This window comes from Muntiacus reevesi, chromosome 20, assembly GCF_963930625.1.
Source record: "Muntiacus reevesi chromosome 20, mMunRee1.1, whole genome shotgun sequence".
Lineage (NCBI taxonomy): Eukaryota > Metazoa > Chordata > Mammalia > Artiodactyla > Cervidae > Muntiacus > Muntiacus reevesi.
This window is the reverse complement of record NC_089268.1, coordinates 35,984,477-36,128,655: the sequence shown is the minus strand read 5'-3', so window position 1 is coordinate 36,128,655 and position 144,179 is coordinate 35,984,477. Positions and strand designations below refer to the sequence as shown.

General features: G+C 38.4%; 2 protein-coding genes and 2 pseudogenes across 3 annotated transcripts in view; 3 read left to right on the top strand and 1 right to left on the bottom strand.

Annotated features, from left to right (window-relative positions):
• The window catches only part of LOC136151513 (prolactin), an 8,340-nt gene extending 5,606 nt beyond the window's left edge, over window positions 1–2,734 (top strand). For both annotated transcript variants that reach the window (XM_065912706.1, XM_065912705.1), the window contains exons 4-5: window positions 1,730–1,909; window positions 2,543–2,734. In XM_065912706.1, coding sequence (XP_065768778.1) covers window positions 1,730–1,909; window positions 2,543–2,734 — 372 coding nt within the window. The remainder of the gene's footprint in view (window positions 1–1,729; window positions 1,910–2,542) is intronic.
• A 23,928-nt stretch (window positions 2,735–26,662) lies between these two features.
• On the bottom strand, window positions 26,663–38,187 carry LOC136151747 (chorionic somatomammotropin hormone 1-like). The gene is made up of 5 exons (XM_065913121.1): window positions 38,016–38,187; window positions 32,060–32,241; window positions 29,868–29,975; window positions 27,469–27,648; window positions 26,663–26,848 (listed from the first exon to the last, which is right to left on the bottom strand). Exons 1-5 carry the CDS (start codon window positions 38,185–38,187, stop codon window positions 26,663–26,665), a joined length of 828 nt encoding a protein of 275 aa, XP_065769193.1.
• A 17,036-nt stretch (window positions 38,188–55,223) lies between these two features.
• LOC136151240 (chorionic somatomammotropin hormone 1-like) lies at window positions 55,224–87,938 on the top strand (annotated as a pseudogene).
• A 41,184-nt stretch (window positions 87,939–129,122) lies between these two features.
• LOC136151479 (placental prolactin-related protein 3-like) lies at window positions 129,123–138,076 on the top strand (annotated as a pseudogene).
• The last annotated feature ends 6,103 nt before the right edge of the window (window positions 138,077–144,179 follow it).

Below are 144,179 nucleotides of genomic sequence, written 5' to 3'. Positions count from 1 at the left end.
ATAAAATATAGATTTAAAAAATTCATGGATATGTAAGAAACACAACCCCAGTTTTGAGTATTTCCTGTTACTAGTGACTCTTACATGAGAGTCACTCCTACACTGTACCACTTGAGCCACCAATTCTGCCTTTCAAGGCTCACCTGATTCTTCTACTTCTCTGACACCTCCCTCATTCTTGACTGACTCCTCTATCACCTCTTAATTTTAATTATAAATCTTTCCTCAAAACGGGTCCTAAAAAATATTATGTTTTGCATCTAATGGCTGTGATGATTACTTCTGTTCTGATGACCACATCGTCTACTGATAAAGCCTCAATCATGTATCCCAGCTCCAAATTTTTATCATTATAATCACTCCTTTCTGATTTCCTGAGCTAACCACAGTGCTAACATTATTTAAAATATTTCTACATGCATCTCCCCTTAAGTACAATCTGTTCTCTTGCTACAGCTTTGTTAGTGATACCAGCATTTTTTTCATCTGCTAATCTCCTTAATATTGAGGATGATAAAATGAAGGAAGAAGGTCAAGAAGAACAAGGAGGAGGACTTTTTAAAATGAGTTTAAAATAAATTTAAAATTTATTGAGAGCTATTACCTTGCCAAACAATTTATAAAGTGCTTTGTTTTCATTACTATGTTTAATCCTCACGAAAATTCCTGTAGTACAGTGTCTGTTATTACACTTCCTGAAATATGGAAACCAAGACTCAGAAAAATTGTGGAATTTGCACCAGTCACACAGGTAGTAAGCAGTGAGTCTGGGTTTCAACCAACTCAGAGCTCTCAGTCTTCATCTTTAAGCTACAACACCCCCAGGAAATCTATGCTGCCACTCACCCTAGAGTCTGAATTTCATTTCAGCTCCTTACTTTCACATCCCATGTTTCTATTGTAATGTCTGTTTGATTCTTCTCTGCTGTTCATTTCCTGTACCATTAAAGTAGTTCATGGCCATCAAGAAATCAAGCATTTTAATTAGAGATGCTCAGCCTCTGGGAGTTTCATGTCCAGTCCTGGTAGTAGTGAACTAGGGGGCAAAATCCTCTCTTGTGAATCCCACTGATGCTGTTACTAAAGACAACACTGTGTCATTTTCTGCCCTTACACATGTCAACAAAATAGACTGCTCTGATAGCTGCATGGGAGCTGATGTTGGGATGGATTGAGGAAAGTGTGGTTAAGAATGTCATATCTTCTTTATTACCTCTTTGTTCTAGTATCATAAAAGGAACTACCAATCAAAAACTAAAAATACATTAATGAATACTTCAGTTCATTAATATGAATGAATCATTGGGTGAAAATGGGGTGGGCACAGGTGGATTCCTTCTTTCCTGGATCAGGTACTCCAGGCACATACTGAGTTCCAACAAAATACTTAGATTCTTCTCCCCAGACAAGCAAAGCATTCAAATATAAAAGAACTCACTGAGTGGATGGTAGAATTTCAGAGGGAAAAAGAAAATTCTTTATGTTATAAATTAGAACTCACCAGAAACATTGGTTACTAAAATAAGTCAGATTTTTAAGTATTTCAGCAAAGTATAAGCCAATAGTTACATTTTATAATTTTGCAACCTTTACCACCTTCAAAAAATTTTCAATACATATAGGAAAAACCAGGATTTTTTTAGGTCAGTCACTCTGGGCAAAAATCACATGTTACCAAATCCACTGAATTATGCTTATTTTAGTGAGATTATTTCCTGTGGTTGTTTAGCATGAAGTCCTCATGAACTTGATTCTTGGGTTGCTGCGCTCCTGGAATGACCCTCTGTATCACCTAGTCACGGAGGTGCGGGGTATGAAAGGAGCCCCAGATGCTATCCTGTCGAGGGCCATAGAGATTGAGGAAGAAAACAAACGACTTCTGGAAGGCATGGAGATGATATTTGGCCAGGTGAGCAGCCTCATGAAGGCTTCCTTGCTATTCTCACGAATGAGAGAGGTGATTTCTGTAACAAGGAATGAGTTTGGAATGATCTCAGTGTACAAGAACACAACTCAGGCCTTCTTTTTCTAGACTGCTATTACATAAAGCAAGAACCTGTTCACTCATAGTGATAGATTCTATTGTAAGTGAATGAGAATTCCACAGCAATTTTTGACAGGTATAGTCTTTCTTGAATTGCACAGTTCCACCAAAATCTTGCCTCTTCCTGGGTACAGATGACTGAAATATTTTCAAGGATAAGAGAACTAGAGAATAAAATTTGCAAGATAAATATTTTCTTCAAAATATCCCAAGATATCCTCTACTGAAATTCAGCTTGTATTCTTTCTCTGTTCTACTCAAACCATAGGATGAGAGTGAGAAGAAAGAAAAGAGAAAGTCAAAACCAAACTAATACTTGAGTTCTGCTTTTAGTTTTTATTAGTAAATTACTAGCAAATATCTGATACACTGGCTCCAAAATCCAAGTGTAGAGACTTTCATGTATCTTCCCGAATTTTTAATTTGATAATTAGAAAGAACAAAGATGAGCAAATACTACTAAAACTCATAATAACTCATTATCCTTTGGATGCTTAGGTTCTTCCTGGAGCCAAAGAGACTGAACCCTACCCTGTGTGGTCCGGACTCCCTTCCCTGCAAACCAAGGATGAAGATGCGCGTCATTCTGCTTTTTATAACCTGCTCCACTGCCTGCGCAGGGATTCAAGCAAGATTGACACTTACCTTAAGCTCCTGAATTGCAGAATCATCTACAACAACAACTGCTAAGCCCACATTCATCCTATCCATTTCTGAGATGGTTCTTAATGATCCATTCCCTGGCAAACTTCTCTGAGCTTTATAGCTTTCTAATGCATGCTTGGTTCCAATGGGTTTCATCTTAAATAAAAACAGACTGTAGAGATGTCAAAGTCTAAGATGGCAATTTTGTCAATGTTTCTTATCTTCATTTAATAGACAATCAAATGAAAATCCTTCCTTATGGTTGAGAGAAAGAAGTTCTGATTAAAATTTGTCACAAATAGCAGAAACTGACATTACAAAGAAGACCATTAACAACTTACTTTAGAATCACAGCAAATTATTCTGGGTCAAGTTATTAGAATTAAAGAATTAGATAATCATTCATTCTGTTGGTCATGCTACCAAGAAGACTGAATTCTCAGGATTGTTTTACGGATATCAACCAACTTTCACAGAATTATAATGGACAATGTAAATGCTATAAAACTAGTGTACTCAAAGAGCATGAGGTTTACTGAACCGTGTAAAGATTGTTATAATGCTGTCTTAGTCCTTTTGGGCTGCTATAACAAAATATCATAGACTTAAAAACATTTAAAAACAATGGAAATGGATTTCCACTGCATGGTCAGGCGGGGCTCTCTTCTGGTCACCCTTCTTACTGTATCCTCATGTCGGGGAAGGGCTGGAGAACTCCTTGTGTCTCACGTATAAAAGCAGTCGTCTCATCCAGGAGGCTCCATCTTACACCACCTCCATAACTTCATCACCACCCAAAGGTCCCACCTATGAAACACCATCACCATGAGAGTCAGGATTTCAACATGTGAAATTTCTGGGGGACACAAAGGTTGGGACCATAGCAGATACAAACATGAACTGGCTCCATCTTCCTCCAGTGGCTGTCTTCACCCACACTCTACTGCATCCTCATTTTCTGCATCATCTTGCAACCATCCCACACATTCTATCACTCCGAGTTTAACAAGTCCAGGTCAGTTAAGTGTCAACTCCATCTCATATTCAACCTATTTAATGTTTCTGTCTCCCCTACTGAGGCCCTGGGGGACCTACCAGGGAAAGCAGATATGTCCATTTCTGCAAGGTCCCTCTCTAGATCTTCATTCCTTGGGCCATGTTGGAAGTAGGCAAGGGGTGATAAGATGGGAAAGTTCTGACATCACTGATTTATGTGGCGCTGATGTAGCCTTCTCATGGTTAAGAGAGACTGATCTGCAATTCCCCCCTGACTGACAAACATCTGTCTTGTGGGGCACCCTTGTGATTTCCCAGGACATTCATAAGTTGCAGATACTTGGCAGCATAGTTTCTTTTTTAACCTGGGGAAATGTTCTAGCACCAACAAATCCCCACCTACAGTATTCTCCACAGCCTCTCTGTTTCCCTCACTCTGCAAACACCCAACTGGAGAAAATTAATTGGCTTAAGGTCAGCTGCCTACTAGCTGACCCACCAGAAACCCATGTATCATCAACACTCCAAACAACTGAGTGGCAGAAATACTGGGGTGCATCTGATCCCCTCTTGGGGTCTCTGGACAATTCTCTGCCTGGTCACATAGACACAGAGTAGACCAGGAAGCTGGACTCATAAACAAACTGGGGAGTGAAATACCATTCTCTCCTTTTAGACTGTCTTTGTCAATAATCAAATATCCCCTATTAGGTCCCTGAAATACAAAACCCTCCAAATAGACTAAGCCTCTATAGAGACTGGAGAGAAGTGACTGGATTAGGGTTGCTCAGCTTGTTCAACTGCTTCCAGACACCCCGCAGTGGGGGCCGAACTCTCCTGAAGAAGGCAGTGATGTTGCTGGGCTGGTTTTGTAGCATAATTTAGGCTTTAGCAAGAATTCCTAGACAACAGACAATGGGAAATATTCCATCCAATATCCTGGTAGAAATGAAATAAAAAGGTAGATGGGAAGGTGGATGAAGATGAAAGAAAGACAAGAAAGAGAGAGAGAAAGTGAGTGAAAATTTGTGAAGGATGAAATGCTATTAGAACACTCTATTTGGTGAACTCTCAAATATATATGGGCTTCCCAGGTGGCGCTAGCAGTAAAGAACCTGCCTGCCAGTGCAAGAGACATAAGAGACATGGGTTCAATCACTGGGTTGGGAAGATCCCCTGGAGAAGGGCATAGAAACCCACCCCAGTATTATTGCCTGGTGAATTCCACAGGACAGAGGAGCTTGGCAGGCTATACAGTCCATAGGTTCGCAAAGAGTTGGACAAGATGCAGACACATAAGATTTCAATCTTATAATCTAAGAGCAAATATCATCTCATTATTGTTGTTGTTTAGTCACTAAGTCATGTCCTACTCTTTGTGACCCCAGATCCTGAAGCACACCAGGACCCTCTGTCCTCCACTATTTCCCAGACTTTGCTCAAATTCATGTCCATTCAGTCATGTCCATGAGATGGTTAGATAGTATTAACCATCTCATCCTCTGCCACCCTCTTCTTTTGCCTTCAATCTTTCCAAGCCTTTCCAATGAATTGGCTCTTTATATCAGGTGGGCAAATTATTGGAGTTTCAGCATCAGTCTTTCCAATGAAAATTGAAGGTTGACTTCCTTTAGGATTGACTGGTTTGATCTCCTTGCAGACAAGAGGACTCTTGAGAGTCCTCTCCAGTCCTACAATTCAAAAGCATCAATTGTTTGGTGCTCAGCTTTCTTTGTGATCCAACTCTCACACCATACTTGACTACTGGAAAAATCATAGCTATGACTATACAGCATCTCATATTCTCCTTTTCCTTCCCTTTCCTCTTCTCTTTTTCTGAAATTTTCCTTTATTTAGGAATATTCTTTTGTTGCTACTTATTGAGTGTGATGATTCTACAAGTGAACAAAACTTGGCAACTCTTCAGCTCAGAATTCAAGGGAATTTTCTTCTGTTATGTAAAGACATCTTTCACATGTACAAGAACACTTTCCAGCAAAACCAACCTCTTCCCTCGTAGCCAGAGTTATTTTTGCCTGTCTTGCTCATGCCTCTAGCTATGATGACCCCAGCCTTACAGAACATGACAGAATACTCTGCCCCAAAACAATCCGTCAGTCTCTCCTTTGGCTCCATAATGTATGCAAAAAGTTATTATTCTAGGATTTTCACCTTTTCTTTTAAAAGGCAGAAGACCATGAAAAAACCTGTTATCACTCCCTATCTAAGTTATTGATTGCCTGAAACATCTAATTCAATTGTATTACCTGCTTAACTTTCTTTCCTTCAATGCCTATATATTTCCAAATATGATTGTTGTTGTTCAGTCACTCAGTTGTGTCCCACTCTTTGCAACTCCATGGACTGAAGCACGCCAGGCTTCCTGTCCTTCACCATCTTCTGGAACTTGCTCAAACTCATGTCCATTGAGTCAGTGATACCATCCAACTATCTTGTTCTTTGTCGTTGGATGATATTTATTAGAGGGGAATTTGGCAATAAGGGGGCAATGCAACAGTAGGAAATATATACTCACCACTAGCTCACACACATCATCTCCCATTTGTCTCTTATAAAGTTTACTCGAAGCATTATTTAGGACTTTAGATCAACAAAGATGCTGACATTGCAAGGCCCCTCCCTGTTTGACCATGATATATAAACTGAATACTGTAGATTCCAAACAATATTGAGCAGAGTCATATGTGTTCTGTAGAATCAGCAAGGGGTAGCTGAAAAGAGAACATTTGGGAAGGATGTAGCTCTCAAAAAAATTCTATTTTCCATAAATTGGTTCTCAAGTTGTGGAACAACAATCACATAAACATGCAAACTACTATATTATATGGTAGAGCAAAGTAAGAATAACAGGTGAAACAAGGTGCTAGAGTGGATTAAAGTAGAGCTAGGAGCTATCTGGATGTGAGAACAAGGATTTTTTTTTTGAGTAACAAACAGTGATGGTTTTATGATGGAGTTTTGAAAGGCTGATGGGATATTGATATGCAAAAATAGGAAGACAACATATCTGTCAACTCATTTAGGATCCTCTTATGAAGTAAATATTTCATACATCCTCGACCAAAGGAACTGAGATCTTAATGCATATATTATTGTAAGTTACCAGTGAATAATCAAGTTTAACCAAAAGACAATAAGTGTTTATTTATTTAACAGACATGTAATGTTTCTCATGATCATTCTCCCATAATGTGCTATATAGATTACTGTAGGATTAGAATGGAGAAAATCTTGTAAGGATAGTTTATGCATTGTGGAGGATCACTTATGACAATTTGGGAAATTTTTATTTATCTTAAAACACAATAGAAAAGTTAATGCAAGAGAATAGTATGTCCAGAATTAGAAAAGAGATATCTTAACCTATATTGAGAAGTTGTGGATGTTGGGGCTTATAGAGGAAAAAGAAGCAGTCCAGAAACAGCTTGGAATATTATGACAGTAAAAGAAAATCGAAGATGACTCTGCCAAGCAAAAAGAAGCAAATAATGTGAAAGATACAGGAAAAGAAATAGGTCTTGACCACACAGGTGGAATGAGGTAGACATAAGAGTCAAAAAGGTACCAGAAAACATGGGACTAGATGATTAAGTAAATGACCAAAAAGTCAGAGAAAAGGAGAGATAAATTAAGGTTTTGTCCACAAGCATCATTTTCCTGTATTTCATTGACTTTGTACCAGAAAACATTAAAAAAAAAAAATGTTATGCTACTGCAGCAAATCACAGAAATAAGTACACTCTAGAGCCTCTGCTAGACTTTATCAAATACCAGAACCAAAGCATCACTACTCAGTGATAACAAGCAGTCAGTCTCTGGTCACTTTCAACACTTAAATAAGTCACATATTGTAAAGTATAGAGGATGAATGGAAATAAAGTAAAAACAATCCATTCCTTTACAGAGACAGCCTGAGCCAAATCCTAAACAAAACGTAAGTAATGCTCTCCTTAAACATGTGTCACTTTCTCCAAAAGTTTCTAATTCCTTTTGCCCAAATCCACCCTTGTTTACTATCCCTGCATTGTTTTACTCTGAGCAGAAGTTCAGCTAATCTAAAAGATGGAGTCATACACTAAAAGATGGAGTCTAAGCTCTGGTAGCATAATAGAGGAGTGTTTCAGCCCACAGACCTTCATTAATGACAGTAAACTTTTTGTAGCCAGTGGTGTTCAAAATAGAATCCCAGCAACAATACAAATGACACAGCGATGGAAGAGCACCACAGACCAGTTCTAACAAAAGCTGCTTTTAATGGGAAAATATTGATGACTTCACCACCACCCACCCCCACTCATAGTTCTACCTTTGTCTGAGAGAAAGATTCCTGGAAAAAGAAGGCTAGGAGCTCAAACTCCTTCCAGGAAGCCAACTGGGGAGCCCAGCCGTGGAAATTCAATTTGGGTCTAGAGTCCTTTTTATGAGGATATCATGACTCCCACCCCTCAAATGGGTGGCTTTGGAAACAGTAGTTACAATTGTGATCTTAAAGAAATACTAAATATAGATATTCTTCTATTTACTGCCTTTAAATTTTATAAGTAGGTAATTGTGAGATTTCATATGTAAAACTGCCTTATTCAGAGGATTATTTTACGCTGGTTAGAAAATAAATGACCCTTAAACAGATTTGGCCAAAACGTTGTCAGCACTTCATTGTAATGGCACTCTGCAAATACTCCAAAGCTGTGTTCTTAATAAAACAAGAAAGGTACCACATTCACATCAATATAATGAGTTGAAAAGTGAAAATTTTTAATCAACCAATTTTACCATTCTTACTATAAAAACCAAAACTGTACTGGATGTGGGGGGCATTTGCTTCAGTTTTATGCTGGTTTATCCTATTGAATTGACAATCACTTGACCATCTGGTTTTACTTTGTGTTGACTATTGTTGTTGCCTATGTTACTTAACGAACTTCCCTGGGGGCTCAGGCGGTAAAAGAATCTGCCTGCAATAAAGGAGACCCTGGTTCAATCCCTGGGTCAGGTAGACCCACTGGAAAAGGGAATGGTTAACCACTCCATTATTCTTGCCTGGAGAATCCCATGGACAGAGCCTGGCAGGCTGTAGTTCATGTGGTCATAGTTGGATGCCCCTGAGCAACTAAACACACATACACACATGCTACATAGTATATCATAGTCCTTCAAATTTGTGGATTATATGAGGTAACTTTTCAAATTTTTAGTTTAGAGGATGAAGTGGGCTCTCTGTTTCCAGAGCTGGAAACTTCCAGTACCAGCAAGTACAGCTTAGATAAGGTAGGATATAAAGCAAACAAACAAAAAAAGAATTGACTCATAGCAAGTTTCTCAAAGGAATGGGTGTGTGTCCAGCTTCCTTTTTATTTGCATTTATAAGTAATACTTGAGTAAAGTGCTTTGATAGTATTCATGGAGGAGTAAGGTAGGGCAGGGTGGGAAGAAAATAGGTCTTGGATAGGTCAAGGAAAAGGCTCTGGGGCAGGGAGAGTGGGAGGGTTTCACCTTTAGTTGAAAGAATTTGCCTTTGTTTCCAATTCTGTGGACTCCTTTAGCCATAACATAGCATAAATAGAATATTTGAACTTAAATAATAAATTAATTAAAGAAGGCAGGATGGTTCTGTTTCTGCAAATGCCTTGAACAAAGCATGTGTTTCTGTTTAATGCTGGATAAGTTCCAATCGATGTCTAGATCCTTGTCAAAATGTTTACTTTTCTGTGGGACTTTTTTTTCCAGTGGATTATTCTGAAGCCATGGCTACAGCTTTGGACTTCAAAGTTGCTGTCAGCTTCACTGGAAAAGCCATTGTGTTACATCTCCCCCATTCCCTCTGGAATGAAATCTTAATTTTTAAAAAATCACATGGAGCTTGAAAATGATCACTCTTGGTACCAAAACAACAGAAGAAACTTGATGAAGAGTTGAAGGAAATTCACCAAAGCAACAGCAAAGACAATAAATACTGAAAATATTGGATATTCTGCATTGTACAAGACTTTGGGTGTCATTTAAAGAAACAATAGCAAAAATAACATTTTTTTGCAAGGTAGTTGTGAATGCCTGATATGAGTGTGCAAAACCACTGCAAAAGAAGTTTGGAAAATAACGAATGATATTTTATATTACCTTGTTTATTTTATTCAACTCCATAGAATTGTAAAAGGTAAAATGCATATGCCATGAATTATAAATAACCAAGGCAATAAATGAATAAACCTGGATGATTGTATCTTACATTTTTACTAGAAAATTTAACCCATAATAAAAGACACATACCATAATGCCACAGATTGCAGAGCAACTCTAAAAGTAGAACAAAAGAGAGCCTGTAGATGACAGCTATTTAACTGAAAAAATAAAAGAATTTTATCTTTTATCTTTACAAAATAAAGCCTCTGATATCACTGTAAAGGGATTTGATTTCTCTCTTTTCAATTTTTAAAACCTATAGACAGACCAATTTTAGTCATCATGTGAGTAAAACACCCACTCCTTCCCAGGATTTTCCAAGGAGTGCTGAAATTGAACCATGAAGATATGGTTTTTGGTCCTGTGTCTTCCCCCTTCTGATGCTAGGTTTATAAACTAGTATTTGCTGAGCTTTCCAGGTGAATCAGTGGTAAGGAATCCACCTGCTAAGCAGGAGATGCAAGTTCGATCCCTGGGTTGAGAAGACCCCCTGGAGAAAGAAATGGCAACCCACTGCAGTATACTTGCCTGAAAAATCCCATGGACAATGGAGCCTGGTGGGCTACAGGAATGAAGTTGCAAAAAGTTGGACACAACTTACTGCCTTGACAGCAGCAGTTTAACAAATCACCCCAAAACTCAGTACCATTAAACACCAATCACTGGTACACAATTCTATGGGTTATCTCGTGGTTCTATCCCCTCGAGTGGCTTGCTGGGACTGGCTGATATAGGACCACCTTGTCACATGTCTTAGGCCTTGTCTGGGCCTCTAGGAGGCCAGCCCAGGTCTCGTCACCTTCAGGTAGATGGATTTCCAGCAGGAAGGTGGCAAAGTATTGTCTCTGTTTTTTAATATGCTATAATAGCTTCAGTACATATGAGTTATAATAAAGGCTAATCCCAGGACAATTAAAAGGCTCAGTGTAATCACAATCTTTTCATTTGTTGATGGGAAAAGGTTGAAAGCAGGAGGAGAAGGGGATGACAGAGAATGAGATGGTTGAATGGCATCATCAACTCAAAGGACATGAGTTTGAGCAAACTGGTGGAGATGGTGAAAGGCAAGGAAGCCTGGTGTGCTGCAGTCCATGGGGTTGGAAAGAGTTGAACACAACTTAATGACTAAACAACAACAACTAGTTCATTGTTGTTATTTAGTCACTAAGTCCTGTCCTATGGTTTTGGGACCCCATGGACTGTAGCTCACTGGGCTCCTCTGTTCATGAAATTTCCCAAACAAGAATACTGGAGTGGGTTGCCTTTTCTTTCTCCAGGGGGTCTTCCCCACCCAGGGTGGAACCCATGTGCCCTTCATTGGCAGGCAGATTCTTTACCACTGAGCACCAGGAAAGCCCACATGTATCTAATAAACTATGCTTAAAATTTTTTTTGAATCATTGTAAATTTATAAATGAAATTTTAAACAGTGAAATTTGGAGAGAAAAAAATTAATTATATCTAATACAACTTTTGACTTGAATATAGTTCCTCTATTCCTCTTCTTTGAAAATGAGTAATACTATTAATCAAAATTTACTTACAGTCATGTCATAAACAGAGTAGTGGCAAAAAATGAGATGCACAAATTATATTGTCAGAGCAATGGTCATCAGATTAAAAAAAAAAAATCTAATCTCAGTCGATTCTAATCCAAATATCCAGTTTCATTTTCCATGCCCACCCAACTCTAAGCAATCTATCTATGAGCCATAAGGATCTTGAGCTCCATCCTCAGACCTGGCACATGACCTCTGAACTGGACATGGCAGTAGAAAGCCCGACTCAGGCCTTCTCCCCTAGACCAAGAGGATGTTTCTTCTCAGGATCTTTGTTTCCATTTTTCTAGACCTAAATCACTGAAACGCTGGAATTTTCTGCCTACAGAGCCAGACAGCCTCTCCCAAGGCCATACGAGGAGGCTTGTCTCTGGGATGATGGTAATGGAGGGTTCACTCCTAAGCTCATGTGTCAGTGTGTCTGCCCAGAAGTTCACCCATTGTAGGGACACAACTGCAGGAAGCAAGTGAAGATGTGTAAGTCACAAGCTAGGGCTCCGTTGCTGCTTTTGCCTGTCCCTCTAAAAGATAGGAAAGAGCCAATGGAAGTCATCATCTTTTCCCAAACCTGCAGTGTCCTTTTAGGTTTAAATGTTTTTCTTTGTATAAGTTCTTCTATACCTTGGAGTCCCAGCCCCTTCCACTCCTGGAGAGCTCCTCCAGATTCAATTTCACTTCCTTTTTAAAAATTCTCATGACTTTTTCAGGCAAATCAGCTCTTCTGTCCTTTTGGTTACTATACTAGGTTTTACTTATATTTATCATAGAAATTAATACAGCTGACTAATTATTTACTCACATATTTATCTCCTCATGAAAAATGGGACTAGGAAGACTTAAATTCAAACACTAGCCATTCCTAAATATTTAATAAATATGTGTTGAATAAAATGTGCAAAATATATTATTTATTTATAAACTGATTATCAAGGTCATTGCTCATGCCAAAATTCTTTAGGCTACAACTCAGGATAATGTTAAATTTTTATGAATATAAAGGAATAAAATAATAAACTCAAAATCAGTTCAAATATTTTCCAAATGTGAATAATTTTAAAAATTTCATCTATAAAGACAAATTCTTAAGATAATGCAATCCTTGAAAAAAACTGACAGGTGTACTTGACATTCAAAGGTAACTTTTGAAAAGCAATTGTGTTTATTTTTTTAACTTCTGGCTGCTATTACTATTTTCTTCTTATGACTCTGCTGTACACATATTTATTTCCCCTAATTCTATAATATATTGATGATATTTAGCAATAGTTTTAATCTAGGTTCAATGTAATATGGACACAGTGTCCACTTAAACTTGACATTTATCTCTGTGTTGCAGATATTTTATTAAAGTCGGTATTATTTAAGCTATTAGGAAAATACAAGTATTGGTTTGTGGTAAGTGGTTTGTGGAAGTACCCCAATTAAATAAAAGACAGAACAACAACACAAAGGTAACTTTTTACTATTGATCACAACTGGGACTTCCCTAGTAGTTCAGCTGGTAAAGAATATGTCTGTAATGCAGGAGACCCCGGTACAATTCCAAGGTTGGGAAGATATGTTAGACAGGGATAGGCTATCCATTCCAGTATTCTTGGGCTTCCAGTACTCTTGCCTGGAAAATCCCATGGATGGAGGAGCCTCGTAGGCTGCTGTCTATGGGGTCGCTAAGAGTCGGACACGACTGAGCAACTTCACTTTTCACTTTCATGCTTTGGAGAAGGAAATGGCAACCCACTCCAGTGATCTTGCCTGGAGAATCCCAGGGATGGGGGAGCCTGGTGGGCTGCCGTCTATGGGGTCGCACAGAGTCAGACACGACTGAAGTGACTTAGCAGCAGCAGCATGGCTCAGCTGGTAAAGAATCCTCTTGCAATGCGGGAGGCCTGGGTTGGATCCCTGGGTTGGGAAGATCCCCTGGAGAAGGGAACAGCTACCCACGCCAGTATTCTGGCCTGGAGAATACAGACCATGGGGTCAAAACGAGTCAGAGCTGACTGAGTGGCTTTCACTTTTATTTTTCACCACTGGTACAAAGGGCAGAGGGTTTATCAGTAAAATCTGGGGAGTTTTATTCTGCTTTCCAGATCAAATGCCTGTCGCATGAATATTACAACTTAGACACTGTTCCTTTTCTCTCTTTTTGTCAGTAAAATTTCTCAAGTCATCATGTTATTAAGGGCTATGTGGGCATAGATTCTTAGGTCAATTACTATAGCTGAAATAGGAACAGAAAAAATATACAAATGCATATGATCAAAGTCTCTCCTTTTTTATTCAAGGTATATTTTTAAAATTGAGATATTCATTTAATTGACATATAGAATCATACAAGTTTTAGATGTACAACACAATGATTTGGTATTTGTATATATTGCAAATAAGGGCTTCCCTGGTGGCTCAGATGGAAAATAATCACCACAGTAAATCTAGTTAACATCCATCGTCACACTTCGCTATGATTTCTTTCTTGTGGTGAGAACTTTTAAGATCTAATCTCTGCAACTTTCAAATGTGCAATACACTATTATTTACTATAGTCACCACCACACTCTGTGTTATAATCCCATGATTTATATATACCTGTAAATCTGTACATTTCAACCCACTTCACCAGTGTTGGCTGCCCACCCAAACTCCGTGTCTGGAAACCACCAATCTGTTCTCTGTATTTATGTTTTGTTCCTCGTGGTTATTGTTTGATTCCACATTTAAGTGTGATCATACAGCATTTGTCTTTCTCGGACTTATCTCATATAGCATAATGCGCTCAAGATTCATTCATGTTATTGCAAATAGCAAGATTTCTTTATGGTAAGTCCATAACCAATACATTAAAAGTACCTCATAATCATAACGTATAAAGTTGGGGTACTTCCACACTCTACACATCCTTATAGTGAATAAATTGTTGATAGTGGTATGTGTATGTTAGTTGCTCTATCATGTGCGACTCCTTGTGACTCCATGCCCTGTAGCCCATCAGGCTCCTCCATCCATGGAATTTTCCAGACAAGAATACGGAAGTGGGTTGCTATTTCCTTTTCCAGGGGATCTTCCTGATCCAGAGAATGAACGGGTCTCTTGCATTGCAGGCAGATGCTTTACCATCTGAGCTACTAGGCATAATTGATGTAATTTACTCTTTACTCTTCTTCACTGTCAGTTTGATTAACCACAATTTTGCTTCAATCCTACCTGAGACCTAAGGTCTAGCACAATAGCAAGCATCATTTGCACCTGGCCTGAGAGAAGGGGCATGAAACAGTTGCTGTACTTTGGCAAAGACTATTACTATAACCAACTTAATGGACATGAGTTTGGGTAGACTCTGGGAGTTGGCCTGGCGTGCTGCAGTTCATGGGGTCACAGAGTCGGACACAGCTGAGTGACTGAACTGAAGTGAACTGAACTGATTACTATAATGGTAAAAGTGGAGTGAAGCAAACAAAATTTTCACTAGAGACAGTATGTCAGTTTCTAAATCAAAAGAGCAATGCAATGAATAAATTTTGTGGACTTTGATGCTTCACAATTGTTTACTATTTCTTATCTTGGCAATTTCAGTTGTGAAAATATACTTTAAGAAATAAGTAGTATATGTATACAAAAATACAAAAAAAAAAAAAAAATCCAAGACAGTTTTCAAAATGGAAAGAAAAAAAAGAAAACATGAGACTTTTGTCAAATTTTAATCGACAAAGCAAAGGATATTGCACTCTCTTTCTCTCTTTAGTTACAAAGTCGTTGTCGATTCTTGCGACTCCATGGCCTATAGCCTTCCAGTCTCCTCTGTCCGTGGGATACTCCAGGGAAGAATACTGGAGTGGGTTGCCATTACTTTCTTCAGGGCATCTTCTCGACCCAGGAATTGAACCCGGGTCTCCTGCAATGAAGGCAGATTTTTTTACCAACTGAGGTATGAGGGAAGCCCATATCACACTAATAAAACTTCATTAAATCATTCAATGTTTAAAATTAACTTCTAACTAGCTTATTGAATGGTTCCTCTTTATGTATTTGAAGCCCTATTGTGAAATCTATACATAAAGAAATTCTAATGTAAAACCAAACTACTTAATGTATTCCTCTCAATCGAAAATTTCATTTACCTTTCCAAAATTTAAATCACCTCAGAACATTATATCTCAGGTTATATTTTGCTCACATCAGGAAACATAATAAAACACTTACCAATACCCATCACCTACAAAGTGGTTGAACCTTTAAATATAGCTCATTCATTTCACATGTTTCATTTCATTTCATTAATAATGTATGATAATATTGTGCAATTTACAATGAATGTCAAATTTCTGGCAGATGAGATAATGGATATTTACTAACTTTATTTTTTACTTCACTTACAACCAACTATATAGACATATATAAGTTGTGTCAGAGTGGAAATAGACACTGAAGAACCTCTCAAACAGGGGAAGTCAAAATGAACAAACAAGAGGAAACCACTCTGGAAGTGACAGGTACAACAGATAAAACCCTATAGTTAACATTGACTAAGCATTCAACTTATATGCAGAGTACATCATGAGAAATGCTGGGCTAGAAGAAGCACAAGCTGGAATCAAGATTGCCGGCAGAAATATCAATAACTTCAGATATGCAGATGACACCACCCTTATGGCAGAAAGTGAAGAGGAACTAAAGAGCCTCTTGATGAAAGTGAAAGAGGAGAGTGAAAGTTGGCTTAAAGCTCAACATTCAGAAAACCAAGATCATGGCATCTGGTCCCATCACCTTATGGAAAATAGATGGGGAGACAGTGGAAACAGTGTCAGACTTTATTTTTTGGGCTCCAAAATCACTGCAGATGGTGATTGCAACCATGAAATTAAAAGATACTTACTCCTTGGAAAGAGAGTTATGACCAACCTAGATAGCATATTAAAAAGCAGAGACATTACTTTGCCAACAAAGGTCTGTCTAGTCAAGGCTATGGTTTTTCCAGTTGTAATGTATGGCAGTGAGAGTTGGACTGTGAAGAAAGCTGAGCGCCAAAGAATTGATGCTTTTGAACTGTGGTGCTGGAGAAGACTCTTGAGAGTCCCTTGGACTGCAAGGAGATCCAACCAGTTCATCGTAAAGGAGATCAGTCCTGGTGTTCATTGGAAGGACTGATGCTGAAGCTGAAACTCCAATACTTTGGCCACCTCATGCGAAGAGTTGACTCATTGGAAAAGACCCTGATGCTTGGAGGGATTGGGGGCAGGAGGAGAAGGGGACGACAGAGGATGAGATGGCTGGATGGCATCACCGACTCAATGGACATGAGTTAGAGTAAACTCCAGGAGTTGGAGATGGACAGGGAGGCCTGACGTACTGCAATTCATGGAGTCACAAAGAGTTGGACACGACTGAGTGACTGAACTTTACTGAACTGAATTGAAGCACTGGAAAGGGCCTTAAACCTTGAGCATAAGTATAAGCTGGAACAAGGAACTATCTGAAACTGAACTGACCCCACGCTGCCCACAGCAGCTCCAGAGAAATTCCTAGATATATTTTTGCTATTATAATTTTTAAAATTTTTTATTTTTAAGCTCTTTATTACTCCTTTAATTTTCAGTTTTATAACCTACTATTACCTTGCAAAAATATTTCTATTTTTAAAATAAATTTCATATATACAAATTTTTTCATTTTTGTGATTGATTTTGTTTTGTATTTTTAATATTGTATTTTTGAGATTCTAACTTCTACTCTAGATTATTTATCTTTACTTTTTGGTAATATCATCTTGTACCTTTAAGAATCTAATCTTCAGTACCATTTTCACTTAGGTGTGTGATTATTGGCTTGATTGCTCTCTCCCCTTTTGACTCTCCCTTTTCTGCCCCAGGTCACCTCTATCTCCTCCCTCCCCCTTTTTGTCTCTGCTTAACTCTGTGAATCTCTCTGAGTGTTCCAAGCTGTGGAGAACACTTAGGGAACTTATTACTGGATAGACTGGTCTCTCCCCTTTTGACTCCCCCTCCTCTCCTCCTGGTCACCTCTATCTCCCTCCTCCCTCTTCTCTTCTCTGTGTAACTCTGTGAACCTCTCTGGGTGTCCCTTACTGTGCAGAATCTTTTCACCATTAACCTAGATGTTTTATCATCTGTGCTGTTTGGATGAAAAATTCTTGAGGCTATTGTAAGAGCACTGCAATATGTAAAGCAAATGCTAACAAGTATGAAAGGGGAAATTAACAGCAATACAATAATAGTGGGAGACTTTCAGACCCCACTCACACCTATGGATAGATCAGCCAAACACAAAATTAGCAAGGACACACAAACTTTAAATGGTATGATGGACCAGCAGACCTAATTGATACCAATAGGATGTTTCACCCCAAAACAATGAATTTCACCATTTTCTCAAGTGCACACAGAACATTCTCCAGGATAGAACACATCCTGGGCCATAAATCTAGCCTTAGTAAATTAAAAAAAAAATTGAAATCATTTCAAGCATCTTTTCTGATCACATTGCAGTAAGTTTAGATATCAAATACAGGAAAAAATACAAAATACATGGAGGCTAAACAACATGCTTCTGAATACTAACAAATCACAGAAGAAATAAAAAATAAATAAAAATATGCATAGAAACAAATGAAAATGAAAGCACAACAACCCAAAACCTATGGGATTCAGTAAAAGCAGTGCTAAGGTGACAGTTTATAGCAATACAAGGTTACCTCAAGAAACGAGAGAAAAATCAAATAAATGACCTAAATTTATACCTAAAGCAACTAGAAAAAGAAGAAATTAAGAAGCCCAGGTTTAGTAGAAAGAAAGAAATCATAAAAATTAGGGCAGAAATAACTGTGAAAGAAACAAAGGAGAATATAGCAAAAATCAACAAAAGTAAAAGCTGGTTTCTTTGAGAAGATAAATAAAGTAGAAAAACCATTAGCCAGTCTCATCAGGAAAAAAATGGAGAAGAATCAAATTGACAAAATTAGAAATGAAAATGGAGAAATCACAACAGACAACACAGAAATACAAAGTATCATAAGAGAATACTATCAACAATTATATAACAATAAAATGGACAACTTAGAAGAAATTGAGGAATTCTTAGAAAAGTATAACCTTACAAAACTGAACTAGGAAGAAACAGAAAATCTTAACAGACCCGTCACAGGTGCAGAAATGGAAAATGTAATAAAAAATCTTCCAACAAACAAAAGCCCAGGATCAGATGGCTTCACAGGTGAATTCTACCAAAAATTTAGAGAAGAGCTAAACCTATCCTACACAATCTCTTCCAGAAAATTTCAGAGGAAGGTAAACTGCCAAACTCATTCTATGAGGCAACCATCACCCTAATCCCAAAAGCAGACAAAGATGCCACACACAAAAAAGAAAACAACAGGCCAATATTACTGATGAACATAGATTAAAAAACCCTTAACAAAATACTAGTAAACAGAATCCAACCACATATCAAAAAGATTATACAACATGACCAAGTGGTCTTTATCCCAGGGACACAAGGATTCTTCAATATTCACAAATCTATCAATATGATACACCACATTAACAAATTGAAAGATAAAAATCATATAATTATCTCAATAGATGCAGAGAAAGACTTTGACAAAATTCAACATCCATTTTTGATAAAAACCCTGCAGAAAGCAGGCATAGAAGAAACATATCTCAACATAATAAAAGCTATATATGACAAACCCACAGCAAGCATTACCCTCAATGGTGAAAAATTGAAAGCATTTTCCCTAAAGTCAGCAACAAGACAAGGGTGTCCACTCTCAATACTACTATTCAAATAGTTTTGTTAGTTTTAGCTACAGCAATCAGAGAAGAAAAAGAAATAAAAGGACTCCAGATTCAAAAAAAAGAAGTAAACTCTCACTGTTTGCAGATGACATGATCCTCTACATAGAAAATCCTAAAGACACCACCTGAAAATTACTAGAGCTAATCAATGAATATAGTAAGTTTACAGGATATAAAGTCAACACGCAGAAATCCCTTGCAATCCCTACACTAACAATGAGAAAACAGAAAGAGAAATTAAGGAAACTATTCCATTCACCATTGTGACGAAAAGAATACAATACTTAGGAATAAATCTATCAAAAGAGACAAAGGATCTGTATATAGAAAAGTATAAAACACTGATGAAAGAAATCAAAGATGACATAAATAAATAGAGAAATATACCATGTTCATGGATTGGAAGAATCAATATAGTGAAAATGCATATACTACACAAAGCAATCTATAGATTCAGTGCAATCCCTATCAAGGTATAAACAGTAATTTTCAGAGAACTAGAACAAATAATTTCACAATTTGTATGGAAATACAACAAACCTCAAATAGCCAAAGCAATCTTGAGAAAGAAGAATGGAAGGAGGAATCAATCTGCCTGACTTCAGACTGCACTACAAAGCTACAGACATAAGATAGTATGGTACTAGCACAAAGATGGAAATATAGATCAATAGAACAAAATGGAAAGTTCAGAGATAAATCCATGCATCTATGGACACATTATCTTTGACAAAGGAGGCAAGAATATGCAGTGGAGAAAAGACAATCTCTTTAACAAGTAGTCCTGGGAAAACTGGTCAACCACTTGGAAAAGAATGAAAGTAGAACACTTTCTAACACCATACACAAAAATAAACTCAAAGTGGATTAAAGATCTAAAAGTAAGACCAGAAACTATAAAACTCCTAGTGGAAAACAGAGGCAAAACACTCTCTGAAGTAAATCACGGCAGGATCCTCTATGAGCCACTTCCCAGAAAATGGAAATAAAAGCAAAAATAAACAAATAGGACCCATTTCTATTTATTTTTACCTCACTGTCATTCAATTTATATTTTGTGTATATATTTTAAATGTCATAATATATTAGAATAGCATTGCATATATAATATTTTTACATTATATATTTTAGGGCACTGACAGTGTGTTAAAAAATGGAAAATAATTTGGAGATTAGTTCTTCAGGAAAGAGAAAAGTATCAAAATTTGCTGCATAAAATGTTACTTAATTTGGGGGAGTTTGCGAACAACTATTTATGAAATCAGTTCAACTGAAGAGAGGCAGAATGTTCAGAATATTCATGTTTGCATGAGTTTGCATAGAACCTCAGAGATGGAAACATCTTTGGAGTTGGGCAGAAGACAAAGAGATCTGACTTGACGGTGGAAAACTTGAACCTTGACTGCAAGAAAGCACATTTGATACCTTCAGTGGGCCCTAAGTTGTTGTTTTTTTTAATCACCTCTCTCTTCATCTTTATTCCCTAAGCCCTGTCCTCTACTTTGCTATTTCTTTTCCTATAGTACAGATCACCTGTTAACATACCATATAATATACTTGCATTCATGTTTTTTGCAGATTATTTGTCTTACCCCAGATAGAATATAAGTTCCATGAAGACAAGTGTCTGCCTGCTTTGTTTACTGATGTAAACTAAGCACCTAAAAGAGTTTCTGAGTCAAAGAGGAATTAAGTCAATGATCAGTTGATTAAATGACCAATAGCAGAGTGCTGGGCAGGCCTATAGGTTTCAGAATTTTGTGGTTTTGATTGGCTATTGAAAATAAACTGTTCTGCAGTTACTCTACAAGTTTAAGACACTTTTCTGTTTCCTTTATCAGCATAAACATAGACTACACTTGAAGATAAGATTTTAGACCCAACATGCTAGCTAAAATGTACTTTGGAAAAAAAATTATATTAGTTGATTTGTTTTCTTTATCCAAAATATAATTATATTCCTTTTCAAAAACTTTTCCTTACATAGGTGTGTGTACATATATGTTTATATATATAAATAAATTCCACCTAGTCAAAGTTATGGTTTTTCCAATAGTCATGTACGGATCTGAGAGCTGGATTATAAAGAAAGCTGAGCACTGAGGTGTTAATGCTTTTGATCTGTGTGTTGGAGAGATTTTAGAGACTCCCTTGGACTGCAAGGAGATCAAACAAGTCAATCCTAAAAAAAATAAGTCCTGAATATTCAATGGAAGAACTGATGCTGAAGGTGAAGCTCCATAACTTTGGCAACCTGATGCAAAGGGGCTCATTGGAAAAGACCCTGATGCTAGAAAAGTATGAAGGCAGGAGGAGAAGAGGATGGAAGAGGAAGACATGCTGGATGACATCACCAACCTGATGGACATGAGTTTGAGTAAGCTCCTGCAGTTGATGATGGACAGGGAAGCCTGCTGTGCTTCAGTCGATGAAATCAAAACAGAACTGAATGAACTGAACTGAAGTGAACCTATGCATAAGTGTTATGTATAAAACATAATGACTATATGATCATTATGCATATGTAACATTGACATATAATGCTATTTTAATTTCAGGTATAATTATAGGTATATAATATTGACATATATTGTGATTTTGGTTTCAGGCATACAACATAATTATTTGATATGTGTATATATTGCAATATATACATCCTTGTGGCTCAGATGGTAAGGAGTACAGTTGCAATGCAGGAAACCCTGGTTCAATCCCTGGGTCAGCAAGATCCCGTGGAGAAGGAAATGGCAACCCATTCCAGTATTCTTGCCTGGAGAATTTCAAGAACAGAGGAGATTGGCAGGCTACAGTCAAAGGAGTCTCGAAGGGTGGGACATGACTGAGAGAGTTTCACTTACACTTACATTTTGAAAAATGATCACTGCAATAAGTCTGGTGAACATCCATCACTAGAGGTAGCCAGAATTTTCTTCTTGTGATGAGAACTTTTAAGATCTCTTAGTAGTATTAAAATAGGCAATAAATATATCCCGTTTTTGACTTAGTGCAGTTAAATGAGACAAGTGACTCTGAGTCTTAGAATCAAAGAATCATTTTGAACAGTTGAGCTGAATAAAACTTCTCAGTGTCAATTCATATAAAGCTTTCTTGAAAACTCCACCCCTGATTAGGCCCACCTGGCTCCCATCACATATGGTATGGTGTGCGGCAGAGATCGACATTTAAGGTTTGTGCTATCTTTTCAACTTTTCCATGAATTTCTTTCTCAACATCTTTCATTGCCTCATCTGTCTCCTGTCTTCACTATCCAAATAGGTTGTAATTAGAACACAAGACATCTAAATAGCTATAGATTCGCAATTGCATCCCAGTGGGCATTTTGGAAAGAGGCTGGGAAGGAGTCCTTCCAATATGAGAGTTTTACTTTCAGGGGATTAGAAAGCTTTTCAGCTTGGAGAGTCCATAAATATGAATATTATCTCAGGAATGAACACTTTTTAATTATTTATTTGATTAGTGATTAGCTGACCATCTTCCAAGAGTAAGAGAATGAAGGGATAGTAAACAAGGGAGGATTCAGGCAAAAGGAATGAGAAATTCTCGGAGGAAGTAGACACATTATTAGGGAGAGCATAACCTCTATTTTGTTTACATTTAAGGTTTTGTTTAGATTGGCTCTGTAAAGGTATGGGTTGTTTCCATTTTAATTCCATTCATCCTCTATGCTTTACAATGTCTGTCTTATTTAAGTGTTGAAAGTGATTAGTGACTTACTGCTTGTTATCACTGGGTAGTTGTGCTTTGATACAGGTATTTGATAGGGTCTAGCAGAGGCTCTTAAAGTACTTATTTCTATGATTTGCTGCAGAAACTTAACTTTTTTTTTTGATGATTTCTGGTACTAAGTCAAAGAAATACAGGAAAATAGAGTTCAGAAGCTTTTGGATAAAACCTTAATTTATCTCCTCCCCTCTCTCTGACTTTTCAGTCATCTGTTTACTCAACTGGTCCCATATTCTTGGATGACTTTTTTGACTCTTATGTCTGTCTCATTCCTTGCGTATGGTCAAGGTCTATTTCATTTCCTGTATCTCTCACATCCTTTGCTTCTTTTCACTTGGCAGAGCTCTCTTTGATTTTTAGTGTCATAATATTCCCAGCTCTTTTGGGTCTGCTTCTTTTTCTCTATCAGCCCTAACAGCCACAACTCCTCAATCCAGGTTAAAGTTTCTCTTTTCTAATTCTGGATATTCTGTTCTCTTGCACTAAAATTTCTTCATTTCCTGTTGCTTTGTAGAATAAACACAAACTCTCCAAATTGGCATAAATGATTCTCCCTAATGCATAAAAAATCCATACAAGTATTTCTTCATTCTAACCCTACAATAATATATACAATATATCATGGGAGCATAATCATGAGAGATACAGTATGTCTGTTAAAAAATTAGCATTTCTTGTGTTTTTGTCAGACTGAATAATTCACTGATACCTTATAATGCTATATGTATTATTATCTCAGTTGCCTTGATTTAGAATGTCAGAGATCCTTACTTCATAAGATGATCCTAAATGAATTGACAGATATACTGTCTTCCTATTTTTGCATATCAATATCCCATCAACCTTTCAAAACTCCATCATAAAGTCATCCCAGTTGCGTCACTCCTTTGACACACTGAGGCAGCTCCTAGCTGTACTTTAATCCACTGTAGCACCTTGTTGGCATCACCTCTTATCCTTACTTTACTCAACCATTTTAATATAGTAATTTGTGTGTTTATATCACCCTCTCTTCTCCACCACTAGAGAGACTACTTCTGGAAAATAGATAATTTTTTAAACCTCAGCTTAAATCCACATTGTATCCAAGATGTGACTTACTAATCTATAAGGTCAGTGAACTTCAAAGGTTCTTCATTTGTTTGTTTCCATTCAGTAACCACCGCCATTATTCTTGATATAGCAGGGCCATTTCTTCAAATGTAATCTTACATGGAAATCTGTAAAAGAGGGAAAAATTGATGATTTCTGTATGGCAAGGGAGTGATTGCTAAATCCTGTCCAGATATCCCTTCTTTGGCTTTCCCTGACTGACTCTACAGAATATCTATGGCTCTGTTCAATATTGTCTGAAATCTACAGTATTCAGCTTATATGTCATTATCAAGCAAGGACAGCAATCTCAATGTCACCACCTCTGTCATTGATCTAAAATCCTAAATTTATGCTTGAAATAAAATTTATAAGAGACAATACATGAAGATGTGTGTGATCTATTGGTGAGTGTATGTTTCCTACAATTGCATTATCCCCCTCATTGCCAAATTTCCCCTCTAATAAATACCATCCTCTCTGCTTGAAATATCTAGACATTGAATGAAAGAAAGTTAAGCAAGTAACACAGTAGAATTAGATGTTTTTGGTAGTAAATGACTTAGAAAGTGCATTCAGTGTTTTTTCATGGACTTTTGAAAGAAGAAAGTGAAAATACAAGAAAGCTGACACTTTATATGCATGAAGGAGCCAAAAGAGGGATTGATAGATTGGTTTGGGGCAGAGTATTCTGTCATGTTCTGAAAGGTTTGGGTCATCCCAGGTAGAGGCAGGGACAGGACTCAGGCAAGAATAACCCTGCCTATGAGGGAAGAGGTTGGTTTTGCTGGACAGTGTTCCTGTATGTGGGTGAAAGTTGTCTTTGCATAACAGAAGAAAAGTTGCCTGGATTCTGCCCTGAAGAGTTGCCAAGCTTAGTTCATCTCTAGAACTGGGGCAATTAGTAGCAACAAAAGAATACTCCTAATATAAAGGGAAATTTCAGAAAAATGAGGAGAGAAGAAAAAATGGAAATAAAATGGATTATGAGATATTTGCTTTTAGGACATTAAAGAAAAGCATAAATATTTGGGCCTTTAAAAATAAAGTGTTCTAACAGCATTTCATCCTTCACTACCCAAGTCTTTTACTCACTTTCCCTTTGCTGCTTTTCCTTCCTTCTGTTTTTCTCTTTTTCTTTCTTTTTCACCTCCCTTTCCCTTCTACCTTTTTATTTCCCATTTTCTGTTTACTAGGAATTACTGCTAAAGCCCTAACATGTTGCAAAACCAGCCCAGCAACATCACTGAATCTTAGGAGAGCCAGTCAAGAGATTGGCCCTCATACCATGTTGTCTGGAGGCTGTTGAACAAGCTGAGCAACCCTAATCCAGTCACATTGCTCCAGTCTCAGTAGAGACTCAGTCTATTTGGAGGATTTTATAATTTGGGGACCTATTAGGGCATATATGTAAGGCCAAATAATTACTGACAAGGATAGTTACTCTATAAGGAAGAGAGAATGGTATCTCTCTTCTCAGATAAATGTGTTTATGAATCCAGCTTTCTTATCTACTTGGTTTCTATGTGACCAGTTGGCCAATTGTCCAGACTCCCCAATCGGGGGACAATTGACACTTAACTAAGCTAGACTTGTTAAACCCAGAGTGATAGAATGTATGGAATTTTTGCAAGATGATGCAGGAAATGAGGATACAGTAGAGTGTGGGTGAAGACAGCCACTGGAGGAGGATGGAGCCCATTCACCTCTGTGTCTGCTATGGTTTCAACCTTTGTGTTGCCCAGAATTTTCATATGTTGAAATCCTGACTCCCACGATGAAGGTGTTTCATAGGTGGGGCCTTTGGGAGGTGATGAAGTTATTGAGGTGATGAAGGATGGAGCCTCCTGGATGAGATGACTGCTTTTATATATAAGAGACACACAGAGTTTCTCTAGTCCTTTCCCTGATGTGAGGATATAGTAAGAAGTGTGTGATGGAAAGAGGTCTTATCTGATCACACTGTGAAAATCATTTTTATTGTTTATAATTCTATGATATTTTGTCACAGCAGCCCAGGAGAACTAAGACAGCATCCTAACAATTTTTAGACAGTTTAGTAAACCTCATTCTATTTAGGTGGCCACGTACAAAGCAATTATATTGTCTGTTGTAACTCTGTGACAATGTAAGAATCAGCTGACACTTTGTGGCTTGCTTTCATAAAGAATTCTCAGAATTCAGTCTTCTTGGTAGCATGACGAGCACAATGAGTAATTATCTAATTCTTTGTTTCTTATAACTTGACCCAGCATGATTTTGTGTGGTTCTTTAGTAAGCTCTTTAATGGTCTTTGTCATGTCAGTTCCTGCTATTTGTGACAAATTTTAATAGGAAATTCTTTCTCTCAGAGGTAGGGATGGATTTTCTTTTGATTTTCTTTTAAATGAAGATAAAAACATTGACAAATTTCCTTCTTAGATTTTGACATCTCTACAGAGTCTGTGTTTATTTTGTTTCAGATGAGACCCATTACACCCAAACATGCATTAAATAGCTATAAAACTCAAAGAAGCTTGCAACGGGATGGATCATCACTAACCATCTCAGGATTGGCTGGGATAGTTGTAGGCTTAGCATGTGGTATATCGGCACTTCAGCATCTGGAGGTAGGTGTCAATCTTACTTGCGTCCCTGTGCAGGCAGTGGAACATTTTATAAAAAGTAGTTTTGTTCACATCATCATCTTCCGACATCAGGGAGGAGATTTCTGACCACACTGGATAGGAGATCTCCTTCTCCTGGTTTTCAGGATGAATCTAAGTACCCAAAAAATAATGAATTTTATTAATATTTGCTCTTCTTTGTTCCTTCTTAATTAATAAAATTAAGATTGGGGAAGACTTATGAAACTCTCTAGACATGGATTTGGAGCCAGTGTATGGAAAATATATTAGCAATCTAAAATCAAGAAGCAGAACTCAAGTATGAGTTTGGTTTTGACTTTCTCTTTCCTTTCTTCCCATCCTCATCCTTTTCTTTGAAGAGGACAAAGAAAGAATATGAACAGACGTTCAGTAGCAGATCACCTGGGTTGCTTTGAAGAAAACATTGATCTTACACATTCTGTGCTTCAGTTCTCTTATCCATGAAAGTATTTCAACCACTTGTGCCCAGAAAGAGGCTAGCTTTTGGTGGAATTGTGTGCAATGCAGGGAATGCTGCACCCGTCAAAAATTGTAGTTGAATTCTAATTCACTTACAATAGAATTTAGCACTATGAATGATTAAGCTCTCGCTTTATATAACAGCAATTAGAATATAGAAGGCCTGAATCTTGTACTTATAAAGTGAGATGTTTCAAAACTCATTCCTCAATACAGAGGTCATCTTCTTTCATTCATGAGGAAAGCAAAGAAGGCTTCAGGAGATGGCTCACCCTTTTTTCTATCTCTTTCACACCTTCTAGAAGTACTTTGGTCTTTTCCTCAATCTCTGCAGCCCTTGACAAGAGATCAGGTGAGGCTTCTTTCAAGCGCAGCAGCTCTGTGACTAGGTGATGCAGAGGTTCATCCCATGAGTGGAGCAAACTGAGTACCAACCTAAAAAGGATTTTGTCCTAAGCAGCCACAGGAAACAATCTCATTAAAATAAACAAAATTCAGTGGGGTTGGTAACATGTGATTTTTGCTCAGGGAGGCTGAGTATATAAAAAGACCCTTTATTATTCCTCTGTGTATGCAAAGTTTTTAAAGATGTTAAGGATATAAAATTATAAAATGTGTACTATTAGCTTATACTATGCTGAAATTCTTTAAAAAAAACTGTCATTTAAATAATCCTTTTGATGAATTCTAATTTAGAACATGAAATATTTTTTTCCCTCTGAAATTCAACCATCTGCTCAGTGAGTTCTTTTATATTTGAATGCTTTGCTTGTTCAGGGAGAGAAATCTAAATATTTTTTTGGAGCTCAATATGTGCCTAGAGTACCTGACCCAGGAAACGTGGATCCTACCCATGCCCACATCATTTTCACCCAATGATTCATTTGTATTAATGAATCAAATCCTTCATTAATTCATTTTCTGATTGATATCATAAATATCATAGTTTTATGATATTTGAACAAAGAGATAATGAAGAAGACATGAAATTCTTAAACACATTTTCTTCAATCCATACCAAGAGCAGTCCCATTTGGTATCAGAGCAGTCTTTCTATTGACATGAGTAGGGGCAGAAAAAGGCACAGCATTGTTTTTAGTAACAGCATCAGTGGGATTCACAATGGAGGGTCCCCCCCACCCACACTCAGTTCATTACTACAAGGATTGGGTATGAAACTCTCAGGGGCTGAGTATCTCTAATTGATGGCTTGATTTCCTTATGGGCATGAAATAATTTAGTGGTACAGGAAATGAAGAGCAGAGAAGCAAATAGACACTGCATTAGAAATATAATGGGAGACTAAGGAGCTGTAATGAAATACAGAGTCTAGGGTGAGAGCAGCATAGTTTTCAAGGGGGCTTTGTAGCTTAAAGATGAAGAGTGAGCACTCTGAGTTGTATGAAACCTAGACTCACTGCTTATTACCTGTGTGATGTGTGCAAATCCCCTAATTTTTCTGAGCCTTGGTTTCTTCATCTCAGGAGGTGTAATAACAGTCACTGTGCTATGGGATTTTTTGTAAGGATTAAGCATAGTAATGAACACAGAGCACTTTGTAAATTGTATGGCAGTGTAATAGCCCTCAATAAATTTGAAGTTTATTTTAAATTCATTAAAAACATCCTCCTTCTCCTTGACCTTCTTCCTTCATTTTATCATCTCCATTATTAAGATGCTGAGCAGATAGAAAGAATGTTGATAGTATTAATAAAGTTTTAGTAAGAGAACAGATTGTATTTAAGAGAAGATGCATGTGAAAATATTTTAAATAATGTTAGGATTGTGGTTAATGTGGGAATCAGAAACGAGCAATTAAAATGAAAAAAAGTTGGAGCTGGGATTAATGATTGAGGTTCAATTTGTAGACTGTGTTTTCATCAGAACAGAGACAATTGTTGCAACTATGAGAAGCAAAATATAATGTTTTATAGGACATTTGGGGAGGAGACTCATAATTAAGAATAAAAGTGACAGAGGAATCATTGAGAATGATAAATGAAGTAGGTTTCAGAGAAGCAGAAGAATCAGGAGAGCCTTGAAAGTCAGAAGCAATGTCTCCAATGGTGCAATGTAGGAGTGACTCTCACGTAGGTGTCATTGGTCACAGGGAATACTCAAAACTGTGTTTCTTTTATATCCATGAATTCTGCCAACTTTATATTTTACACATAGAATTTTTGTTCAGCCCATGCTTTCATACAGTATAATAGCTGCAATCCTGGGCCTAATGCGTTGGTTAAACTAAGGTTATCTGCATGGGAATTTATAGATCTGTTATTTATTTGCTACTACAGATCTTTGGGGCAGGAGGAGAAGGGGATGACAGAGGATGAGATGGCTGGATGGCATCACTGACTCAATGGGCATGAGTTTGAGTAAACTCCGGGAGTTGGTGATGGACAGGGAGGCCTGGCGAGCTGCGATTCATGGGGTTGCAAAGAGTCAGACACGACTGAGTGACTGATATGAACTGAACTGACAGATCTTTAGTCATCACTTGATTGTATTCATGCGTTATCAGCTGCATAATGTAATTTCTCTTTGATTGCTTAGTATTCCTCCACATTTCTCTGCATGTGCAGTTACCATTACTCTAATAATCTAAAGCCTAGTAACACGAGTGCACTGTCTCAGTTGCTTGGGTGAAAAACCCAGATAAAATCCTCACCTCTGTATTTTCAGCTTCTTTTTTGCTTTCAGGGGTGGTGATGGATGTAGTGTGGCAGCTGTTGAGGACCTTGGGAGTTAAGTTTTTGCTCTGGCCGTACTGTTTACCCTGGGAGTGATCAAGCACATTCAATTCCTTATGGTTATTTTGGCATTCAACAAATGAACTCATTACCAGAATATTAACACAGCTGATAGATGTATAATTTTTTTAATGAGGGTTACATAACAATTGAACGTCATTCTTTTTCCTATTTCTTCCCATTATCACTATAAACAATTGTTTTTCACCTAATTTTTCTAAACTTGAAACTCTTCCCTCCTTTGCTCTTCCCAGGTTTAATTTCATCCTTTCCAGTTATTATTAGGACAGCAAATGCTAAAATTACCACAAATATCAAATATTTAATGTTTTATTAAGTATCTTTTTTTTTTTAGTATTTGAACGAAATGTACATATGTACCAATACGTAGCCATATAATATCTTGTTTACTGTGGGTTAGAAACAATATACTCCCTTAATAGGAGTTATAAAATTATAACTTTCCTCTGATTAAGCTCTGAATACACACACCTATAGTTTAGTGTTCACCATAGATGCAGAATACAATGTTGTTGATGATGACAAAATGGTAAGTTAGAAAAGCATTGCATAAAAGCATAGGAAATACTAAGCAATGGACTTAGAATAAGAAAAGCAAAAATCAGCTAACACATGGATAGAGAAAAAGTAATCTAGAGGAAGTTGTGAACATTTAAAGAGATTACTTGGAAGATTTGAAAAAAAAAATAGCAGTCAAAAATGGAAGATGACAGAAAAACTACTGAGTAAAAGAACTACATGAATTTAACAGAAACATGAGCACAATTTTTTATCAGTGTCTGCTCTACATAGGGCTACTTGAGGAATCTGAAAGACAACTTCCAAAATACTTTCATTGGAAAGAATAATTGGTTCCAATTCTAAACCAATCCTTCGATTGTACTTCTAAACCTATTCATTGCCAATCTTAGAGCAATGTTTGAACTGAAAGTCACTCAGCTGTGTCCAACACTTTGCGACACCATGGAGTTATCATGAAATACTCCAGGCCAGAATACTGGAGTGGGTAGCCTTTCCATTCCCCAGGGAATCTTCCCAACCCAGGGATCAAATCCAGGTCTCCTGCATTGCAGGCAAATTCTTTACCAGTTGAGCCACAAGGAAAGCCCAAGAACACTGGAGTGGATAGCCTATCAGTTTTCTAGGGGATATTCCCTACCCAGGAATTGAACCAGGGTCTCCCGCATTGCAGGTGGATTCTTTACCAACTGAGCTATCAGGGAAGACAAAAGAATGTTTAGTAGCATTAAGAAAACTATCATCATTTTGTTTTCCTGACATGGATTCATATGTACTGTGGTTGGAAAAGGGCTTTTATGAAGATTAATTAAGGTTAAATGAGCTCATAGGGTGGGACACTGATCAAGTAGGATTAGTGTCTTTATGAGGAGAAACACCAGAGAGATTTCTCTTTTGTCTCTGTGTCTCTGTCTCTGTCTCTCTTTCCCACCCCCTCAACCTGTGGGGACACAGGGAGAAGCCATCCTGGGAAGAGAGAGTTCTTACCAGAACCTGACCTTGCTGGCGCCCTGATCTGGGACTTCTAGTCCCCAGAGCTGTGAAGAAATAGGTTTCTATTGTTTAATCCCCTGAGTCTATGGTATTATTTAATGGGACGCCAAGCTTCCCTGGTGGCTCAGATGGTAAAGAGTCTGCCTGCAATGCAGGAGACATGGGTTCAGTCCCTGGGTTGGGAAGATGCCCTGGAGAAGAGCATGGTAAGTCACTTCAGTATTCTTGCCTGGAGTGCCACAGTCCATGGGGTCACAAAGAGTAGGACACAGCTGAGCGACTAACACACACCTTCAGGATGACAAGTACAGGTGCTTTAAACTTATTTTGGAAATTTAAAAATTAAAATTAATGAAAGGAAATTGAATCAGATATTTCACTCTTTAAGAATCTTTGACATTTCATGAAATTAATCCTTTCTTCGATTTACACATCTTATGAGCTGATGACATGTTTGACTTAGGAAGTGTGTTATTTGAAGTTTGGCTGATGCAGCCTTCTTGTTTAAAGGATAATATAGCCCACTCACTTTCACCAAGGTTCCTTATGGATAATAAGCAAGAAGTACAGTACTTACAAATTCACTGAACATTTCCCTGGCGAGCCTATAGTTGTAGTTAGCCACCGTGGTTGCTGTGTCAAACAGGTTTTGAAGAGGAATCCGGCACTCGCCAGTTTGGTTTTTACAGTAGGGTGCATAGTTCTCACCCTGGCACAAGAGTGGATTTGACACCACCAGCAGCAGGAGCAGGCGGGACCCTGCATAAATAAAAACATGAGCCACTTTGAGATGATGCATTAGCCTGAGGTTAGCAAAGGCCATCCTGTCTAGGGAAGCCTCATCTCTCCCTGTTGCCCTGAGCAGGATTTGATCCAATGAGCCAACTCATTGGAAAAGACCCTGATGCTAGGAAAGATTGAGGGCAGAAGGAGAATGGGGCAACAGAGGATGAGAAGGTTGGATGTCATTACCAACATAATGGACAAGAGTTTGAGCAAACTCTGGGAGATAGTGAAGGACATGGAAGCCTGGCATACTGCATCCATGGGGTTGCAAAGAGTTGGACATCACTTAGGGACTCAAGAAGAAGAACATCAGAATTTTTAAGGTTTTCTCTTCTCTGAGTTGTATAGTGCCATGGTATCTAAGAGTAAAATGGTTATTTAAAATTAGGTGATGAAAGTAAAAGAAGTGTTTCTCAAAAAGCAGAATTAATTTGGAGAATTGTGGGACTATATCTCTGAACATCTAAGTTTATTGGGACAAGCAAGGAGAATAAGAGTTCATATAACACAGGCATATTTGTGTACATATATTTCTGTGTGTATATGCTTGTGTTATGCATAAAGATAAATATGCACTTAATTCCTACATGGAACTTTGTGCTTTTTCAAAATTAGACTATATAGGAGGCAATAAGTATAGCTGTGGTTGTTAAAATAGTCATGTATGGATGTGAGAACTGGACAATAAAGAAAGCTGAGCGCCGAAGAATTGATGTTTTTGAACTGTGGTGTTGGAGAAGGCTTTTGAGAGTTCCTTGGATTGCAAGGAGATCAAACCAGTCAATCATAAAGGAAATCAGTCCTGAATATTCATTGGAAGGACTGTTGCTGAAGCTCCAATACTTTGGCCACCTGATGCAAAGAACTGACTCATTGGAAAAGACCCTGATGCTGGGCAAGATTGAAGGCAGGTGGAGAAGGGGACAACAGAGGATGAGATGGTTGGATAGCCTCACCGAATCAATGGACATGAGCTTGAGCAAGCTTCAAGAGTTGCTGATGGACAGGGAAGCCTGGCATGCTGCAGTTTATGCAGTCGCAGAGAGTCAGACACAACTGAGTGACTGAACTAAACTGAACTGAAGAACAGAAGAATATCATAAATCCGAATGTAATAGATCATTTATTGGAAGACTGCTAACTATATGACATTTTTTTTCTGTTAAAATATAATTTGGTGATCATATATCTAAATATCCAATATATGACTGAAGAGGAGCTCAGTGTATTATCCACACTGTAAACTGAAGGAATCAATTATCAATGGATAACTATGCATTAAACTTGTAGTTGAATGAGCAAAATAAACTGATAAACACTTTTGTCCTTTTCTCAGTATTCAGTTCAGTTCAGTTCAGTCACTCAGTTGTGTCTGACTCTTTGCGACCCCATTAACTGCAGCACGCCAGGCCACCCTGTCCATCACCAACTCCCAGGGGTTCACCCAAACACATGTCCATTGAGTCGGTGATGCCATCCAACCATCTCATGCTCTGTCGTCCCCTTCTCCTCCTGCTCTCAATCTCTCCCAGCATCAGGGTCTTTTCAAATGAGTCACCTCTTTGCATCAGGCAGCCAAGGTATTGGAGTTTCAGCTTCAACATCAGTCCTTCCAATAACACCCAGGACCGATCTCCTTTAGGATGGACTGTTTGGATCTCCTTGTAGTCCAAGGGACTCTCACGAGTCTTCTCCGACACCACAGTTCAAAAGCATCAATTCTTCAGCACTCAGCTTTCTTTATAGTCCAACTCTCACATCCACACATGACTACTGGAAAAACCATAGGCTTGACTAGATGGACCTTTGTTGACAAAGTAATATCTGCTTTTTAATATGCTGGTCGTATTGGTTGATTATAACCAATATTGGTTGGTCACATGCTGGTCATTCTAGGTTGGTCATAACTTTCCTTCCAAGGAGTAAGCATATTTTAATTTCATGGCTGCAATCACCATCTGCAGTGATTTTGGAGCCCCCCCAAATAAAAGTCAGCCGCTGTTTCCACTGTTTCCCAGCAAGCTATACTCTCTGCCTGTAACAATTTTAGGTGCTATTGTGCCCAAGCATTGAAATTGGGACTCTTCCCAGAAATGTGTAGATATGAGCCCTGCTCCAGAGTTTGTGTTCTTGATGCTGGAATCTTCTGTTCTCTGGTCCACTAAGTCCCACACTTTCTCTCCTGAGCATCATCTGGTTCTCCTGTTTACACAAGTATTTGTACTTTGATTTTCCTATTGATTCTCTTGTTCTTTTGATCAGACTACCCAGGCTCTTGATGGTTTATTTTTCAGATCCTTTTGTTCTTTGTTTTTCCTGATGCTTGTTAATGTATTTGCTTTCATACATTCCTGAATTTCAGTATCTACAGCTGTCCTACCCTATCCTCTTGCTGTCTAAATTTTGGCTTTTAGTATCACCATATTTTTCTGAATTTCATTTTCCTTTTGGCCCAGTTTCTGGTATTCAAATTAATCTGGATTCTCACATCTGACTGTTCTTGGTGCCTCAGGCAGCTCTGAGAAGTTGGCTTTCTCTCTATGCAATACTGCCCCTTATTTCGATACCATTGCGGACTTCCTATCATTTCACTTCCTGCCTCATATTTTGTCTTTGTCTTTTTTCAGCTGCTGTAACTTCAGTACTGTGTGTCTTTACATTGATATTAATATTTATAATAAATTCTGAACCTGATGTAGCAGATAATTAATACAATCAAAATAGTAATAATAAATCCCCCCAAATTATAATCCATAAATGCTCCCATTTGTAAAAGATTTTCTATCCAAATATTTTTGAGATCCCCTAACTCATGTTTCATTACTAAGTGGTTCAATTTTGAGATAGAATATACAAAACAATGGAGTGGCAGACACTGACAATTACCTTGCTCTTTATATGTCTTATTAGTAACTGTGTAAATGTTAGTTTTTGTACAGTAGGGCTATTCCTAGCACATATTAGAGCTCCCTGTGGGGTGATTGCTTTTGATGAAGGATGTGCGCTGAGAACTATAATCGCTAAAATGATGAGTGGACATGAAAGGAAGCAATGCAAGGAAGACATAGGCTTTTGTTGTTCTGGTAGGAAAAGATTGCTGTGTCTCTCATCTCCATATTTAACAAAACCGTTATTCTCCTTTTGATTTTTTAAAAATTTGGGTTATTTGCATTTTTTGCTCTTTGGTTGTATGAATCTCACATAGTTTTGGATATTAAGACCTTATCAAATATGTGATTGGCAAATATTTCCTTTCATTCCGTAGGTTGCCATTTGATTTGTTGGTGGGTTCCTTTGCTGTGCAGAAGCTTCTGAGTTTGATGTGGTCCCACTTGTTTATTTTTGCAGTTGCTGCCTTTGCTTTTTGTGTCAAACAAAAAAAGAAATATTGCAGAGACATATGTCAAGGAGATTCTCTCAATGTTTTCTTCTAGAAGTTTTATGGTTTAAGCTTATGTTAAACTTTTTAATCCATTTTTGGTACAGTTTAATTTTTTTGCATACAACTATCCTGTTCTCCCACTACCATTTATTGAGGAGACCATCCTTTCCCATTGGATATTCTTGGTTCCTTTGTCATACATTAATTGACAATACATGGGTGTGTGCTTCTTTCTGGATTCTCTGTTCTGGCCTGTTGACCTGTGTATATGTTTTTATGCAAATGCCATTCTATTTTGATTACTTTATATTTATATTTTTCTTTATTTCTCTTTCAGATAGCTTGCTATTGGTGTATGGATAGGCAACTGAGTTTTGTATATCGGAATACAGTATACAAAATATATGCTACAGTTTTATGGAATAGACATCCCCCCACCCAAATAAGACATGCAGATGGCCAAGAGGTATATGACAAGATACTCAACATCAATAATTACCAGGAAAATGCAAATCAAAAGCACAAGCGATATCACCCCATACCTGTTAGAATGGCCATTAGCAAAAAGATAAGAAATATTAATAACATGTGTTGATGAGGGTATGGAGAAACAGTAGGTCTTGTGCACTGTTGCTGGGAGTGTGAATTGGTGCAACTCCCGTGGAAAACAACTGTGCAGATTCATCAAGAAATTTAAAAGAGTAATGTAATATGATCCATTAATCCTACTTCTGGCTTACCTCAAAGCTCAAAGCTTACCTCAAAGACCCAGGTTCGATTCCTGAGTTGGTAAGATCCTCTGGAGAAGGAAATGGCAACCCATTCTAGTATTCTTGCCTGGAGAACCCCATGGACAGAGGAACCTGGCAGGCTACAGTCCCTGATATTTCAGGAGTTGGACACAACTTAATGACTAAAACGAAATCACAATCCTACTTTTGGATATATATTCAAAGGAAATGAAATCATTATCTTAAAGAGATATTTGTACTCCTATGTTCATTGAAGCATTATTCATAGTAGCCAAGATAAACGAATAATCTCAATATTGTCAACAGGTGAACAGATTAAAATAATGTGATATGATATATATGTGTGTGTGTATGTGTGTGAATATTATTTAGCCATTTTAAAAAGGGAGAAATTATGTCATTTGTGGCAAATGGATAAAACTGGAGAGCCTGATGCTAAGTGAAATAGGACAGAGAAAGAGAAATACCATATGATCTCAATTATCTGGAGTCTAAAAAAAATTGGGACTCAGAAACAGAACAGGAAAGTGATTGCCAAGAGTTGGAGGGTGCAGAAAATAAGGAGAGATTTGTAAAAGCTTACACATTCTCATCTAATAAGGTCTGAGGATCTAATGTAGAGCATGGTGACTATAAGGGATAAGATTGTGCTGTATAATTGAAATTGCCTAAGAGAATGGAAATTATGTATGCTCTTTATGAAAAAATAAACAGTAAACCTGTGAGGTGATGACTTTGTTACTGAACTCAGTAGAAAAGGAAAATCTTTTCTAAGACATACATACGTTAGGGTCGACAAGATGGTAGAGGAGTAGTTGGACACGGAGTACATCTCTCTCCATGGATGCATCTAGAATTCATATACAGGGTTTTCCTGGAAGCTCAGTGGTAAAGAATCAGCCTACCAATGTAGGAGGCATGAGTTCAATTCCTGATCTGGGAGGTTCTCCCATGTCACAGAGCGACTAGTCCCATGCACCACAACTATTGAGTCTGTGCTTTAGAGCCTAGGAACCACAAGTGCTGAGACCACATATCACAACTACTGAAGTCTGTGTACCTGGAGCCCATTCTCTGTAACAAGAAAAACCACTACAATGAGAAGCCCTGTATGCTGCACCTAGAGACTGTCCCCCACTCTCTGCACCTAGAGAAAAGTCTAGGAAAACGTGCGCTGCACTAATTTGTGTTGCAGGATGGGGGAGTAGAGAGGTACTGGGGAAATGAGAAATGATCACATTTTCAATAGGTTTCCTGTATTTTTCTACATTTGCTTCTTCTTGTCCGCCTTCTTTATAAGGATGGTGTTAAAAATAGAATTAATGCACATTTAAATACCTCTATAGATGTATCAGGAGTTCCTGACCACTGCAAAAGAAATCATAGATTCATGCAAAACTCACTAGGATTAAGGGAAGAAGGAGGAGGGAAAGCAAGCAAAACCAATTTGCACCAGGAGGTCAGGGAGCTGAAGCAGGGGAGAGATCCTGGCATTCAGGGCAATTGGTTGGGCAGAAGGGAGGCATTTGAGGCTTTTGGAGTGAAGTAGCTGATCTGTGACAGTCCAGATGGAGTGGAACCACACAAATAATTCATGCCATGGCCTTATATACCTTGAACAAGGCTGCTGATCCACTGATGCCCACGGTGGTTGGATGCTGTAGCCATGGGGATTGGAGAGAAATCCCAGGATAAGGACTGCTGCTGATAGGGAGATGGCCCAACAGGACAGAATGGAGGAAATCTGTGGTGGGGAATGCCTAAGGAGGAAAACCTGGCAACCATAGAAATAGTGTGCAGTCACCTCCTGGGGGTGGAGCTGTCACTGTTTCTTCTCTCTTATCAATGCTGGTACCTGCATAAGAGCAATAGGGAAAGATCACAGTGATGGTGGCCTTCAAGTGACCAGTGCGCTGAGCAATAAAAAATGTCAGTATCTCTATACACCTTATACGGGTATGTTAAATTGTTTCAGGCGTGTTCAACTCTTTGAGACCCTATGGACTATAGCAACCAGGCTCCTCTGTCCAGGAGAATTTGCCAGGCAAGAACACTGGAGTGGGTTGCCATGCCCTCCTCCAGGGGGTCTTCCCTACTCAGGGATCAAACTGGTGTCTCTTACTCTCCTGCATTGACAGGTGGGTTCTTTATCACCAGTACCACCTGGGAAGCTGATATATAGGCTACCCTACCTATCCTATTCTCTTACTATCTAAATTTTGACTTGTAGTTTTAAAATTTAACATCTAAATGTATGTGTGTTAATGTTTATTACAGAAAGACCACACTCTTCCTCCGTGGTAGTGGTGGTCTATGTCTATGGTTAAAGAACTAGGACAGGCTTCCTCTGCCCTGGGATGGATTTCCTGTGCCCTGACCTTCAGGGAGGTCAGTGGGTGGCCAACTCCATCTATGTATACCTTGTGTGTGGGTCTGCTGCAATTCTGCAGCATCCTCACAAAAACTTTGTCTTAGCCACTGGAGATGCAAACTGTGCAGTGTCTGAAAACATTACTCAGTTCCAGTGGGCTTTATCAGGAAGGCACAACCCTTAAGAAAAAAATCAGACTGCCTAAAAAAGAATACAAACTCATAGTCTTTATCATCTTCATAAATTTCAGTGATAAATCCCACCAAACTCATTCAGATGCATTCTTACATAAATTTTTTATTGGCTGCCAAGTTGTAAAGCTGGAGCATTCATAATCTGGAGAAGTCCATACAGGCTCTTTCCACATCAAGACAATATCTTGCCACATTCTTTTCCAGTTGCATTGATGGGCCACAGTGTTTGCACACAATGAAAGAGCTCAAAGGTAATGGATTTAACCCAGAAGAAAATTCAACTCTCCTGCTTGTGAGAAGCAAGAAACTTCTTTTCACTCTGAAAATATCTTTTTTTTTTTTTTTTGAGTTTATACTGTACTGTGGCACTAGGCAATATAAGACACCTAATGTTACATGCACTGTCACATTTATATTTTTATAAATGTATGTCACAACCATACATGGCAGGGATAAATATCATTATTTTGGAGGTAGAGAACTTTCTCTCTTGCTTTCCATACACTTACCACGTATTAGATTTTGATGTAAAATTTAACCATTATTTCCCCTAAATCTTTTAGTGAGCTGTCCTTTTCTTTCCAAACCTTCTATCACAAACTGCTTTGTCCATCTCCTGGAAGAGCCCCGGTCCCCCAATATCCCTGGGATCTCCTTTAGTTCTGTCTAATACTGACTCTGTTCTTCAGCCAGACTTTGCTTTAAAAATGCAATTGTATGACCCAGCAATACCACTTCTGGGCATACACACCGAGGAAACTAGATCTGAAAGAGACACGTGCACCCCAATGTTCATCGCAGCACTGTTTATAATTGCCAGGACATGGAAGCAACCTAGATGCCCATCAGCAGATGAAAGGATAAGGAAGCTATGGTATATATACACAATGGAATATTACTCAGCCATTAAAAAGAATTCATTTGAATCAGTTCTAATGAGATAGATGAAACTGGAGACCATTATACAGAGTGAAGTAAGCCAGAAAGATAAAGACTAATACAGTATACTAACGCATATATATGGTATTTTAAAAGATGGTAATGATAACCCTTTATCTTTACAGATTATCAAACAGAAAAAGAGACACAGATGTACAGAACAGACTTTGGGACTCTGTGGGAGAAGACGAGGGTGGGAAGTTCTGAGAGAATAGCATTGAAACAAGTATATTATCAAGGGTGAACAGATCACCAGCCCAGGTTGGATGCATGAGACAAGTGCTCAGGGCTGGTGCACTGGGAAGACCCAGAGGGATGGGATGGGGAGGGAGGGGGGATGGGGGATCAGGATGGGGAACACATGTAAATCCATGGTTGATTCATGTCAATGTATGGCAAAAACCACTACAATATTGTAAAGTAATTAGCCTCCAACTAATAAAAATAAATGGAAAAAATGCAATTATGGTTGTGTTTCTGCTCCTTGAACACTTGGATGGCTGTCTCTTGTCTTTAGAAGAAAGTTTACTTTCTTTTTCACTCTTCTTGCCCTTGATCTTGCCCTTGTCTGGGCTTCAGCTTCACTCCTGCCCTGTCTCCTCTCTTCTCTCTCCAGTCCAGCTATACCAGACCTTACCTGTTCCTTGAAAACACCGTCATTCTCCACCATCTTGCCTCTCTTGTTTCCCTTTGCCTAGAATTTTTCTTCCTATAATTTCCTCAGCTTCCTCCCATGTATCTTTTAGATTTTTAGCTTCTGCAGCAGTTCCTTGGACAGTGATTCCTAACTGTTAGACTAGGAGCCAAGTTCTTTTGACTTAGTTACCCTGCTCTGTGCTCTCACAATATTAATCCTTCCTGTTTCAGCATTTCTTCCAGATAGCCGTTTCTTGTTCAAATATCTGTATTTTCTACTAAAATATAAACTTACTGAAATCAGTGGCCTCACCTGTCCTGCTTATCTAAGTATGTTCATCCTGTAATGAAGAATCTGGTGCTGATGAATCATTCAGTAAACAGTTGTCAAATACAAAAAAAATTTTTTTAAAAAAACAGAAAATCAGAGAGGTTGAATCTCCTGCACTGAGTCATGCAAGTTATACCTCTGGCCACACCTGGATTAGAACCCATGTGTGTTTATCAAGAGAGTCCAGATTTCCCTCCGTTTTACTGCTTCCCTGTGGAAGGGCTGGTGTGACTCAAAAGGTTCATTCTTGCTTTTTCCTCTTTTCTGCCCTAGGAATAGTATTTTGGATTCAGTTTTAAATAATAGAAGGTTCCAAATTCCTTTTGATAATAGAACATATACTTTAAAATAATATTTTGAAAATTATAGGTGACTACTTAGTGATATATCTGCATGTTTTGAAAATTTATATAGTCTAGAATGTTCTTGTGAAACCTATCATAAACTAATTCAATTTTGATCTTGAATTTTACGCTAAAATTTAAAGTTATCTTTTTTATCATCTTCTAATCTTCCTTAAGTTTTCCCTGACAGGTGTGTTATAAATCATATTACTTGGGGATTACATATGCAATGCCAAGAGGATAGAGATAAGTTGCTGCCATATAACCGTATCTGTTTTTATCAATAAGGGGAGAAATTCATTTGTTGGCAAGCCTTTCGCATGTGGAAGGTGAATCTGGTTTCTGATTGTCAGTGATTATTTAATCTATGAAGTTTAATAACTCCCAGTCCAAAGAGTGGTGAGCAATAGAAGTGCAAACTTTGGCTTTAGTTTTGTTTAGGTTATTTCTGTTGATACTTGTAAACACCATTTTAGTTGTTAGCAATTTGCAAAGATTACAGATTGCCTGAAACCAAAGATAATGAGGGATGTACACACATCCCTTCATTTCTCCTTCCAGAATTTTTCAGGCATCTCTAATGAGATGAGAGTTTACTGAAGACACAGAAACAAAGATCTATGACTGGCTTATTATGGGTGAGTAGGTGTTTAAGTTTGCTTTAAATTTTCAGGAGTCATTGATTTTTGGTATGTGTTGCCTGGTGCTTACCTGCTTCTATTTGGTGCCAGTTTTACGCTGGAGGGAGGTTTAGGGACAGCAAGACCTTTTGGAATCCCATGAACCTCACTTTCTTATTGGTGAAAGTTTGAAAAACAGCAGCTGTGGAGATCTTTCCAACACAACTGGAATATTAGTGGAATTCATTTTTCTTGTTACCTGCATCCATTTTGTAACTTTGCATGGACACTTGATGATTTCCAAATTAATTTAGGCACCCATGATGTACAGTGTGTGGTGTTTATTGTGTCAGAGTAGCAGTGACAATCTTTGAAGGTTTGTTGTTTGATAGTGAATATTCAGCCCTGGGCCACTTCTCTTTGCTTATTAAACTAACCAGTTATGATTGCATTTGCAAACATGAGTGAGTTCAGAGGTTTCTTCAATCTCTCACTAACTCTTAAGAGGGAATTTTTTTAGGTACTGACCGTATAACTAGACATTTGAGAAACGCTGCAGTGTTTTAAATGACTTATGAAGGCAGAAGAAGATTTTCTTTTGAAGGTCACCTGAAAGATGAACTTGATTTTGACTATCTGCAATGGAATATTAAACCTTTGAGGTACTCAATGAGTTTCTCTGAGACAGAATAACTGTATAAGACTTTTTTTCTTTCATTAATTTGTATCTTTTGCAATTTTAGTACTAGGAGGAATATTCTTCAGTGGGACAAAAACACTGAAAGGGACAATTTCACTAAGCAATCAAGAACTAGCTTATTTTCAATTAAATAAAAATGCTGCATGCAATGCTCTTTACAGAGACTCTTGGTATGTTTCATAATTCGGTTCTTAAAAAGTATAACTATTTTTTTTAAAAAACAGAGAAATTTCTAAACTATGAATGCCAACTCTCCGGAAAAAATACCCACTGTGTTTCTACTGCATTGGTTTTCTTAACATTCTTAATTTGTTCAGTGGACAAATGATGTTACCCATAAGAATTATCAGATGTGTGCTCCCTGTAATAGACAATATTGTGTTTGAACCAAATCTGCCCTTTAAGGAAATCTGACAGTGAAGAGTCAGAAGAAAGGGTGTGTGTGAGTTGATCAAGAAAAGAATAATCGGAGCTATGAAGTTATTCATTGATTGTCTTTTATGACAACCACTGTAACCAGTTTTTCTCAGTATACTTTCCTGTAGATATAGAAATGAAATATTTTCATGCTACCACATATGGGGCAACTCTATACTGCTTCCTACCCCCATTTGAAACAGAAGATCTACAATTCTTGAGCAGGAATGGCAAGAAAACTCACCACTAGATTCTTGATTATTATTTAGGCTTTAATTAGGTAGCATATTTTCTGCCATCGCTGTGTAAGTGCCTCACATGTTGCAAATTTCTTTTGAACTCAGGCAGATGCTTATCAAGAAATCATTCATTTCTACCTAAACACTTTTGGGTGACAGATCAGTGCTTCTGATGATACCACAAGCAGTACTTTTACCAAATCCTAACGGTTAGCTTATATTTCATTATAAATGGGAAAGTGCCTTGAAGTTTCCCAAACCGTTCAATGTCATGATAATTGATAAAAAATCAACATCAATTTGGGATAACTGAGAACAGCCTTCAGATGGCTAGGCACTGAGATAATACTGTGACTGGGATAATCTTATATTAAAGACCTTTTTGTCAATATCACTCATGCTATAACACAGGAGGTAATTTATAATGTTTAAATATATGCTGCAAACACCTTTTTGGATAAAACATTGCAATATTTAGTCCATGGGATACAAATAAGTGAAATACATATATTCTACCCTAAAAGGCTCTGTAGTCTTCTTGAGAAAACACCACATATAATGAGGGGGGGGGGGGAACACCCTTCATAGAATGTATTCTTAACAATCACAGATGATTTTAGATTTGAAAGAGACTTTATAGTCTTTTTTTATAACATTTACTGATTTATTTTTGGCTGTGCTATGTCTTCATTGCTGCTTGGGCTTCATTGCTGCTTGGGACTACTCTTGGTTGCAGTGTGCAGGCTTCTCATGGCAGTGGTTTCTCTTGTTGTGGAGCACAGTTTCTAGGCTCGTGGGCTTCAGTAGTTGCAGTTCCAGGGCTCTAGAATGCAGGCTCAACTGTTGTGGCACAAGGGCTTATAGTTGCTCCTTGCCACATGGGATCTTCCCAGACCAGGAATCAAACCTGTGTCTCCTGCATCAGTGGTAGATTCTTACCACTGAGCCACAAGGGGGCCCTGTGATCTTTCAAATCAAGGTCCTCTGCAGTGTCTTTCATGGAACACTGGCACATATGAACTTTTACACAAGTTATCCCCACTTAGTTAACTCCTGAAGGGATGCCTTTTTCTCGTCTAAAACATAAATTTCGGTGCCAACAGCTGGCTGAATAGCGACCCCAGGGCTGGGGGGCCTCTGAAACCATCCCATTGCTGCTCCCTCCAAGTGAGTTAACACTCAGCGGAGACTGTTTTGTTAGTCCTCATACTTGTTAATGCCCATGGTGCTTGCTATTGTAATTATATAATGTAATGATCCTAATAACATGTGGATAATAACTATCTGCTTGCATTGCAGGAGACCTCGGTTTGATTCTTCGGTCAGGAATATCTGCTTGAGAAGGGGTAGGCTACCCACTCCAGTGTTCTTGGAGTTCCCTTATGGCTCAGGTGGTAAAGAATCTGCCTGCAATATGGGAGACCTGGGTGTGATCCCTGGGTTGGGAAGATCCCCTGGAGAAGGGAAAGGCTACCCACTGTAGTATTCCGGCCTGGAGAATTCAATGGACTGTATAGTCCATGGGGTCACAAAGAGTCCAGCACGACTGAGCTGGTGATGGTGTTGGTGATGCACAGGGAAGTTGGTGATGTACAAGGAAGACTGCCATGCTGCAGTTTGTGGGGTTGCAAAGAGTCGGATATGACTGAGTGACTGAACTGAAATGAATGACTTGTAAGTGTGATGGGAGCAATTTCAATAAAAACAAAAATGAAAAAAATATTGGTAAGACCCTTGAGTCTAAAAACATTACTATCCAATTAGGAATGATCTATGACATGTAAACAGAAAAAAATTAAAGTTTAGGCATCTGTACTCATTTTTTCCCCCAGTGTTTATATACTATTTTATTTTACAAAACTGAATGTAGTAATTATAGATGATGTGTAATAATTTTGACTTTTGAACAAAAGACAGAGGAGGAAGTTGGAAACTACTAAATGGGCATAACCAAAAGAGGCCATGGCCACATAGAAGAGATGCATCAGAAAATAAATATATCTAAAGGACTTTTTCATTTAACAACAACAACAATAAAAAAAAAACTACTGGTGCAATCCTTTGGTTAAGGAGGCTTCTACTGCTAACCGTAGCATCCTCTGGGATAATCAGGATGTTTGTTTGCATAGTTCAGGATCTGATAACTTCTGCAGCAAACTATTATGCTCTGAGACATTTCTTCTCTCAAAAGTTTCTGTTGCTTTCTCTGCAAGTGACCCGAGAGTATCAAGATTAAGAAAAGGTAGGTTTAAAACAAACTGTTGGGTTCTCTGTTTCTTCAGTCATGTTTGACTCTTTGACTCGATGGACTGTAACCCACCAGGCTTCTATGTTCATGGGATTTCCCAGGCAAGAAAGCTGGGTTGGGTTGCCATTTCCTTCTCCAGTGGATCTTGCCAACCTAGGGACTGAAGCTGCATCTCCTTCACTGGCAGGCAGATTCTTTACCACCTAGCCCACTGGGAAACCCAGTTTTAGTGTACATGCCAACAAATGAGCAAGCTCAGTCTTCCATTCTTGTTTGGCCATGGTTAAGCAACCCAAAAGTATATTTGAGAGATGTGGTTTTCCTATAGGTATATTCAAATCCATGTGGTAATATTCTGAATATTACATTTTTATCAAAGAAAGTAATTATGTATCTAATTTTGTCTTTCTTACAAAGGCAAGTTCCTATGCCTCACTATAAGAAATGTTTTTATTAGGGAAAATGAAAACTTAGATATGTCTATTTTTTAAAATTAATTTACTTGTATTAATTGGAGGTTAACTGCTTTACAATACTGTAGTGGTTTTTGCAATACATTGACATGAATTAGCCATGGGTGTACATGTATCCCCCACCCTGAAACCCTCTTCCAACTCCTTCCCCATCCCATCCCTCAGGCTTGTCCCAGTGCACTGACTTTGAGTGCCCTGTTTCATGCATCGAACTTGGACTGGTGATCTATTTCACATATGGTAATATACATGTTTCAATGCTATTCTCTCAAATCATCCCACCCTTGCCTTCTCCCACAGAGTCCAAAAGTCTGTTCTTACTATCTGTATCTTTTTTGCTGTCTCACTTATAGGGTCATCATTATCATCTTTCTAAAGTCCATACACACACACACACACACACACACACACACTGTATTAGTGTTTTTCTTTCTGACTTACTTCACTCTGTATAATACACTCCAGTTTCATCCATCTCATTAGAACTGATTCAAATATGTTCTTTTTAATAGTTGAGTAATACTCCATTGTGCATATGTACCACAGCTTTCTTATCCATTCATCTCCCAATGGGCATCTAGGTTGCTTCCATGTCCTAGCTATTGTAAACAGTGGTGTGATGAACACTGGGTACACGTGTCTCTTTCAATTCTGGTTTCCTCACTGTGTATGCCCAGCAGTGGGATTGCTGGGTTGTCAGTTCAGTTCAGTTTGTCAGTCCTGTCTGACTCTTTGTGATCCATGGACTGCAGCATGCCAGGCCTCCCTGTCTATCACCAACTCCCAGAGATTACTCAAACTCACGTCTATTGAGTCAGTGATGCCATCCAACCATCACATCCTCTGCTGGGTTATATGGCATCTCTATTTACAGTTTTTAAAGGAATCTCCATACTGTTCTTCTTAGTGGCTGTACTAGTTTGCATTCCCACCAACAGTGCAAGAGGGTTCTCTTTTCTCTGTGCCCTCTCCAACATTTATTGTTTGTACACATTTTGATAGCAGCCATTCTGACTAGCATGAGATGGTAACTCATTGTGGTTTTGGTTTACATTTCTCTGATAATGAGTGATGTTAAGTACCTTTCCATGTATTTGTTAGCCATCTGTATGTCTTCTTGAAGAAATATCTGTTTAGTTCTTTGGCCCATTTTTTTTTTTTTTTTCCCTAGCTCATTTTATTTCCATAAGCTCTATGTTGCTAGTTTGTTTATTTATTTATTTTTATTTTATTTTATTTTATTTTTTTAATTTTATTTTATTAGTTGGAGGCCAATTACTTCACAACATTTCAGTGGGTTTTGTCATACATTGACACGAATCAGCCATTGAGTTACACGTATTCCCCATCCCAATCCCCCCTCCCACCTCCCTCTCCACCCGACTCCTCTGGGTCCTCCCAGTGCACCAGGCCCAAGCACTCGTCTCATGCATCCCACCTGGGCTAGTGATCTGATTCACCATAGATAGTATACATGCTGTTCTTTTGAAACATCCCACCCTCACCTTCTCCCACGGAGTTCAAAAGTCTGTTCTGTACTTCTGTGTTTCTTTTTCTGTTTTGCATATAGGGTTATTGTTACCATCTTTCTAAATTCCGTATATATGTGTTAGTATGCTGTAATGTTCTTTATCTTTCTGGCTTACTTCACTCTGTATAATGGGCTCCAGTTTCATCCATCTCATTAGAACTGATTCAAATGAATTCTTTTTAATGGCTGAGTAATATTCCATGGTGTATATGTACCACAGCTTCCTTATCCATTCATCTGCGGATGGGCATCTACGTTGCTTCCATGTCCTGGCTATTATAAACAGTGCTGCGATGAACATTGGGGTGCACGTGTCTCTTTCAGATCTAGTTTCCTCGGTGTATATGCCCAGAAGTGGTATTGCTGGGCCATATGGCAGTTCTATTTCCAGTTTTTTAAGAAATCTCCACACTGTTTTCCATAGTGGCTGTACTAGTTTGCATTCCCACCAACAGTGTAAGAGGGTTCCCTTTTCTCCACACCCTCTCCAGCATTTATTGCTTGTAGACTTTTGGATAGCAGCCATCCTGACTGGCGTGTAATGGTGCCTCATTGTGGTTTTGATTTGCATTTCTCTAATAATGAGTGATGTTGAGCATCTTTTCGTGTGTTTGTTAGCCATCTGTATGTCTTCTTTGGAGAAATGTCTGTTTAGTTCTTTGGCCCATTTTTTGATTGGGTCATTTATTTTTCTGGAATTGAGCTTCAGGAGTTGCTTGTATATTTTTGAGATTAATCCTTTGTCTGTTTCTTCATTTGCTATTATTTTCTCCCAATCTGAGGGCTGTCTTTTCACCTTACTTATAGTTTCCTTTGTAGTGCAAAAGCTTTTAAGTTTCATTAGGTCCCATTTGTTTATTTTTGCTTTTATTTCCAATATTCTGGGAGGTGGGTCATAGAGGATCCTGCTGAGATTTATGTCAGAGAGTGTTTTGCCTATGTTCTCCTCTAGGAGTTTTATAGTTTCTGGTCTTACATTTAGATCTTTAATCCATTTTGAGTTTATTTTTGTGTATGGTGTTAGAAAGTGTTCTAGTTTCATTCTTTTACAAGTGGTTGACCAGTTTTCCCAGCACCACTTGTTAAAGAGGTTGTCTTTTTTCCATTGTATATCCTTGCCTCCTTTGTCAAAGATAAGGTGTCCCTAGGTTCGTGGATTTATTTCTGGGCTTTCTATTCTGTTCCATTGATCTATATTTCTGTCTTTGTGCCAGTACCATACTGTCTTGATGACTGTGGCTTTGTAGTAGAGTCTGAAGTCAGGGAGGGTGATTCCTCCAGTTCCATTCTTCTTTCTCAAGATTACTTTGGCTATTCGTGGTTTTCTGTATTTCCATACAAATTGTGAAATTATTTGTTCTAGTTCTGTGAAAAATACCGTTGGTAGCTTGATAGGGATTGCATTGAATCTATAGATTGCTTTGGGTAGAATAGCCATTTTGACAATATTGATTCTTCCAATCCATGAACACGGTATGTTTCTCCATCTGTGTCCTCTTTGATTTCTTTCATCAGTGTTTTATAGTTTTCTATGTACAGGTCTTTTGTTTCTTTAGGTAGATATACTCCTAAGTATTTTATTCTTTTTGTTGCAATGGTGAATGGTATTGTTTCCTTAATTTCTCTTTCTGTTTTCTCATTGTTAGTGTATAGAAATGCAAGGGATTTCTGTGTATTAATTTTATATCCTGCAACTTTACTATATTCGTTGATGGCCCATTTTTTGATTGGGTTGTTTATTTTCCTGGTATTGAACTGCATGAACTGCTTGTATATTTTTGAGATTAACTCGTTGTCAGTTGCTTCATATGCTATTATTTTCTCCCATTATGAAGGTTTTCTTTACACCTTGCTTATAGATTCCTTCACTGTGCAAAAGTTTTAAAATTTAATTAGGTCCCATTTTTTAATTTTTGCTTTTATATACATTACTCTGGGAGGTGGGTCATAGAGGATCCTGCTGTGATTTACATCAGAGAGTGTTTTGCCTATGTTTTCCTCTAGGAGTTTTATAATTTCTGGTCTTACATTTAGATCTTTAATCTGTTTTGAATTTATTTTTGTGTATGGTGTTAGAAAGTGTTCTAGTTTCATTCTTTTATAGATGGTTGACAAGTTTTCCCAGCACTACTTGTTAAAGAGATTGTCTTTTCTCCATTGTATATTATTGCCTCCTTTGTCAAAGATAAGTGTCCATAGGTGCATTGATTTATCACTGGGCTTTCCATTTTGTTCCATTGATCTATAATTCTGTCTTTGTGCCAGTACCATACTGTCTTGAAGACTGTATCTTTGTAGTATAATCTGAAGTCAGGCAGGTTGATCCTCCCATTCCATTCTTCTTTCTCAAGATTGCTTTGGTTATTCGAGGTTTGTTGTATTTCCATACAAATTATGAAATTATTTGTTCTAGTTCTATGAAAATTACTGTTGATACCTTGATAGGGATTGCACTGAATCTATAGATTTCTTTGGTTAGTATACTCATTTTCACTATATTGATTCTTCTGTTCCACAAACATGGTATATTTCTCCATTTATTTGTGTCATCTTTGATTTCTTTCATCACTGTTCTATAGTTCTATATATAGGTCTTGTTTCTTTAGGTAGATTTATTCCTAAGTATTTTATTCTTTTTGTTGCAATGGTGAATGGAACTGTTTCCTTACTTTCTCTTTCTGTTTTCTCATTGTTAGTGTATAGGATTGCAAGGGATTTATGTTTGTTAATTTTATATCCTATAAATTTACTATATTCATTGATTAGCTCTAGTAGTTTTCTGGTGGTGTCTTTAAGGTTTTGTATGTTCAGTTCAGTTCAGTCACTCAGTCGTGTCCGACTCGTTACCACCCCATGAACTGCAGCACGCCAGTCTTCCCTGTCCATCACCAACTCCCAGAGTCCACCCAAACCCATGTCCATCGAGTCAGTGATGCCATCCAGCCATCTCATCCTCTGTCATCCCCTTCTCCTCCTGACCTCAATCTTTCCCAGCATCAGGGTCTTTTCAAATGAGTCAACTATTCATATCAGGTGGCCAAAGTACTGGCGTTTCAGCTTCAACATCAGTCCTTCTAATGAACACCCAGGACTGATCTCCTTTAGGATGGACTGGTTGGATCTCCTTGCAGTCCAAGGGACTCTCAAGAGTCTTCTCCATCACCATAGTTCAAAAGCATCAGTTCTTCGGTGCTCAGCTTCCTTTATAGTCCAACTCTCAAGGATCATATCATCTGCAAACTGTGAGAGTTTTACTTCTTTTCCAATCTGAATTCCTTTTATTTCTTCTTCTTGTCTGATTGCTGTGGCTAAAAGTAACAAAACTATATTGAGTAGTAGTGGTGAGAGTGGGTACCCTTATTTTGTTCCTGACTTTGGGGAAATGCTTTCAATTTTTCACCATTGAGGATAATGTTTGCTGTTGGTTTATCATATATAGCTTTGATTATGTTGAGGTATATCCCTTTTATGCCTGATTTCTGGAAGGTTTTTATCATAAAAGGATGTTGAATTTTGTCAAAGGCTTCCTCTGCATCTATTAAGATAATCATTTGGTTTTTATCTTTCAATTTGTTAACATGGTGTATCATATTGATTGATTTGAGAATATTGAATCTTTGCATCCCTGGGATAAAGCCCACTTGGTCATGGTGTATGATCATTTTGATATATTGTTGAATTCTGCTAGAATTTTGTTGAGGATTTTTGCATCTATGTTCATCAGTGATATTGGCCTGTAGTTTTCTTTTATTATGACATCTTTGTCTGCTTCTGGTATTAGGGTGATGGTGACCTCATAGTTTGGCAGTTTACCTTCCTCTGAAATTTTCTGGAAGAGCTTGAGTAGGATTGGTGTTAGCTCTTCTCTAAATTTTTGGTAGAATTCAACTGTGAAGCCATTTGGTCCTGAGCTTTTGTTTGTTGGAAGATTTTTTATTACAGTTTCAATTTCTGCACTTGTGATGAGTCTGTTAAGATTTTCTGTTTCTTCCTGGTTCAGTTTTGGAAGGTTTTACTTTTCAAAGAGTTCATCCATTTCTTCCAAGTTGTCCGTTACAATTTCATATAGTTACTGATAGTAGTCTCTTATGATCCTTTGTATTTCTGTGTTGTCTGTTGTAATTTCTCCGTTTTCATTTCTAGTTTTGTTGATTTGATCCTTCTCCCTTTTTTTTCTTGGTGAATATGGCTAGTGGTTTGTCTATTTTATTTATCTTCTCAAAGAAACCAGCCTTTACTTTTGTTGATTTTTGCTATAGTCTCCTTTGTTTCTTTTTCATTTATTTCTGCCTTAATTTTTATGATTTCTTTCCTTCTACTAACCCTGGGGTTCTTCATTTCTTCTTTATCTAGTTACTTTAGGTATAAAGTTAGGTCATTTGTTTGATTTTTCTCTTGTTTCCTGAGGTAAGCTTGTATTGCTAAGAACCTTCCCCTTAGCACTGCTTTTTACTGAATTCCATATAGGTTTTGGGTTGTCTTGTTTTCATTTTCATTTGTTTCTATGCATATTTTGATTTCTTCTGCAATTTGTTGGTCAGCAAAAGTGTGTTTTTAGCCTCCATGTGTTTGTATTTTTAATAGTTTTTTTTCCCCCCATGGCAACCCACTCCAGTATTCTTGCCTGGAAAATCCCATGGATGGAGAAGTCAGGTAGGCTACAGTCCATGGGGTCGCAAAAAGTTGGACACGACTGAGCGACTTCACTTTCACTTTTCTTTTATATCTAATCTTACTGCAATGTGATCAGAAAAGATGCTTGAAATGATTTCAATTTTTTTGAACTTACCAAGGCTATATTTATGGCTCATGATGTGGTCTATCCTGGAGAATGTTCTGTGTGCACTTGAGAAAATGGTGAAATTCACTGTTTTGGGGTGAAATGTCCTATTGGTATCAATTAGGTCTGATTGGTAGACAGCATATATAGGAGTCTTGTTTTTGTATCCATTCAGCCAGTCTTTGTCTTTTGGTTAGGGCATTCAACCCATTTACATTTAAGGTAATTATTGATAAGTGTGATCCTGTTGACATTTATTTTGTTGTTTTGGGTTCGAGTTTATAAAACTTTTTTGTGTTTCCTGTCTGGAGAAGACCCTTTAGCATTTGTTGAAGAGCTGGTTTGGTGTTGCTGAACTCTATCAGCTTTTGCTTGTCTAGAAAGCTTTTGATTTCTCCTTCATGTTTGAATGAGATACTTGCTGGGTATAGTAATCTGGGTTGTAGGTTATCCTCTTTCATCACTTTAAGTATGTCGTGCCATTCCCTTCTGGCATGAAGAGTTTCTATTGAAAGATTAACTGTTATAGGGATCCCTTTGTGTGTTATATATTGCTTTTCCCTTGTTGCTTTTAATATTTGCTCTTTGTGTTTGATCTTCATTAGTTTGATTACTATGTGTCTTGGGCTGTTTCACCTTGGGTCTAATCTGTTTGGGACTCTCTGGGCTTCTTGGACGTGGGTGGCTATTTCCTTCCCCATTTGGGGGAAGTTTTCAACTATTATCTCCAAAAGAATTTTCTCATATCCTTTCTTTTCTTTTTGTCTATTTCTTCTGGGACTCCTATGATTCGAATGTTGGGACATTTAACATTGTCCCAGATGTCTCTGAGGTTGTCCTCATTTCTTTTAACTCTTTTTTCTTTTTTTCTCTCTGTTTCATTTATTTCCACCATTCTATCTTCCACCTCATTCATCCTATATTTTGCCTCAGTCATTCTACTGTTGGTTCCTTCCAGAGTGCTTTTGATCTCAGCTATTGCATTATTCATTATCAATTGACACTTTATAAAATTTCTTCTAGGTCCTTGTTAAACATTTCTTGCATCTTCTCAATCATTTTCTCTAGTCTATTCATTTGTAACTCCAGTCTGTTTTCAGGATTTTGGATCATCTTTACTATCATTATTCTGAATTCTTTTTCAGGTAGACTTCCTATCTCCTCCTCTTTTGTTTGGTTTGGTGGGCATTTATCATGTTCCTTTACCTGCTAAATATTTCTGTGCCTTTTCATATTGTTTAGATTGCTGTGTTTGGGGTGGCCTTTCTGTAGGCTGGAAGTTTGTGGTTCCTTTTTTATTGTGGAGGTTGCTCCCTGTGGTTGGGGTTGGACTAGTGGCTTGTCAAGGTTTCCTGGTTAGGGAAGCTTGCATCTGTGTTCTGGTGGGTAGAGCTGGATCTCTTCTGTCTGAAGTACAATGAAGTGTCCAGTAGCGGGTTTTGGGATGTCTATGGGTGTGGCTTCACTTTGGGCAGCCTGTATTTTAATGCTCAATGCTGTGTTCCTGCATTGCTGGAGAATTAACATGGTGTGTCTTGCTCTGGAACTTGTTGGCTTTTGGGTGGAGCTTGGTTTCAGTGTAGGTTTGGAGGCCTTTGGATGAGGTCTTTTCAAATAATGTTCCCTGGAATCAGGAGTTTTCTGGTGTTCTCAAGTTCTGGATTTAAGCCTCCTTCCTCTGGCTTTCAGTTTTATTCTTACAATAGCCTCAAGACTTTTCCATCCATACAGCATAGATGATAAAACATCTAGGTTAATGGTGAAAAGATTCTCCACAGTGAAGAACACCCAGTGAGGTTCACAGAGATACATGACAAAGAGAAGAGGGAAGAGGGAGATAGAGGTGACCAGGAGGAGAAAGGGGGGGAATCAAAAGGGGAGAGACCAGTCTACCCAGTAATCAGTTCCCTAAGTATTCTCCACAGCCCAGAACATGCAGAAAGATTCACAAAGTTAAGTAGAGAGGAAAAGGGGAAGGGAGGAGATAGAGTTGACCTGAGAGAGAAAAGTTAGAGTCAAAAGGGAGAGAGCAATCAAGCTAGTAATCACACACCTACATGAAAATGGATACTGAAAATTAGATTCTTAAAGGTACAAGATAGATAAAAAAAAACCAAAGAGCAAATATTGAAAACCTGGAGTAGAGGTTAGACTCAAAACAATAGAGTATTTTAAGTACAAAGCAAAATGAATCACAAAAATTATAAAAAATTTATATATGAAATTTGCTTTAAAAATAGAATCTTTTTTTGCAAGGTAATAGTAGGTTTAAAAGTGAAAAATAAAGGAGTAATAAAGAGCTTAAAAATAAAAAATAATAATAATAGTAAAAACATACCTAAGAATTTCTCTGGAGATGTTGTGGGCAGTATGGGGTCAGTTCAGTTTCAGATAGTTCTTTGTTACAGCTTGTACTTCTTAAGGTCTATAGGCCCCTCCAATACTTAGTCAATGTTAAGTACAGGGTTTTAATCTGTTGCACCTGTCACTTCCAAAACATTTCCCTCTTCTTTCTTATTTTGGCTTCCTCTGTTTGCCCATCTCTGCTGTGTCTAATTTCTTCCCTTACACAAGGGGGCGAAGGTGATCACTTATTTAGGCTTACTTGTTCAGTTGTGTTGTAGGGAGGGAGGAACACTGAAAACAAATATCACTGGTATGTGTGTAGAGTGCTTGCAGTGTGTGGACCACACTGGGTTTATCCCAGCTCATGGTGGCCTATGCCTTCTCGATCTACACTGCTCAGGCTCCAGGTTCCTCTTCAGGGGTACTATCTGAAGTGGGCCCTGTGTTTTTTGCCCTTTCTAGGTCCTAGCAGCTCAGGTGACCAGGTGCTTGGTGAGCATATGTCCCAGGTGGGCTGTGTGTTTTGATCACCTCCCCCCGCCCCGGCTGCTTGGTGTCCTGGGTGTGCAGCTAGAGTTGTGTCCCAGGTGTGCCGCTGGAGCACCATCTCAGGTGTGCCCGTGTGTCTCTGCTGGGGAACTGATCTCAGGCTATGGCCATCCTGGTACATGTCAACCGTCCAGGATCCCAGGCAGACGTGGTTAGCAACTGGGAGCCTGCTCACAGTTTGGTGGAGGATGTTGTCCCTGGGGCTGAGGTTGCCCCTTGCCTTCTGACTGTGGCTATCACATACCTGCCTGCCTGCCTCAGGTGGCAGCGGCGGTTGGAGGAGGGGGCAGTCCGCAGCAAGCTGGTCCTCCTTTGGTATTCGCTCAGTCCTCAATCTGTGAGTCAGCCAGGCTGTGCATTAAGTTAGAGCCTGTCACAGGAAAGTTCTCTTTTTTTCTCTCTGGCTGCCCCACAGTTTGTGTTGTTATCTCATGTTAGCTCCCCCAGATTGTCCTCAAGGCATTCAGGCCCAGTCCTTACCTTAACCATGAAACCTGCACCTCCCTGTCCTGCCTCCTCTTGCTGGTAGCAGACAAGAGCATCTGGGCAACTTCTCTGCTGGGAGTTGCCATTAGGTGTGTATTCTGTGTTTTTGTTTTTTGTTTTTTCCTCCCAGTAATGTTGCCCTCTGAGATTCCAAAACTCCCCACAGACTTGCTGGTGAGAGGGTTTCCTGCTGTTTGGAAACCTCTTCTCCTTCGCTACTCCCTCCCCAGGTTGAGTCTCCACCCCTAATTCTTCTGACTCTCTTTTTGTTTTCTATATTTTGTCCTACCTCCTTTTGAAGAGAATGGGCTGCCTTTCTGGATGCCTGGTGTTCTGCCAGTGTTCAGAAGTTGTTTTGTGGAAGTTGTTCAGCATTCAGATGATCTTTTGATGAATTTGTGGGAGAGAGAGTGGTCTCCCCATCCTATTCCTCTGCCGTCTTGGGGCTGTCCTCCTGAATTAAACATAAAACCTTTTGCACAATGAAGGAAATTATAAGCAAGGTAACAAGACAGCTTTCAGAATGGGAGAAAATAATAGCAAACGGAGCAACTGACAAAGAATTAATCTCAAAAATACACAAGCAACTCATGCAGCTCAATACCAGAAAAATAAATAACATAATCACAAAATGGGCCAAAGAACTAAATAGACATTTCTGCAAAGACATACATATGGCTAACAAACACATAAAAAGAAGTTCAACATCACTTATTATCAGAGAAATGCAAATCAAAGCCATAATGAGGTACCATCTCATGTTGGTCAGAATGGCCTTATCAAAATGTCTACAAACAATAAATGTTGGAGAGGGTGTGGAGAAAAGGAAACTTTCTTACACTGTTGGTGGGAATGCCAACTAGTCCAGACACTATGGAGAACAGTATGGAGATTCCTTTAAAAACTGGAAACAGAACTGCCATACAACCCAGCAATTCCACTGCTGGGCATACACACTGAGGAAACCAAAAGTGAAAGAGACACATTACCCCAATGTTCATTGTAGTACTGTTTACAATAGCTAGGACATGAAAGCAACCTAGATGTCCATTGGGAGATGAATAGATAAGAAAGCTGTAGTACATATACACAATGGAAAATTACTCAGCTATTAAAAAAACTCATTTGACTCAGTTCTAATGAGGCAGATGAAATTGGAGCATATTATTCAGAGTAAGGTAATTCAGGAAAAACAAACACCAATACAGTGTATTAATGCATATATATGGAATTTAGAAAGATGGTAATGACCCTATATGAGAGACAGCAAAAGAGATACAGATAGTAAGAAGAGATTTTTGGACTCTGTGGGAGAAGGCAAGGGTGGGATGATTTGAGAGAATAGCATTGAAACATGTATATTACCATATGTGAAATAGATCACCAGTCCAAGTTTGATGCATGAAACATGGCACTCAAAGCTGGTGCACTGGGACAATCCTGAGGGATGGGATGGGGAGGGAATCAGGATGGGGTTTCAGGGTGGAGGATACATGTACACCCATGGCTGATTCATGTCAATATACAGGAAAAAACACTACTATATTGTAAAGTAATTAGCCTACAATTAAAATAAATAAATAAATTTAAAAAACAAATAGAAATGGAAGGGCTAACAGTTTCTTCCCAGGGGATAAGGACACTTATTTTTATGGCTACTGGACTAATGAATTCTGAATGTACACACATAATTATACCACAGTTATTTAACTATCATAATAAATAAATTTCTTTTACATATAACTTCAATCCAAGTTCTCAGAATACCACAAGGGGCCAAGAATAAAATTAAATGTGAATAAATTTTCATATGCATATGTAAAATTTTGTAAGCTCAATTAAGTAATCATCATTAGTTCTTTTATTATTCCATCAATTCATCTACTGCTACATAATCCAAACTCTACAATAGATTTCTTTTTTACAAAGGTTTAAATCTCAAGTCATAATAAAAGCAGAACAATGGCCTAGAAGAATAAATATAGTATTGTATGGGTATCATTATACATATCCATTTGTAAGGAAAATTAATGAAAAAAATACATAAGACTTACAGTTTGCTGAAACAGAAAGTGTACTTAGTCAGAGCTGAATATACATGTCACCTAGAATAAATACTTTATCAGCTTCCCATGACTTCTAAAGAAAAGGACTGCATGACTTTCTTTTCCAGCCTACTGTGGACTCCTTTCTGTTTTCCTCCTCAACTTCCCTCACTGAAATCTCTTCCCTAGGTTATAAAACACACCTTGGGCTTCTGGTTCAGGCAAGATGGACTTGATCTCTTTGAGCCCACTCCTCTGTCTGTTTTGGAAATAAGAAGGGACCACAAAGGATACCTTTTATAGTAGGCAAGAAGAAGGTGAACTATTTTAGGGCCTGAAGACTGGAAGAGTCACTTGATGAAAATGAAAGAGGAGAGTGAAAAAGTTGACTTAAAACTCAACATTCAGAAAACTAAGATAATGGCATCTGGTGATATCACTTCATAGCAAATAGATGGGGAAACAGTGGAAGCAGGGGCTGACTTTATTTTTGGGAGCTCCAAAATCACTGCAGATGGTGAGTGAAACCCTGAAATTAAAAGACACTTGATCCTTGGAAGAAAAGTTATGACCAACCTAGACAGCATATTAAAAAGCAGAGGCATTACTATGCCAACAAAGGTCTATCTTTTTTCCAGTAGTCATGTATGGATGTGAGAGTTGGACTATAAAGAAAGTTGAGTGCCGAAGAATTGATGTTTTTGAATTGTGGTGTTGGAGAAGACTCTTGAGAGTTCCTTGGACTACAAGGAGACCCAACCTGTTCGTCCTAAAGGAAATCAGTCCTGAATATTCATTGGAAGGACTGATGCTAAAGCTGAAGCTCCAATACTTTGGCCACCAGATGTGAAGAACTGACTCATTGGAAAAGACCCTGATGCTGGGAAAGATTGAAGGCAGGAGGAGAAGGGGATGACCGAGGATGAGATGTTTGGATGGCATCATAGACTCAATGGACATGAGTGAGTAAACTCCAGGAGTTGGTGATGGACAGGGAGGCCTGGCGGGCTGCAGTTCATGGGGTCACAAAGAGCTGGACGCACCTGAACAACTGAACTGAACTGAACTGGAAGAGCCAGACAGCAGCACCTAACAGAAGACAACCCAGACCCAACATTCCTGACCTCCAACCTATCATCAGAAGGCAGCCTGAGTAGGGCCATTTCTCCCCAGGAATAAATGTTGAAGGAATACAGGTGGTCGTTTAGTCCCTAAGTTGTGTCTGACTTTTTGTGACACTGTACTGTAGCCCACCAGCTTTCTCTGTCCATGGGATTCTCCAGGCAAGAATACTGGAGTGGGTTCTCATGCCCTCCTCCAGGGAACCTTGCCCTGGGAAGGGGATCAAAGCCTCATCTCTTATACTTCCTCATTGACAGGTGGGTTGTTAACCACTAGCACCATGTGGGAAGTTTGACTTAAGCAATAACATATCATTAATCACCTAACCTACAAATGGTCTAAATATACTGATCAAAAGACAGAGTTGGCAGAGTGAATTAAAAAAAAAGCATGAAACATTATAGGTTCTTTCAAAGAAATTAATGTTGTATGTTCTGTGCTTAGCTGTTCAGTCATGTCTGACTCTTTGCGACCTCATGGACTGTAGCCTGCCAGACTCCTGTGTCCAAGTAGATTCTCCAGGTAAGTATATTGGAATGGATTGCCAAGCCTTCCTCCAGAGGCTCTTCCCAATCCAGGGATCAAACCCAGGTCTTCACACTGCAGGTGGGTTCCTTATGGTCTGAGACACCAGGGAAGCCCAAGAAACTCATTAATGGCAAGGATATGTAGAAAATAAAGGGATAAAAAATATGTTAATATCAGATAAAGTAAAGTTTAGAGCAAAGAAAATTTCTGAAGACAAAGGAATACAAGGGCATTATATAAGGATAAAAGAATCAATCCAGCAGGAATACATAATCCTAAATATGTATACATCAATAAACACAGTCTCAAAATATTTGAAGCAGAAATAGATCATCTGAATAGTCCTATTACATTTAAAGACATTGAAAATGTAACATAAAACTTTTGAAAAAGAAATCATCAATCCATGATAGTTTGACCAGAGAATTCTAACAAATATTTTAAAAATTAAGATCAATTTGACATAATCCCTTCAATAAAATAAAAGAGTAGGAAACCATTCCCAACTAATTTGATGGGGCCAGTATTTCCCTATAATAAAATCATACAAAGGCAGTACAATAAAGGGAAATTTCAAACTAACATCTCTTGTAAACTTGGAATTAAGTTTTCACTCTCACACATACAAATGAGCCAAATGAATCTAACAATGTATAAAAACATCTCTTGATAGTTTCTGGTCCCTTTGTAAGTCTGGTCATATTACCTATCTCTTCAACGTGTTTATGTGAATCAAGGGTACAGTTAGTTAGGGTCCTGGTAATAATATCATACCAGAAATACAGTGACAAATGCTCAAACTAGGTAAAATCAGAAACTAACTTCTCCCACTAGAGTTAATCATATCCAGTCTTTCTAAATGTCTAGCAAAAATAACTACAACTAGATTAAGATTAAGAAAACATTTCTACCATGAAGAAATGGTGGGTGTGTTTGATATTCTTTATAAGCCCCTCAGGAACCCTGTCGATCATTTTCTATTATGTTATGAACCTCTAGAGGCTGAGAAGACCAGACTTTATCCCTCTAGCTCTACTGGCCTCTGACTTCTACTTGAGTTCGGCCAGTAGTAGACAAAAGAGACTGATGAGTCAGTGGAGAAAGAGATTAGTGGATTGAGTCTTTCCAGACTCCTTTCCTGCTGGAGGTGACCAAGTTTCTCCACTGAAGCCCAGAGCTTTGGTCAGAGGCCCTCAAATTTATCTGCAGGTATGTACAAGTCTCTAAAGACTGCAATATCCATTCTCTTCCTTTGCCCTGAGGGCCTAAAAGCATTCATGTATCCTGTTCTTGCCTGTCTCAAAGAGTTTTACCATTCCTTTTAAGCTGTCATTAACCTTGATACAACTTCCAAATCCTTAAAGTTTATTATCTGTTAGTCACTCAGGCATGTGTGACTTGTTGTGACCCCCACGAACTGTAGACTGCCAGGCTACTCTGTCCAAAGGATTCTTCAGACAAAGATTACTGGAGCAGATAGCCATTCCCTTCTGCAGAGATCATTTCTGACTCAGGGGTGCAACCCAGGTCTCCCACTTTGTAGGCAGACTTTACTGTCTGAGCCACCAGGGAAGCCAGTTCTCTTTATTTTCCTTACCTGTGTAAATAATCTTGCTTTCTGACAATGACAGGCGTGGCTTTGGAGCTGCTAGCTAAAGATGGACCCTCAAAGATCTACCGCTTAACTGCTTACAACAGGAGGGGGGCATCATTCTTCCTGACTCCAAAATCATAAATACAAGAGCATGTTACAGGTCATGTAAAAATAAGTGCTGAGATATCAATGATTTAAGAATGAATTTGGTAAAAGTGCACAAACTTTAAGCTGTAAGATGATGATAAGGTCTGAGGATCTAATGTGTAACATGGTGAATATGGTTTGTAATGTGTTATTGACATTTGTGGGGTTTCCGAGGTGGTGGTAGTGGTAAAGGGCCATCCTGCTAGTGCAGGATGCATAAGAGATGTGGATTGAATCCGTGGGTCAGGAAGATCCCCTAGAGGAGGGCATGGCAATCCACTCTAGTATTCTTTCCTGGAGACTCCCCATGGACAGAGGACCGTGGCAGGCTATATAGTCTGTGGGGTCACAAAAAGTTGGACATGACTGAAGTGACTTAGCACCCATGTAAGAGAGTTAAACTAAAAGTCCTTACCAAAAATATCTTGAAAGGTAAATATGTGAGTGATATTAATAATATGTTAATTAAATCATTGAGGGAACCCATTAATCATGTATACCTATTTAAATTGTCATGCATACTTTAAATATCTTGCCATTTTATCTGTAAATTATATTTTTCAAAAATGGAAAAAAAGGAAAAAACATTCAATGCTTTTTAAATATAATTTTGTAGATATTTCAGTCATTTCCTTGGCATGTAAAAGAATTTTTTTATTCCAGATAATAACCAGTGGGATTTATTGGATATTCAGAAAAGGAAGAAACCTTGGAAGTTATCTAGACAATCTTCCCATATTAAACATATATTAGTGAATTCAAGATTGATTAAGTCACTTATCAAACTTATAAAACTCGATGCAAAAGTAGCAATAGAAACCACATTTCCTAAGTTTAAGTGAATCTTTACCGAATTACCTGGAAAATGGAAATTTGTCCTATGCTCTGCAAAACTTGATTCTTATCTCTTTCACAGAAGTGATCATATTCCACCTTGTATTCACTGTCCAGTTAGCATAAGTTTTACCAAGTAAATTAAATTCCTTGAAGGTTTAATCCTGGCCTGTCTGTTCTTCTCACTCTCTACTCTCCCATATGGCTAAAGCTCTTTATAAAGCCATTTCTACTCCCTGGAAGACCCTCGCTCTTTTACCTGATTACTTCCCTGACATCTTTCAGATCTCAGTAAAAAACCACTTCACAAAGCAGCCTTTCATGATTCTGACACAGCTCAGTTCTCCTTGTTATGTGGACAAATGGCATTCTGTGCTTTTCCCTCTCGACACATGTCCCAATTGTGGTGCAATATTTAACTTTGAAATTTACCTCATTTCTGTTTTTCTATTAAAATTTAAGTCCTAATTTGCAAAGTCCACATATGTGCTCTTCACTACTGTCCATTCTTTGCATCCAACAGGCCTTCGTTAGGTGTTTGTTCAATGAAACACTCATTCGTGCAGAGTTAAATTCCAATGAATTTTTGATGCTGTTCTCACAGCATGCAGTGAACTAAAACCAATGAGGTCTTTCTCCCCCACCCAAACCCTTATACTCTGATTATTTGGACATAGTTATAGAACTAGAACTGTGGGGGCTTCCCTTGTGGCTCAGCTGGTAAAAAATCCACCTGCAATGTGGAAGGCCTGGGTTTGACCCCTGGGTTGGGAGGATTCCCTGGAGAAGGGAAAGGCTACCCACACCAGTATTCTGGCCCGGAGAATTCCATGAACTGTATAGTCCATGGGGTCACAAATAGTTGGATCCGACTGAGCGACTTTCACTTTTACTGTGGATGCATTTGTTTTTAATCGTCACTTTATTAGGTAGAAACCACTTGATTTGCAGCCTGTTCTTCCACATACACTAGCCCTCGCAATTTCATGTCCTAAGATAATGTGATAATCAAGTCACTGACAAAAGGGCTGAATAGAACAGAACTAGAGACAGTGCTCTGAACTTGCCACTTGAATCTGCTTTTTACCATAGAATTATTATACTTTGCCACAGGAGTTCAGTTTCTTAGCTGTAGTCTCTGATCATGACAGATCAAAATACTTTAAGGAGAGTCTACAAATTAAATATTCTTACATTGTACGCAAACACCTGATCTCTCTTCGAAGGTAGAAAAGAAATTCACCTCCTTGATGAATTGTTACCTACTTTTCCTAGGTGAAAGTACCATCTTCCTCCTTATGGCTTCCTAATTTCATTCTCACCATTTTTATCTCACTGACCACATTCTGGCTTATGTTACAGTTAATGATCTGAACACCACCTATTCCCACTCCTTTCATTCAGTTCCCTTGGGGCAACAAAGGCTATGCCAACAGCCCTGAAGTTACTATTTACTGAGTATCAACCATGCCAGAAACTGGTATTTTTCACAGACCAGCTTATTTGTTCTTTCTGGGGTAAATATTATAATTAAAAGCAAATACCCAGCCTCTGGTATTTTGGATAAAATGACAACTGGAAAAAATCTTAACCACTATTCCAGATAAAAGTTCACTTTTTAAAAAATATTTCCTTTCAAAGAGAGCTTGCACTTGCATTCTTGATAGCTTTCAGGTGAATAGAAATGGGACTGATATGTTAACTGGAAAAAAAAAATCAGAACACGGTTGCAGGAAACAAATACAGACAAATAACACATCTTCTGTATACTTCAAGATCCATTTTATTGGGAGCTGGTGGCTCAGACAGTAAAGAGTCCTCCTGTAATGTAGGAGGCCTGGGTTTGATCCCTGGGTCAGAAAGATCCCTGGAAGAGAGCATGACAACCTACTCCAGTATTCTTGTCTAGAGAATCCCCATGGATAGATGAGCCTGGTGGACTACAGTCCAGAGGTCGTAAAGAGCTGAGCATGACTGAGCAAACTTCTTCAAGGTGATATACTGATATTTAGTAACAGTTTCTCTCACTAGCATGCTTAACTTTAACTCCTACTTTTCATAATAAGACCAAAGATAAAAACAGTATTCCATAACAGTCAAGTAATTATTTCTATCAAGGATTTTTTCTTAAAGCTAAGCCAGAGAAATACACTGTGAGATAGAGCAGATAATGAGGACTATAAGAAATCCAACCAAGGAAGCTGCACAACAAATAATTTTCTTTTTGGGAAGAGGAAAAGTACCTCAGTTTTGGATCATGTTTTATGCAGAGAATTGAATAATCTTTGGAAATGTAAAGGATGTTCTACTCTAATTTCCTTGCTTAGTTGAGAAAACCAAGGCCTAGAGAAGTGAAGATAAGTTTTCTAAGTGAAAGAGCAGTTATGTTAGGACTCTGATTAGAGCCCAGTGACAGGCCTTAGGGTCCAGTTGCTTTATCTTAAGACTGAAAGACTGGAGATCCGAGGACTAGTTAGTGGTGCAGTCCTAAGGCCGAATTGCTTTTATTTTGGGAAATCTCAAACGTTGCTCCTAAGGCCCTCAACTGATTGCATAAAATCCACCCATATATAGAAGGTAATTTATTTGATTCACAATCTATTGGTTTAAATATTAATTACCTCTAAGAAAATATCTTCTTAAGTGAGCATGTCAAAGAAATGCAATTTGAAAGAAATGCACTGTTCTATGGAGTATGTTACCATGTGTATTTGGAACTGAGCAACTATGCTACCTGTTCCACTTTCCTTGGAAGGGAAAAGAAGATTGACAATTTTTTCCACCATTTAATTATGTCCAGCGTTTTAGTGCATGCATGCTGCTATTATAAAATGCCAGAGGCAGGGTGGTTTATAAACTATGTTATTTATCACAGTTCTGGAGGCTAGAAGTTGAAGATCAGGGTGCCAGCATGGCTGAGTGAGTGAGGGCCTCTTCCAGGACATATCCTTAAATAAAAGGGATGAGCAAGTATTTCAGGCCTCTTTCACAAGAGCCTTAATCCCATTCATGTGGGCTCTGCCCTCATGTGTGTTCTGCACTCATGACTTTATCATTTTCCAGGGGTCCCACTTCCTAAAATCATCACTTTGGGGATTAGGTTTTCCACATATGAATTTTGGGAGAACACAGCATTTAGACCACGGCACCCAACGAGGAGACTGACTGGTCTGAGGTGACCCAGTGCCTCATGCCACTGAATGCTCTGTGCTGCTGATAGGGAGCCGAGGACTAAGGGAGCTGAGTAAGGACCAGCAGCCCCAGATGGAGGGTCTGAGTGGCAAACTCCTTGATGGACTTCGCAACAGTATATGAGTATCTCCAGGGTCTTCTTTGGTTATCATTTATTGAGTAGTTCACCACTCCAGTGTTCCTATTTGAAATATGAGTTAATTACTGAGTTCTTAGACAAAGTACCAATTGACCAACATGAAAATATCACAGCTATGCATATAAAGAAAAGGGCCTTTGACAGACACAAGTTTTGCAGTGGAAAGTCCCTAAGACTTCATTCACTTCAGAGAGCAATTAGAAGTTTTGGGATCTCCAAGACCATTCTTGGGTTCCATGACCAGCTAGGAATTCAAGAACTCACTGAAAGCTATTATGCCTATGGCCATGGTTTACTGAAGATCTTTGATTTATTTATGTCAGTTTTTGTTGAACAGTGAATAAGTTATCCATATACATGTACCCACTCTTTTAAAGATTCTTCTCCCATGGAGGTCATTACAGAGCATTGAGCAGAGTATCCTTTTCTATACAATAGGTCCTTATTAGTTATCTATCTTATATATAGTAGTGTGCATATGTCAATCCCAATATCACAATTTACTCTTCCCCCTTTCCCCCGGAACCGTAAGATTATTTTCTACATCATGGCTCTCTTTCTATTTGTAGATAACTTCATTTATACCATCCTTTAATATTCCATATATAAGTAATACCATATGTATTTGTCTTTCTCTGTCTGATTTACCTCACTTGGTATGAGAATATCCAGGTCCATCCATATTGCTTCTCATCTCATTATTTTTTTCCTTCTTAGAGCTGAGTAATATTCCATTGTATATGTGCACTACATCTTGTTTATCCATCTCTTGATGTACATTGAGGTTGCTTCCATGCTATGGCTGTTGTAAACAGCACTGCAATCAACACTGTTGTGCTTAGTTGCTCAATCATGTCCACTCTTTGCTACCCAATGGATTATAGCCTACCAGGCTCCTCTGTTCACGGGGATTCACCAAGCAAAATATTGGAGTGGGTTACCATCCCCTCTTCAAGGGGATCTTCCCAACCCAGGGATCAAATCTAGGTCTCCTGCATTGCAGGCAGATTCTTTACTGTCTGAGCCACCAGGGAAGCCCTGGTGAAGCAATGAACACTGAGGTGCATGGATCTTTTCAAAGGATGATCTTCTCCTGGTTTATACTCAGTGGATTGCAGCTTTTCAAAATATACAGATTAAAAACTGCCCAGAGTAAAGGCATATAGGGCAGAGTCAAACAAAGTGTAAAACATGGAGCTTTTGGCTGCCTCTTCCCAGGGCGTCACGGACAGGTTTATTTTCCCAGCACTAATGTGCCGGCAGTGAGCACTTGCAGACACTGGAGCTCACTCCAGTCTGCAAGTCTGGAGTTTTAGCTGGGGCTCCATCGCCTAGGCATAATTGACGGTCCATACAGCTGATCTCAGCCTCAAACCTCTCTAGAGGTGCAGCTGATGCTGCATGACCAAAACCCCCATCCTAAATCACATCATTCTTGTGGCTCAAAGTTTTTACTCTAGATCACATTTTTTACATACCTATCAGTTCAGTTCAGTCACTCAGTCATGTCTGACTCTTTGCGACCCCATGAACCGCAGCATGCCAGGCCTCCCTGTCCATCACCAACTCCCGGAATCTACCCAAACTCATGTCCATTGAGTCGGTGATGTTATCCAAGCATCTCATCCTCTGTCGTCCCCTTCTCCTCCCGCCCTCAATTTCCCCCAGCATCAGGGTCTTTTCAAATGAGTCAGCTCTTTGAATTAGATGACCAAAGTATCGGAGTTTCAGCTTCAACATCAGTCCTTCCAATGAATATTCAGGACTGATCTCCTTTAGAATGGACTGGTTGGATCTCCTTGCAGTCCAAGGGATTCTCAAGAGCCTTCTCAACACGAGTTCAAAAGAATCAATTCTTTGGAGCTCAGCTTTCTTTATAGTCCAATTCTCACATCCATACATGACTACTGTAAAAACCATAGCCTTGACTAGATGGACCTTTGTTGACCAAGTAATGTTTCTGCTTTTTAATATGCTATCTAGGTTGGTCATAACTTTCCTTCCAAGGAGTAAGCATCTTTTAATTTCATGACTGCAATCATCATCTGCAGTAGTGATTTTGCAGCCCCCCAAAATAAAGTCAGCCAGTGAAGGAGCGTCGGAGCAGTGGCGCCTGCGCAGCCCAGAGCAGCGAGAGGAGCTACCCCACATCCAAGGTCATCCAATGTACCGAGCAGTGGCTGCACTTTACTGGAGCAGCCATGAAGAGATACCCCATGTCCAAAGTGAGAAAAACCCAAGAAAGATCACAGGTGCTGAGAGAGGGCATCAGAGGGCAGACATACTGAAACCACAATCACAGACAACTAGCCAATCTAATCACACGGACCAGAGCTTGTCTCACTCAATGAAACTAAGCCACACCCTGTGGGCCCCCCCAAGATGGACAGGTCATGGTGGAGAGGTCTGACAGAATGTGGACACTGGAGAAGGGAATGGCAATCCACTTCAGTGTTCTTGCCTTGAGAACCCCATGAAAAATACACACCTATTAGGCTGGCCCAAGACCCTCACATAATCAAAGGAACTTTTCTCAGTGTCAACCTTTGACACCTTTAGTCACCCTTTCTCAGAGAAAACCACCTAAGGGTTTAGAGAGGAGCTCCCAGGAAACAAGGGCATAGTGCAGACTTCACTTTGGTTAAGCCTGAGCCCTTCACTACACAGCTGGGTGGCTGGTTTTGCCTGAGGAGGCTCCTTCATTGTAACCCCACAATAAGAAAATGTGAAGTGACAAACATTGGTCAAGCATTTACTTCTTCTGGTCTTTCTCTGAAATGTTTTTCTTGCATTATTTTCATTAATTCTTATGCAACTCCATGAGGTGGACACTAGTTTGAAAGGCATTATGGAGAGAAGCAAATTAAGGCTTGCCCAAAGATTCAGAGCTAGTGAGTGGTAAAGAGGGAGTATATACAAGGGCTAAAGGACTCCAAGGTTCATATTTAAAACCACTATGTTGCAAAGATACAACCATTTTTTCTAGTATTTTTATTTATTTGGTTGCATGTGTCTTAATTGTAGTACATCTGGACCTTCCACCTCTGTTGTGGTATGTGGGATCTAGATCCATGAGCAGGGATTGAACCCCAGGCCTCCTGGATTGGGAGCACAGAGTCTTAACCACTGGACAACTGGGAAAGTGCCAACAACATTTCCATTTGGAGTAAATGTTCACAAGCAAGTGCAGAGCCAAAGAAGTTTGTTGAATCAATGTTGTCTAGTCCTGCCATTCTGTTCCACAATATATATGAATTAAGAAAGTTACAACATGAAACTCTTCTTGCTATCCATTTAACAGAAATAAATATAAGACAGAAAGACATGAACTTACCATAAGCTCATGATGCCATGATCAAGGAAGGCTTAGGAAACAGGAACATTTCAAGAAGTCTTTTTGTCTGGTATCCCAGAAATCTGTACACCGTTGTGTATCACACAATAAGAAGTTTTTAGATAGTGAATGGCATGCCTTTCTTCATAAAACAGGGCCAGGGCAATTCTGAAATGGGAGGTGCGAAAGAAGACTAGTATTTAAACCTTCAAATACAAATGTTTTCTCAGAGAGAAAAATTTAGAAAAGAAAACATATGAATGTTGAGAGTTTGAAATTGTTTCCCTAAAAACTCTCCCCATGAGTATACGGCATGGAAAATTTCATGTACCATAGAACATCCTGGTTTGGTAACACAGTCTGACTGATCCAATATTTTAATGATTTACTTAATTTTGGGTGAAGCTTTCATTAACTCCCATGTGACCAATGGTGTTGATAATTGATAAATCAATTGGAATGGGGTTCCTGAAAATGGAGTGGACAGATGAGAAATGTAATCTGAAGTCTAAGTGAAGGGAGTTTGATACACAGAGGGAGAAAGGAATTTTAACTTTTCTGAGGAATGGTGGTTCGTGAGATGTGGTCCTCAAGATTCTATGTGAAGGAGCCCCACTCCCCTGCATCAACTGAGGACAGGGAAAAGGATGGAGCCTAAGCTGTAGTGGCAAGACAGAAGTGTTTCAGCCCATAGCCCTTCATTATAGACAGAGTGATCTCTCTGTAGGTAACGGTATTCAAAATAGAATACCAGCAACAGCAATGCAAATGATCAAGCGATGGAGGAGCAACACAGACCTGTTGTAAGCAACCAAAGGTGTTCTTAGTGTGAAAATATTGATGGCCTCCTGACCCCTTACTTCTTAGTTCTATTGTGTCTGAGAGAAGTTCCTCTGAGAAGAAGGATAGGAATTCACACTCCTTCCAGGAAGTCAGTTGGGAAGCCTAAGTCATGGAATTACCATTTGGATTACCAATCATGCTGTGTCTCTCATCCCTCAGGTAGGTGGCCTTGGAAACAACAGTTACAATTGTGATTTTAAAGAAATATGAAATAGAGATGTTCTTCTCTTGTACTGCCTGTAAATTTTAGAAACAGGTAATTGTGAAATTGTTTTTCAAAGAAGGTACAGCTGCCTGCTTTATAATTACCTTGATTATTCTAGAATAAGCCGTGAGGTTAAAATGTCTTTTGCTGAGAAAAGTGACTTTTTCCCTACCACACGCAATGTTCATCTTCTTCACTAAATTTCTTGCAGCAATGTAAGTTCTCATTTTTGATTTCTTAATACCCATTGTGCCCAGGAAGTAGAAGTTTTATGAAAAAATGAGTACCCTGTCTTAATATAAAGTGTCCCCATATCGCTACTGTTCTTAGAGACCCGACTGACCATTCTCTCCTAAAACCCAGAACTTTATCCAGTGCACATTTTTTACATTTATTTGTAGTTATCTTATTTTTCTCCAGTTTCAGCTTTAATCACCTAATTTTTGTTTTCATTTTATTCCATTATTGTGTCATTAGCCACAGGATTTCTTAGCAAACATAGTAGATTCAGGGTAAACTTGAGTCATGTTCTATGATAAAGAATACTACTTTGAGATATAAATCAGAATCATTAAAAAAAAAACAGTAATTGGTTAAAAAAAGTTGGAATATGGTTATCCTTAGGCTATACAATACTTTAACCACAACATTATTCTTGATGAAAAATTTGAGTTAGATATTTGATAAGCCTCACAAGTTTTATTTTCTTGGGTTCCATAATCACTGCAGATGATGACTGCAGCCATGAAATTAAAAGATGCTTGCTCCTTGGAAGAATAGCTATGAAAAATCTAGACAGCATATTAAAAAGCAGAGACATCACTTTGCCAGAAAAATGATTGTATATTCAAAGCTTTAGTTTTTCCAGTAGTCATGTACAGATATGAGTGTTGTATCATAAAGAAGTCTGAGCACAGAACTAATGTCATCAAACAGTGGTGTTGGAGAGGATTCTTGAGAGTCCCTTGGATTACAAGGAGATAAAACCAGCCAATCCTAAAGGAAATCAACCCTGAATATTCAAAGGACTAATGCTGAAGGTCCAGTACTTTGGCCACCTGATGTGAAGAGCCAACTCATTGTAAAAGACCCCAATGCTGGGAAAGACTGAGGGCAGGAGGAGAAGGGGTGACAGAGAATGAGATGGTTGGTTGGTATCACCAACTCGATGGACACGAATTTGAGCAAACGCCAGGAGATAATGAAGGACAGGGAAGCCTGATGTGCTGCAGTCCATGGGGTCTCAAATGTCAGGTATGACTTAGTGACTGGATAACAAGAAGAGCAAGGTCTCACGTGTGGATATGAAGTTTAATATTTATGAAATATAAGCAGTCACGTTACACATATAGAATAACTTTAGTAATGTGAGTTGTAATAAAGGCTAACTACAGCTCAATTAAAAGGCCCATTGTAATCACAATTATTTGATTTGTGTGATACTGCTGGTTTCTAAGGAGAAGGCAATGGCACTCCACTCCAGTACTCTTGCCTGGAAAATCCCATGGACGGAGGAGCCTGGTGGGCTGCAGTCCATGGGGTCGCTAAGAGTCGGACACGACTGAGCGACTTCACTTTCACTTTTCACTTTCATGCATTGAGAAGGAAATGGCAACCCACTCCAGTGTTCTTGCCTGGAGAATCCCAGGGACGGGGAGCCTGGTGGGCTGCCGTCTATGGGGTCGCACAGAGTCGGACACGACTGAAGCGACTTAGCAGCAGCAGCAGCCGGTCTCTAGTTGTTGTTGTTTAGTTGCTAAGCGTGTCTGAATTTTTTAGGACCTCATGAGCTGTAGCCTGTCAGGCTCCTCTGTCCATGGTATTTTCCAGAAAATAATACTGGATTAGGTTGCCATTTCCTTCTCCAGGGGATCTTAACTATAGAAAGTGAAAGTGAAAGTCCCTCACTTGTGTCTGACTCTTTGCGACCCCATGGACTATACAGTCCATGGAATTCTCTAGGCCAGAATACTGGAGTGGGTAGTCTCTCCCTTCTCCAGGGGATCCCCCCAACTCAAGGATCGAGCCCGGGTCTCCCGCATTGCTGGCAGATTCTTTACCAGCTGAGCCACAAGGGAAGACCAAGTATACTGGAGTGGATAGCCTACCCCTTCTTCAGTGGGTCTTCCTGACCCAGGAATCCAACTGTGGTCTCCTGCATTGCAGGCAGATTCTTTACCAACTGAGCTATGAGGGAAGCGCCCTATGCTCCATCCCAAGGTCATGTGAAGAGGCGTCTTCAGGACAGACAGGAGTGGAGGGTTCGCTCTTAGGCTCATGTGTCCATGTGTCTGCCCGGAAGTCCACTCACAAAACGGACACAACTGCAGGGAGCAAGTGAAGACGTGTGAGTTACAGGCTAGGGATCTTTTGCTGTATTTGCCTGGCGCTCCCAAGGATAGGAGAGAGCGGATAGAATTCATCATCTTTCCCCAAACCTGCGGTGCTCTTCGGATTTTAAATGTCTTTCTTCCTATAAGCTCTTCTCCAACCTGGAGTCCCATCCCCTTCTACTCCTGGGAGCTCCTCCAAATCTTATTTCACTTCCTTTTTGAAAATTCTTGTGACTTTTCCAGACAAATCAGCTCTTCTTTCCTTTGTGTTACTATGGTAGGTTTTACTTACATTCACCAAAGAAATGAATATAACTGGACTAATTATTTATTCACATATTTATCTCTTTCTCATGAAAAATTTGGGACCAGCAAGATTAAATTCAAACACTAACCCTTTATAATATTTAATAAATATAAATTTAATAAATTGGTTATTTGTAATTTGGCATGGTCATTTCTCATGCCGAAATGCCTTAGGCTATGTTTCAGTATAATATTAAGTTTTATTAATGTAAAGGAGTAAAGTAGTAAACTCAAAATCAGTTAAATATTTTACAAATGAATAACTTCAAAAACTCATCTATAAATACAAATTCTTAAGATAAATAAATCCTTAAAAAATATTAAGAGTTATTATACTTAACATGCAAGATAACTTTTTACTATTGATCTCCACTGTGGCAAAGGGAAGAGGGTTTATTTGGAAAGTCAGGGAAACTTATTTTCTGTTATCTAGGGTCAAATGCCTGTTGAATTAATATTACAACCTAGACTCTTTCTTTCTTCTCCCATGTCAGGAAAATTTCAGAAGTCATCGTTATTCAGGGCTACATCTTCATAGATTCTTAGGCCAGTTAATATAAGTGAAATAGGAATCTGAAGCACCATAAAAAACATAGGGTCAAAGTCTCCCTCTACTTTTTTTTCCCAAGATGTAGGTTATTTTTTTTTATGACATATGACATCATATACATTTTAGACATGCAACACAATGGTTTGATACTTGTGTATATTGCAAAATTATCACCAGAGTAATTCTAGTGTTAATTTTTTAGTGTGACCCATTATCACACACAGTTTCAATTTTTTCTTGTGGTGAGAACTTTAAGATTTGCTCTCTTAGCAGCTTTCAAGTATACAATACACTATTATTAACTATAGTCACCACACTCTCTATTATATCCCAGTGACTTATTTATAACTGGAAATCTGTATCCACTTCATCCATTCTGGCTCCCCCACCCAAAACTTGCCTCTGGAAACCACCAAACTCTGTATTTATATTTGTTCTTTGTGGTTATTGGTTTTTGATTCCTCATTTAAGTGAACTCATATAGCATTTGTCTTTATCTGACTTATTTTGCATAGCATAATGCCCTCAAGGTTCATTCATGCTATCACAGAGCGCAAGATTTCTTCATGGTAAGTTCATAACTAATACATTAAGAGTACTTGCATAATCCTGAGGATAAAGTTGGCTAGCTCCACATCCTACTCACTCCTCATAGTGAACAAATTGTTGACAGTGGTTTAATTCAGGGAATTTACTCTTTAATTGTTCCCTGTCTGTTTGCTTGACACCATTTTGCTACTTGGCCCCCTGAACTTGATTCTCAATGTCCAATGCAATAGCAAGCATCATTTGTACCTGGCCTGAGAGGTGGGACATGGAACAGTTGCTATACTTTGGCAAAAACCATTACGATTATATAAAAATGAAACTGGAGTGAAGCAAATACATTTTTTCCTAGAGAAACTGTATATCAGTTTGTAAATCAAAAGAGCAATGCAGTGAGTAAATTTTTTGGATTTTAATGATTCACAATTGCTTACTATTTTTTCCCTTGGCCATTTCAGTTCATGTGAAAAAATTATTTTAAGAAATGAGTATTTATCACTGTTTATAAGAATATAAAACAAATATATCCAAGATGCTATCCAAAGTGGAAAAAAATATGAGATGCTAATAAAACATAATTAAATCATTCATATTTAAAATGAACTTCTAACTCTAGCTTATTTAATGGTTCCCACTTATGTAGTTGAAGCCCCATTATGAACTCTATACATAAAGAAATTCTAATGTAAAACCAAACTACTTAATGTATTCCTCTCAATCGAAAATTTCATTTCATAATTGAAATGAAGGTAAGTACATAATTGCTTTCTTTGGTAAAAATACAATATATTACCATATTACTACATGGATTTGTACACATCTATAAGGTAACCACTGGAGAAGGAAATGGCAACCCGCTCCAGTATTCTTGCCTGGAGAATCCCAGGGACAGAGGAGCCTGTTGGGCTGCCATCTATGGGGTGGCACAGAGTCGGACATGACTGATGCGACTTAGCTGCAGCAGCAGCAGCATAAGGTAACCACATCTCTTATATTATACTACATTCATTAAAATTAAAAAAAAAAAAACAATAAAAATCATAAGTAACCAAACATATCACAAAATACACAAGCATATTCCTTGGTTGCTTACCCTGACCAAATACAAGTAGAAGACTGAGCATTTCCTCATTTATTGGCATTTTCCCTTGTGGCTCAACCGGTAAAGAATCTGCCTGCAATGTGGGAGACCTTCGCTCAATCCCTGGGTTTGGAAGATCCCCTGGAGAAGGGAACAGATACCCACTCCCATATTCTGGCCTGGAGAATATAGTCCATGAGTCACAAAGAGTTGGAGATGGCTGAGCGGGTTTCACTTTCACTTTTCACCACTGGGACAAAGGCAGAGGGTTTATCAGTAAAATCTGAGGAGTCTTATTTTCTGCTTTCCAAGGTCAAAGGCCTGTTGCCTGAATATTACAACCTAGATTCTCTACCTTTTAACTCTTCTTGTCAGTGAAGTTTCTCAAGCCATCACGTTATTCAGGGCTATGTGGGCATAGGTTTTTAGGTCAATTAATATAGGTGAAAGAGGAACATAAAGAACACAGAAATGCATATGATCAATGTCTCTCTTTCCTTTTTTTCCAAGGTGTATTTTTAAAATTGAGATATTAATTTAATTTACTATAGCATCATACAAGTTTTAGATGTATGTTTACAACACAATGATTTGGTATTTGTATATACTGCAAATAGGGGCTTCCCTGGTGGCTCAGATGGAAAATAATCACCACAGTAAATCTAGTTAACATCCATCATCACACATTGTTATGATATATTTCTTGTGGAAGGAACTTTTAAGATCTACTCTCTTTGCAGCTTTCAAGTGTGCGATACACTGTTAGTAACTATAGTCACCACGCCTGTGTTAAATCCCCATGACTTATGTGTAACTGTACATTTGTACCTTTTAACCCACTTCACCCATGTTGGCTGCCCACCCAAACCCCGTGTCTGGAAATCAATAATCTGTTCTCTGTGTTTATGTTTTGTTCATCATGGTTGTTTTTTGATTCCACATTTAAGTGTGATCATACTTCATTTGTCTTTCTTGGACTTATTTCCTATAGCATAATGTGCTCAAGATTCATTCATGTTATTGCAGATAGCAAGATTTCTTTATGGTTAGTCCAACACCAATACATTAAAAGTATCTGCATAATCCTGATCTATAAACTTGGGGTACCTCCACACCCTCATAGTGAATAAACTGCTTATAGTGGTATGTGTATGTTAGTCGTTCAGTTGTGTGTGACTCCTTGCGACTCCATGGACTGTAACCCATCAGGTGCCTCCATTCATGGAATTCTCCAGGCAAGAATACTGAAGTGGGTTGCTATTTTTTTCTCCAGGGGATCTTCCTAACCCAGCAATTGAACCCAGGTCTCCTGCAATGCAGGCGGATGCTTTACCATCTGAGCTACTAGGTATAATTCATGTAATTACTCTTCACTTTTCTTCACTGTCAGTTTGATTAACCACAATTTTGCTTCAGTCTCACCTGAGACCCAAGGTCTAGCACAATAGCAAGCATCATTTACACCTGGTCTGAGATGGGACATGAAATAGTTGCTATACTTTGGCAGTCTGTTACTATAATGATAAAACTGGAGCAAAAACAAACAGAATTTTCACAAAAGAGACAGTATATCAGTTTTTAAATCAAAAGAGCAGTGCAATGAATAAATTTTGTGGATTTTGATTCTTCACAATTGTTTACTATTTATTTTCTTGGCATTTTCAGTTGTTGTGAAAAAAAAATTTTAAGAAATAAATATTGTCTCTTTACAAAAAAGCGAACAAAAAATCAAATATACCCAAGATGCTTTTCAAAACGGAAAGAAAAAAAGGAAACAGATAAGACACTTGTCAATTTTTAATCTGTAAAGCAAAGAATATTATACTCTCTTTCTCTCATCCTTAAGTTGTGTCCCACTCTTGCAACCCCATGGACTGTAGCCTGCCAGACTCCTCTGTCCATGGGATTCTCCAGACAAGAATAGTGGAGTGGGTTGCCATTTCCTTCTCGAGGGGATCTTCTTGACCCAGGAATTGAACCTGGGTCTCCTGCACTGCAGGCAGATTCTTTACCAACTGAGCTATGAGGGAAGCCCATATCACACTAATAAAACTTAATTAAATTATTAAGTATTTAAAATGAATTTCTAACTCTAGTTTATTGAATGGTTCCTTTTTATGTATTTGAAGCCCTATAATGAAGCCTATACATAGAGAAATTCCAATGTGAAACCAAACTATTTAATGTATTCATCTCAACTGAAAATTTCATGTATCTTTCCAAAATTTAAATCATCTTAGAACACTGTATCTCAGTTTATCTTTCCTTCACATCAGGAAACACATAATAAAACACTGTTACAAATACATCACCTACAAAGTGGTTGAACCTTTAAATATAACTCATTCATTTCATATGTTTCATTTTATTTCACTAATGATGTATAATAGTATTGTTCAATTTACAATGAATGTCAAATTTCTGGTAGAGGAGATAATGGATATTTACTAATTCCATTTTTACATCACTCACAACCAACAATATACAGGTATGTAAGTCTTCAATATCCTTCATAAAAACATTTCTTACAGTGAGACATAGGAATTTGCCTTTGTAAGAAAGAGAATTCTATACATTATTACTTTCTTTGATGAAAACCACATCTCCTATATTATACTACATATATTACAATCCACCAAAACAATAAATACCAATAAATAATCAAACACATTACAAAAAAGTGCAGATATATTCTTGGGTTGCTTAACTGTGTTACCAAACGAGATTGGAAGACTGAGTGCTTGCTCATTTGTTGGCATGTACTATACTAAAATTGGGTTTCCCAGGGGTCTAGGTGGTAAAGAATCTACCTGCCAATGCAGGAGATGCAACTTCAGTCCCTAGGTTGGCAAGATCCTCTGGAGAAGGAAATGGCAATCCACTCCTGTATTTGGGAGTCCTGGGAAGTCCCATGGACAGAGAAGCCTGGTGGGTTATAGTCCATGAGGTCGAAGAAAAGTCAAGACACGATTTAGCTATTGAGCATGCACACACTGCACTAAAACTAGCATTATTCAGCTTTAGCAGGAAAAAAGAATTATTACACTTGCTGGACCAATAGTCTAGAAAACCATGATCTTTTCTTCCTTTGAAACTCACGAACACCCTTAGAATGGCAGAAAGGAATCCTTAGTCTTGAGCACAAACCTGAACATTCTACTTTAAAGCCACTGACCTCACTTCTGTTTCATCTTCTCTCCCCGTCCAGTTTGTTGCCTGAATCAAACACATGGAATCAGTTTACAATCATCCAAATCTGCCCATTGTCCTTGACATCTTTTCAGCATCTCCACATGGCCTCCCAGGACTAGTCCCTCATTCCAGCCTGCCTGATCCTCCATGCTGGCACTGCAAGAAGCCTCTCATCTCAATCTAGCTTTGCTCTTCTCCAAGTTGTATATATTATGTTGACCAAAAAGTTCTAATGTATTTTCTGTATGATCTTATGAAAAACCAAGATGATCTCTCCTGCCAATCCAATATTTTAAGCCACTTGAAAGTTTGTTATAGAATCTGACTGTAATGTAAGAGATACAGGAAAGGCCGGTAAGATCCCTGGACTGGGAAGATCCCTAGAGAAGGAAATGGCAACTCACTGGAGCATTATTGCTTGGAGAATCCCATGGACAGAGCAGTCTGGTGGGCTACAGTCCATATGGTCAAAAAGAGTCGAACATGACTGAACAAACAGAACATGCAACAGCTTGTTTTAAACCTGCCTTTCCTTAATCTTCTTGATACATTGTTGGGTTCTCTTGGAGAGAAAGCAACAGAAACCTTTGAGAGGAGAAGAAATGTCTCAGAGCAGAACAGTCTGCAGCAGAAGTTATCAGATCCTGGACTATGCAAACAAACATTCTGATTATCTGAGAGAAAGCTACAGTCAGTGATAGAATCCTCCTTAACCAAAGGATTGGCACCAGGAATTTCTTTGTTAAATGAAAAAGTCCATCAGACATATTTATTTTCTGATGCGTCTCTTCATATGTGGCCATGGCCTCTTTTGGCTATGCCCACTTAGTAGAGTGGGCATAGACTTTTTGTTCAAAAGTCAAAATTATTACACATCATCTATAATTACTACCTTCAATTTTTAAAATAAAATATACAGAGACAATTGAAAAAAATGAATACAGATGCCTAAGCTTTAATTTTTATCTGTTTACATGTTGGAGATCATTCCTAATTGGATAGTAACATTTTTAGACTCAAGGGTCTTACCAAATTTTTCATTTTTGTTTTTATTGAAATAGCTCCCATCACACTCACATGTTATTCAGTTCAGTTCAGTCGCTCAGTCATGTCCGACTCTTCGTGTCCCCATGGACTATACAGTCCATGGAATTCTCTAGTCCAGAACTCAGAGTAGTCCCCACTCACCACAACTGGAGAGAAGCCCATGCAGCAATGAAGACATAGCACAGCCAAAAATAAGTAAATGATGCTATATAAAAAAGAAAGATAAAAAATCTCTTTCAAATCTAAAACCATCTGTGATCATTAAGAATATATTTTATGAGGTTTTTTTTTCTTCCTCATCATATATGCTGTATTGTCAAGAAGACTACAGAGCCTTTTAGGGTAGAATATATGTATTTCACTTATTTGTATCCCATTGGACTACATATTGCAATGTTCTATCCAAAAAGGTGTTTGCAGCATATATTTAAACATTATAAATTACCTCCTGTGTTATGAGTGATATTGACATGAATGATATAGACAAAAATGTCTTTAATGTAAGATGATCCCAGTCACAATATTTTCTCAGTGTTTAGCCATCTGAAGGCTGTTCTCAGTTATCCCAAATTGATGTTGCTTTTTATCAATTATCATGACACAAAACGGTTTGGGAAACTTCAAGGCACTTTCCCATTTATAATGAAATATAAGCTAACCGTTAAGATTTGGTAAAAGTACTGCTTGTGGTATCATCGGAAGCACTGATCTGTCACCCAAAAGTGTTTAGGTAGAAATGAATGATTTCTTGATAAGCATCTGCCTGAGTTCAAAAGAAATTTGCAACATGTGAGGCACTTACAAAGCAATGGCAGAAAATATGCTACCTAATTAAAGCCTAAATAATAATCAAGAATCTAGTGGTGAGTTTTCTTGCCATTCCTGCTCAAGAATTGTAGATCTTCTGTTTCAAATGGGGGTAGGAAGCAGTATAGAGTTGCCCCATATGTGGTAGCATGAAAAGTTTTCATTTCTATATCTACAGAAAAGTATACTGAGAAAAACTGGTTAAGTGGCTGTCATAAAAGATGATCAAGTAATAACTTCATAGCTCCAATTATCATTTTCTTGATCAACTCACACACACCTTTTGTTCTGACTCTTCACTGTCAGATTTCCACAAAGGGCAGATTTGGTTTAAACACAATGTTGTCTATTACAGGGAGTGCACATCCATTAATTTTTGCAAGTAACATCAGTAGATATTACTAGTAGATGCAGTAGAAACACAGTGAGCATTTGTTCCAGGCAGTTGGCATTCACAGTTTAGAATTTTCCCTGGTTTTTGAAACAATAGTTTTACTTTTTAAGAACCGAATTAAGAAACATACCAAGAGTCTCTGTAAAGAGCATTGTGTGCAGCATTTTCATTTAATTGAAAATAAGCTAACTCTTGATTGCTTAGTGAAATTGTCACTTCCAGTGGCCTTTCCCCCTGAAGAATATTCCTCGTAGTTCTAAAATTGCAAAAGATATAAATTAATGAAAGAAAAAAAGTCTTATACAGTTATTCTGCCTTACAGGATCTCATTGAATACCTCAAAAGCTTAATATTCCATTGCTGATAGTCAAAATCAAGTTTATCTTCCAGGTGAACTTCAACAGAAAATCTTCTGCTTTCATGAGTCATTTAAAACATTGCAGCATTTCTCAAATGTCTAGTTATACAGTCAGTACCTTAAAAAACATCTTTCTTAGGAGTTAGTGAGAGATTGAAGAAACCTCTGAACTCACTCATGTTTGCAAATGCAATCATAACTAGTCAGTTTGATAAGCAAAGAGAAGTGGCCCGGGGCTGGATATTCGCTATCAAAAAACAAATCTTCAAAGATTGTCACTGCTACCCTTACATAATAAACACCACATATTGTATATTGTGGGTGCCTAAATTACTTTGGAAATCATAAAGTGTCCATTGAAAGTTACAAAATGAATGTAGGTAAAAGAAAAATAAATTCTACTAATATTATTATAATATTTGGATGGAAAATCTTTTAAAAATGGGAGCATTTATGGATTATAATTTGGGGGGATTTATTATTACTATTTTGATTTTATTCCTTTTAATTATCTGCTACATCAGGTTAAGAATTTATTAAAAAAAAAGAATTTAGTTTAAATATTAATACCAACATAAGGACATATAGTACTGAGTTTACAGCAGCTAGAAAAAGACAAAGATAAAATATGAGGCAGGAAGTGAAATTATAGAAGGTCCACAATGGTATCAAATTAAGGGGCAGTATTGCATAGAGAGAAAGCTAACTTCTCAAAGATGCTTGAGGTGCCAAGAACAGTCAGATGTGAAAATCCAGGTTAATGTGAATGCCAGAAATGGACCAGGTTAATGTGAATGGACCAAAAGGTAAATGAAGTTCAGAACAACATGGTGATGCTAAAAGCCGAAATTTAGACAGCAAGAGGATAGGGTAGGGCAGCTATAGATAGTGGAATTCAGGAATAGGGGTAGATATGAAAGCAAATACACTAACAAGCACCAGGGAAACAAAGCACAAAAGGGTGTAAGAAATAAACCATGAAGAGGCTGGGTAGCATGATCAAAAGAACAGGAGAACCGATAGAAAACCAAAGTACAAACACATGTGTAAAAGGAGAACCAGATGATGCTCAGGAGAGAAAGCGTGGGACTTAGGGGACCAGAGAACAGAAGACACCAGCATCAAGAACACAAACTCTGGAGCAGGGCTCATATCTGTGCATTTCCAGAAATGGCCCAAATTCCAATGCTTGGGCACTCTAGCACCTAAAATTGTTACAGGCAGAGATTACAGCTTGCTATTATACTGAGAAAAGGACAATAGTGTTTATCAGTTTATTTTGCTCATTAAGCTACAAGGTTAAAGCATAGTTATTCATTGATAATTGATTCCTTCAGTTTACAGTATGGATGATTCACTGAGCCCCTCTTCAGTCATATATTGGATACTTAGATATGTTATATGATCACCAAATTATATCTTAACCCAAATAATTCATATAGTTATCCATCTACCAATAAATGATCAATTACATTTGAATTTATGATATTTTGCTATCCTTCAGTTCAATTCAGTCTCTCAGTTATGTCCGACTCTTTGAGACCACATGGACTACAGCAAGCCAGGTTTCCATTTCCATCACCAACTTTCCTGTCCATCACCAACACCATCACCAGCTCAGTCATGTCCAACTCTTTGTGACCCCATGGTCTATACAGTCCATGGAATTCTCCAGGCCAGAATACTGGAGTGGGTAGACTTTCCCTTTTCCAGGGGATCTTCCCAACCCAGGGATCAAACTCAGGTCTCTACTGCATTGTATACTGAGAGCCCACAAGGTTGTGTGATATGCCATGAGGAAGTGAAAAGATGACATTATAGTGCCCAGTCACCTCCATCTGCTAATAACAAGACTTAGGAAAATCACTCACCCACTCTAAGTCTTATTGTTTCATTTGTATAATTTGGTGATAATAATGAATGTTAAGGCTGTCTCACAGGATCATTGTAACACAAACTTTACAAAATTTTTCAAACTTTTGGCAAAGTATCAAGGAAATCCATGGTGTTATTAAAGTGGGTAAGCAGATTCAAGCAACAATATCCTTTTCTGTTAGTATTCTCTTTGCATTCAAGCGTAGCAATCAAGCAGTCGTGTGGTTACTCTTCCTCAGCGTGATGGTAAACCACACAGATCAACTGTACTATTCTTTCCATTTCAGTGTCTAAAATGGAAGCATTAGTCAATGTAGAGTAAAAAAGTTACAAACTCCTAGAGGAGTTCGCTGCTGAGAGTCTGCAGAAAGTCCCAAGACATTCAACTATCTTTAGAGAATGACCTAAACACTCTGGCTCAGAATTAATTTAAGCTCCAAATGTTTGCAGAGCAAAGGACCACTTCTGGGAGCAGTACAAAAATGCAGGGTGTAACCTACTTCTCCAACTATATCTGTGCAAATATTATCATCCATCTAAATTTACACAATGGAAGATGTTGTTTCTTCCTCACCCCAGCTGCTACATCACCAAATCCTGCTCAGGGCAACAGGGAGAGATGAGGCTTCACTGGATAGGATGGCTTTTGCTAACCTTGGGCTAATGCATCATCTCAGAGTGGCTCTGGTTTTTATTTATTCAGGGTTCTGCCTGCTCCTGCTGCTGGTGGTGTCAAATCCACTCTTGTGCCAGGGTGTGGTCCCTGCAACCTCTGTCAAAACCCACCTGGCGAGTGCCAGATGCCTCTTCAAAACCTGTTTGACACAGCAACCACGGTGGCTAACTGCAACTATAGGCTCACCAGAGAAATGTTCAGTGAATTTGTAAGTACTGTACTTCTTGCTTATTTCCATAAGGAACCTTGGTGAAAGTGAGTGGGCTATTTTATCCTTTAAACAAGAAGGCTGCATCAGCCAAACTTCAAATAACACACTTCCTAAGTCAAACAAGGCATCAGCTCATAAGATGTATAAATCAAAGAAAGGATCAGTTTCATGAAATCTCAAAGATTCTTAAAGAGTGAAATATCTGATTCAATTTCCTTTCATTAATTTTAATTTTTAAATTTCCAAAATAAGTTTAAAGCACCTGTACTTGTCATCCTGAAGGTGTGTGTTAGTCGCTCAGCTGTGTCCTACTCTTTGTGACCCCATGGACTGTGGCACTCCAGGCAAGAATACTGAAGTGACTTAACATGCTCTTCTCCAGGGCATCTTCCCAACCCAGGGACTGAACCCATGTCTCCTGCATTGCAGGCAGACTCTTTACCATCTGAGCCACCAGGGAAGCTTGGAGTCCCATTAAATAATACCATAGACTCAGGGGATTAAACAATAGAAACCTATTTCCTCACAGTTCTGGGGACTAGAAGTCCCAGATCAGGGCGCCAGCAAGGTCAGGTTCTGGTAAGAACTCTCTCTTCCCAGGATGGCTTCTCCCTGTGTCCCCACAGGTTGAGGGGGTGGGAAAGAGAGACAGAGACAGAGACACAGAGACAAAAGAGAAATCTCTCTGGTGTTTCTCCTCATAAAGACACTAATCCTACTTGATCAGTGTCCCACCCTATGAGCTCATTTAACCTTAATTAATCTTCATAAAAGCCCTTTTCCAACCACAGTACATATGAATCCATGTCAGGAATACAAAATGATGATAGTTTTTAAAAAGCTACTGAACATTTTTCTAAGATTGGCCATGAATAGGTTAGAGTACAAGAGAAGGATTGGCTTAGAATTGGAACCAATCATTCTCTTTCTGATGAAAGTATGGAAGTTGTATGTTAGCCCTTTTAGGTTACTCAAGGAGCCCACTGTAGAGCAGAAACTGATAACAAATTTTTGCTCCATGTTTCTGTTAAATTCATGTAGTTCTTTTTACTCAGTAGTTTTTCTGTCATCCTCCATTTTTGACTGCTGTTTTTTTCTTCCAAACTTCCAAGTAATCTCTTTAAATATTCACAACTTCCTGTAAAGATGAGTTTTTCTCTATCCATGTGTTAGCTGTTTTTTGCTGTTCTTATTCTAAGTCCATTGCTTAGTATTTCCTAGAATGTTATGCCATGTTTTCTAAATTAACATTTTTGTCATCATCAACAACATTGTATTCTGCATCTATTGTGAACACTAAGCCATAGGTGTATGGATTCAGAGATTAATAAGAGAAAAGTTATAGCATTAAAACTCCTATTAAGGGAGTATATTGGTTCCAACCCACAGTAAACAAGAGACTAAATGGCTACATCTAGGTATATATGCACTATATTTGGTTCAAATACTAAAAAAAAAAAAAAAAAAGAGATAGTTAATAAAACATTGAATATTTGATGTTTGTGGTAATTTTAGTGATTGTTGTCCCAATATTAACTGTGGAAAGAATGAAATTATACAAGGGAAGAGCAAAGGAGGGAAGAGTTTCAAGTTTAGAAAAGTTAGACGAAGAACAATCGTTTATAGAGATTATGGGAAAAATAGGAAAAAGAACGATGTTCAGTTTTTATGTAACCCTCATTAAAAAATTATACATCTATCAGCTGTATTAATATTCTGGTAATGAATTCATTTATTGAATGCAAAAATAACCCTAGGGGATTGAATGTGCTTGATCACTCCCAGGATAAACAGTATGGCCAGGGCAAAAACTTCATTTCCAAGGTCCTCAACAGCTACCACACCAAATCCATCACTAATCCTGATAACAAAGAAGCTGAACATATACAGGTGAGGATTTTATCTGGGTTTTTCACCGGAGCCAGCTGAGACAGTGCACTCGTGTTACTCGGCTTTAGATTACTAGGGTAATGGTAACTGCACATGCAGAGAAATGTGGAAGAATACTAAGCAATCAAAGAGAAATTACCTTATACAGTTGATACGTATGAATGGAATCAAGTGATGACTAAAGACCTGTAGTAGCAAATAAATAACAGATCTATAAATTCCCATGCAGATAACCTTAGTTTTATCGGCGCATTAGGCCCAGGATTGCAGCTATTATACTGTATGAAAGAGTGGGCTGAATGAAAATGCTATGTGTAAAATAAAAGGTTGGTAGAATTCATGGATATATAAGAAATACAACCACAGTTTTGAGTATTCCCTGTGACCAGTGACACCTACGTGGGAGTCACTCCTACACTGCACCATTGGAGACATTGCTTCTGACTTTCAAGGCTCTCCTGATTCTTCTGCTTCTCTGAAACCTACTTCATTTATCATTCTCAATGATTCCTCTGTCACTTTTTTTCTTAATTATGAGTCTCCTCCCCAAATGTCCTATAAAATATTATATTTTGCCATACATTGACAAAAAAATAAAAAATATAGCATCCTGATGAAAAAAAAAATATTATGTTTTGCTTCTCATGGTTGCAACAATGGTCTTGTTCTGATGAAAACACAGTCTACAAATCAAGCCTCAATCATTTATTCCAGCCTCAACTGTTTTCCATTATAATTGCTCCTTTCTGATTCCCACATTAACCCAATCCTAACATTATTTAAAATATTTTTACATACATCTTCTCTAAAACACAATCTGTCCTCTTACTAAAACTTTGTTAATAATATCAACATTCTTTCTATCTGCTCAGCATCTTAATAATTGAGATAATAAAATGAAAGAAGAAGGTCAAGGAGAAGGAGGAGGAGGATTTTTTTTAAATGAATTTAAAATAAAATTTATTGAGAGTTATTATGTTGCCATTTACAAAGTGCTCAATGTTCATGGCTATGTTTAATCCTCACAAAAAAATCCTGTAGCACAATGACTTTTATTACACATTCTGAGATGAGGAAACCAAGGTTTAGAAAATTAATGGGATTTGCACCCATCACACGATAATAAGCAGTGAGTCTAGGTTTCATACAACTCAGAGTGCTCACTCTTCATCTTTAAACTACAAAGCCCCCTTGAAAACTATGCTGCTCTCACCCTAGTGTCTGAATTTCATTATAACTCCTCAGTCTCCCATTATGTTTCTATTGCAATGTCTATTCAATTCTTCTCTGCTCTTATTTCCTGTACCACTAAAGTATTTCACGACCATCAAGAAATCAAACCTTTTAATTAGAGATACTCAACCTTTGGGAGTTTCATGTCCAGTCCTTGTAGTAGTGAACTAGGGGGAAAACCCTCTATTGTGAATCCCACTGATGCTGTTACTAAAGAAATACTGTGCCATTTTCTCCCCCTACACATAAAGAGTAAAGACTGCTCTGATAGCAAATGGGACTGGTGTTGGTATGGATTGAGGAAAATGTGTTTAAGAATTTTATGTCTTCTTCATTGTTTCTTTGTTCAAATATCATAAAACAAACTACCAATCAGAAAATGAATACATTAATGAAGGATTTGATTCATTAATACAAATAAATCATTGGGTGAAAATGATGTGGGCATGGGTAGAATCCATGTTTTCTGGGCCAGGTACTCTAGGAACATATTAAGTTCCAGCAAAATATTTAGATTTCTCTCCCTGGACAAGAAAAGCATTCAAATATAGGAGAACTCCCTGGGCAGATGGTAGAATTTCAAAGGGAAAAAGAAAATATTTCATGTTCTAAATCAGAATTCATCTAAATGATTATTTAAATGTTGTTTTTTTTTTAATTTCAGCAAAGTATAAACTAATAGCATACATTTTATAATTTTACATCTTTACCACCTTTGAAAAATTTTCACATATTCATAGGAATAATAAGGGGTGTTTTTAGTTTGCTCAGCCTCCCTGAGCAAAGATCACATGTTACCAAGCCCACTGAATTTTGTTTATTTTAATGAGATTGGTTCCTGTAGTTGCTTAGGATGAAATCCTTATTAGGTTGGTACTCAGTTTGCTGCTCTCCTAGGATGAACCTCTGCATCACCTAGTCACAGAGCTACAGGGCATGAAAGACCTGATCTTTCCTCACCTGATCACTTGTCAAAGGCTGCAGAGATTGAGGAAAAGACCAAAGAACTTCTAGAAGGTGCAGAGCAGATACAAAAAAAGGTGAGCCATCTTCTGAAGGCTTCTTTGCTTTTCTCATGAATGAAGAGATGACCTCCATATTGAGGAATGAGTTTGGAAACATCTCACTTTATAAGGACAAGATTCAGGCCTTCTATATTCTAATCCCTGTTACATAAAGTGAGAGCCTAACCATTTATAATGATTGCTTCTATTGTAAGTGAATTAGAATTCAACTACAATTTTTGACAGGTACAGCATTACCTGCATTTCACACAATTCCACCAAAAGCTAGCCTTTTGCTGGGCACATGTGGTTGAAATACTTTTATGGGTAAGAGAACTGGAGAATAGAATTTGCAAGATCAATGTTTTCTTCAAAGTAATCCAGGTCAACTGTTACTGAGCTTCTGCTTGTATTCTCTCTTTGTCCTCTTCAAACCAAAGGATGAGAGTGGGAAGGAAGGAAAGAGAGTCAAAACCAAACTCATGCTTGAGTTCTGCTTCTTGATTTTAGATTGCTAATATATTTTCAAAACACTGGCTCCAAATCCATGGCTACAGAGTTTCATAAGTCTTCCCCAATCTTAATTTGATAATAAGAAGGAAGAAAGAAGAGCAAATATTAATAAAACTCATAATAATTCATTATATTTTGGGTCCTTAGATTCATTCTGAAGACCAGGATAAGGAGACCTCCTATCCAGTGTGGTCAGAAATCTCCTCCCTGATGTCGGAAGATGATGATGTGAACAAAACTGCTTTTTATAAAATGTTCCACTGCCTGCACAAGGACTCAAGTAAGATTGACATCTACCTCCAGATGCTGAAGTGCCAATTTGTCTCGTGCTAAGCCCACAACTATCCTAGCCAGTCCTGAGATGGTTAGTGATGATCCATCCCATTGCAAGCCTCTTTGAGTTTTATAGCTTTTAAAAGCATGTTTGGGTGTAATGGATGTCATCTGAAACAAAATAAACACAGACTCTGTACAGATGTCAAAATCTAAGAAGGAAATTTATCAATGTTTTTATCTTCATTTAATAGAAAATCAAAAGAAGGAACTGACTTGACAAAGACCATTAAAGAGCTTACTTAAGAATCACATGAAATTATTCTGGGTCAACTTATAAGAATCAAAGAATTAGATAATTATTCATTGTGCTGGTCAGGCAACCAAGAAGACTGAATTCTGAGAATTCTTTATGAAAGTAAGCCACAAACTGTCAGCCGATTCTAATATTGTCATAGTGTTAGAACAGACAGTATAAGTGCTTTGCATGTGACTCCTAAATACCATGAGTTTTACTGAACTGCCTAAAAATTGTTAAGATGCCCTCTTAGTCCTCCTGGGCTGCTGTAACAAAATATTATAGAATTATAAACAATAGAAATGGATTTTCACAGTGTGATCATATAAGGCCCTCTTCCATTGTATCCCACTTCTGATTGTATCCTCACATCAGGAAAGGGCTAGAGAACTCTGTGTGTCTCATATATAAAAGCAGTCATCTCATCCAGGAAGCTCCATCCTTCATCTCCTCCCAAAGTCCCCACCTATGAAACACGATCACCATGGGAGTCAGGATTTCAACATAGACATTTCTGGCTGGCACAAAGGTTGAGACTGAAGAAGGTACAAACATAAAGGGGCTCTATCCTCCTCCAGTGGCTGTCTTCACCCACACTCCATTGCATCCTCATTTCCTGCATCATCTTGCAAAAATTTCATACCTTCTATCACTCTGGGTTTAACAAATCCAGCTCAGTTAATAGTCAACTGTCCCCCACCTGAGCCCTATGGACAATTGCACAACTGGTAACATAGACACTGAGTAACACATTTATCTGAGAAGTGAGATATCATTCTCTCTTCATTTTAGAGTAAGTATCCTTGTCAGTAATTATTTGGCCTTACACACATGCCCTAGTAGGTCCCCAAATTATAAAATCCTCCAAATAGACTGAGTCTCTACTGAGACTGGAGCAGTGTGACTGGATTAGGGTTGCTCAGCTTGTTCAACAGCCTCCAAACCACCTGGGATGAGGGCCAATATCTTGACTGGCTCTCCTAAGAAGTCAGTGATGTTGCTGGGCTGGTTGTGCAACATCTTTAGGGCTTTAGCAATAATTCCTAGTAAACAGAAAATGGGAAATATAAAGTGAATATTGTAGATTTCAGACAATATTGAACAGAGCCATAGATGTTCTAGAGTCAGTCAGATGTTCTAGAGTCAGGCAGGAATAAACAAGGAGGGGATTTTTAGACAGGATTTAACAATCACTCCCTTACCATCCAGAAAGCATCGATTCCCCCCCACCTTTTTTTTTTTTTTACAGATTTCCATGTAAGATTACATTTGAAGAAATGGCCCTGCTATATCAAGAATAGTAGCAGTGGTTACCAAGGGAAACAAACAAATGAAGACCCTTTGAAGTTCACTGACCTTATAGATTAGTAAGTCACATATCATGGATACAGTGAGGACTTAAACTGGTTTTAAAACAAAATCCCTGTTTCCCAGAAGTAGGCTCTCAAGATGTGGAGAAGGTGAGGGTGATATAAGCACAGAAATTACTATATTATATGGTAGAGTAAGGTAAGGATGAGAAATGATGCCAACAAGGTGCTATAGTGGGTTGAAATACAGATAGAAGCCATCTGAGTTTGACATAGGAGTGACATAACTGGGATGGTTTCATGATGGAGTTTTGAAAGGTTGATGGGATTTTGATATGCAAAAATAGAAAGATAGTATATTTGTCAATTCATTTAGGATCATCTTATGAAGTAATATCTCTGACATCCTAGATTAAGGCAACTGAGATATTAATACATATAGCATTATAAGGTATCAGTGAATAATCAAGTCTGACAAAAACACAAGAAATGTTCATTTTTAACAGAAATGTTGTATCTCTTATGATTACGCTCCCATGATATGCTATGTATACGACTTAGGGTTAGAATGGAGAAATACTTGTATGGATTTTTTATGCATTAGGGAGAATTATTTATACCAATTTGGTATAAATTAAACCAGTTTGTCTTTATTCTACAAAGCAACAGGAACATCAGAAATTTTAGTACAAGAGAGCAATATGTCCAGAATCAGAAAGAGAAAAATTAACCTGGATTGAGGAGTTGTGGCTGTTGGGGCTGGTAGAGAAAAGGAAGCAGACCCGAAAGAGCTGGGAAAATTATGACACTAAAAGTCAAAGAGGGCTCTGCCAAGTGAAAAGAAGCAAAGGATGTGAGAGATACAGGAAATGAAGTACACCTTGACCACATGTAAGGAATGAGGCAGACATAAGAGTCAGAAAAGGCATCCAACAATATGCGACTAGTTGAGTCAATAAATGAAAAGTCAGAGAGAAGGGAGGAGATAAATTAAGGTTTTATCCCAAAGCATCTGAACTCTATCTTCCAGTATTTCATTGACTTAGTACCAGAAATCACCAAATATGTTAAGGTTCTGCAGCAAATGATAGAAATAAGTACTCTACGGAGCCTCTGCTAGACCCTATCAAATACCAGAACCAAAGCATGACTACCCAGTGATAACAAACAGTAAGTCACTAGTCACTTTCAACACTTAAATAAGACATATGTTGTAAGTATAGAGGATGAATGGAAATAAAATGGAAACAACCCATATCTTTACAGAGCCAGCCTAAACAAAACTTTAAACCTAACCAAAATAGAGGTAATGGTCTCCTTAGTCATGTGTCCACTTTCTCCAAGAGTTCCTCATTCCTTTTGCCTGAATCCTCCCTTTTTTCCTTTTTTCTTTTTTTTTTTTTAACTAATCCTTCATTGCCTTACTCTCAGCAGATGGTCAACTAATCATTAATCAAATAAAAGATTAAAAAATGTTCTCTCAAGATAATATTCATATTCATGGACTCTTCAAGCTGAAAAGCTTTCTAATCCTCTGAAAGTAAAGCTCTAAGACTGGAAGGACTCCTTTCCAGCATTTTCCAAAATGCCCAGTGGGCAGCAGTTGCGACTCTAGCTACTCAGACATCTTCTGCTATAATTATAACCTATTTGGACAGTGAAGACAGGAGGTGGATGAGGCAATGAAAGACGCTGAGAAAGACAAGCATGGACAAGTGGAAAAGATAGCATAAACCTTAAACACAGATCTCTGCCTGCACACCATATCGTGTGTGATGGGAGCCAGGTGGGCCTAATCAGGGGTGGATTTTTCAAGAAAGCTCCATATGAATTGGCACTGAGAAGTTTTATTCAGCTCAACTGTTTCAGCATGATTCTTTATTCTAAGACTCAAAGCCACTTGTCTCATTTAACTGCACTAAGTCATAAAGGGAATATATTTATTGCCTATTTGAACAATACAAAGAGATCTTAAAACTTCTCATTACAAGAATAAAACTGTAACTATTTCTAGTGATGGATGTTCACCAGACTTATTGCAGTGATCATTTTGCAATATGTATCAAATAATTACATTGTATACCTAAAACCAAAATAACATTATATGTAGATGTTATCTATATATAATGACACCTGAAACTAAAATAGCATTATTTGTCAATGTGACTTATGTATAATGATCATATAATCATTTTGCTATATACACAACACATATGCATACCTTCAGTTAAGTTCAGTCACTCGGTCATATCCGACTCTTTGAGACCCCATGGACTACAGCACATCAGGCTCCCCTGTCCTCCACCATCTCCTGGAGCTTGCTCAAACTCATGTCCATTGAATCGGTGAAGCCATCCAAACATCTCATCTTCTGCGGTCTCCTTCTCCTCCTGCCTTCAATCTTTCCCAGCATCAGTGTTTTTTCCGATGAGTCATTTCTTTGCATCATTTGAACAAAGTTTTGGAGCTTTGGGCTCAGCATCAGATTTTTCAATGAATATTCAAGGCTGATTTTCTTTATTATTGACTGGTTTGATCTACTTGAATCCAAGGTACTCTCCAGAGTCTTTTCCCACACCACAGTTCAAAAGCATCAATTCCTCGGTGCTCAGTTTCCTTATGGTCCAGCTCTCACATCCATCCTGACTACTGGGAAAACCATAGTTTTGACTAGATGAAATTTTATTTATATATATATATATATAAACATGTACGTACACACACCTATGTAAGGAAAAGTTTTTGAAGTGGAATTTGATTATATTTTGGATAAAGAAAACAAATCAACTAGTATACTTTTTTTTTCCCCAAATGTACATTTTAGCTATCATGTTGGGTCTAAACCTTATCTTCAAATGTAGTTAATCTTTATGCTGATAAAAGAAACAGAAATGTTTCTTAACCTTGTAACAGTAACTGCAGAACAGCTTATTTAAAATAGCTAATTGAAATCACAAAATTTTAAAATCTATAGGCCTGCCCAGTACTATGCTATTGGTCATTTAACCAATTGATCATTGACTTAATTCCTCCTTGACTCAGAAACTCTTATAGGTGCTTAGTTTACATCAATAAACAAAGCAGGCAGACACTTGTCTTCATGGAACTTATATTCTAGCTGGGGGAAGACAGATAATCTGCAATAAACATGAATCCAAGTACATTATATGGTATGTTAACAGGTGATTTTTACTATGGGAACATAAATAGGAAAGCAGAGGACGGGGTTTAGGGAATGAAGGTGAAAAAGGGAAGGTGATTTAAAGAAAAACAACTTAGACCACGCTGAGGGGAGCAAACACCCTTTCTTGCATTCAAGATTCCAGTTTTCCCCTGTCCAGTCAGCTCTTTTGGTCTTCTACCCAACTTCAAAATGTTTCCATCTCTGAGGCTCTATGCAAACTCATGCAAACTTGGATGTTCTGAACATTCAGCCTCTCTTCAGTTGAATTGATTTCATAAAAAAATTTTGGTAAACTCCCCCAACTTAAGTAATATTTTATGCAGCAAACTTTGATAATTTTCTGTTTCCTGAAGAACTAATCTCCAAATTGTTTTCCATTTTTCAACACACAGTCAGCGGCCTAATAATATTTTGTAAAAACATTTTATATGCATTGCTCTTCTAATATATTATGAAATTTAAAAATATACACAAAATATAATTTAAATGACAGTGAGATAACAATAAATAGAAATGGAAATGCTAACATTTTCTTCCCCAAGGGATGAGGACACTCATTTCTGTTGCCACTGGACTAATGGATTCTGAATGTACACACATAGCTATCCCACAGATATTTAACTATCATAGTAAAGTAATTTGTTTTACATATAGCTTCAATCAAAGTTCTCAGAATGCCACAAAGGCCCAAGAATAAAATTATATGTGAGAAACTCTCTTCATATGCATATATAAAATTTTGTGAGCTCAATTAAGTAATCATCTTTAGTTCTTTTATTAATCCATTAATTCATCTACTGGTAAATAGTCCAAACTCTATAGTACATTTCTTTTTTTCAAGGGTTTATAACTCAAGTCATACTAAAAGCAGAACAATGTCCTAGAAGAATAAATAAAATGTCATATGGATATCATTTTACATATCCATTTGTAAGGAAAATTAATGAAAAAATACAGAAGACTTAGTTTGCTGAAACAGAAAGTGTACTCACTCAGAGTTGAATATACATATCACCTAGGAAAAATACTTTCTCAACTTCCCATGACTTCTAAAGAAAAGAACTCCATGACTTGCATCTCCAGCCTACTGTGGACTCCTTTGCACTTTCCTCCTCAATTTCCCTCCATGAAATCTCTTCCCTAGATTATAAAAACACAACTTGGGCTTCTGGTTCAGACAAGATGGCCTTAATCTCTTTGTGCTCACTCCTCTGTTTGTTCTGGAAATAAGAAGAGACCACAAAGTATACTTTTGATTGTTGGCAAGAAGGAGGTGAACTAGTTTAGGGCCTGAAGAATGGAAGAGAAACACAGCAGCATGTAACAGAAGACAACCCAGGTCCAGCATTCCTGACCTCCAACCTAGCATCAGAAGGCAGCCTGAGTGGGGCTGTTCTTCCCAAGGAATAAATGTGAAGGAACACCAGGTGGTGGTTTAGTTGCTAAGTTGTGTCTGACTCTTTGTGACCCCATGGACTGTAGCCCAACAGGTTCCTCTATCCATGGAATTCTTCAGGCCAGAATACTGGAGTGGGCCCCCATGCCCTCCTCTAGGGGATCGCCCCAACTGAGGCATCAAACCCAGGTCTTTGCATTGCAGACGGATTTCTTACCATCTGAGCTACCAGGAAAACCCACGAAACTCATTAATGGCAAGTATATTTGGAAAATAAAAGGATAAAAATATGTTAAAATCAGATAAAGTAGACATTAGAGCAAAGAACATTTCTAACGACAAAGGAATACAAGGACATTATATAAGGAAAAAGAATCAATCCAGCAGGAATACATACTAATCCTAAATATATATGCACCGAACAATATAATTGCAAAATACTTGAAGCAAAATTATAGACATCTTCTGAATAATCTTATAGCATTTAAAAAGATTGAAAATGTAATATAAAACTTTTGAAAAAGAAATCATCAATCCTTGATAGTTTGACCAGAGAATTCTAACAAATATTTTAAAAATTAAGAATAATTTGACATAATCTCCTCAAGAAAGTAAAAGAGTAGGAAAATATTCCCAACTAATTTGATGGGGCCACTATTGCTCTATATCAAAAGCATAAAAAGGCAGTACAAAAAGGCAAATTTCAGACTAATGTCTCTCACAAATTTGGAATTAAAAGTTTGCACTCTCACACATACAAATCAATCAAATGAATTCAACAATGTATAAAACCATCTCTTGAGAGTTTCTGGTCCTTTCCTAAGTCTGGTCACATTACCTATCTCTTCAAAGGGTTTAAGTGAATCAAGTATATAAGCAGTTAGGGTCACAGTAAGAATATTATCATACCAGAAACAGTAATAAATGCTCAAGTCTAGGTCAAATCAGAAACTGACTTCTCCCATTAAAGTTAATCATACTAGTCATCCTAAATGTCTAGCAAAAACAACTACAACTAGATTCATAAGATAAAGAAAACATATATACTACACAGAAATGGTGGGTGTGTTTGATATTCTTTATTTGCCCCGCAGGAAACCTGCTGATCATTTTCTATTATGTTATGGACCCTTGGAGGCTGAGAAGACCAGACTTTATCCCTCTAGATCTCCTGGCCTCTTACTTCTACTTGAGTTTGGCCAGTGGTGGACAAAAGAGATTGGTGAGTCAGTGAAGAAAGAGATTAGTGGGTTGATTCTTTCCTGACTCCTTTCCTGCTGGGAAGTGGCCAAGTATCTCCACTGAAGCCCAGAGCTCTGGTCAGAGGCCCTTGCTTTTAGCTGCAGGTATGTACAAGTCTCTCTAGAGACTACAATATCCACTTTCTTCTTTTGCCCTGTGGGCCTAAAATGTTCATGTATGTATCCATGTTCTTCCCTGTCTCAAAGAGTTTTGCTATTACTTTTAAGTTGTCCTTAACTCTGATACAACTTCCAAATCCTTAAAGTTCATTGTGTGTTAGTAGCTCAGTCATGTCTAACTTTTTGTGATCCCCATGGACTTTAGCCTGCCAGGCTACTCTGTCCAAAGAATCCTTCAGACAAGAATATTGGAGTGGGTAGCCATTCCCTTCTTCAAGGATCTTTCCTGACCAAGGGTTCAACCCAGAGCTCCCACATTGAAGGCAGATTCTCTACCATCTGAGCCACCAGGGAAGCCAGTTTTCTTTATCTTCCTTATCTGTGAAAATCATCTTGATTTCTGATAATGATAAGGGTGGCTATGGAGATGTTAGATAAAGATGGTCCCTCAAAGATCTATCAGTAAACTGTTTACAACAGGAGGGGGACATCTTACTTCCTGACTCCAAAATCATAAATACAAAGCATGTCACGTAAAAATAAAAGCTGAGAAATCAATGGTTTAAGAATGAATTTGGTAAAAGTGCACAAACTTTAAGCTTTAAGATGATGAATAAAGTCTGAAGATCTAATGTATAACATGGTAACTATGATTTGTAATGTGTTATTGACATTTGTGGGGCTTCCCAGGTGGTGTTAGTGGTAAGGAACTCTCCTACAAGTGCAGGATGCATAAGAGATGTGGGTTCAATCTCTGGATCTGGAAGATCCCCTGGAGGAGGGCATGGCAACGCACTCTAGTATTCTTTCCTGGAGAATCCCATGAACAGAGGAGCCTGGCAGATATAATCCAAGGGCTCATAAGGAGTTGGACATGACTGAAGTGACTTAGCACACATTTAAAAGAGTAAAGCTTAGAAGTTCTTACCAAAAAAGATCTTTAAAAGGTAAATATGTGAGGTGATATTAATATATATGTTAATAAAGTCTATGAGGGAATCCTTTAATAATGTCACCTATTTAAATTATCATGTATACTTTAAATATCTTGCCATTTTATCCAGAAATTATATTTCAAAGAAACAGAAAAAATGAAAAAAAGCAATAATTTCAGTGCTATTTTATATAATTTTGTAAATATTTCAGCTATTACACTTGTCATGTAAAAGACTTTTTAAATTCCAGATATTTACTGCTGGGCATTCAATAAAGGAAGAAACCTTGGAAATTATATAAACAATCCTCCCAAATTAAAGATATATTAGTAAATGCAAGAATGTTTAAATCACATGTCTAAACCTATGAAACTCAATGCAAAAGTAGGAATAGAAACCAAGTTTCCTAAGTTTAACTGAATCTTTACCAAATTATCAGCAAATGGAAATATCTCCTATACTCTGCAAAACTTGATTCTTATCTCTTTCACAGAACTGATCATATTCTGCCTTGTATTCACTGTCCAGTTTGCATAAGTTTTGCCAAGTAAATTAAATTCCTTGAAGGTTCAATCCTGGCCTGTCTGTTCTTCTCACTCTACAATCTCAGATGGCGAAAGCTCTTTATCAATGCCATTTCTTCTCCCTGGGAGACCTTCTCTCTTTTACCTGATTACCTCCTCGACATCTTTCAGATCTCAGTAAAAACCACTTCCACAAAGCAGCCTTTTGTGATTCTGACACAGCTCAGGTCTCCTTGTTATGTGGACATATGGAATTCTGTGCTTTTCCCTCTCGACACATGTCCCAATTGTGGTGCAGCATTTAACTTTGAAATTTACCTCATTTCTATTTTTCTATTAAAATTTAAGTCCTAATTTGCAAAATCCACATATCTTCACTACTGTCCATTCTTTGCATCCAACAGGCCTTTGTTAGGTATTTATTCAATGAAACACTTTTATTCATGCAGAATACAGTTTCGATGAATTTTGATGCTGCTCTCACAGCATACAGTGAACTAAAACCATTGAGATCTTTTCTCCCCACCCAAACCCTCATACCCTGATTATTTGGACATAATTACAAAACTAGAACTGTGGGGGCTTCTCTTGTGGTTCAGCTGGTAAAAAACCCACCTGCAATGTGGGAGGCCTGTGTTTGATCCCTGGGCTGGGAAGATTTCCTAGAGAAGGGAAAGGCTACCCTCTCCAGTATTCTGGCCTGGAGAATTCCATGAATTGTATAGTCCATGGGGTCACAAAAAGCCGGACACGACTGAGTGATTTTCACTTTCACAGAACTGTGGATGCATTTGCTTTTAATTGTTACCCTACTAGATGGAAGGCACTGGATGTTCAGTCTTTTATTCCACGTACACTAGCCCTCGCAGTTCATTATCACAGATAATGTGATAATCAAGTCACTGACTAAAAGGCTGAATAGGACAGAACTAGAGACAGTGCTCTGAACCTGCCACTTGAGTCTACTTTTTATCATAGGATTTTTAACTTCACTGGATGAGTTCAGTTTCTTAGCTGTACTCTCTGATCATGACAGATAAAAATACTTTATGGAGAGCCTACAAATCAAATATTCTTACATTGTACACAAACACCTAATCTCTCTTCGAAGGTTCAAGAGAAATTCACCTCCTTGATGAATTGTTACCTACTTTTCCTAGATGAAAGTACCATCTTCCTCCTTATGGCTTCCTAATTTCATTCTCACCATTTTTATCTCCCTGACCACATTCCGACTTATATTATATTATAGCTAACTATCTGAGCAACACCAATCCCCACTCTTTTAATTCAGTTCCCCTGTGGCTACAAGCGTATGCCAACTGCCCTAAAGTTACTGTTTACTGAGTATCAACCATGGCAGAAACTGGCCAGCCATTTGTTCTTTCTGAGGTAAATATTATGATTCAAAGCAAACCCAGCATCTGGTATTTTGGATAAATTGACAAATAGACAAAACTTCAACTCGTATTCCAGATAAAAGTTCCTTTTGTGTTAATTTTTTTCTTTTAGAGAGAGCCACATTCTAGATAGTGGTCAGGTAAGAAGAAACGGGACTGATAAGTTAATTAGAAAAAAAACACTTGCAGAATACAAAAGTAGACAAATCACGCATCTTTTGTATACTTCAAGACCCGTTTTATTGGGAGCTGGCAGTTTAGACAGTAAAGAGTCTGCCTGCAGTATACGAGACCTGGATTCCATCCCTGGTCAGGAAGATCCCTGGAAGAAGGCATGTCAAACCACTCTAGTATTCTTGCCTAGAGAATCCCCATGGACAAGGGGCTTGGCGGGCTGCAGTCCAAGGGGTCGTCAGTCCATGGGGTCGAAAAGTGTTGGACACGACAGAGCAACTATGCACAGAAAACTTCTCAAGGTGACATACTGACATTTAGAAACAGTTTCTCACACTAGTGTGCTTAACTACAACTCCTGCTTTTCAATGGAAGATCAAAGAAAAAAGTAATATTCATAACAGTCAAGTAATTATTTCAACCAAGGATTTTTTCTTAAAGCTAAGCTAGAGAAATACACTCTGGGATACAGCAGATAATCAGAAGTATAAGAGATCCAAACAGGGAAGCTGCTCAACCAATCAATAATTTTCTTTTTGGGAAAAAGAATAAAATCTCAGTTTGGAATCATGTTTTATACAGAGATTTGCACAATCTTTGGAAATGTAAAGGATTTTCCATTCTAATTTTCCTTTTCCATTTGAGAAAACAAGGCCTAGAGAAGTGAAGATAAGTTTTCAAAGTCAAAGAGCAGTTATGCTAGGATTCTGATGAGAGCTGAGTGATAGGCCTTAGGGTCCAGTTGCTTCATCTTTAGGCTGACAGGCTGGTGATTGGGCTACCAGTAATGGTGCCGTCTTCAGGCTGAAATGCTTTTTCTTTTGGGAAACCTCTTTGTTCTTAAGACCCTCAACTGGTCGCATAAAATCCACAGTCTATTGGTTTAAATGTTAATTACCTCTAAAAAAATATGTTCCCAGGTGAGCATGTCAAAGAACTACAATTTGAAAGAAATGTATGATTCTATGGAATAGGTTACCATGTGCCACTTTATTTGGAATTGAATATTGATGCTACCTGTTCCACATTCATGACCTTGGACGGGAAAACAAGATTGACAATTTTGTTTTCCCATTTAATCATGTCCAGTGTTTTAGTGCATGCAGGCTGCTGTTACAAAATGCCAGAGGCTGGGTGGTTTATAAACCACGTTATTTATCACTGTTCTGGAGGCTGGAAGTCCAAGATCAGGGTGCCAGCATGGTAGACTGAGGGCCTCTTCCAGGACATATCCCTGAATAGAAAGGATGAGCAAGTATTTCAGGCCTCTTTCACAAGAGCCCTGATCCCATTCATGTGGGCTCTGCCCTCATGTGGGCTCTGCACTCATGACCTTATCATTTTCCAATGGTCCCAACATATGAATTTTGGAAGAACACCAGCATTTAGACCACGGCACCCAACGAGGAGACTGACTGGTCTGAGGTGACCCAGTGCCTCATGCCACTGAATGCTCTGTGTGCTGATAGGGAGCCGAGGACTAAGGGAGCTGAGTAAGGACCAACAGCCCCAGGGGGAGGGTCTGAGATGGCAAGCTCCTTGATGGATTTTACAACAGTATATGAATATCTCCAGGGTCTTCCTTGGTTATCAGTCATTGAGCAATCCCTCCCCTTCTATACATGTTCCTATTTGAAATATGAGTTAATTACTGAGTTCTTAGACAAAGTACCAGTTGTCCAACATGGAAACATCACAGCTATGCATATGAAGAATAGAGCCTTAGAGAGATAGAAATTTCAGAGTGGAAAGTCCTCAAGACTTTGTTCACTTCAGATAGCAATTATAAGTTTGGGTATCTCCCAGGACCATCCTTGGGTTCCATAATCAGCTAGGACTCCAAGAGCTCACTGAAAGCTGTTATACATGTGGTTATGGTTTATTCCAGATCTTTGATTTATTTTTAATTCAATTTTTATTTTTAGTGCAGTCTAATTGATTTACAATACTATAAATGTCAGTTTTTATTGAACAGTGAATAAGGTATACATATACGTATGTTCACTCTTATTTAGATTCTTTTCTCATGTAGTTCATTACAGACAGTGGAGTAGAGTTTCCTGCTCTATACAATAGATCATTATTAGTTATCTATCTTATATATATTAGTGTGTACACGTCAATCCCAATGTCACAATTTATCCCTCCCTTCTTCCCCTTGGAACAATAGGAATATTTTCTACATTGTGACTCTCTTCCTGTTTGTAAATAAGTTCATTTGTATTATTTTTTATATTCCACATATAAGTGATGTCATATGCATTTGTCTTCTTTGTCTGACTTACTTCACTTGGTATGACAATATCCAGGTCCATCCATATTGCTTCTGATAGCATTATTTTGTTCCTTCCTATGGCTGAGTAACATTACACTGTATAAATGCACTACATCTTCTTTGCCCATTTCTCTGTTGATGGGCATTTAGGTTGCTTCCATGTTCCGGCTGTTGTAAACGGTTCTGGAATGAACACTGCTGTGCTTAGTTGCTTAGTCTTTCCTGACTATTTGCGACCCCATGAATTGTAACCTGCCTGTTTCCTCTGTCCATGGTGATTGTCCCCATGGAGAAGAATAGGCAAGAATATTGGAGTGGGTTGCCATCACCTCCTCCAGGGGATCTTCCCAACCCAAGCATCGAACCCGTGTTTCCCGCACTGCAGGCAGATTCTTTACCATCTGAGCCACCATGGAAGCCCTGATTAAGCAAGAACACTGAGGTGCATGTGTCTTTACAAAGTATGATTTTCTCTTGCTATATATCCAGGGGATTACAGGTTTTTAAAAAGATACAGATATTGTCTTTTTTCCATTGTGCAATGGGAAAAAAGACAACCTCTTTAACAAGTGTTGCTGGGAAAACTGGTCAACCACTTGTAAAAGAATGAAACTAGAACACTTTCTAACACCATACACAAAAATAAACTCAAAATGGATTAAAGATCTAAATGTAAGACCAGAAACTATAAAACTCCTAGAGGAGAACTAGGCAAAACACTCTCCGACATAAATCACAGCAAGATCCTCTATGACCCACCTCCCAGAATATTGGAAATAAAAGCAAAACTAAACAAATGGGACCTAATGAAATTTAAAAGCTTTTGCACTACAAAGGAAACTATAAGTAAGGTGAAAAGACAGCCCTCATATTGGGAGAAAATAATAGCAAATGAAGAAACAAAGGATTAATCTCAAAAATATACAAGCAACTCCTGAAGCTCAATTCCAGAAAAATAAATGACCCAATCAAAAAATGGGCCAAAGAACTAAACAGACATTTCTCCAAAGAAGACATACAGATGGCTAACAAACACATGAAAAGATGCTCCACATCACTCATTATCAGAGAAATGCAAATCAAAACCACAATGAGGCACCATTACACGCCAGTCAGGGTAGCTACTATCCAAAAGTCTACAAGCAATAAATGCTGGAGAGGGTGTGGAGAAAAGGGAACCTTCTTACACTGTTGGTGGGAATGCAAACTAGTACAGCCACTATGGAAAACAGTGTGGAGATTTCTTAAAAAACTGGAAATAGAACTGCCATACGACCCAGCAATACCACTTCTGGGCATACACACTGAGGAAACCAGATCTGAAAGAGACACGTGCACCCCAATGTTCATCGCAGCACTGTTTATACTAGCCAGGACATGGAAGCAACCTAGATGCCCATCAGCAGATGAATGGATAAGGAAGCTGTGGTACATACACACCATGGAATATTACTCAGCCGTTAAAAAGAATTCATTTGAATCAGTTCTAATGAGATGGATGAAACTGGAGCCCATTATACAGAGTGAAGTAAGCCAGAAAGATAAAGACCATTACAGCATACTAACACATATATATGGAATTTAGAAAGATGGCAATGATAACCCCAAATGCAAAACAGAAAAAGAGACACAGAAGTATAGAACAGACTTTTGAACTCTGTGGGAGAAGGTGAGGGTGGGATGATGTTTTGAAAGAACAGCATGTATATTATCTATGGAGAAACAGATCACCAGCCCAGGTGGGATGCATGAGACAAGTGCTCGGGCCTAGTGCACTAGGAGGACCCAGAGGAATCGGGTGGAGAGGGAGGTGGGAGGGGGGATCGGGATGGGGAATACGTGTAACTCTATGGCTGATTCATGTCAATGGATGACAAAACCCACTGAAAAGTTGTGAAGTAATTAGCCTCCAACTAATAAAAAAAATAAATAAAAGAAAACTGACATAAAAATACTTCATGTTAAAAAAAAAAAAAAGATACAGATAAAAAAACTGCCCAGGAAAAGGCATATAGTGCAGAGTGTAAGGAAATGTGAAACATGGAACTTTGGTCTCCTCTTCCCAGGGTGTCATGGGCAGCTCTGTGTTCCCAGCACCGATGTGCCAGCAGTGAGCACTTGCAGACACGGGAGCTCACTCCAGGCTCCATGTCCAGAGTTTTTACTGGGGCTCCATCACCAAGGAATGACTGACAGTCCATACAGCTGATCTCAGGCTCAAACCTCTCTAGAGGTGCAACTGATACTGCATGATCAAAACCTCATCCTGAATCACATCATTTTTGTGGCTCAAAGTTTTTACTCTAAATCACACTGTTGACATCCCTGTCAGGCTGGCCCAAGACCCTCACAAAAACAAAAGCACTTTTCTCTGTATCAACCTTTGACACCTTTAGTCACCCTTTCTCAGAGGAAACAGCCTAAGGGTTTAGAGAGGAGCTCCTAGGAAACAAGGGCAAAGTCCAGACTTCCCTTTGGATGAGGCTGAGTCCTTCACTGCACAGCTGGGTGGCTGGTTTTGCTTGATAAGGCTCCCTTGTTGTAACTTCACAGTAAGAAAATGTGAAGTGACAAACACTGGTCAAGCGTTTATCTTCTTTTTACTTATCTATTTTAAATTAATTCATTTAAAATTGAAGAATAATTGCTTTACAGAATTGTGTTTTTTTCTGCCGAACATCAACATGAATCAGCAGTAGGTATACCATCCCTTCCTTTTTTTTTTTTTTTTTTTCATTTATTTTTATTAGTTGGCGGCTTATTACTTTACAATATTGTAGTGGTTTTTGCCATACATTGACATGAATCAGCCATGGATTTATATGTATTCACCATCCCGATCCCCCCTCCCACCTCCCTCTCCACCTGATTCCTCTGGGTCTTCCCAGTGCACCAGACCCGAGCACTTGTCTCATGCATCCAGCCTGGGCTGGTGAACTGTTTCACCCTAGATAATATACATGTTTCGATGCTGTTCTCTCGAAACATCCCACCCTCACCTTCTCCCACAGAGTCCAAAATTCTGTTCTGTACATCTGTGTCTCTTTTTCTGTTTTGCATAAAGGGTTATCATTACCATCTTTCTAAATTCCATATATATGCGTTTGTAAAGGATTTATCTTCTTCTGGGCTTTCTCTGAAATGTTTTTCTTGCATTATCTTCATTAATTCTTATGCAACTCCAAGAGGTGGACACTAGTTTGGATGGCATTATGGAGAGAAGCAAATTAAGGCTTGCTTAAAGATTCAGGCTAGTGAGTGGTGGAGTGGGAGTATGTGCAAGGGTTACAGGACTCCAAGGTTCATACTTAAAGCCACTATGTTGCAAAGATACCAAAAACTCTTTTTTTTAGCATTTTTATTTATTTGGTTGCATTGTGTCCTAATTTTTGCATATGCGGAACTTCCAATTCTCTTGTCGCATGTGGAATCTAGATCTGTGAGCAGGGATTGAACCCCAGGACCCCTACATTAGGAGCATCAATTCTTAAGCTCTGGACAATCGGGAAAGTTCCAACACCATTTCCATTTGGAGTAAATGTTCACATGCAAGTGCACATCCAAAGAAGATTGTTGAATCAATATTGTCCAGTGCTGTCATTCTGTTCCACAGTATATATGAGTCAAGAAAGTTACAACACTCACTCTTCTTGCTATACATTTAACAAAAATAAATAAAACACAGAAAGACATGAAGATTTACCATAAGCTCATGATGCGATGATCAAAGAAGGCTTAGGTGACAGGAGCATTTCAAATGGTCTTTTTGTCTGGCATCCCAGACATCTGTATGCCCTGGGCCATCACACAGTAATAGGTTCCAGACAGTGAAAGTCATGCCTTTCTTTATCAAAGAGGGCCAGGGCAATTCTAAAATGGGAGGTGGAAAATAAGACCAGTAGTTAAGCCTTAAATACAGATGCTTTCTCAGAGAGAAAAATTTAGAAACGAATTCATATGAATGTTGAGAGTCTGAAAATTGTTTCCCTTAAAACTTTCCCATTGAGCATACGACGTGGAAAAGTTTCTGTACCCCAGAATACCCTGGTTAGGTAACACAGTCTGAGTGATTCATATTTTAATGATTTTCTTAATTTTGGGCGAAGCTTTCATGAACTTCCCATATGACCAATGGTGTTGATAATTGATAAATCAATTGGAATGGAATTGCTGAAAATGGAATGGACAGATGAGAAATGTAGTCTGAAGTTTAAGTGAAGGGAGATTGATACACAGAGGGAGAAAGGAATTTTAACTTTTCTGAGGAATGGTGATTGGTGAGATGTGGTCCTCAAGGTTCTATGTGAAAGAGCCAACTCCCTGCATCAACTGAGGACAGGGAAAAAGGACACAGTCTAAGCTCTGGTGGCAAGACAGAAGTGTTTCAGCCCATAGCCCTTCAATATAGATAGAGTGAGCTCTCTGTTGGAAACGGTATCCAAAATAGGATACCAGCAACAGCAATACAAATGACCAAGTGATGGAGGAGCAACACATACCTGTTCTAAGTAACCAAAGGTGTTCATTGAGTGAAAATATTGATGGCCTTCCGATACCTTACTTCTTAGTTCTAGTTTTGTCTGAGAGAAAAGTTTCTCCGAGAAGGATAGGAGTTCACTTTCCTTTCAGGAAACCAACTGGGGAGTCTAAGCCATGGAATTACCATTTACATCTAGAATCACTTTTATAACAATTCTGTGTCTCCCACATCTCAAGTGGGTGGCCTTAGAAACAGCAGTTACCATCGTGATTTTAAAGAAATATTAAATACAGATGTTCTTCTCTTGTACTTTATGTAAATTTTAGAAACAAGTGATTGTGAAATTGTTTTCAAAGATGGGACAGCTGCCTGCTTTTTAATTACCTTGATTATTCTAGAATATTCCCTGAAGTTCAAATGTCTTTTGCTGAGAAAAGTGACCCTGTCCCTACCACACCCAATGTGTCTTCTTCTTCACTAAATTTCTTGTAGCAATGTACATTTTAAATTTTAATTTCTTAATACCCACTGTCCCCAGGAAGAGTCGCCAAGAGTCAGACATGACTAAGTGACTGAACTGAACTGAACTGAACACCCACTGTCCCCAGGAAGCAGAAGCTATATGGAAAAATGAGTACCCTGTCTTAATATAAAGTGTCCCTGTATGGCTACTGCTCTTAATGACCCAAATGGCTATTCTTTCCTACCACCCAGATCTTTATTCAGTGCACATTTTTACATTTATTTGTGGTTCTCTTCTTTTTCTCCAATGTCGGCTTTAACCACCTAATTTTTATTTTAATTTTGTTCCCCTATTGTGTCATTAGCCACAGGATTTCTTAGCGAACATAGTAGATTCAGTGTAAATTTGAGTCATGCTCTATGATAAAGAATATAACTTTGAGATATAGATCACAATCATTAAAGAAACATGGTAATTGGTTAAAACAAGTCAAAGTGTGGTTATTATAAGGCTGTATAATTCTTTAACCACATTTATATTGATGAAAAGTTTGAGTTAGATATTTGAGAGGCCTCACATGTTTTATTTTCTTGGGCTCCATAATCAGTGCATGTGATGATTGCAGCCATGAAATGAAAAGATGCTTGCTCCTTGGAAGAAAAGTTATGAAAAAAACTAGACAGCATATTAAAAAACAGAGACATCACTTTGCCAAAAGAATGACTGTATATTCAAAGGTATGGTTTTTCCAGTAGTCATGTATAGATATGAGTGTTGTACCATAAAGAAGTCTGAACACTGAAGAACTGATGCTTTCGCGCAGTGGTGCTGGAAGTTCTCTTGAGAGCCCGTTGGATTAAAGGAGACGAAACCAGTCAATCCTAAAGGAAATCAACACTGAGTATTCAAAGGAAGTACTAATGCTGAAGTTCCAATACTTTGGTCACCCAATCTGAAGAGTTGACTCATAGTAAAGGACCCTAATGCTGGGAAAGGTTGAGGGCAGGAGGAGAAGGGGGCAACAGAGGATGAGATGGTTGGATGGTATCACTGACACGATGGACATGAGTTTTAGCAAACTCCAGGAAATAGTGAAGGTCGGGGAAGCCCGGTGTGCTGCAGTCCATGGGGTCACAAATGTCAGATATGACCTAGTGACTGAACAACAAGAAGAACAAGGCCTCACATGTGGATATGAAGTTTAATATTTATGAAATATAAGCAGTCTTACATTACACATATAGAATAAATTCAGTAATGTGAGTTGTGATAAAGGCTAATCACAGCACAATTAAAAGGTTCAATGTAATCACAATTCTTTGATTTGTTGTTACATCCAGTTTCTAACTGTTGTTGCTGTTTAGTTGCTAAGGCATGTCTGAAACTTTTGGGACCTCCTGGGCTGTAGCCCACCAGGCTCCTCTGTCTGTGTGATTTTCCAGAAAAAAAATATTGGATTAGGTTGCCATTTCCTTCTGCAGGGAATCTTACCTATAGAACCCAGTGCTGTCTCCCAAGGTCATGTGAGGAGGCACGTCTCCAGGACAGACAGGAGTGGAGGGTTCGCTCCTAGGCTCATGTGTCCATGTGTCTGCCCAGAAGTCTACTCAATGGAAGGACACAACTTCAGGGAGCAAGTGAGATGTGTGAGTCACAGGCTAGGGATTGTTTGCTGTTTCTTCCTGGCCCTCCCAAAGATAGTAGAGGGTCGATAGAATTCATCATCTTTCCCCAAACCTGCGGTGCTCTTTGGATTTTAAAGTCTTTCTTTTTTTAAGTTCTTCTCCAACCTGGGGTCTCGTCCCCATCTACTCCTGTGGAGCTCCTCCAGGTCCTATTTCACTTCCTTTTAAAAAAGTTTTGTAACTTTTCCAGACAAATCAGCTCTTCTCTCCTTTGAATGGCTATGTTAAGTTTTACTTAATTTACCAAAGAAATGAATACATCTGGACTGATTATTTACTCACATATTTATCTCTTTCTCATGAAAAATCTGGGACCAGCAAGATTAAATTCAAACAGTAACCCCTCAGTTCAGTCTAGTTAAGTCACTCAGTCGTGTCTGACTCTGCAACCCCATGAATTGCAGCATGCCAGGCCTTCCTGTCCATCACCTACTCCTGGAGTCTCCTCAAACTCATGTTCATTGAGTCGGTGATGACATCCAGCCATCTCATTCTCTGTCGCCCCCTTCTCCTCCTGTCCCAAATGCCTCCCAGCATCAGGGTCTTTTCCAATGAGTCAACTCTTTGCATGAGGTGGCCAAAGTATTGGAGTTTCAGCTTCAACATCAGTCCTTCCAATGAACACCCAGGACTGATCTCCTTTACGATGGAGTGGTTGGATCTCCTTGCAGTCCAAGGGACTCTCAAGAGTCTTCTCCAACACCACAGTTCAAAAGCATCAATTCTTGGGCACTCAGCTTTCTTAATAGTCCAACTCTCATATCCATACATGACCACTGGAAAAACAATAGCCTTGACTAGACGGACCTTTGTTGGCAAAGTAATGTCCCTGCTTTTTAATATGCTATTTAGGTTTGTCATAACTTTCATTCCAAGGAGTAAGTGTCTTTTAATTTCATGGCTCCAATCACCATCTGCAGTGATTTTGGAGCCCAAAAAGTAAAGTCTGTCACTGTTTCCACTGTTTCCCCATCTATTTGACATGAAGTGGTAGGACTGGATACCATGATCTTCGTTTTCTGAATGTTAAACTTTAAGCCAACTTCTTCAGTCTCCTCTTTCACTTTTAAGAGGCTTTTTAGCTCCTCTTCACTTTCTGCCGTGAGCGTGGTGTCATCTGCATATCTGAGGTTACTGATATTTGTCCTGGCAATCTTGATTCCAGCTTGTGCTTCCTCCAGCCCAGCACTTCTCATGATGTACTCTGCATATAAGAAGTTAAATAAGCAGGGTGACAATATACAGCCTTGACGTAATCCTTTTCCTATTTGGAACCAGTCTGTTCTTCCACGTCCAGTTCTAACTGTTGGTTCCTGACCTCCATATAGGTTTCTCAAGAGGCAGGTCAGGTGGTCTGATATTCCCATCTCTTTCAGAATTTTCCACAGTTTATTGTGATCCACACAGTCAAAGACTTTGGCATAGTCAATAAAGCAGAAATAGATGTTTTTCTGGAACTCTCTTGCTTTTTCGATGATCCAGAAGATGTTGGCAATTTGATCTCTGGTTCCTCTGTCTTTTCTAAAACCACCTTGAACATCTGGAATTTCAGCATTCATGTACTGCTGAAGTCTGGCTTGGAGATTTTTGAGCATTACTTTACTAGTATGTGAGATGAGTGCAATTGTTTGGTAGTTTGAGCATTCTTTGGCATTGCCTGTCTTTGGAATTGGAATGAAAACTGACCTTTTCCAGTCCTGTGACCGCTGCTGAGTTTACCAATTGTGCTGCCATATTGAGTGCAGCACTTTCACAGCATCCTCTTTCAGGGTTTGAACTAGCTCAACTGGAATTCCATCACATCCACTAGCTTTGTTCATAGTGATGCTTCCTAAGGCCCACTTGACTTCACATTCCAGAATGTCTGGCTCTAGGTGAGTGATCAACCATCATGATTATCTGGGTCATGAAGATCTTTTTTGTACAGTTCTTCTGTGTTTTCTTGCCACCTCTTCTTAATATCTACTGCTTCTGCTAAGTCCATACCATTTCTGTCCTTTATCGAACCCATCTTTGCCTGAAATGTTGCCTTGGTATCTGTAATTTTCTTGAAGAGATATCTAGTCTTTGCCATTCTGTTGTTTTCCTCTATTTCTTTGCATTGATTGCTGAGGAAGGCTTTCTTATCTCTCCTTGTTATTCTTTTTGGAACTCTGAAGTCAAATGGGAATATCTTTCTTTTTCTCCTTTGCTTTTCACTTCTCTTCCTTTCACAGCTATTTGTAAGGCCTCTTCAGACAGTCATTTTGCTGTTTTGCATTTCTTTTCCATGGGGATGGTCTTTATCCCTGTCTCCTGTACAATGTCACGAACCTCCGCCCATAGTTCATCAGGCACTCTCTATCAGATGTAGTCCCTTAAATCTATTTCTCACTTCCACTGTATAGTCATAAGGGATTTGATTTAGGTCATACCTGAATGGTCTAGTGGTTTTCCTTACTTTCTTCATTTTAAGTCTGAATTTGGCAATAAGAGTTCATGATCTGAGCCACAGTCAGCTTCCGGTCTTGTTTTTGCTGACTGTATAGAACTTCTCTCTCTTTGGCTGCAAAGAGTATAATCAATCTGAGTTTGGTGTTGACCATCTGGTGATGTCCAGATATAGAGTCTTCTTTGGTGTTGTTGTAAGAGGGTGTTTGCTATGACCAGTGTGTTCTCTTGGCAAAACTCTATTAGCCTTTGCCCTGCTTCATTCTGTATTGCAAGGCCAAATTTGCCTGTCATTCCAGGTGTTTCTTGACTTCCTACTTTGCATTTCAGTCCCCTATAATGAAAAGGACGTCTCTTTTTGGGTGTTAGTTCTAAAAGGTCTTGTAGGTCTTTGCAGAACCATTCAACTTCAGCTTCTTCAGCATTACTGGTTGGGGCACAGGCTTGGATTACGGTGATATTGAATGGTTTGACTTGGAAATGAACAGAGATCATTCTTTCATTTTTGAGATTGCATCCAAGAACTGCATTTCGGACTCTTTTGTTGACCATGATGGCTACTCCATTTTTTCTACTGGTTTCCTGCCCACAGTAGTGGACATAATGGTCATCTGAGTTAAATTCACCCATTCCAGTCCATTTTAGTTTGCTGATTCCTAGAATGTCGACATTCACTCTTTCCATCTCCTGTTTGACCACTTCCAATTTGCCTTGATTCATGGACCTAACATTCCAGGTTCCTATGCAATATTGCTCTTTACAGCATCAGACCTTGCTTCTATCACCAGTCACATCCAGAACTGGGTATTGTTTGTGCTTTGGTTCCATCCCTTCATTCTTTCTGGAGTTAAATCCCTCAAATATTCAATAACTGTATTGTGAACAAATGCTCAAAATACATCATTAATTTATAAATTGGTTATTGATAAATTAGCCTGGTCATTTCTCATGCCAAAATGCCTTAGGCTACATTTCAGGATAGTATTAAATTTTTATTAATGTAAAGGAATAAAGTAGTACACTCAAAATCAGTTAAATATTTTTCAAATGTGAATAAATTTCAAAAACTCATCTATAAATACAAATTCTTTTTTTTAAATACAAATTCTTAACTTAAAGGGATCCTTGAAAAATATTGAGTTTTTATACTTAACATTCATACTACGATTCATGGGGTCACAAAGAGTTGGACACAACTGAGCGACTGAACTGACTGACTGAGTGATTAATAACTTAACATTCACGGTAACTTTTGACTCTTGATCCCCAGTGTGGCAGAAGGCAGAGGGTTTATCAGGAAAGTCTGAGGAATCTTATTTTCTGTTATCCAGGGTCAAATGCCTGTTGAATAAATATTACAACCTAGACTCTCTTTCTTTCCCCTCCTATGTCAGGACAATTTCACAAGTCATCAAGTTATTCAGGGCTATATCTTCCTAGATTCTTATGTCAGTTAATAAAGGAGAAATAGGAATATGAAGGGCTGTAGAAAAACATATGGTCAAAGTCTACTTCTACTTTTTTCCCAAGATGAAGGTCATTTTTTAATTGACATATAACACCATACACATTTTAGATATGCAACACAATGGTTTGATATTTGTGTATATTGCAAAATTATCACCACAGTAATTCTAGTGTTGATTTACTAGTGTGATCCATCATCACACACTGCTTCAAATTTTTCTTGTGGTGAGTACTTCGAGATCTACTCTCTTAGCAACTTTCAAGTATACAACACACTGTTATTAACTATAATCACCACACTCTGTATTATATCCCCGTGACTTGTTTATAATGGGAAATCTGTATCCACTTCACCCTGGCTCTCCTACCCAAACCCTGCCTCTGGAAACACCAAACTGTTCTCTGGATTTATATTTTGTTCTTTGTGGTTATTGGTTTTTGATTCCTCATTTAAGTGAGCTCAGATAGCATTTGTCTTTATTTGACTTATTTCGTATAGCATAATGCCCTCAAGGTTCATTCATGCTATCACAGAGAGCAAGATTTCTTCATGGTAAGTCCATAACTAATACATTAAGAATACTTGCATAATCCTGAGGATAATGTTGGTTAGCTCCACACCCTACTCACCCCTCATGGTGAACAAATTGTTGATGGTGGTATAATTCGTGTAATTTCCTCTTTAATTGTTCCCTGTCTGTTTGCTTGAACCATTTTGCTACCTGCCCCCCTGGGCCTGAGTCCCAATGTCCTGTGCAATAGCAAGCATCATTCGCACCTGGCCTGAAAGGTGGAAATGGAACAGTTGTTATACTTTGGCAAAAACCATTTTGATTACATAAAAATAAAACTGGAGTGAAGCAAATGCAATTTTTACTAGAGAAGCTGCAAAATATATTGGTTTTTAAATCAAAAAAGCAATGCAGGGACTAAATTTTGTGGATTTTAATGCTTCACAATTGCTTACTATTTCTTTCCTTGGCCATTTCAGTTTATGTGAAAAAAATTAAGTTTAAGAAATGAACATTTGTCACTGTTTTAAAAACACAATGCAAATCTATCAATGATGCTACCCAACACAGAAAAAAAAAGAGACACTAATAAAACTTAATTAAGTCATTAAATATTTAAAATGAATTTCTGATTCTAGCTTATTTAATGGTTCCCTTTTATGTAGTTGAAGCCCTATTATGAAGTCTATACATAAAGAAAATTCAAAAGTAAAATCAATCTATTTAATGTATTCCTTTCAATCAAAAATTTCATTTCTTTTATCCTTCCTAAATTTAAATCACCTCAGAACACCACATCTTAATTTATATTTTGTTCATATCAGAAAACACATAATAAAATAGGGTTACAACTGCATCACTTGTAGAGTAGTTGCATCTTTAAATATAACTCATTCATTTCACAAGTTTCATTTCATTTCACTAATAATATATAATATTGTCCAATTTAGAATGAATGTCAAATATATGGTAGATGAGATAATGGATATTTACAAACTGCATTTTTAACATCACTCATGACCAACTATATAGATATATATGTCTTCAATACCCTTCAGAAATTATTTCTTACAGTGAGGCATAGGAATTTTACTTTGTTTAAAAGAATTAGAACATAATTATCTTCTTTGGTAAAAATACAATATATTACCATATGACTACAAGGAATTGTACACATCTGTAAGAGAAGGAACTGGCAACCCACTCCAGTATTCTTGCGTGAAGAATCCCATGGACGGAGAACCTGGTGGGCTACAGTCCACCGGGTTGCAAAGAGTTGGACACGACTGAGCGACTTCACTCACTTCACATAAGGTAAACACATCTCTTATATTATACCACATATGTCAAAATGCAAAAGAAATTAATAAATAACATAAGTAATGAAACGCATCACAGAATACACAAGTATATTCCTGGGATGCTTTATCCTGGCTAAATATGAGTGGAAAACTGAGCATTTCCTTATTTCTTGGCATATTCCCTTGTGGCTCAGCTGGTAAAGTGTCTGCCAGCAATGCAGGGGACCTGGGTTCGATGCCTGGGTGGGGAAGATACCCCGGAGAAGGGAACAACTACCCACTCCAGTATTCTGGTCTGGAGAATACAACCCATGGATTCAAAAAGAGACAAGAGATGACTGAGTAGCTTTTACTTTCATTTTTCACCACTGGGACAAAGGGCAGAGAGTTTATCAGTAAAATCTGGTGAGTCTTATTTTCTACTTTCTAAGGTCAAATGCCTGTTCCATGAATATTAAAACTTAAACTCTCTTCCTTTTCTCTCTTCTTGTCAGTAAAATTTCTCAAGTCATCATGTTATTTAGGGCTATGTGGACATAGATCTTAGGTCAATTAATATAGGTGAAATAGGAACATAAGGAACATAGAAATGCATACGATCAAAGTCTCTCTGTCCTTTTTTTTTCATGGTGTATTTTTTACATTGAGATATTAATATAATTGACATATAGCATCATACAAATTTTAGATGTACATTTACAACACAATGACTTGGTGTTTGTATATACTGCAAATAGGGATTCCCTGGTGGTTCAGATGGAAAATAATCACCACAGTAAATCTAGTTAACATTCATCATCACACATCGTTATGACTTCTTTCTTGTGGTGAGAACTTTTAAGATCTTCTCTCTGCAACTTTCAAGTGTGCGATACACTATTATTAACTATAGTCACCACGCTCTGTGTTATATCCCCATGACTTATATATAACCATAAATTTATACCTTTTAACCCACTTCACCCATGTTGGCTGCCCACCCAAACCCCACATCTGGAAACCACCAATATGTTCTCTGTATTTATGTTTTGTTCCTCGTGGTTGTTGTTTGATTCCACATTTGTGTGGTCATACAGCATTTATCTTTTTCAGACTTATTTCATATAGCATGATGCACTCAAGATTCATTCATGTTATCACAAATAGCACGATTTCTTTATGGTTAGTCCATAACCAATATCTGCATAATCCTGATGTATAAACTTGGGGAACCACCACACCCTACACACCCGTATAGTGAATAAATATTTGATAGTGGTATGTGTGTCTTATTTGCTCAGTCATGTGCGACTCCTTGCGACTCCATGGCCTGTAGCCCATCAGGCTCCTCCATCCATGGAATTCTCCAGGCAAGAATACGGAAGTGGGTTGCCATGCCCTCTTGCAGGAGATCTTCCAAATCCAGGGATCAAACTCAGGTCTCCTTCATTGCATGTGGATTCTTTAACATCTGAGCCACCAGGGATGCCCATAGAAGATGTTAAAAACAAAACAAAACAAAAAATACTTGCTTTAAATTTTAACATAAAATTCAAGATGAAAATTAAAAGTAGTTAATGATAGAGTTCACAAGAACCTTCTAGATCATATAACTTTCTGATACATGTAGAAGTATCACTAAGCAGACATCTATAATTTTCAAAATACTCTTTTAAAGTATGTGTTGATTATCACAAAAATCTTAGAACCTTCCATTATATAAAACTGGATCCAAAATAATGTTCTGGGGCAGGAAACAGGAAAAAGTATAACGAACCTTTCTAGTCACACCAGCGCTTCCCCAAGGTAGCAGTCAAATGGAGGGAAAACTGGACTCTCTTGATAAACACATGTGGGTTCTAATCCAGGTGTGGCCAGAGGTATAACTTGTATGACTCAGGGCAGGGAATTCAACCTCTCCAGTTTTCTGTTTTCTTAAAAATCTTTATGCATTTGACAATGGTTTACTGAATGCCTCCCCAGTACCAGATTCTACATTACAGAAAGAAAATCCTTTGATAAGTGGGACAGGTGAGGTCACTGATTTCATTAAGATTATATTCCAGTGGAAAAGACAGGTATTTTAACAAGTAATGCAAGCACGAAGAGACGTGGAAACAGGAAGGACTCACACTGTGGGAGCAGAGAGCAAGGGAACTCTGCTCCTAGTCAAAGGGTTAGGAGTCACTGTCTGAAGAACTGACACAGAAGCTAAAAATCCAAAGGATACATGGGAGGAAACTGAACAAACTGTAGGAAAAAACATTCTAGGCAGAGCAAAACAAGGCAAGGAAGATGGTGCAGGATCATGGTATGTTCAGGGAACTGATCAGATCTGGTGTAGCTGGCCTGGAGAGAGGAGAGGACAGGGCAGGAGTGAAGCTGAAGCCCAGGCAAGGGCCAGATCTAGGAGAGACCCAGGACAGTGGGAAGAAAAGTGGGCTTTCTTCTAGGGAAAAGGGTAGGCATCCAAGGGTTTAGGGAGCAGAGACACAATTATACTTCTATGTTTAAAACAAAGTCCAGCTGAAGAATGGAACCAGTATTAGAGGGAGCAGAAGGGGACTCCAGGGATATTAATTCAGGGACTGGGGATCATCCAGGAGATTGATGGAGCAGTTTGTGGTAAAAGCTCTGGAAAGAAAAGAAATCTTTAAAAGATTTAAGTAAAAGAATGTTTAAGACTTACAGCAACGTCTACTATGTAGGAGGGATAAGCAAAGCAAGAGAGAAAGAAGTTCTCTAGCTATAAAATAACTAGAGAATCATTCCTGCCATATATAATCGTGTGAATAAAAATATAAATGTGACAATGTAGAGTACATTAAGTATCTTTTATACTGCCTGGTGCATAGAAGAAACTAAAAAAATGAAAACAGGAATCTTTAGAGTGAAATAGCAATTCACACTTCTTACAAGTGATGTGAGGTTGAATTTTTTTCTGGGTCAAATCCCTTATTTTGCACTCTACCATTGGGTGCAAAGACTGCAGTTCACCAATGCAAATGGAAAGGAATGTGACATGAGGCTGTCTGTATGTGGAAAGAGTCTACACTGTGACCTCAAGATTATGAATGTTCCACCTTTACAAGCTGGCAGCCAATAAAAATGTTATTTTAGAATATATATCCATCACTTTGGTGAGACTTTTCTCTTGTATTTATGAAGATGATCAAGAACATGATCTTGAAAATGGTTTGTGTTTTTTTCCAGGGAGTCTGTTTTTACTCCTATGGATTATACCTTTCTGATGAAACCCTTTGGGATGGAATAAAATCTTGAGACTCTGCAGTTTGCACCGCCAGTGGCCAAGACAAAGTTCTTGGCAGGGGTGCTATAGAACTGCGGTTGGCCCACACACAAGGTCCGCATAGATGGAGATGGCCACACACAGACCTCTCTGGTGGGCAGGGCACAGGAGAACCATCCCACAACAGAAGAAGCCTGTGTTACTTCCCTAACTATAGACACAGACCATCACTATCACCAAGGGGGAGGGTGGTGTTTCTGCATTATAGGTTAACACGCATACATTTAGACTTCGTATCTACAAGGATGCAGTTCTAACAAAAGAATGGAAGTTAATAAGCTTTTTTTCTAGATTTGTAAGACTTCCATATCTTCATACAGAATTATTCTCTCTGAATATTCTGAAAGTCAGGAAGGTCTGCATGCTACAGTCTGTAGAGTTTCAAATAGTTGGACATGATTTAGGACTGAACAACAACAACTCTAAATATTCTAGTGTGCCATTACAATGGAGCTCTATTTCACTCAGGAAGTAAATAAGTGGGGAAAATTTGTATGGAGAAAAACTTACTCTTGAACATTCTTGAAATCACCCACAAAGAATGGTATATGTGGTTTTATACATACTTTGTGGTCTTGCAATAAGCCTAACATGGTCAGGATTTCTAGAGTATTTAGACAAGTTCCTATCTCTTTAGTGGAGAAAATCATCAATCTGTAAATGCCAATGATCAACATTAGTGTTGTAGTTAAAAGTCACAGAGAATTATCACATACATTATCTCATTTAATTCAGTTATTTTAGATACGGAATTCCATATACTTTGCCTGTGGCCCTTTTCAAGGTAAGAGAAATGTTTGTGAACTTTGAGAATCCAAAGATGATTTATTAATGCTTCAAAGGTATTCACATGTGGTTAAGAAACTACAGTATAAACTTTTCAGAAGAACTCATGGTTATCAGTTTTTTTGTGCTAAGAATCACTGTGGAAATTCAGCCAGAGACCCATTAGGATATATTCTGGGTCAAAGGCCAAAGTTCTTGGAATGGTCATGTCTTCTTTTCTGCAATCTACATTTACCCAGGCCCCAGGGGTAACTTTAATATTAAAAATATAGCTTCCCCTCTCCCTGTGAAAACCACTGACCAAGGCTTTTGCCATAATATTGCAGAAAAGCATGGATATGTGTGCCTACTTACCCAGAAATGTGTGCTTAGTATAAAAATCTCAAACAAATGATCAAGAGGCCAAGACTGGCAGATCTCATGATGGTTTTGAGGCAAAGTGTGGGTTTGCTCTGGTGAAATTTAGAGGTCAGAAAATACATGAAGATGACCCCATGATGAAGTGTTTTAATGAAGTTTTTAATAATCTTGGAGAGAAAACAAACTTGGTGCGGATTCCACTCAATTTAGAGTGAAGGTTAAGTGAATCTTAACCTTGATTCAGAAGGTTAAGAGGAAAGACCAAACACAATAACATGAAAGATTGAATTTGTTTTGCCCTTTCTTGATAAAGGTAATAAGTGTTTAATACAGGTAACCTTTGCTATATATATATATATGCATATTTAAGTTTATATACATAAATTATGCCTATATATAAAACAGTATATAAAATTGCATATATATACAGTTTCAGACATTTTCTCAGTTTCTCAGTAATGACAACAGATGGATTGAAGATTCCGAAAATTTGCATTTAAAACTTACATCATATGATATTTTCAAATGTACTTTTCTAAATGGTGATGGCAGCCATGGATCAACCCCAGTTGGCAGACATGAGGTCAGTAATCCCCATGTCAGAATTTATTTGGTGCTGCTGGTTAGAAAAACTGAATTTGATATGTCTGTTATAGCTCAAAACTATTTCCAGTGCATTTCTCATCAGAGGCCGGAAACACTTACTCTAGGGAGGAACTCTCTGAGAAAACTGGTGACAGATGTGATATGAGGACAGGAAAGGAGAAGTGAGTAAACAAAAGGTGAGTCTAAAATCTTGAGCCTCTAACTGTGTATTCACTCAACTATGCTTACAGAGCCCTTTTCTTTTCTATTGACTACAAAACAGTAGGAACGAAAACAGCCCAAGCCAGCCTGCTTTCTTACACCAACCAGTCACTGAGCAACACAAGAAGTAGCCATTTTAGGGGATGCAATTTCATTCTGCAAAGTGTTGGGAGGTTCCCCTTAGTCTATAAACTGTGTCTAAAGGGATTAACTAAAAGTAAAGTCAAAAGAACCTGATCAAAATCTCCGAAGCGCACTCTCGGAATTTAAGTAGAAATGAAATGCAGGTGTGGTAACAAAGATTCAGTCACAGATGAGTCAGATCCAGAGCCAATTTAGACAAATATCTGTGTATCATTTCTGCTCAATCTGGAGTCTCCCCGTTTTCCAAACAAATGGCTGTGTAGTATCATTTAAGATCCACAGTTCAGTTTTCATCTCAATCTACATATGAACTTTCACATGTTAGCACTCTACTGGAAAGAGGATGCACAGAAGTAGATTTATCAGAGGTTGAGAAGCAAAATAAGAGCTACTGTTGTGGAAGGAAAAATATTGCCTTGCCTAACTGCTGACATAATGTCTAATGGGTTAAGGCAAAGTTAAGGAACAGATCAGACCTCAAGATTCAATCTCTGAGCCTCATGTTTTGAGCTTTACATTCTGAACATATATTTCCACAATATTATAGTTCACCATCATCATTTCAGGAAAGAATATGGGGAAAAAAGCGTTGCCAGGAGAGTTAATTTTCATCACAATATGGTTAATGTTTAGTTTCTAGCAAATCAGATGATGTATGCAAGATACATATGTCAAGTAAGTACCGATATAATACACTAAAACATTTGCATGCATAAATACATGCAGAACTTTTCTAAAGTTATCATAAAGCATGTTGAACAGGCAAAGAAAAAAATAAACAGTCTGATTCCTAAAATGTTGTATAATCTAAAGATACAATTATACTGTACCTAGGAGAATGACAGACACCCATAAAATGGTTACTCAACAAATACTATAACAACAACAGAAACAAATCCTATGAATACAACTAATTTTCTGGGACTAACGATATCTAAGGGGCTAATCCACATTATCTCTGTTTCTCATTTTATATTCTTCCCTAAAATGCTATTCCTTTAATAAGGTGTAACAAATTTCCATTCCAAAAGTGTGAGGTGGATAAAAGTTTGTCACCCTTGTAATCTAAGTGTACAAGATTATCACAGGTACAGGCAAATAATAAGCAGATTGCCCTACACCCAGAGTCCTTGGGGACCCGACACTAGCAGTAAAGGGATAGTTGAGATTTCATCTCAGTTACAAACAGAATTAGGCAGGGAAAACTTATACACCCTATTCTCATGTTCTCCATTTTCTTTTGAAATTGAGAACACACGTGAGTCACTTTGAAGTGATATTATTGACTTGCATAACATTTTTATTTTGCTCTGCAATGTGAATGTGCATTTTTCAAATATCAAGCCTTTGATCTGAGTTGCTCCACCAGAACACTCTACGGAAGGTGGAAACCATTTCTATATAAGGATTTGCTATGCTGAGAGGAAGACTACTCTAACTTGGAAGAGGTTGGAAATATCCCATCTGAAAGCTCTTTTCAGTCCTTCCACAGCCTAAACACTTTACTGACAGGGGTCAAAGGTCGCATCTGCTAAAACAAAACCCAAATTATGCAGTGCTTCCTTAAGGAAGCTAAGCTAAGTGGAAACTCAGAGGTCACCAACTGGACTCCTGAATGCAGCAAGGGACAAACAGTAAAAATGCCCTTAAAAAGCAACAGGTACATTCTCCTAAATCCTACAGATTTTTACAAGTTGCCCAATAAGTTTAAATGACTAGCTTCTTAGGTATCAATGTAGAAACTAAATTGAACTATTCAAGAAGGAGGAAGTGGTAACAATAGTGGTGTAGTCAGTTCAAACTTTGAATTCTCAAAGCAACCAGCCTGCTAACTATGAAGCACCAGATGGTTTTATAAACCTGAAGGTCCATAAATCTTCCCTTAAAGTTTCCAATTTTTTTTTTTTAAAGGGTTGCTTTCTTTGTGGGATTGGGGTAAATTTTTGCCATTGGGTATTTGAGCCCTGCAAATCCTAATAGCTTTTTCTTTTTTTTTAATTTTTTTTTTTGATTCTTAGGCATCTTTATTTTTTATTTTTATTTTTTTATTAGTTGGAGGCTAATTACTTCACAACATTTCAGTGGGTTTTGTGATACATTGACATGAATCAGCCATAGAGTTACACGTATTCCCCATCCCGATCCCCCCTCCCACCTCCCTCTCCACCCGACTCCTCTGGGTCCTCCCAGTGCACCAGGCCTGAGCACTTGCCTAATAGCTTTTTAAGTTTTCTTGCTCCACATGCAGGAGACAAGCAGGACAGAGGCCAAGAGGACAAGCTCAGAGCACAGCGTCATCTGGCAGCTGTCTTGCTGGGGAGAGAAGGCTGAGCTTCTCTTTCTCAACCTTGACGGTCTCACTGTAGTCATCACAACTTAATGAAGTTCTAAGATTTTAAACATTCATAGACTGAGTTTAGAGATTCCTGCTTCAATTGGAAAATTAGTATATATTTCTGATTTTCAATTACAACTCCAAATCTCCAGTTTTTAAATCTTATTCAGGAGTGGCCAGAAAGACAGAATGATGTGGGAAAGACTTCCCTGATTTTGTTATTTAGTCACTAATTTTTGCCTGATTCTTTTGCTACCCTATGGACGTGACCATCCAGGTTCCTCTGTCCATGGGGTTTCCCTGGCATGAATACTGGAGTGGGTTGCCATTTCCTTGTCCAGGGGATCTTCACCACTGAGGAAATCGAACCGCGTCTCCTGCATTGGCAGGTGAGTTCTTTACTGCTGAACCAGCAGTGTAACTTTAATTTGTAATGGAGTCAACTTTATTCCTACAACTTTTAATGTGTGTGTTTGAGCTACCCTTTAACCACATCCTACCCAGTAGAACATGTAGAAACAGTACAGAAAATTGGAGGGAAAGAGGAACAGACCAAACTGCGATTGGTAGCCACAATGCAAATCGGCTCATTTTACTCATCAAGGTCTGTGTACACACCTGTGTGTGGAGCATCTGTGTGCCAACTTTGTCAGGATGGGATTCAATCAGGCAAGAGTTTGCAAAAAATATGAGGCTTTGATTTTGATACAAAAATTAGTGAATTAGAAAAGAGCAACTCTTCTTGGCAGACCCGTCTATCTTACATAGTTTGGCCACTGAAATACGTCTGCATCCCATTATTTCAAGTTCTTACATCCATTTCCTGCTCTACTCAACCCTTCATTACACATCGCCTTAGCTTCTTTCCTTCCTTCCCAGATTTCTTTCTTCCCTAAGTGCATGAAACCCTTGTCTCCTTGTTTATCACAATGAGACTAAGACCAGCATTGATATAAAAATTGCTTTATAAATTATGAAGTTTTGAAACAATTTCAATCACGATTATTTATTTATATGCCAAAATATAGAAAAGATGGAGTGCAATGGAAGACATGAGAAATGCTAAATGCTTTAGATTGCTTACCTTTAAAAAATTATGTTCAAGATCATTTAATAATGACATCAAAGTGTACTAGGAATTATTCGACTAGAGAGATTTCAAAGTCCATGGAAAATGGAAAACAAAACATGGAATGACTTCAAGTTTCAAGGTGTACATAATAAGAAATTTCAACAATCTGGGTTGTTGAGACCTGGGGTGGATCATTAAAGGAGAATGTGGACTGACTTCCCAGGAATTGTATAAGGATCAGAATGGTCACCATTTGATGTTGTTCCCACCCTGTAACCAAGCAAAAAGACTGAGAGAAATCAGGTCACTGCAATCCTATTTTCTGGTTCCAAAATTTGATGAAAGCACTAATTTTTTAAAACTCTTAAGCAAAGTCCCATTAACTTTAATACAAACACTTACATTTAAAAATGCAAAATTTCCTACAGAATGGAAAAGTAGTCAAAAATTCCAGATATTGTGGTAACAAATAATAAAAATATCTTCTCAAATGCAACACATGGACACTTTAACAGCAGCCTTTTCAGATGAGACTTCTGTTTATAGACACCCCCAGAGGTTCAAAACTCAGAGGTGGTGACAGCAAAACAAGAGCAAGTTTCTCAGTTTTTGTGTGTAGCCCGACAAAGTCTTTATGATCTGAAGTGTCCAGAAAAAAAAATATATATTTCAGCCACATGAAAAATGTCAAATCTTTCAGTGACTGGTCATTATAAACACTGTCATAGACCTTCCACACAAAATTTAATAACTTCCTTGTTAGAAGATCCTTCAGCTACTCTTTATGTATATCTGTATGAATATATTGATGTCTATGTATTTATATTTGTTGAATATTTTTATTTTAAGAAAATGAAGGATAAATGTTAAAATTCTCTTCTGATTTGAAGGTTTTGTGTGGGATTTTCACTTTATTCATTCACATTTTACTCTGAAAAGTAGAGAATTAGAGCAAAAAGATAAATCTAATTTTTTTATTTTCAGTGACTGGAAAATGGGAACCTGACTTTCCTTTGCATGCCAGTCATGTATTGTGTGTGTGTGTGTGTGTGTGTGTGTGTGTGTGTGTGAGATGGGCATATGTATGCAAGCATAAGATAGCCATGGCTGTTCAAAGCAGCCTGAAAAATTTCATACACCTCTGATCTAGTCCTGACAAGAGGAGCCCAGTTTGGAAAACAAAACCTCTCCTTCAGTGCTACCCTCCGCCTTCTGGATTTCCTTAAAAACACAAATGATACAGGAGGAGGCTTTTATTTCACACAAGCAGCTTCAAGTGTAAGGGACTTTGTCACCTCTGGGGACTAAGCACCCAGTTACAACATTTGTATAGAAACTGACTTGTTAAATTTGTCCTCCAAGAAAAGAAACCAACCAAAGTGCTAGAAAGTGGAGAAGCAGGGTCCTATTAAAAGTGAGGCCAGAGGCTGAGGGGCTATTCATCCACTGATAACTACTTAACTATTAGTCATTTTACTTAAGTAATATTTAAGCATCGAAAAAGTCTCTACTTTGCCTTTCTCAGTAGATACTGCAAAGTTTTTCCTTTTCCTATGTAGACAACAACATATATAAATCATATGTCATGAATAGTGACCAGCAAGCAGATTAAGAGTATTTTTTGAGACAGTATTGGCAAATAAAACTGTAAGATATTTAAAGTATATAACATGAGATTTTGATAGATGTATGTATTATTTTTTAAATTTATTTTTAATTGAAGTATAATTTCTTTAAAATGTGTTGTACAATGATGTGAGTCAGCCATAAGTGTACATATCCCCCCTCCCTCCTGAGTCCCCCCACTCGCACCCCGTCCCGCTTCCCCAGGTGGTCACACAGACGGAGTGAGCTTCCTGTGTCACACAGCCACTGCCCGCCAGCTGTCTGCTAACATTTTACACGTGGTAATGTACTGTTACATTACATAATGTACTACTCTTTCAATTCAACTTGCCCTCTCCTTCCCCCATTGTATCCACAAACCTGTTCTCTGTCTGTGTCTCTCTTCCTGCCCTGAAAACAGGTTAATCAGTGCCATTTTCCTAGATTCCATATATACATTAATATACAATATCTGGTTTTCTCTTTCTGACTTAGTTCACTCTCCATAACAGGCTGTAGGTTAATCCACCTCAGCTCAAGTGACCCAAATTCGCTTCTTTTTGAGGTGAATTAAAATTCCCTTGTATAGATGTACCACAACTTCTTTATCCATTCCTCTCTCAGTGCATGGCTACATTGCTTCCATGCCCTGGCTATAGTAAACACTGCTGCAATGAATTTTGGGGTACACGTGTCTGTTTGGATTATGATTTTCTCAGGGTATATGCCCAATAGTAGGATTTCTAGGTCATGCGGTAGTTTTGTTAGCACTTCCCTGATGGCTCAGCAGCTAAAGAATCTGCCTGCGATGCAGGAGACACAGGAGATGGTTCAATCCCTGGGTCGGGAGCTCCTCCAGAGGAGGAAAGTACCACTCCAGTACCCACTCCAGTATACTTGCCATTTCCACCTACCCCTCTGCCATAGTGCTGACCCTCATTTACATATGTATTAGAAAAGACTTACCCTTTCTATTAACTTAAGTAACATAGCTATCATCTGACATGTTTACCTTTTATTTTTTGAAGAGAACCCAGGTAAGTTCCACTCTCTTGCTGCTGCTGCTAAGTCGCTTCAGTCGTGTCGAACCCCGTGCCACCTCATAGAAGACAGCCCCCCAGGCTCCTCCGTCCCTGGGATTCTCCAGGCAGAAACACTGGAGTGGGTTGCCATTTCCTTCTCCACTCTCTTAGACAGCAACAATTATACAACACAATTTTATCAGTTATAGTCATCATGCTACACATTAGATCCTCAGACCTTATAATTTTCACATGTTAAAATGTATAACCTTTTACAAACCCATCCCTATTTCTCCCATTCTCCAAGCCTTGGCAGTCACTTTCCTCCACTGTTTCTGAGTTCCACGTTTTTTGCTTTTTACATTCCTTACAATTGAGATCATACAGTAACTGTCTTTCTCTAACTTGTTTCACTTAGCATTAAGCACTCCAGTTTCATCCATGCTGCCACATATGGAAGAATTTATTTCTTTTTTAATGGCTAAATAAAAGTCACACACACACACACACACACACACATACACACACACACACACACACACACACACACACACACACACACACACACATATATATATCTCATCACATAGTTTAAGTCTCTTCACCTGCTGACAGATATTTAGATTGTTCCTAAAATAGATTGTTTCTAGGCTACTGTGAATATTGATGCAATGAATATGTGAGCACAGATTTCTCTTTTAGAAATAATTATTTCATTATATATTCAGAAGTAAATATATATCCAGAAGTGGGATTAGTGGCTACATTAACAATTCTTTGTAAAATTTCGTGAGAAATTTCCAGAAGGTATTCCATAGGAGTTGCACCAATACACATTCCTACCAATAATCCATTAAGACCTCCATTTTCTACACATCCTCAGCCACACTTATCTCTTACTTTTTGGTAAAAGCCATTTAAACATGAGTGAGGTGGTATATGCTGTACTTTTGATTTGCACTTCCCTGATAGTGATGTTGAGCATCTTGTCATATACCTCTTGGGCATTCTGTATGTCTTATTTCAGGGGAAAATTGTCTATTCTGTAAAAAACAGCATGCATTTTGTATACAGTATTGAATATATAAAACTCAGTTACCTATCCATACACCAAAACAAATAACAGAAGTACAAATAATCCCATTTACAATTGCATCATCAAAAAAATAAAATACAAAAAAATAAATTTAAGCAAGGTGTTGAAAGATCTATGTATGAAAACCTTCAAGACACTCATGAAAGAAATGTTTAAAAGACACCAAAAGAGACATATTTCATATTTATTGACTGGAAGAGTTAATATTCTTAATACATCCATACTTCCTAAAGCTATCTACATATTCACAAGAGTCTCTTTCAAAATTCCAAGGTATTTTTCACAAAACAGAAAAAAAAATTCTATAACTTGTATATAACTCTTGTTATTGTTCAGTTGCCAGGTTATGTCTGACTCTTTGTGACTCCACAGCCTGCAACACGCCAGACTTCCCTGTTCCTTACCATCTCCTAGAATTTGCCCAAGTTCATGCCCATTGAATTGGTGATGCCTTCCAACCATCTCACCCTCTGTCAGCCTCTTTTTCTTCTGCCTTCAATCTTTCCCAGCATGAGGGTCTTTTCCATTGAGTCAGCTATTCACATTAGGTGGCCAAGATATTGGAGCTTCAGCTTCAGCATAGTCCTTCCAAAGAGTATTTGGGGTTGATTTCCTTTAAGGTTGACTGGTTTGATCTCCTTGCTTTCCAAGAGACTCTCAAGAATCTTCCATAGCACCACAGTTTGAAAACATCAATTCTTCAGTACTCTGCCTTCTGTATTGTCTGTCCAGCTCTTACACGCATACATGACTACTGGAAACAGCATAGCCTTGACTGTACAGACCTCTGTCGGCAAAGTGATGTTTTTGTTTTTAACACACTGTCTAGGTTTGTCATAGCTTTCCTGCCAAGAAGCAATCGTCTTCTAATTCCATGGCTGCAGTCACCATCCACAGTGATTTTAGAGCCCAAGAAGAGGAAATCTGTCACTGCTTCCACCTTTTCCCCTTCTATTTGCCATGTAAGTGATGGAACCAGATGCCATGATCTTAGCTTTTTTGATATTGAGTTTTAAGCCAGCTTTTTACTCTCCTCTTTCACCTTCATCAAGAGGCTCTTTAGTTCCTCTTCACTGTCTGCCATTAGAGTGGTATCATTCACATATCTGAGGTTGTTGATATTTCTCTCAGCAATCTTGATTCCAGCTTTTAGGACTCTTCCAGTCCAGCATTTCACATGACATGCTCTGCATATAAGTTAAATCAGCAGGGTGACAATATTCAGCCTTGACGGACTCCTTCACTAATTTTGAACCAGTTTATTGTTTCTTGTCTGCTTCTACCTGTTGCTTTTTGGACTGCATACAGATTTCTCAGAGGACAAGTAAGGTTGGTCTGGTATGCCCGTCTCCTTAAGAATTTTCCACTTTGTTGTGATCCACACAGTTTGGTGAGGTCAATGAAGCAGATGCTTTTCTGGAGTTCCCTTGCTTTCTCTATGTTCCAGCAAATGTTGGCAATTTGATCTCTGATTCCTCTGCCTTTGCTAAACCTAGCATGAACATCTGGAAGTTCTGGGTTCACATAATGCTGAAGCCTAGCCTGGAGGAATTGTGCATAACCTTACTAGCATGGGAGATGAGTGCAACTGTTCAGTGGCTTGAACATTCTTTAGTACTGCCCTTTTTGGTAATTGGGACGATGATTGACCTCGTCTTGTCCTCTGGCCACTGCTGGCTTTTCTATATTTTCTGACACATTGAGTGGGGCACCTTAATAGCATCATCTTTTAGGATTTTAAATAGGTTTGCTGGAATTCTATCACCTCCACTAGCTTTATGGGCAGCAGTGCTTCTTAAGACCCACTTGACTTCACATTCCTGAATGTCTGGCTCTGAATGAGAACATACACCACTGCGATTATCTGGGTCATTAAGATTTTTTGTATAGTTCTTCTGTGTACTTTCTCCATCTCTTCTTGGTCTATCCTGCTGTATTAAATCACAAAATACCAAAGTGTCAAAGTGATTTTGAGGAAGAAGAACACAGTTAGAGACTAGGGTTGCTGATTTCAAATTGTATTAGAAAGCTATAGTAATCAAAACAGAATGATTTGCTTCTGGCATGAAAACAGACACATCAATCAACAGAGCAGAACAACAAAGCCAGAAAGAAATGGACACCCATATATTGTCGGTTAGCTTATGAAAAAGGAGCCAAGAATATCCAATGGGGAAAGGACAAGCTTTTCAAAAATGGCACTGGGAAAACTGGATAGTTCTATGAAAAAATGAAACTGTGCCCCTGTCTTTTAGCATACACAGAAATCAACTAAAAAGGGGTTACAAAGTTGAACGTAAGACTTTGAGCGATTAAACCCCTAAAAGAAAACATTGAGGTAATCTTCTTGCCATCAGTCTTTGCAACAAGTTTTTGGGTTTCACACTAAAAGAAAAGGCAACAACTGCAAAAACAAACCAGTGCCACCACAACAAACTCCAAAGAAAGGAACATCAACAAAATCAAATGGCAATTTACAGACTGACAGAAGATATTTCCAAATCACATATTTCATAAGGGCTTAATATCCAAAAACACATGAGACATACAACTCATGGGCAAAAAACCCCAAATAATCCAAATTTTTAATGGAGCATAAGAACAGTAAGAGTTTCAATAAATCTAAAGATTAGACTGTAGGTGAGAAACAAAGCAAGGTTTTCCTTTTATAACAACAAAAGCTTGTGCCTTCCTGGCATTACTTTCTTCATCTCCATTCACTTGTTTGACAATTATAGTTCACAGTGAACATTCTTCAGTCAATAGAAATCACCCCACAGTGAGCTATAATATGTACTAAGAACCGTAGCACTTGGGAAAAAAAAAACCAAAACTAATATTTGCATACTTACTAATGATGCATATCAAAAGGAAGGTAATTTCCAGAGTTCACCAATCTATTGTTTTCTATATTTCATTTCAAAATTGAGCCACCTAGTAAGGAAAATGAGTTAAGAGATCTCACTAACATATAGATAGAAAATGAGTTTTAAATGGAAGCATTAATTGATTATAATTTGGAGGTAATTTATTACTACTGTTATAACTGTAGTCCTTCTGGGTTTCTAGTGCATCAGGTTAGTAATTTGTTATCAATATTAATAGCAACATAGGGACACATACTACTAAGGTCATAGTGAATAGAGAAAGACATAGATGTAGTAGGCAAGAAGTGCAAGTATGGGAAGTCAGCAATGGTAGTAAAGGACATTATTGCCTTGAGAGGAAGGAAGGTTCTCAAAGTTTCTTGAAACCCCAAGAACGAGTCAGATGTGAAGAATTAGCTTAATTTGTAAACCAGAAACTCAACCAGAAGAAATTTCAGTTCATAAAAATATTATGATGCTAAAACCCACAATTTAGACAGAGAATAGGGTAGGGTAGGGTATATAGACATTCAAAATTCTCCATTGCTTAGTGCATCAGGCACTCAAGGACCACCCTCACTGAAGTCTTTCTCTATTGCTCAACCTACAGGTACCACCATGCAGAAAGAGATAGCTCTACTCCACAGGCAGTTGAACCCTACTTTTATGGCCTTGTGGGTTTCCTTAAGTAGCATTGGATGCAGCAGATTTCCTCCATCCCATCCCATCTGGCTGTTTTCCTATGATCAACAGGAGTCCTCACCCTGAGATCATTCCACAATCCCCATGGCTCCAGCTCCCAGCTTCCGTGGACACCAGTGGACTTACAACCCCGTCCAAGGTATGAAAGGCAGCAGCATGGCTTGTCTATGTGGTTCTCACTCTGTTCGGACGGTCACAGGTTAGTTAGTTCACTCCCCAACAGCTTCAAATGACTCCCCCATTCCAGTGGACGGCCGTGGACGCGGGGATCTCTCCCCTGCGCATCAGCTCCCTCAGCCCCAGGTGCCGGCTGTTCCCACTTGCTCTCCTCCTTCTTTCCCCTTCCGCCTTGTCCCTTCTTTCCTTTGTCCTACTGAGTTTTGTATGAATCCGGATATTCCTTCTCAGAAGTCAGGGCGTCCTGCCAGTATTCACCTGGTCTTCTGTGAGAACTCCTGTGTCTTTAGACGTTTTTGATGCATCAGTGGAGAGAGGTGTACCCCACTCCCACCTACCCCTCCATCATCTTGTCCACCACCATTTGTGCATGTTTTAGAAACGAGTTTCCCTTCCTATTAAGTTAACATTGCCATCACCACACATGTTTAAGTTTTGCTTTTTGAGGAGCACACAGGTAAGTTCCACTCTCTTCAGTTGAGTCAGTCATTCAGTCGTGTCCGAATCTTTGTGACCCCATGGACTGCAGCACGCCAGGCTTCGCTGTCCATCCCCAACACCCAGAGCTTACTCAAACTCATGTATGTTGAGGCGTTATGCCACTTGATGATGTCCACTCTCTCAGAGATTTTTTTTTTTTTTTTTTTTAGATTCTTTACAATGAGATCATAGTGGATTTTTCTTTCTCTGGTTTAGTTTACTTAGTGTAATGCCCTCCAGTTTCATCCATGTTGCCACAAATGGAAGCATTTCCTTCTTTTTCTAATGGCTAAATAATATTTACCTATATATGTCACATCACATTGTTTAATTCATCCACCTGTTAAAAGATACTGAGGTTGTTCCTATACCAAGACTACTGTGAATAATGCTGCAGTGAACATAGGAATACAGATCTCTCATTGAGACAATTCATTTCCTTTGACTATATATCCAGAAACAGGATAATGGATCCCATAACAGTTCTCTTTTAAATTTCTTGAGGAACCTCCACAATATTTTTCCATGGGAGTTGCACCAGTTAGGGAGTTGCACATCCCTAACAACAGTGCATAAGCACTCTTTTTTCTCCACGTCCTCAACAAGATTTGTCATTTCTTAAATTTTTGGTACTAGTCATTCAAACAGGTATGAGGTGATGTCTCTTGTGCTTTTGATCTGCATTTCCTTTTTTTATTAGTCTTGCTGAGCATCTTATCTTATACCTCTTGATCTTCTATATGCCTTATTTGTTGGAAAATCTCTATTCTTTTTTTTCCCATTTATTTTTATTAGTTGGAGGCTAATTACTTTACAATATTGTAGTGGTTTTTCCCATACATTGACCTCACCTAATTTTAAATAACCATTTTATTCTTAGATGCCATGCCCCTTTAAACTAACTAAGAGCAGAGAAAACCTAGTAAATGCTGATATGCTTAATTAAATTACCACTCTTCTGGTAAATTGTAAAAAGAATCATGCTCATATCTCATTCAGGAGGATAAAATCTCTATTTTATCAGTTCTCTTGTCCATACTCAACTCTTGCTCACTTCAGTCTTAAATTTTGCTAACTTAAAAAGGACGGACAGGAAAAGTAATATTAAAATCACGCTTGCAAGAGTCTATGATTTTATGCTTCTATTGGCCAAAGGTAAGGCCAGGAATAATTTCTGTGATATTACAGTACATCATGGAAGCTTGAAGGTCTAGTTTTACTATCAAAGAGGAGATGTTTGGAGATGGTTCAAAAACTAAGCCCCACGGATTGTCAGGATGTACTCCCGACCAGACAGATAAATTTTGTCCCTAAAGAGTCAAAGTCAGGAAAGTCAGGCCTTGTTCGCAGAGCCAATGACATTGTCTTGGGTACTGACTAGGTAATATCTTGTTTTACCATTTGGAGATTTATTTGCCATTTTCTCAAAGAAGCAACCGTAATGAGAAGATTAAAGATGCATAAAAGTAGAAGAGCTGTCAAGTTGCCTAGAAAAAATGCTAACCAGGAGAACCAGGCCTCCACACTGATAATTGTCAAAGACTTTACCGGTGAGTGTTTTATAGACAGAGCAGAACAAGTGGATAAAACCAGTGCTCTAGGGTCACTGCTGTTTTGCAGTCAAAGACAAAATATTTTTCGCTTTAAGCAGAGTCATCACAGCTCCTGATATGGTCCTGGTTACACACATGCAGACCGAGAGCCCACAGGCATGTGTGATGTGGCATCAGGAAGTGAACAGATGACTGCATTGGTGCCCAGTCACCTCCATCTGCTAATAATGGGACCAGGGAAAATTACTTGCCCTCTCCAAGTCATTGCATCTCATTAACATAACTTGATGATCATAGTGAAGATTGAGGCTATCTCACAGGGTTACTGTGAAACACACATTTTAAGATGTTTTAAAGCTTTTGGGAAAGTATCAAAGACATGCATGGGGTTATGAAGGTGAGTTAGTAGACCCAAGGTACAGTATCCTTTTTCTCTTAGTATTCTCTCTGTACTCAATAGTAGCGATCTGTCAGTCATGTGTTTACTCTTACCCCAGCGTGATGGTAAACCACACAGATCAACTGTACACGTCTTGTCATTTTAGTGTCTAAAATTCAAGCATTAGTCAATGTAGAGTGAAAAAATTGCGAACTCCTAGAGGGCCTTGCTGGTCAGAGTCTGCAGAGCTCCAACATTAAACTGTCTTGAAAGAATGGCCTAAATTCCATATATATGCATTAGTATACTGTATTGGTGTTTATCTTCCTGGCTTACTTCACTTTGTATAATGGGCAATTTAGAAAGATGGTAACAATAACCCTATATGCAAGACAGAAAAAGAGACACCGGTGTATAGAACAGACTTTTGGACTCGATGGGAAAACGCAAGGGTTGGGTGATCTGAGAGAATAGCATTGAAACATATATATTATCAAGTGTGAAACAGATCACCAGTCCAAGTTGGATGCATGAGACAAGTGCTCAGGGCTGGTACACTGGGATGACCCAGAAGGATGGGATAGGGAGGAAGGTGGCAGGGGGGTTCAGGATAGGGAACACATGTAAATCCATGGCTGATGCATGTCAATGTATGGCAAAAACCACTACAATATAAGCCTCCAACTAATAAAAATAAATGAAAAAAAAAAAAAAGAATAGCTTAAACACTCTGGCTCAGAATTAAGTTCCAAATGTTTGCAGAGCACAGAAGTACTTCTGGGAGCAATACAAAATGCAGGGAGTAGCCTACTTCTCCAACTATCTATCTGTGCAAATATCATCATCCAAATTTACACAGAAGGCGCTTCTTCTTCCCCACCCCAGCTACTACAGCACCAACTCCTGCTCAGAGCAACAGGGAAAGAGAAGGCTTCCCTCCACAGGATGGATTTGATAACCTCAGGTGACCTGATCAATTCAGAATGGCTCATGTTTTTATTTTAGCAGGGTCCTGCCTGCTCCTGCTGCTGGTCCTGTCAAATCTGCTCCTTTGCCAAGGCAACTTACACCCGTCATGTGGTCCTGACGTGTTTAAAATCCCCCAGAAGTCCCTTAGAGCGCTGTTTACCCGTGCCTTCAGGCTGTCCCACGACATGAATAACCTTTCCACTATGATGTTCCTTGAGTTTGTAAGTACTGTGGTGGTGGTGGTTTAGCTACTAAGTCATGTCCGACTCTTATAACCCCATAGACTGTAGCCTGTCAGGCTCCCAGAAGGTACCTCTGCCTAAGTGACTGGGCCATACTGTCCTTTAAATAAGAAGGTTGCCTCAACCAAACTTCAATTAACATACTCTGTAGTTCAAAGATGCCGTCAGCTCATAAGATGTGGAAATCAAAGAAAGGTTCAGTTTTGTGAAATCTCAAAGATTCCTTAGAAGTGCAATAACTTTTTCAATTTCCTTTCATTCATTTTCTTTTTTAAATTTCCAAAATAAATGATTTTGTATTTGTCAGTTAGGAATGCCACAAAAGAATAAAATAGACTCAGTGGAATAAACACCAGAAATTTATTTCCTCACAGTTCTGGGGGCTAGAAGTCCCAGATCAGGGCACCAGCAAGGTGAGGTTCTGGTAAGAACTCTTTCTTCCCAGGATGGCTTCTCCGTGTGTCCTCACACAGGGTGGGGAGTGGGGCAGACAGACAGAGGAAAGGACACACAGACACAGAGACAGAAAAGAAAATTCTCTGGTGTTTCTCTTAATGGAGACACTAAACCTATTGGATGAGTGTTCCAACCTAAGAGCTCATTCAACCTTAATGGGCTTTGCTGGTGGCTCAGATGGTAAAGAATCTGCCCACAATGGGAGAGACCTGGGTTCTATTCCTGGTTCTGGAAGATTCCCTGGAGAAGGGAACTGCAAGTCACTCCAGTATTCTTACCTGAGAAATTCCATGGACAGAGGATTCTGGTGGTCTATAGACCATGGCGTGCCAAAACGTCGGAACCCTTTTCAAAACAGTGTACTTTGGCAATTTGGGCTCTAACACATGAATTTGAAGAAGACACATTCAGTCCATAATACTACCTGACAGAAAGCAGTTTTAGGTGTGACAGGGGAAAAGGAAGCATGTGATTTTCTGGTCCTTCACGGCCTCTCTGGGCTTTCTTCTCCAGGCTCAGAGTAAATAGCCAATAAAAGAGAACTGCTCTGTAGTGAACTGGGTGGATGCAACATGTTAAACAAAGCTGAATCCTGGTTACAAAAACGAATATTAGTAGTTTTTTTAATGCTACAAATTATTGTTTTAAGATTTGCAGTGAATAGGTTTAGAGTTACAGTAGAAGGGGGTTTACAATTGGAAACAATTATTCTCTTTCTGATGAAGGTATTTGAACGTTGAATGTTAATTCTTTTAGGTCAATCAAGGAGCACACAGTAGAGAAGACAGCTAATAAAAGGCGGTGCTAAAGGTTTCTATTAAATTCCTGTAGTTCTTTGTACTCACTAGTTTTTGTTTCATCCTCCATTTTTGACTTTCTACTTTTTTTTTCCAACTCTTCCAAGTAATCTCTTCAAATGTTCATGACTTTCACTAAAGATTAGTTTTTCTCTATCAATGTGTTAGCTAGATTTTTCTACTCTTATTATTCTCAGTCCATTGCTTAGTATTTCCTAAAACTTTATGCCCTGTTTTTCTGATGTACCATTTTGTCACCATAAACAGCATTGTATTCTGCACCTGGGACAAACACTGAGCTTTTTGGTGAGCTGGTTCAGAGATAAGTCAGAGTCATTACTGTGTTACTCCTTATAAGGGAATATATTGGCTCTAACCCACTGTAAACAAGAGATTAAATGGTTAAATATGGGTGCATGCATGCATTCTAAGTCATTTCAATTGTGTCCACCTCTTCACAACTCTACTGACTGTAGCCCAATAGGTTCCTCTGTCCATAGGATTCACCAGGCAAGAATATTGGAGTAAGTCGCTGTACCCTCTTGCATGGGATGCTCCTCACTTAGGGATCAAGCCTGAGTCTTCTTATATCTCCTGCATTGGCAGGAGTGTTCTTTACCACTACTGTCACCTGCTGTTGCTGCTAAGTCACATCAGTCGTGTCCGACTCTGTGTGACCCCATAGACGGCAGCCCCCCAGGCTCCCATCCCTGGGATTGCCCAGCATCACCTGGGCAGCAACAAATATTTGTACATATGTACTATATTTGGTTCAAATAATAAAATAAATAAAGATAATAATAAAACAGAGAAGGGAAAAGTTTGAACTTAGAAAAGCTAGATGTAAAATCATTTTTATAGAAACAATGTATAGAAAAAGTAGGGAAAGAATGACTTTCAAATTTTCTGATGCCTCCCCATTAAAAAAATTACAAGTCTATCAAACATGTTAATGTTTTGGTAATGGTTCCATCTACTGAATGCCCAATAGCCCTAACTAGTTGCCTGATCACTTTCAGGATGAAAATTATTCCCAGAGTAATCCGGAGTTTAGTAATGCCACTGATTATTGCCACACCAATCCCCTCCAGGCTCCTGAAGAAAGAGAAGAAGCCCAAGAGATGAACGTGAGTCTTTCACCTGGGTTTTTCACTGGATCAAATGAGACAGTATGTAGCTTACCAGGCTTCAGCTTATTAGAGGTAATGGTAACTGTACATGAAGAAAACGGCGGAGGAAACATAAGCAATTGAAGAGAAATTATATTATGCAGTTGAAGAATGAATGAAATCAAGGGATGACTAAAGATCTGTAGTAGCAAAATAAAAAACAGATCTATAAATTGTCCATGCAGGCAAGTTTAGTTAAAGCAATACATTAGACACAGGATTGCAGCTGTTATACTGTACAAAAACAGGAAATGAATGGGAACTTCCATGTGTAAAACATAAGATTGCAATATTCATGAATATATAAGAAACACACCCCAGTTTTGAGTACTCCCTGTTACTAGTGACTTGTACGTGGGAGTCCTATACCGCACCACTCGAGCCATCACGTCTGCCTTTTAAGGCTCTCCTGATTCTGCTTCTCCTTCTCTAACACATCCTTCATTCGTCATTCTCAATGACTCCAGTGTCACCTTTCATTCTTAATTTGTAAGTCTCCCCCACAATGGCCTATAAAACATTGCTTTGCTTCTCATGGCCGCAACAATTGCCTCTGTTCTGAGGACAACACAGTTTACATATCAAGCCTCAATCATTTATGGCAGCTCCAAATTGTCACCGTTATAATCTCTCCTTTCTGATTTCCTGCATTATCCTTTGTCCTAACATTATTTAAAATACTTTCAAATGCATCCCCCCTTAAAATACTATCTTCTCTCTCTACACTTTCTTAATGATACCATCATTATTTTCCTCATTAAGAATGAGGATAATCAGGTATAGGTAAAGGTCAAAGAGGAGGAGGAGGAGGAGTGATTTTTCAATAAGCTTAAATTTAAAGCTTATTGAGAGTTACTACATGGCCATATATTTTACAAGCACTTTATGTGCATTACTATATTTAATCCTACTGAGTTCTCTCTTTTTTACCACTAAAACAGTTCATGATGTAAAGAAATCAAACATATTAACTAGAGATCTTTGGCCCCTGGCATTTTCATGCTCAATTCTGCTAGTAGTAGTGAACTAGGGGGGAAAGCCCTCCATTGTGAATCCCACGGATGCTGTTACTAAAGACAACGCTGTGCCATTTTCTGCCCGGACACATGTCAACAAGACAGACTCTTCTGATACCAGCATAGGGGCTGGTGTTGGGATCAACTGAGGAAAGAAAGCCTGTTTAGGAATGCCATGTCTTCGTCATTGTCTCTTTGTTGTAATATCACAAAACAAATTACCAATCAAAAATCAATACGAATGACTCATCTGATTCATTAATACAAAAGAATCACTGAGTGGGCACAGGTAGAATGCCTCTTTCCTGGGTCAGGTACTGCAGGCACATACTGACTTGTCATAAAACACTTAGATTTCTCTCATGCAAATATGCAAACAAAAGAACTCACTGAGTGGTGGTAGAATATCAGAGGAAAAAAGAAAATTTTTCATGTTATAAATTAGAACTCATCAGAAGAATTAGTTCCTAAAATAACCTAGATTTTTAATAATTCAGCTAAGTGTGAACTAATAGCTTACATTTTATAATTTTGCAACTTTTACAACCTTCAAAAATCTCTGCATACACATAAGAACAACCAAGAGTATTTTAGGTCAGCTGCTCTGAGCAACGATCACATGTTACCAAACCACTGAATTATGATTATTTTAATGAGACTGTTTCTTACATTTGCTTAGAATGAAGACCTTAGTAAGTGGATCCTCATGTTACTATACTCCTGGGATATTCCTCTGCATCATCTAGTGAAGACCCTGCGAAATATAGAAGAAGTTTCAAATACTACCCTATCAAGAGCCAGAGCGACTATGAAAAAAGTACAAAATCTTAAGCAACTCATAGAGAGGCAATTCAACCAGGTGAGTATCCTGCAGAGGGCTTCCTCGCTTTGTTCGTGATTGAAAGAGGTGACCTCTGTAATGTGTAAGGTATTTTGAAATAGCTCATTTTGTAAGAAAAAGATTTAGGACTTCTGTATTCTAGACTGGTACTACATAAAGCAGGAGCCTAGTCATTCATAGTGATAGATTCAACTGTAAAGGAATCAGAATTTCACTGCAAATTTTGGCCTGTGCAGCCTTCCCTGCATTACACACAATTCCACCAAAAGCTTGCCTCTTCCTGGGCACAGGTGGTTGAAATAATATCAAGAGTAAGAGAACTAGAGAACAGAATTTCCATGATCAGCCTTTTCTTCAAAGTATCCCAGGACAGCTGCTCTTGAAGTTCCACGTGTCTTCTTTCTCTGTTCCCCTCAAATCAAAGGATGAGAGTGGGAAGGAAGAAAAGAGAAAGTAAAAACTAATCTGAAGTTATGTTTCTGCTTTTTAGGTTGCTAATAGTGTTCTCATAGGCTGGCTCCAAAATCCATATTTAGAGAGTTTTATATTTGTATGTATTTCCCAATCTTAATTTGATTATTACAAGGGACAAAGATAAGCAAATACTAATAAAATGCTTAAGAAGTCATTATCTTTTGGGTATTCAGGTTATTTTTCCAGCCAGAAAGAAGATGTTGGATGCTCGCATTTGCTGGACAGAACTTCAATCCCTGAGGTCCAGAGATGAAAAAATACGTCATCATGCATTTTTTATCCTGTTCCGGTGCCTGCACAGGGATACACGTAATATTGACATTTACACCAAGATCATGGCATGCCGAATCCACAACACGTGCTAAATCCACATCCATCCCATCCAGCTCTGAGATGGTCCTAACGATCTATCCCATAGCAAGCTTCTTTGAAATTTACAGCTTTTTAATGCATGCACTGTGAAATGGGTCTTCTCTTAAAAAAATAAACACAGACTCTTTAGAGATGTCAAAATCTAAGAGGGCAATTTGTTAACATTTCTTATTTTTATTTAATATAAAATCAAAAGAAAATCCACCCTTACAATTGAGAGAATGAAGCTCCTATTAAAATTAGTCACAAATAGCAGAAGCTGGCATTACAAAGAAGACCATTAAGAGATTACATAAGATACATGAGTCAGGTGCTCGGGCCTGGTGCACTGGGAGGACCCTGAGGAGTCGGGTGGGGAGGGAGGTGGGAGGGGGGATCGGGATGGGGAATACATGTAACTATATGGCTGATTCATGTCAATGTATGACAAAACCCACTGAAATGTTGTAAAGTGATTGGCCTCCAACTAATAAAATAATATTAAAAAAAAAAAAAAAAAAAAAAAAAAAGAATCACAGAAAATTATTCTGGGTCAATTTATTAGAATCAAAATATTAGACAATTGTTCATGGTTCTGGCCATGCTACCAAGAAGACTGAATCCTCAGGATTCTTATGAAAGCTAGCTGCGAACTGTCAGCCCACTGTCACAGTGTTACACCAGACAGGATCAGTGCTTCGCACCTTTGTACAAATAGCATGAGGTTTACTGAACTGTCTGAAGATTGTTAGGATGCTGTCTTAGTCCTTCTGGGTTGCTATAACAAAATATCACAGACTTATAAACAATGGAAATGGATTTCCACAGCGTGGTCATGCAGTGTCCTTTCTGGTCACACACTTCTTATTGTATCCTCAAACGGGGGGAAGGACTCGGGAGCTCTGTGTGTCTCTTATATATAAAAGCACTCATCTCACTGAGGAGGCTCCATCGTTATAACTCCATCACCTCACAAAGGCCCCGCATATGGATACTATATCCATGGGAATCAGGATTTCATCATATGAAGTTTCTGGGAGACACAAATGTTGAGACCATAGCAGATACAAACGTGAACTGGCTCCATCCTCCTCTAGTGACTGTCTTCACCCACACTCCACTGCATCCTCATTTTCTGCATCACATTGCAACCATTCTGTACATTCTAATGACTGTGGGTTTCACAAGTTCAGGTCAGTCAAGTGTCAACTCCATCTCAGTTCAGTTCAGTTCAGTTACTCAGTCATGTCTGACTCTTTGTGACGCCATGAATCATAGCACAGCAGACCTCCCTGTCCATCACCAACTCCCAGAGTTTACTCAAACTCATGTCCACCGAGGCGGTGATGCCATCTAGCCATCTGATTCTCTGTTGTCCCCTTCTCCTCCTGCCCCCAATCCCTCCCATCATCAGGGTCTTTTCCAATGAGTCAACTCTTCGCATGAGGTGGCCAAAGTATTGGAGTTTCTGCTTCAGCATCAGTCCTTCCAATGAACACCCAGGACTGATATCCTTTAGGATGGACTGGTTGGATCTCCTTGCAGTCCAAGGGACTCTCAAGAGTCTTCTCCAACACCACAGTTCAAAAGCATAATCTCATATTCAGCCTATTCAATGTATCCCTCTCCCCTGCTGAGGCCCAGTGCACCTACCTGGAAGCATTGATGTGTCCATTTCTGCAAGGTTCCTTCTCTCTCCCTCTCTGGATCTTCATTCCTTGGGCCATGTTGGAACAGGGTAGATGGCAACAAGATGGGAAAGTTCTGACATCACTGACTTACATGGTGCTCTTGTAGCCTTCTCTTGGTCTAGACGGACTGATCTGAAATTCCCCCTGAATGACACGTGTTTCTCTTGTGGGGGATCCTTGTGATTATCCCGGACATTCACAAGTTGGGGATCCCCAATGCCATAGTTTCCTTTTTAATCAGGGAAAATATTCTGGTATGCACAGCTCACCACCTGCAGTTGTCAGCACAGCCTCTCTGTTTCCCTCATTCTGCAAGCACCATCTGGAGAAAATTAAGTAGCCCACCATCAGCTACCTACTAGCTGACCCAAGGGAAACCCATGTATTGTAAACACTCTGAACAATTGAATGGCAGAAATACTGGTGTGCATCTATCCCTGCCTGGGGCTTCAGGACAAATGTCCAACTGGTCACATAGACACAGAGTAGATCAGAAAGCTGGATTTAAAAACACATTTATCTGAGAAGTGAGACCATTCTCTCTTCCTTTTAGAGCAACTATCCTTGTCATTAATTATTTGGCCTTACACACAAGCCTTCGTAGGTCACTGAATTATAAAATCCTCCAAATAGACTGAGTCTCTCCTGAGACTGGAGCAGTGTGACTGGATTAGGGTTGCTCAGCTTGTTCAACAGCCTCCAGACAACCTGGGATGAGGGCCAATCTCTTGACTGGCTCTCCTATGAAGTCAGTGATGTTGCTGGACAGGTTGTGCAGCATCTTTAGGGCTTTACGAGTAATTCCTAGTAAACAGAAAATGGGAAATCAAAAGATAGCAGGGAAAAGGGAATGAATAAGAGAGAAGGAAGAGAAAGAGAGAAGGAAAGAAAAGCAGCAAAGGGAAAGTGAGTCAAGGACTTGGGTAGTGAAGGATGAAATGCTGTTAGAACACTTTATTTTTAAGGACTCAAATATATATGCTTTTTTTTTTAATATCCTAAGAGCAAATATCTCATATTCCCTTTTGTTTCCATTTTCTCCCCTCTCTTCTTTCTTCTGAAATTGTCCTTTATATTAATGTTCCTTTGTTTGTACTAACGGCCATAGTTCTAGAGATGAACAAAGCTTGGCAACTCTTCAGGGCAGAATCTAGTCAAATTATCTTGTTTTAGGCAAAGACACCTTTCACCGACATACAGGACACTGTTCAGCAAAACCAACCTCTTCACTCATAGCCAGGGTTATTCTTGCCTGAGTCTTGCCCCTGCCTCTACCTGGGATGACCCAAACCTTTCAGAACATGACAGAATACTCTGCCCCAAAGCAATCTATCAAACCCTCCTTTGGCGCCTTCATGCATGTAAAGTGTCAGCTTTCTTGTATTTTCACTTTCTTCTTCCAAAAGGTAAAAGACCATGAAAAAACTCTGTAAGCACTTTCTAAGTCATTTACTGCCCCAAACCTCTAATTCTATTGTGTTACTTGCTTAACTTTCTTTCCTTCAATGTCTAGATATTTCCAGTAGAGAGGATGGTATTTATCTGAGGGAAAATTTTCAATAAGTGGTACAATGCAATTGGAAAAAAACATACACTCACCAATAGACCACACATATCTTCATGTATTTGTCTCATAAAATTTACTTCAAGCATGAATTTAGGACTTTACATCAAGAACAGAGGTGATGACATTTGGAATGCTCTCCTTGCTTCACAGTGACATATAGCGTGAATTCTGTAGATTTCAGACAATATTGAACAGAGCTATAGATATTCTATAGAGTCAGTCAGGAATAGACAAGGAGGGGATATTTGGACAGGATTTAACAATCACTCCCTTGCCATCCAGAAAGCATCGATTTCCCCCCTTTTACAGATTTCCATGTAAGATTACATTTGAAGAAATGGCCCTGCTATATCAAGAATAATAGCAGTGGTTACCAAAGGGAAACAAACAAATGAAGAACCTTTGAAGTTCACTGATCTTATAGATTAGTAATTCACATATCATGGACACCTTGAGGACTTCAACTGAAGTTTGAAAAAGTCTCTATTTTCCAGAAGCAGGCCCTCCACTTGTGGAGAAGGAGAGGGTGATATAAACACAAAATTACTATATTGCATGATAGAGTGAAGAAGAATAAGCTGTGATGCCAGCACAGTGCTACAGTAGATTGAAATAAAGCTATGAGCCATCAGAGTGTGTCATAGGAGTGACGCAAATGGGGTGGGTTTATGATGGAGTTTTGAAAGGTTGATGGGCTATTGATGTGGAAAAATAGGAAAACCGTATATCTGTCAATTCATTTAGGATCATCTATGAAGTAAGAATCTCCGACATCCTAGATCAAGGCAACTAAGATATTAATACATATAGCATTATAAGGTATCAGTGAATAATGAAGTCTGACAAAAACACAAGAAATGTTCACTTTTTACCATTCATGTTGTATCTTTCATGATTAGGCTCCCATGGTATACTGTATATATTATGGTAGGGTTAGAATGGAGAAATACTTGTATGGATTTTTATGCATTAGGGACAATCATATATGCCAATTTGGAGAGTTTGTCTTTATTCTACAAAGCAACAGGAAACTTAGAACATTAGGTCCAAGAGAGCAGAATGTCTAGTGAAACTCTCGCTGTTTGCAGATGACATGATCCTCTACATAGAAAACCCTAAAGACTCTTCCAGAAAATTACTAGAGCTAATCAATGAATATAGTAAAGTTGTAGGATATAAAATTAACACACAGAAATCCCTTGCATTCCTGTATACTAACAATGAAAAAACAGAAAGAGAAATTAAGGAAACAATACCACTCACCATTGCAACAAAACCAATAAAATACTTAGGAGTATATCTACCTAAAGAAACAAAAGACCTATACACAGAAAACTATAAAACATTGATGAAAGAAATCAAAGAGGACACAAACAGATGGAGAAACATACCATGTTCATGGATTGGAAGAATCAATATTGTCAAAATGGCTATTCTACCCAAAGCAATCTATAGATTCAATGCAATCCCTATCAAGCTACCAACGGAATTTTTCACAGAACTAGAACAAATAATTTCACAATTTGTATGGAAAAACAAAAAACCTCGAATAGCCAAAGTAATCTTGAGAAAGAAGAATGGAACTGGAGGAATCACCCTGCCTGACTTCAGACTCTACTACAAAGCCACAGTCATCAAGACAGTATGGTACTGGCACAAAGACAGAAATATAGATCAATGGAACAGAATAGAAAGCCCAGAGATAAATCCACGAACCTATGGACACCTTATCTTTGACAAAGGAGGCAAGGATATACAATGGAAAAAAGACAATCTCTTTAACAAGTGGTGCTGGGAAAACTGGTCAACCACTTGTAAAAGAATGAAACTAGAACACTTTCTAACACCATACACAAAAATAAACTCAAAATGGATTAAAGATCTAAATGTAAGACCAGAAACTATAAAACTCCTAGAGGAGAACATAGGCAAAACACTCTCTGACATAAATCACAGCAAGATCTTCTATGACCCACCTCCCAGAATTAGAAAAGAGAAACTTTAATGTGGATTGAGGAGTTGTGGCTATTGAGATGGGTAGAGAAAAAGAAAGAGACCAGAAAGTGTTGGGAATATTATGACACTAAAAGTCAAAGAGGGCTCTGCCAAGTGAAAAGAAGCAAAGGATGTGAGAGATACAGGAAATGAAATAGACCTTGACCACATACAAGGAATGAGGCAGACATAGGAGTCAAAAAAGGCATCCATCAATATGGGACTAGTTGAGTCAATACATGAAAGGTCAGAGAGAAGGGAGGAGATGAATTAAGGTTTTATCCAAAAGCATCTGAACTCTCTTTTCCTGTATTTCATCAACTTAGTACCAGAAATCACCAAAAAAAGTTAAGGTTCTGCAGCAAATGATAGAAATATGTACTCTACAGAGCCTCTGCTAGACCCTCTGGGATACCAGAAGCAAAGCACGACTACCCAGTGATAACAAGCAGTAAGTCTGTAGTCAATTTAAACACTTAAATAAGACATACATTGTAAAGAATAGAGGATGAATGGAAATAAATTGGAAACAACCCATACCTTTACACAGCCAGCCTAAACAAAACCTAAAACGTAACCAAAATAGAGGTAATGGTCTCCTTAATCATGTGTCCACATTCTCCAAGAGTTCCTCATTCCTTTTGCCTGAATCCTCCCTTGTTTACTAACCCTTCATTGCCTTACTCTCAGCAGATGTTCAGCTAATCACTAATCAAATAAATAAACAGTATTCGCTCTTCAGATATATTTGTATTGATGGACTCTTCAAACTGAAAAGCTTTCTAATCCCCTGAAAGTAAAGCTCTAATACTGGAAGGACTCCTTTCCAGCGTTTTTCCAAAATGCCCAGTGGGCAGCAGTTGC

Excerpts from the sequence above, each read along its gene's own strand:
- LOC136151747 (XM_065913121.1), bottom strand. The coding sequence starts at position 38,187 with ATGGTTGCCAGGTTTTCCTCCTTAGGCATTCCCCACCACAGATTTCCT. Across the intron at positions 32,242-38,015 it reads GATCAGCAGCCTTGTTCAAG|GGTCCCGCCTGCTCCTGCTG; the intron begins GTATATAAGGCC and ends TTATTTATGCAG. Across the intron at positions 29,976-32,059 it reads GGGAAATGTTCAGTGAATTT|GGTAAACAGTACGGCCAGAG; the intron begins GTAAGTACTGTA and ends GATCACTCCCAG.